The sequence below is a fragment of the Rattus norvegicus genome, chromosome 1, assembly GCF_021556685.1.
Source record: "Rattus norvegicus strain SHRSP/BbbUtx chromosome 1, alternate assembly SHRSP_T2T, whole genome shotgun sequence".
In the NCBI taxonomy this organism is placed as follows: domain Eukaryota; kingdom Metazoa; phylum Chordata; class Mammalia; order Rodentia; family Muridae; genus Rattus; species Rattus norvegicus.
The window spans coordinates 159141723-159263618 of NC_141534.1; the positions used below are offsets into that span (position 1 = coordinate 159141723).

General features: G+C 39.9%; 3 protein-coding genes and 2 pseudogenes across 17 annotated transcripts; 2 read left to right on the forward strand and 3 right to left on the reverse strand.

Moving 5' to 3' along the window:
* The first annotated feature begins 2936 nt into the window (after nucleotides 1-2936).
* Nucleotides 2937-3833, forward strand: Dppa4-ps3 (developmental pluripotency-associated 4, pseudogene 3; annotated as a pseudogene).
* A 12143-nt stretch (nucleotides 3834-15976) lies between these two features.
* LOC134484905 (protein FAM98A-like) lies at nucleotides 15977-17491 on the reverse strand (annotated as a pseudogene).
* Nucleotides 17492-30792: 13301 nt separating this feature from the next.
* Ccdc90b (coiled-coil domain containing 90B) lies at nucleotides 30793-44350 on the forward strand. The gene is given in 9 exon segments (NM_001024885.1): nucleotides 30793-31194; nucleotides 34641-34760; nucleotides 35512-35615; nucleotides 37376-37477; nucleotides 38532-38573; nucleotides 38654-38725; nucleotides 39193-39246; nucleotides 41045-41159; nucleotides 43943-44350. Coding segments are annotated over 9 exon segments (771 nt in total). The 5' UTR covers nucleotides 30793-31094; the 3' UTR covers nucleotides 44005-44350.
* Nucleotides 44351-46116: 1766 nt separating this feature from the next.
* On the reverse strand, nucleotides 46117-89169 carry Ankrd42 (ankyrin repeat domain 42). Of its 14 annotated transcripts, none has more exons than XR_015685421.1 (12): nucleotides 88159-89130; nucleotides 85693-85859; nucleotides 80303-80410; nucleotides 76501-76599; nucleotides 72409-72544; nucleotides 67587-67787; nucleotides 66018-66143; nucleotides 64261-64366; nucleotides 58486-58658; nucleotides 52934-53060; nucleotides 48660-49360; nucleotides 46117-47710 (listed from the first exon to the last, which is right to left on the reverse strand). XR_015685421.1 is itself a non-coding variant. In XM_087656617.1 (12 exons), exons 1-12 carry the CDS (start codon nucleotides 88229-88231, stop codon nucleotides 46410-46412), a joined length of 1545 nt encoding a protein of 514 aa, XP_087512743.1. In that variant the 5' UTR covers nucleotides 88232-89169; the 3' UTR covers nucleotides 46117-46409. The 14 variants fall into 14 exon arrangements, 12 of the variants coding, with proteins under 12 accessions (XP_087512743.1, XP_087512735.1, XP_087512730.1 ...); XM_087656617.1 differs by having other exon boundaries at nucleotides 46117-46496; nucleotides 49216-49360; nucleotides 85693-85856; nucleotides 88159-89169; XM_087656609.1 differs by having other exon boundaries at nucleotides 46117-46496; nucleotides 49216-49360; nucleotides 88159-89169.
* Nucleotides 89170-95354: 6185 nt separating this feature from the next.
* Pcf11 (PCF11 cleavage and polyadenylation factor subunit) lies at nucleotides 95355-121588 on the reverse strand. 2 transcript variants are annotated; one of them, NM_001427432.1, is given in 16 exon segments: nucleotides 95355-96413; nucleotides 97631-97666; nucleotides 98106-98198; nucleotides 98612-98767; nucleotides 99581-99764; nucleotides 100800-100905; nucleotides 101316-101435; nucleotides 105621-105720; nucleotides 109082-110634; nucleotides 111607-111697; nucleotides 111795-111975; nucleotides 112757-113874; nucleotides 115181-115375; nucleotides 115680-115868; nucleotides 117431-117556; nucleotides 121112-121588. In NM_001427432.1, coding segments are annotated over 16 exon segments (4656 nt in total). In that variant the 5' UTR covers nucleotides 121304-121588; the 3' UTR covers nucleotides 95355-96197.
* Nucleotides 121589-121896: the final 308 nt, after the last annotated feature.

Genomic DNA, 121896 nt, shown 5'->3' on the forward strand with positions numbered 1-121896 from the left:
CTGAGGATGCACACGCATTGGTTTCCCGTATATTGCGTTGCTGAGCCCAGCTTGTGGTGACACCTTAGAGAGAAACTCACCAAAAAACTTCTCGTGAGGTTCCTGTGGCTTCTTGATGCTTGTTGGCCTCAGGGTGGCTGGCAAGCCTTGCAGTTTCTTCTGGATTGAACTGCTCTTGCTGGTTCACCTGTGGTGGCTGCGAAGAGGACTGGACTGCAGGTGCTGATTCATAGTTGGTGTTTGATACTGGACTGAACTGCTGATATCTTGACAAGGACAATTGGACCTGCCCCACAAAGAACTATTTCTACACTACTATTTCTATGTCCCCCGTGCCCTAGTAACTTTTCTTTTCTACTACCTCTAGTGGGTGGTGAGCTAGAGAAGTTGAACCCTTATTAAAGTAGATTGGAAAAAAATGGATGCCTACAACTATGCTTATTTGAGGAATCACACTGTCAAGAAGAAGAAACAATAAAAGGTCCTGAAGTATAATTCAACATTTATAACAGTGAGATTTTAAAATACACTTTTACTGGGGCATGGTGGAGTGTGCCTTTAATCCCAGCACTCAGGAGGCAAAGGCAGGGGGATCTCTGAGTTCTGCACCCAGTCTATAAAAGCCAAGTTCCAGAACAAACAAGAACTGTTACACATAGAAACCTGTCTCAAAACAAAAAAGAATAAAGTGCTTTGTAATAAGTTTTTAGAAATCTATAAAAAGGAACTATTTTGCAAAAAAAAAAAAAAGTTGAAACTGCCAAAACTTATTTAAGGGAAGTAAGAATTTTTGACCTTCCATAGCCAGAAAATATTGAGAATAATCTCAGAATAGCCTCTTTAGAAGACACCAGGTCGATACTCAGGTTGAAATGATGAAGGTGCTCTCTGTTCTCATGTAGAACTAAAGCCTGGCTCCAGGGTTAAGTGTTTCACAGGCACTTGAAACTCTTGCTCCAGGAGATCCTAAGCCCTCCTCTAGCCTCTGCGGGCACCTACACACACGTGTGCATACACATCAAGACACATGGGTAAGAACAAAATAATAAAATCTAAAAAAAAAATGATAATCAGATTCACCATACAGTTCTACCAAACCTTGGGGTAGAGGTGGGGAGGGGAGAATGTAATAACAAAACAAATAGCAATAAACTACCTAGAAGTGAATTCATGAATAATGTGCATAAAATAACAGTATGGAAATAATAATGAAGAATAATAAATGTAAGAGGTGCTGTGGCTTACTTAGATTTTATTTTTAATTTAAGAGTTCAAAGTTACCAAAACATTTGCCCTGGATCTGTCAATGTAACCAAAACCCTGAAATCCTGCCCATTTTCCAACTGAAGTTGCTTTTGTTTTTCCTCTTTGTGTCCATAAACTTTAATAGTGACTTGCTTTCTTTCTAGTGGCATATTTTTGGGGAAAAAAATGGAAGGAAGAATGAATGAATGACCAAATGAATAGATTATGAGTCTCACTGTGTATGCGTAAAGTGTATATTATCTCACTGCAATTGATACGGCCCTATGTAAGACAGCTTCAGTTATAAAACAGTCAGTTCTTTTATGTAACACTAAGAATGAAGAGTATTTATTATTTAATCAATATACCTCGATTTCAGAGCTGATAAAACTAGAAAGCACCCCTTGCCATCAGTGATGGATGGTATTATCCCCAAGGCAGAGGGAAGGACTGACGGTCATTCAGAGTTTAGCAGTCTCTCCAGTCGCTTCCTTCTCTTCTCCAGCTTAAAGCTGTGTGGATTTTGTATTCCTTCCCATCCTAACTCCATACTTAACAAACAGGTTTCTTTCATTTGTTTCTGTCATTTTGAATATTTTTCTTTTTTGAGACGGGGTCTTATTATACACTGAACTATTTATACTTATTATATACTTGAACTAGTAATTGAAGGTTGACCTCATACTTGTGTAGTTATAATTTTGGTTTCCTTTAAAAAACACAGAAATATTATAAGAATGTGTTTTCATATTCTTATCCCATATGGGATGTGGGGCTGCTTCAAATGGTCCACAGCAGCTGACTATGATTTACCTCATGCTCTAGCAGGGGTGTGATTTTGTCAGCTGCAGAGAGTTTCGGCAAGTGTGTGACATTTAGAACTCTAGGGACTCTTCAGAGGCTATATAAATGCTAGGGCCCCAAGAGGTTGGGTGGGTTGTTGGTCATGCCCAAAGGAAAAAACAAGAAGAACTTTGATATCCTGACAGCAAAGAGCAAACTCGCCCCAAGGAACTCGATGCCCCAATCAGCAGGAAGTAGTCTAACAATAATGCCACCCCCTTACCCCTCTATCCTTTTATCTCTCCTGTATGGTATTAGGGAATTGAAAGTGTAGAAGAAAAGGGGTGGACAAGAGTGAAAGAAAGAAGAACCCACAAAGTGCCCAAAAGTCTGGCTACACTCCTGGCTTGTTCATTTGTTTTTACTAAAGCGTGTACGTAAAGACACCAGTAGACCAGGCTGGCCAGAAGCTCAGAGAGATCCACCTGCCTCTGCCTCTGCCTTTCCAATGCTGGGATTAAAGTCATGTGCCACCACACCCAGCAAAAATTACAGTTTTAAATTTCCCAGATTTACAGTTTCCAGGAGCAGAGTGTGGCAGCTCGCTCCTCTAAATCGCAGTATTCCCGAGGCCGAGACAGTACAGCGTACATAGATAAATAGTGCAATCCAGGCCAGGCAAGGAGACAGTAAAACCCTGCCTCAAAAAAAAAATTTAAATCACACAATAGTGGCTTTATTAAAATTAGCCACAAACCAGATTTTAGCATCACAATTTTGTTGGGGGTGGGACCAGGAGGGTAACAGAAGAGGGCCTCAAGACAACAGGAAGTAGGAGGAGATTTTTAAAAGCCGAATGAGGCCAGAGGTCATTTGAAAGCTGGAAGAAGGTTTCATCTAATCTAAAGATGGAAACTGCTAGAAGCAAGAAGCGGAGCACAGAGGAGCCGAGGGAAGAAGTGGAAGGCCAGATGTCTAGCCAACTGAACACGGCTTCTGCAAAGACTAAAGCAACGGAGAAAAACAAAAAGTCAGAGAATGATAATGGTTGTAAACCAAAGGAGAAAAATGCACAAGATGACTGAGACTCCAGGACACACTCTTAGGAAAGGTACCAGTTCCTCCTTTTCCACAACATCTGCCTCCAGTGAAGCTGATTCACTGAGATGTTTTGTGGGCGTGGTGCCTGGAGATGAGCGGCAAAGGCCAACCTGAGTTGAAGAACGTTCCTGACTCAGCCAAAGAGGCCAGGTTGAAAGCATCTCACAAGAGAGAGGGAGGGAGGGAGGGAGGGAGGGAGGGAGAGAGAGAGAGAGAGAGAGAGAGAGAGAGAGAGAGAGAGAGAGAGAGAGAGAGAGCGCGCCTGGGGAAGAGTCTCGGGAGACTTTCTCCTGGAAATCATCACTGTACGGGAGGAGCAGATACCTGCTCTCGTTGATCCTCCTATGCTCTATGAGGAAGTCAGCACCACGATGGTGACTACATCTGCCTCCGAGGCAGTTTTGGCATCTTGGGCCAGAATTGCAGCCAATGCTAAGAAGTTAGAGGCAGTGCTGTCCTCCAACATCAGAGTCCTGTGGGGAAAAGTGTAAGTGGTTCATGGGACAAGCCTTCCTGCGACCACAACTGTTTGGGTGCCGCTGCATTTCCATGCTGGACAAGCCTGGGAACCAGATAAGAAAAGGAAAGCGATTGCCCTCTTCCCACTTCCGGCCTGCACATTTCCACCCCCACACCTGGAGGACGTGCTGTGCCCCAAGTGTGTTCATAGGAACAAGGTCTTAACTAAGAGCCTCGAAGGATAAAGGACAGATTTCTTAAGTTTGGGCTAGCTGCGGGCATCACTCACTCTTGTGGAGAACCTCGAAAGATAAAAGACAGATCTCTTTAAGTTTGGGCTAGCTGCGGGCATCACTCACTCTTTTGGCGTGGTTGGCCGAACAGCAGCTGACACTGAGACTGACGGAAATCCACATCTATGCCTTTGGAAGTGCCCATCTCCCCCAAAAATTATGGGATATTGTAAGTTAGTTGATGCTTAAGTACAAGCAGTTTGGAAAAAGCCAGCGAGTCCACCAAAAGGTCCTCCTCTGCTCATTGTGATGACTGAACACTGGGAGTGGCCTCCTACTCTTGTAGGATAAAAACGTGTCCTATGTGTTTTGCTGCGAGTAGGTCCTGGGGCCGAAGTATGACATCTCCAGATTCAACAGTTGCTAGTCCTGTCAACAGCACAACGGGGTCATAGCCAGTTCAGCCGTCAACTATAAAGACTTAGCCTATAGCCCCTGCATGACTTCTTCCCTGGATTGTAGTGTGTTGTTAGTGTTTAGTGTTTGGGTTTGTTTTCTGCTGCTGTAAAATATTACACCAAAAAATAAAAAAATTTAAAAATTAAAAAAAAGACAACAGCATACTTGCTCCACTAGAATCATCTGATTTACTTGGCTCATTCTAGAAAGAACGTAACTATTTGGAGGGTTGAGTTCCTGTATTTAAAATCAAGCCCGATGTTTCATATGATTAGAAGGCAAGACTTGTCGCTGAAATAGGACACTATGAAGAACAAACATTCTTCTGTTGTACCTCCCTGGTCTGTCAAGATGGGAAAGAAGCAGGAGTTACGTGCTCCCCAGCAGGTGCTATTTGCTCACTGAAGTTGGGCTGGACTTTTGAGGCCCTCTGCTGTACCCCTCATATTATAGTAGGAGAACTGAAAGGCCTCAATATAACCAAAGACCAACCCTCATCACGTAGTCCTGAGAAAGATATTGAGTCTGTGCTGTATCTCAGACCTGGGCTCAGCCTGGCTCTTCCAATGTTAATCCATGTTACCCTGAGGTAGCAGGTCATTTAAGCTCACTGAAAAGGAGTAAGGACTAATGAATACTTGACAGCAGCCTTGCATAAAAAACATAGTAAACACTACTTGTCATTTACTACGATCTCATCATTAACCCTGTTTGTTCCACTCCACTAGTACAGAGTGAGCCCTCTTTAATACAGTTGCCTTTCAAACTGTTGAAGAACATAGTCCTGTCCCTAAGTCATATCCGAACTACACAAGTCTTTCTATTCTAGTTTGTGTAAGACAATTGTTTTCTTCCTCATGAACTGTAACTCCTGATGAAAAATTACACTTGAAAATACCACTTAAGTAATAATACCATGATCAATAGAGAATGAAAAAATAAATGTCATGAAAATATATTCAGTCTAAAATAAGTCTGTCTTTCTAATTCGGGAGTGTGAAAATAATCCATATCATAAAATACATGCATAATAAAAAGGAGGTTAAAAGCCCAATTCATGGGTGAAGTAAGAAAGTAAACATAAAATTCATACAAGGAATAACCACTACTATAAAAATGGAGATGTTAGAAATGCCATTAACAAGCAAAGAAATAATCACTGCAAATAATAATGAGATATCATTCTATATGTAAAATTAGGGAAAGGGGTGTTGCAATCAAGTCTATTGTGGGTGGAAGAACAGAGAAACTGGTGCATTCAAAAAGTAGAAAAAGTGATATTATTTTAAATAGTTTGAAGGACAATTTGACAAAACATACAAAGAGCAAACGTATGTTTGCATTCTCTGCTCCTATAAACTAAATTCTAGTGAGTTCGCTCGTGGCCAGTCTCCTCCTTTGCCAGTTGTCACGCACCCAATGTCCCGCCAGCAAGAACGACGCGCGGCAACAGGATTCATCTGCGAGCAAGGCTTTACTGTGTTATAGCTCTTCTTAGTGTTACAGCTCTTCTCAGTGTTACAGCTCTCTTGAACAGGGACCCCGAGCAGCAAAATCGCTCGACTTATATAGACAACAGTATGCTAATTATCTCTCAGGGATTGGTGGGGCATGGATCACCCCACTACTTGTCCTCCAGGGATTGGCGGAGAATGAATCACCTCATTAGCATATTAACGGTCAACTGACACCTGGTGCATAAACCGCACATGTGCAGTACCGCTGTTCACCACTAGAGGGAGGCCTAGCAAGGGGACAAGCCTGCACATGCGCAGTAAGTTGTCGACATCCAGACAAGGCTGGATGTCGGCGCCATCTTTGTTTCGCCGCGCCGCTCTCTACAGCCAGTCTAGGGAACTGTTCAAGGGCAAGAACTGACTCTTACTTATTTTGATCTTCCATACCCAATTGATGGTACAGAGTTAATGATGGGTACATTTTTGCTTTGTTGGATAGATCCTGAAAGTATCAGGCTGTCGGCAAGATGCTCAGCGAGGCAGAACACAGTCCATAATAGGGATTGCAGCCCATGCTTCCCTGGGCGAGAAACATGAGGATCTGGGATGGATGCTGTGGTTCTGGATCTCCTATGTACCCAGTAGCTGTTGGGTTACATGGTGGAATGTCCAGGCACCACGCAGGAAGGGGATGGCTGATCCCAGGACTGGGGCAGAGTCCTGTTTGGTTCCAAGTGAGTTCCGTGTTGGGAGGGTCCGGGAGATTTAGGCATGGCTCTTTACCACAAAACCCCCATCCCCACCCAGTCAACCCTTGATAAAGGAGGCAGTCCTTGCTTGTCCAAACTGCTTTATTCGATAGCAGCAGTGAATGCATACATCTTACTCAGGGTAAACCAGGGGTTAAATAACTTTTGTGCAAAGAAATGCCCAAGAAAGGAAGCTCATTGGCTAACACTTGGGGCCTATGTAGACACCTCATTAGCATGGAGAACTCTAGGTTTTTATGCTATGTGACCAATTGTTATGGTCCTCTCGATGGCATGTCATGGTTACGTGTTCCAGATCAAGTAGAACTTGACAAGGAGCTGGCCCCACACCCACCGCTCTCAATTCTGAGATTCCCAGGGGTTGGGCTGGCTCGACCTTACCAGTTCTTCTGTCTGGTGGCATGGTCCACATGGAAGAATCAGGTTCCCAGTACCCTAAAAGACACCATGATGAAGACAAGCAAAGGAAAGAATATATCCTGGAGCAGAAGAGGATATACACTTGCTAACTGATCCCAACCTATTTGGTTGTAGAGAGAGGGTTCTAAGAAGAGGGATCTTCCTATGGTACTAAGGATACATGGACTCCCCACGATGCGTTAGATGCTAAGTCATCCCATGCAGCCACGACCTGGCCTTTACAGGCCATGCTTCCCTGGGCGAGGGAATATCAATATGGTCAAGAGCCTTATTTTCAACACAGTGATGTTGAGTCTGGGGAAGACCACCGTCTTGGGACTGTCATGTAGGGAAAGTGTGGAGAGTAAGTTAAGCTCTCTCACACTGCTGAGAGTTCTTCCAACTTGACCTAACATTTGGACAATCTAATTTACTTCAGCTAGTTCTGAGTAAAAATGCCCTTCCAAGACTCCATACGGGGGGAAGAGGCCAGACTCTGAAAGCCCAGATCTATCTTCCCCTTCTTTTTTTTTTTTTTTTTCCAGAGCTGGGGACCGAACCCAGGGCCTCGCGCTTGCTAGGCAAGCGCTCTACCACTGAGCTAAATCCCCAACCCTTATCTTCCCCTTCTTGCCAGAACCATTTGGAAGTGTGAAGACAGCTACTCAAGAATAAGCACTCCAAAAGATTAAAACAGAGGCAGAAGGAACACCCATTCAGAGCCTGTCCCACATGTGACCCATACATATACAGCCATCCAATTAGACAAGATGGATGAAGCAAAGAAGTGCAGGCCGACAGGAACTGGATGTAGATCGCTCCTGAGAGACACAGCCAGAATACAGCAAACACAGAGGCGAATGCCAGCAGCAAACCACTGAACTAAGAATAGGACCCCCGTTGAAGGAATCAGAGAAAGAACTGGAAGAGCTTGAAGGGGCTCGAGACCCCATATGTACAACAATGCCAAGCAACCAGAGCTTCCAGGGACTAAGCCATTACCTAAAGACTATACATGAACTGACCCTGGACTCTGACCTCATAGGTAGCAATGAATATCCTAGTAAGAGCACCAGTGGAAGGGGAAGCCCTGGGTCCTGCTAAGACTGAACCCCCAGTGAACGTGATTGTTGGGGGGAGGGCGGCAATGGAGGGAGGATGGGGAGGGGAACACCCATAAAGAAGGGGAGGGGGGATTAGGGGGATGTTTGCCCGGAAACCGGGAAAGGGAACAACATTCGAAATGTAAATAAGAAATACTCAAGTTAAAAAAAAAAAAAAAAAAGAATAAGCGCTCCAGAGCTGGCGAAGGACAACTATACACAGAGTGGAGCAGTAGTGATTGCCTGAGCCAGTCTGATTTCCTTCCCTGTGTTGATTAGAGAACAATACAAGGATCTAGCGTTTAAGAGAGAAGACCTGGGAGTGTCGTGCTGGTTATTCTTCACTTGCTATCGTTCACAGCACACTCTCCATTCTCCTCAGTCCTGACATGACATGTGGTGAGTCTCCGTGAGTGCACCCCTATGGACCCTTACTCTCTGGCTTCTGCCTGGGTTCTCAGTAATCAACGGAACAACTAGCAAGATGAGATGAGATGAGAGGAAGAAAAGTCATGGTAGCTATCTCTCCAGATCCCCCTTACCTCTCTCTTACACTTTTCCACAACATTGCCCTTTCTCTATAGCCGCACTTATTCTCAGGCAGCCCTTACACAGCTGCAACGTCTGTGCTTCAAAGGCACCGGCATACATGTGGTACACATATACACATACAGTAAACCACCTACACACATGAAAGTAATTACTCTATAAAAAATCCAGTTAAGGAATGCAATTGTGGCCTGAACTGATCCAAAAATTAAGAGACAGGGAAAAGTTAACTTACGGTATAGCTTACCGCTTATGTCTTACCTCTGCGGTATTGGATTCTCCAGATCTCCTTATTTAAACTCTACACTACTGATCGCCCCTCTCTACCACAAAGTAGTACTTTATCTTTTAATTTCTGCTAGACTTCAGGACTGAGCTTACTACATATCTGTTTCCTTACGCTCATGTCTATGCAGTAAGTGCTCCATTATACGTTGAGCATGACAGCACATACCTGTAATCCATCACTTGGAGATTAAGCAGGAGGAGAGAGAGTTTGAGGATAACCCAAGCTACATCACAAGACCATGTCTCTTTCTCCCTCCCTGCCTCCCTCTCTTCCTTCCTTCCTTCCTTCCTCCCTCCCTTCCTTCCTTCCTTCTTCCCTCCCTCCCTCCCTCCCTCCCTCCGTCCCTCCCTTCCTTCCTTCCATTCTTTCTCTTTATCCCATTCTCTTGTTCCCATACCACCTCCTGTGGCTGGCAGGCTGGCAGGCAGGTGCTTACTTATTATTAGTCATGGCCTTCAGAGCTGACACAAAAATTGGGAAGGCCATTTCATCGCAGCCTCTGTTAGTGCTCGCACCCATCTAAGGAAGAGAAGAACACTCTCTCTGGACATGGACTCAGCTGTCAACCCAGAGACTCTTCAGGATTACCGAGTGGGAAAATGAACGAAGTAGGAACAGTCTGTGTCTGTTTATAAAGGAATCTCTCTCACACCCATTCCTTCGTGATCGAGGCAGTACCCTCAACTGCTTTTCTTCCTATGAGGAGAACGTTCCCATCTTGTGTCCTTCAGAGAGGATTCACAGCTCAGAGTCACATTTTCCCCACAGGCTTAAATCCCTGACAAATTGACTAAGCTTTTGAGAGAACCAAACTCCTATGATTCTTTTGTGTCCTGATTTCATTAACATTTTTAAACTCTGCTGTTACTAAATTTTTCTATTCTTGCACCTGTTCGCATATTTTATCTGGAAGGCAACCTGCCACTGAGCATTGACCTGGAAAATGAGAGCCCGAAACTAAAAAATAAACTAAGAATCTGGATAAAGCTAAAAATAATTTCAATCACTATTGAGAGATATTCCACCATCTCAGGAGGACTAGCTAACTTCTCAGTTCTTTCTAGCTTTAAGAATCTTTGAAAGGCCCTGAGAAGTGGTCCGTACCTTTAATCCTAGCACTTGGGAGGCTAAGGCAGGTGCATCTCTGTGAGTTCAAAGCCATCCTGGTCTACCTATTAAGTTCCAAACAAATAAGGCTAGGTGAGACCCTATATCAAATGAGAAAGGGGGGGATGTTTTTGCTTAAGTGATAAAATTTCACCCTTGGTCCATCTTCAATTCACCGCTGAGTGGTGTTTTTCTGTCTCCAAGTGATGCAGGTCGAAGGTACTACTTGTCTCTGTGGAATGTAATGCTCTGAAGCAAGTTGCCCTGAGACAAGGACATCATTTTCCTTCTAACTATCTCTGTGCTATGTTGAGGGACTACCAGTTACCCCAAGGGCAGGGACTCCTGATTCAGGCTCTAAGCAGCACAGTTTCTCCAGGAACTATTGCTGTGTAAGGAAGAGTGGGTTTTCCAGTGTCTCCCCAGAGGCTTCCTGCAGCTGAGCTGTGGCACACATTGGAAAGCAGCGTATCCAGGCTATTCTACTGTGTCTGGTACGACAACAACAGTAAACACACGATCGCCCAAACCTCCTGGTGTTTAAGCTGAGGGTGACCTAGTTCCTCTAGTCAGGTGGGATGGTTTGAGGCTTAGGTTCAGAGCTTGGTTAGGTGGGGAAAGAGACGCAGTCTGAGCCATTACGTTTTTCACAAATTGGAACTGAGCTGACTTGGTTCCAGAGCAGAGTTGAGGCAGCCACATTCTGACTGGGTGAAAGCTTAAACTCTGCAGAGTGATTCTGGGTAACAATTCCTGGGAGCTCAGATTAAGTTCTGTTTCTTTGTTGCTTCCAGCAATTCTGTGGTCCATAAATGTTTTCCCTCAAACTTCCCACTGAAGCAAGTGGAACATATTCTGTAATTTCCAAGTACATTCTCTAAATGACGCCTCACGATGCCTCATTTGCTCCCGCCTTGCACACTCCAAAGTTATTCCTACAACTGAAAACTCTTTCATGCTCTCTTGTGGCTCAGTTTACCCAAGCGCTATTGTGAACTTGTTCTGCTTCAGACTCTGGGCTGGAACCTGGAATTATTGTCATGGATGGGTCTCTTCCCCTTTAGAGAAACAATAAATTGTGTAGTCACTATTGATCAGAGGTAGCTAATCTAATTTTCTATAGGAGATGCTTGTGTTTCTAGGGGGCTTTAGAGGGAAGATACACATGTTGGGGATGAACATTTGAAAGGCATTTCATCTTTGTTCCATGCTGTCCCCCCGAACACTACTCCGAGCATCTTCTAATTCATGAACCAAGTGTGACAAATGTCCCCAGAGGTGATGGACTTTAAATCCACCATGAACCAGAAACATTGCAATCAGCCTACCTTCCATAAAGATAGCAAAACACACAAGTTCTCCATGGACTCTACCTGTCTCTTCCTAACTGATGCTGTCATTCCTTGCTTACAAGAGATCAAGGAGCAATGGGGAAGAGAACGCTGTTTATCACGGAAATTGTGGGGTTAGTAGCATTACAGTTTTATCGCTCATTCACCTCTCCATCCTGAGCTTCAGGCACATCTGACCTGCCTCATATCTCTGACATGGCATGCCCTGGCCCCTGTGCCTCCCTCCCTCTGATACTCCATACTGCTCTCCTGCCTTCTTAATACCCTGCCATCTACTATGGCTCAGCTAAAATGCTGCTATAGGCAGAAGTAATGTATTCCACATCTGTACAGCATACCCTTGACATTTACAGATTTCTATGTTATTCCATTTGACTATTTGAAAACCACCCTAAACATCCAGACCAGGGACTAACTTTAATTTCTGTTGGACAAGACTGTGGTTCACAGCTAATGTATGAAGAATATCATTGATCTAGCCAAGTGGTGAGGTTTGGTAAAATGAAGTCCCCGGGAAAGAAGATGGTGGATCATACTCCTGTTCCCACCTCCATCTTCACATGAAAAAAAAAATAGTCATACAATCATTCTAGTTCCTCATCTTCATCTGAAGGGTCTAGGGGCATCAGGGGGTGGGGTTCATAAAAATATTACAAGGGAAAAGGAAAATAACCAAGAACTAAGCAAGTCTGGGGCAGGGTTAGTTAGGTGCTTGGACTCAGGCTGCACTTGTCAAGTGTGATGGTCTGTATATGCTCGGGCCAGGGAGTGGCACTATTAGGAGGTAAGGCCTTGTTGGAGTTGTTATGTCACTGCGGGTGTGGGCTTTAACACCCTAGTCCTCGCTGCCTGGAAGTAAGTATTCTTCTAGCAGCCTACAGATGAAGATATAAAACTCTTGGCTCCTCCTACACCATGCCTGCCTGGATGCTGTCATGTTCCTGCCTTGATGATAATGAACTGAACCTCTGAACCTGTAAGCCAGCCCCAATTAAACATTGTCCTTATGAGAGTTGCCTTGGTCATGGTGTCTGTTCACAGCAGTAAAGCCCTAACTAAGACAAGTAAAAGTTGATGGTCAAGGTCCAGAGAACTGATTGGGTCCCCAAGGGTTAAGCATCATTATTTCCATACTCCTTTATACATGCACTTATCCAGCCTTATTAGTCACAGTATTTCCCTTATGCTTGTTTGTTTGTTTCTGACTTCAGTGTGCATGATATGAAGCTATAAAGGACATCCAAATGCAGAGGTCCCAAAGGCCTCAGCAATTGCTCTAAAAAAAAATGTAGCTGCCCACTAGGATCCACTAGTGTGTCCTTCCTTGCAGCATCACCCTGGGAAGCTGAGGTTCTCCCTTCTTCCTTCTGGTTGGCCAAGACTCATCCTGGTAGTCCTTGAATTTTTATCACAACCATAGGTCAAAGCAAGCTTTGTAGGGTCCGTGGAGTGTTTGACCTGAGTGTTTGACAGGAATGAGCCACTGGACCATGTTGGTTGGGAACATGAATGAAATTAAACTCACGTGATCAGCAACACTTTCCCCTTCAGGTTTTTAAACACAAAATTAGAGAAAATTCAACCTCATTTTGATAATTGGAGTAAAACATAATGACACGTCGGAGCTTATAGCTTGTTTTCCTACCATCTGGAAAAATCACTGAAATAGAAAAATAAAAATAATAGCAGTAATCCTAACACTTAGTAAGAACTTTTTCTATGCGAGACACTGTGCTGGGCCACCAGAACTCACTTGGTTCTTACAGCAGGCCCAGGTTGGTGATATGATCTGTGTAAAGATGAAGAAATGGGGTTGGGGATTTAGCTCAGTGGTAGAGCGCTTGCCTAGGAAGCTCAAGGCCCTGGGTTCGGTCCCCAGCTCCGAAAAAAAGAACCAAAAAAAAAAGATGAAGAAATGGACACAGTAAACTTAAGCAACTTGTTCAACATCACACAATTTATAAGAAAGTTGATTCGGTTCCAGACCTTATCTCCTCAATTATTAATATATCTGTGTCAGAACTGGAAGGCACAATATATTTAAAAAGTGGAAATAAGAAAACTAGTCATATTCAAACCCCATTTCCAGTTGCTCCAAAAGGTAGGCTATAACCTTGCTGTACAATAAAGCTTTGTCTCACAAAAGTCCATTTCTATATCACAGTTAAGCAGCAGTTAACATGAAAGTATTTTCCAAAGCATGCAATGTGCTGTTCACCAATTCCTCTCACCCTACTCTCCCATCTCCACTCAGTGGCCAGAATGATATTCCAATCCCAAAACATGCATCTTTAAAACTCTCTAACATCTTCCTCCCACCTACAGAAAAGGTCCAGAGGGGCAGTAGACCCTCCAGGCTCCTTCTCACTGTTACTGATCATCCCCACAGTGCTCTATGAGAGGGAAGGAAATGTATTCCTAGATCCTTCAGCCCTTGAGCTCCTGCTACCACCTTTGTCAAAGCTTTCCCCAACTGTTCACAAGTGGCCATCGTGGTTGGAATCTGTTTTGGTCTGGCTACCTAGCTGGTCTTTGCTATTTACCACTCCAGAGGCGGGATGCCATGGAATGGATTTCAGGGCTTCAGCACAGTCTCAAAGGAATGCTTACATAGCTGATTCCCAAACACGTCCATGTCATTTCACCCACTGGGCTCCAACTGCCCTGATAGCATATGGGAAATGTCTGCATAGTGTCTGGAACCGTCAGGGATCGCCATGTGGTATTTTCCTTCCTACAGTTGCCTCTTTACTCCCCTGGTAACTCTATTGTAGAAGGGCTGATAGACTCACCCTGCCTTTGTGAAAAGATTGCTGAGAAGATATTCTTCGTCATCTATTCTGTGGCATATCTGACAAATTTTGAGCCTCTGACAAGAGTCGCTTCAAGTCCCAACACTCAGCATTAAATGTGGGTACTATGCTGGGACTGCGTCTGTGACTGTCGGTGAGCAGGAAAGAGCCCAGAAGAAAAGAAGGTAGACCTCCAGCGGTTAACAACCTAACACTAGATACACTATAAAAAGGATTAGCTTGAAGCAAGCTGTTCTAGAAGCACTATTCTAAAGAAAGAGGGTGTGAAAGAACCAGAGTTGGGATCAATTTGGGGCCAGTGGGAAAGTTCCCACCACAAACCTCTGAGCACAAGGGCCCCTCCCTTCCAGGAAGAAAAAAAAAAGCTGGTTTAGTTCCTGAGATAGCTGCAAGCCAAACTGTCAGACAAAGCTACCTGTGACTCCCAACCGACCCCCCTTGAAAAGATTGACACTGTGTCAATCTGAAAGATGTTTCGCTCCACCAAATGCACTTAGTACCCTGCCTAGTTACCAATTGTTTGAATTCTGCCCCAATTGTTCGCAAGGTATATAAATAATCCCCTATTTAAATCTGCTCAGGGTTGTCTATCCCTTGAGTGAGATAACCCCAACATGTTGGAATGATTGAACTCCTCTTACTTTTGCAACCATCACCACCTCCATGGGTCTCATTCAAGGGGTCCTGGAAGAGGTTCAATTTGGACCTCATAGGTGAAACTTTCTGTTCTGCTGCAGTTGGAACCACCATCCCTCAACTGCAATAAGTACAGTTCGGCCATTTTGTTTTCATGTTGTTGCTGCTGTTTAATGTACAGGTACTTTATTGCTCACCTCTCACACAGAACACACCTCCAGCCACTTTGTATCACAGCTTGACAGTGTTTGCATGTACAAACAACCAGCAGAAGCATCGAGTGATTTCAGTATAGACGTGGAGAGTGAGTCAGCCAGGCTTCTGTCTGCTGCAGCAATAATGAAGGGCCTCCTGCACTGAGCAGGACTCGATCTCACTTCGTAGTGTGCTTCCATCACAAGAGAGGTCTCTTGCCTAAAGCAAGCAAACCTGTATTTGTAGCTAGTGCATAAAACAGTCTGTTCACCATTTCTCCTAGCGAATTTCAAGTAAAAACGAGGTCGAAGGAGGAACTTTTGTTTCAGATGGATGCAGGTCTGTTTGAGTTGCTATACGTAACTAAGCGCCTACAGGTGGGTACTACAGGTCACAACTTCATTTGCTTTTGTCGTTTTTATGGATTTTGGCCGTGTTCGTGGATTTTGGAGGAGCATATGGTTCAGTATTCCACCAACAGGTAAGGCTACTGTGCTATCTGCAAAAGAGCTCACGTAATAGGGACCAATCTTACAGATCTGTCAGAAAGAAAGGTGATGAAATCTCTCTGAATAAAATGCAATCAGGGCAGAGCTATGCCAGGAGAATAGAGATGGTTTACGAAAAACACAAAGGGGTTGTTAATATAAGGAAGGTTTCCTAGCAGTAAATATAAAAAAAAAAGTCTAGGCAAATTCTCATTTTCAAAACTTGCATATTGAAAACTATTTTATTCAAGTAATTTCTTCAGAAAAGCATGTATGTTCCAACTGGATTCGTCTACTGGTCAATTAAAAGCAACTTAAATTGCCTTTAAAATTAGTTTTTCATAGAAAGAAGATATGTTTCTTAAATAAACAGTGTTATGTAAAACTTCTTAGTAATAAAAAGAGAGAAAGACTTGAATGGAGACTAGCAAATGGTTATCCTAAGCAGGAGTATGCTTGCCACATAGATGTTGGATTCAGGATGCTGAAACTAAGTTTCTATTACTTGAGTTCTAGCAAAATATAAGATTCTGTAGCCTCAACTAGTATGATGTCTTCCTTGTCCAAATCCAGAATGACTATACTGATAGCCTCCATGTTGGAAATGCTGTTCAAACTGGCCCCCTAGTGTTAAGTCTGGATTCTTCTTCCTCCCCAGCCTCATCCCTGGCTTCCCCATCCTTCCAGACCTCCTCAACCACCTCTTCCCCCAAGACCACTGCCTTATTCGCCATGGTGCCCACCATCTTGGTATCTATTGTCCTGCTGGTATCCACTGCCCTGGTATCCACTTCCTCTATATGAAGATGTTTGGAAACCACCATCTCCACCCCCTTGATAGCCACTGCTGTGGCCACCATGATAGCCACCAGGCTGGAAGCCCGGATCTCGATAACCGCCATCCTGGTAGCCACCTCCACCTCCACTCCCTCCATCTGGCCAGCCTCCTTGATGCTTTTTTCCTCTTCCTCCCCCTCACCCACCATGGTCATAGCCACCACATCCACCTCACCCTCCTTGTTCATGACCTCCTCGTCCTCCATATGAGGAATGTTTATAACCAAATCTCCCTCCACCTCAGCCTCCTGCTTGCTGCTGGGGGCCATCTTGTCTTTTCTGCCACGGTGGCATCTTTGGAAGCAGGGGTTCAATTTCACTAGGTCTGCCACCTCTGTCAGACACCCTGCCCATCAACACCTTATTAATGGCACAGGCAGTCTTTTCTCCTATGGACCCATTACTTGTCCTTAAAATCTTTGACGAGTCTTGTCTGGTGGCCAAAAGATGAGCAACGGAAATAGTACCTTTAGGAGACAAGACAGAACGCTTGGGCTGCTAAACTTTAGCTAATTTTTCTGTCTGACTCTTAGCTAGGTCAGACCAGCCAGAGGACTGGACAATGACATCCAAACGTCCTCTGGACTTTGTATTCATTGGCTATGGCTTGGTGAATGGCTTCTATCTTTTCCCAGTGGGCTGGTCCCATTGGCTTCTTCAATAATGGCTTTCCCACAGGATTAGCTGGAACTTTTGCTAATGTTTCCTTTAATTTTTTTCTCATTCCCACTGAAGAACTGGAACATAGTTATATTGGCTGGAGGTTTGGACATCCCTAGAGCAATATCTATGCCTTTCAACTCTCCAAACCCTCACTACCACCTCCTCCTTGAGCACTTATCTTTGAGGAGCATTCACACTGAGCACTCCAGCAGCTTCTGGTTCTGAGATGAGGTATGTGAGCAAAAGGAGGCAGCTCGTCTGAACAAGAAGGCGCTTGGTTACATCCCCAGAGAAGAATATGGCAGTTCATCTCCCCCAAGTATCCCACTCACCTCAAGCTGGAATTCTTCAACTTCACTTGAACTGCTAGTCGTCTGCACATTTTCTTCTAGTTTATGGAGGACTCATAATTCAGACAAGCAGAGAGTTTGGTAAACTTAGGGGAAGCAGCTCCAGCATAGACTGCTTGCAACAACGACCCATCATCCAACAGTGGGCCCTCATAACCTAGACCTTCCAACCACTCCAAGCTGTCAGTGTCCATGAGGTCACCCTCTATGCAAAGTTCCGTGTCGTCAGGCTGCCCTCTCCCTAGCGACACATACACTTGTGCTTTCGAGCCAGTTTGGTCATTTTGTAAGCTGTTTCAAAGATGTGCTTCTCCTTGTTAGAACTTTCTCTGAAGAAACTACCTGTGCTCCTGGGCCACAGGCTTCCTACTACAGCGACGTCTAAGGATATCCTCCAGTACTTACACTTCCAAAAGGACAAGAATTCCAGTTCTTCTTTGTAGTGTTCTAGGGAAATTAAGGAGCATAGATGAATAAACTGAAACCAGGAAGATTAATGTATTAGAGTCTTATTACCATGATGCATATCTGAGAGAACTAATGTGGAAGGAGGGGAGATTCATGTGGCCTCGTGGTTTCCGTGCATGGTTGGCTAGCCCTGCAGTTGCCAGGGTGTGGTGAGGGAGAACATCATCCTGGAAGAACAGGAGAGAGCAACGCTGCTCACTGCAGGCAGCCAGAAAGCAGAAGGAGACAGACAGGAAAAGGTGAGGAAAATACAGAGCCCCAAGCACATGCCTCCAGTAAACGCCTTTCTCCAACTTGGTTTCACAGCTCCTTCTACAATAAAACCAGTAATGGGAATGAAGACTTCAACACACAAGCCTGTGGGGCCATCTCCTATTCACACCCTAGTAACTGAACCTTTCATATGCTCATCATCTTAAAAGCTGGCTCTTACATTTTTAGGAACTCATTTTATGGACAGAGCAACACGGTGTGCCCATCAAGACCTTGAATATGGGAGAAATGCTTTATTCAAACCCATTTTATAGGGCCAGCTGTGTAACTGGTGTGTCTATGCTGGACCCCTCAATCTTACCTGAAAGATCCAACGTCTTGGATCTTCAAATGGCTTTAAAAATTGAGAATACACTAGCCCAAGTCATAGAATAGATTTGCAAAGAGCAACTGAGACTTTTTAAAGCATGTTTATCCGTGAACTCAAATACAGCCATCACAGTGTGTTAGAAAGGCATATTTAAGTAAAACCCTTTGATCTTGGCTAAGTATATCTAAAGATGTTTTTGCAACATTCCTGCAGCAGAAGATCCTCTCAAGCCTTCTATAGGACCCCTGATTCTGCAAATCTGCCTTTCAGGACCAATTCTCAATTTTGAAGTTTAGAGAGCTCTTAGTCTTTCCAATATGTGATGCTAAGGCCATCCATCCCTTAAGGGCTAATTGTATCACAGTATTGACATTCTGTGATTCTGGTGGTTGTCACTTCTAATATACCAACACAGAAATCCACATAATTCTCGAAAAGCTTCACAGTCCTGCTGATGTCTCTGCACCTGCTGAGATCTGACTCCTGGAAGAGCATCACTTCTGAATGAAGGACCATCTTCAGGAGTATCCACAGCATAGAGAAGTCTTCTATTTCAAGCCACTTTTAGTGTCTCATTATCGTCCCTTCTCCCCTCCCCACCCATAGCAGCTTTGAGTGCCCCAATTTCCTGTGTTTCTAATTCTCTTGTGTATGGTTTTTACATGTTCTCATAAACACTGATATTGGAATGCCCTTCATTATATCTGTCTCTTCTGTAAGCAAATACCCACCTCTTCCTTTTTTTTTTCCTAGCTGCGACCAAACGTTATTGATATTTTTGTTGAAATTGGAATTTAATATTTTTTTTAAATTTATTTAATACTTAATAATAATTCTTTGGTTTCCGGGCAAACATCCCCCTCCCTCCTCCCCTTCCTTATGGGTGTTCCCCTCCCAACCCTCCCCCCATTGCCGCCCTACCCCCAACAGTCTAGTTCACTGGGGGTTCAGTCTTAGCAGGACCCAGGGCTTCCCCTTCCACTGGTGCTCTTACTAGGATATTCATTGCTACCTATGAGGTCAGAGTCCAGGGTCAGTCCATGTATAGTCTTTAGGTAGTGGCTTAGTCCCTGGAAGCTCTGGTTGCTTGGCATTGTTGTACATATGGGGTCTCGAGCCCCTTCAAGCTCTTCCAGTTCTTTCTCTGATTCCTTCAACGGGGGTCCTATTCTCAGTTCAGTGGTTTGCTGCTGGCATTCGCCTCTGTATTTGCTGTATTCTGGCTGTGTCTCTCAGGAGCGATCTACATCCGGCTCCTGTCGGTCTGCACTTCTTTGCTTCATCCATCTTGTCTAATTGGGTGGCTGTATATGTATGGGCCACATGTGGGGCAGGCTCTGAATGGGTGTTCCTTCAGTCTCTGTTTTAATCTTTGCCTCTCTCTTCCCTGCCAAGGGTATTCTTGTTCCCCTTTTAGAGAAGGAGTGAAGCATTCACATTTTGATCATCCGCCTTGAGTTTCATTTGTTCTAGGCATCTAGGGTAATTCAAGCATTTGGGCTAATAGCCACTTATCAGTGAGTGCATACCATGTATGTCTTTCTGTGATTGGGTTAGCTCACTCAGGATGATATTTTCCAGTTCCAACCATTTGCCTACAAATTTCATAAAGCCGTTGTTTTTGATAGCTGAGTAATATTCCATTGCGTAGATGTACCACATTTTCTGTATCCATTCCTCTGTTGAAGGGCATCTGGGCTCTTTCCAGCTTCTGGCTATTATAAATAAGGATGCGATGAACATAGTGGAGCACGTGTCTTTTTTATATGTTGGGGCATCTTTTGAGTATATGCCCAAGAGAGGTATAGCTGGATCCTCAGGCAGTTCAATGTCCAATTTTCTGAGGAACCTCCAGACTGATTTCCAGAATGGTTTTACCAGTCTGCAATCCCACCAACAATGGAGGAGTGTTCCTCTTTCTCCGCATCCTCGCCAGCATCTGCTGTCACCTGAGTTTTTGATCTTAGCCATTCTCACTGGTGTGAGGTGAAATCTCAGGGTTGTTTTGATTTGCATTTCCCTTATGACTAAAGATAGTGAACATTTCTTTAGGTGTTTCTCAGCCATTCAGCATTCCTCAGCTGTGAATTCTTTGTTTAGCTCTGAACCCCATTTTTTAATAGGGTTATTTGTCTCCCTGCGGTCTAACTTCTTGAGTTCTTAGGCCTCTATCTGTTGTAGGATTGGTAAAGATCGTTTCCCAATCCGTTGGTTGCCGATTTGTCCTAACCACAGTGTCCTTTGCCTTACAGAAGCTTTGCAGTTTTATGAGATCCCATTTGTCGATTCTTGATCTTAGAGCATAAGCCATTGGTGTTTTGTTCAGGAAATTTTTTCCAGTGCCCATGTGTTCCAGATGCTTCCCTAGTTTTTCTTCTATTAGTTTGAGTGTATCAGGTTTGATGTGGACGTCCTTGATCCACTTGGACTTAAGCTTTGTACAGGGTGATAAGCATGGATCAATCTGCATTCTTCTACATGTTGACCTCCAGTTGAACCAGCACCATTTGCTGAAAATGCTATCTTTTTTCCATTGGATGGTTTTGGCTCCTTTGTCAAAAATCAAGTGACCATAGGTGTGTGGGTTCATTTCTGGGTCTTCAATTCTATTCCATTGGTCTATCTGTCTGTCTCTGTACCAATACCATGCAGTTTTTATCACTATTGCTCTGTAATACTGCTTGAGTTCAGGGATAGTGATTCCCCCAGAAGTCCTTTTATTGTTGAGGATAGTTTTAGCTATCGGGGGTTTTTTGTTATTCCAGATGAATTTGCAAATTGTTCTGTCTAACTCTTTGAAGAATTGGATTGGTATTTTGATGGGGATTGCATTCAGTCTGTAGATTGCTTTTGGTAAAATGGCCATTTTTACTATATTAATCCTGCCAATCCATGAGCATGGGAGATCTTTCCATCTTCTGAGGTCTTCTTCAATTTCTTTCTTCAGTGTCTTGAAGTTCTTATTGTACAGATCTTTTACTTGCTTGGTTAAAGTCACACCGAGGTACTTTATATTATTTGGGTCTATTATGAAGGGTGTCGTTTCCCTAATTTCTTTCTCGGCTTGTTTCTCTTTTGTGTAGAGGAAGGCTACTGATTTATTTGAGTTAATTTTATACCCAGCCACTTTGCTGAAGTTGTTTATCAGCTTTAGGAGTTCTCTGGTGGAACTTTTGGGATCACTTAAATAAACTATCATATCATCTGCAAATAGTGATATTTTGACTTCTTCTTTTCCGATCTGTATCCCCTTGACCTCCTTTTGTTGTCTGATTGCTCTGGCTAGAACTTCAAGAACTATATTGAATAAGTAGGGAGAGAGTGGGCAGCCTTGTCTAGTCCCTGATTTTAGTGGGATTGCTTCAAGTTTCTCTCCATTTAGTTTAATGTTAGCAACTGGTTTGCTGTATATGGCTTTTACTATGTTTAGGTATGGGCCTTGAATTCCTATTCTTTCCAGGACTTTTATCATGAAGGGGTGTTGAATTTTGTCAAATGCTTCCTCAGCATCTAATGAAATGATCATGTGGTTTTATTCTTTCAGTTTGTTTATATAATGGATCACGTTGATGGTTTTCCGTATATTAAACCATCCCTGTATGCCTGGGATGAAGCCTACTTGATCATGGTGGATGATTGTTTTGATGTGCTCTTGGATTCGGTTTGCCAGAATTTTATTGAGTATTTTTGCATCGATATTCATAAGGGAAATTGGTCTGAAGTTCTCTTTCTTTGTTGGGTCTTTGTGTGGTTTAGGTATAAGAGTAATTGTGGCTTCATAGAAGGAATTCGGGAGTGATCCATCTGTTTCAATTTTGTGGAATAGTTTGGATAATATTGGTATGAGGTCTTCTATGAAGGTTTGATAGAATTCTGCACTAAACCCGTCTGGACCTGGGCTCTTTTTGGTTGGGAGACCTTTAATGACTGCTTCTATTTCCTTAGGAGTTATGGGGTTGTTTAACTGGTTTATCTGTTCCAGATTTAACTTCGGTACCTGGTATCTGTCTAGGAAATTGTCCATTTCCTGAAGATTTTCAAGTTTTGTTGAATATAGGCTTTTATAGTAAGATCTGATGATTTTTTGAATTTCCTCTGATTCTGTAGTTATGTCTCCCTTTTCATTTCTGATTTTGTTAATTTGGACACACTCTCTGGGTCCTCTCCTTAGTCTGGCTAAGGGTTTATCTATCTTGTTGATTTGCTCAAAGAACCAACTTTTGGTTCTGTTGATTCTTTCTATGGTCCTTTTTGTTTCTACTTGGTTGATTTCAGCTCTGAGTTTGATTATTTCCTGCCTTCTACTCCTCCTGGGTGTATTTGCTTCTTTTTGCTCTAGAGCTTTTAGGTGTGCTGTCAAGCTGCTGACATATGCTCTTTCCTGTTTCTTTCTGCAGGCACACAGCGCTATGAGTTTTCCTCTTAGCACAGCTTTCATTGTGTCCCATAAGTTTGGGTATGTTGTACCTTCATTTTCATTAAATTCTAAAAAGTTTTTAATTTCTTTCTTTATTTCTTCCTTGACTACGTTATCATTGAGTAGAGTATTGTTCAATTTCCACGTATATGTGGGCATTCTTCCCTTATTGTTATTGAAGACCAGTTTTAGGCCGTGGTGGTCTGATAGCACGCATGGGATTATTTCTATCTTTCTGTACCTGTTGAGGCCCGTTTTTTGACCAACTATATGGTTAATTTTGGAGAAAGTACCATGAGGAGCTGAGAAGAATGTATATCCTTTTGCTTTAGGATAGAATGTTCTATAAATATCTGTTAAGTCCATTTGGCTCATGACTTCTCTTAGTCTGTCTACGTCTCTGTTTAATTTCTGTTTCCATGATCTGTCCATTGATGAGAGTGGGGTGTTGAAATCTCCCACTATTATTGTGTGAGGTGCAATGTGTGTTTTGAGCTTTAGTAAGGTTTCTTTTACATATGTAGGTGCCCTTGTATTTGGGGCATAGATATTTAGGATTGAGAGTTCATCTTGGTGGATTTTTCCTTTGATGAATATGAAGTGTCCTTCCTTATCTTTTTTGATGACTTTTAATTGAAAATTGATTTTATTTGATATTAGAATGGCTACTCCAGCTTGCTTCTTCCGACCATTTGCTTGGAAAGTTGTTTTCCAGCCTTTCACGCTGAGGTAGTGTCTGTCTTTGTCTCTGAGGTGTGTTTCCTATAGGCAGCAGAATGCAGGGTCCTCATTGCGTATCCAGTTTGTTAATCTATGTCTTTTTATTGGGGAGTTGAGGCCATTGATGTTGAGAGATATTAAGGAATAGTGATTATTGCTTCCTGTTATATTCATATTTGGATGTGAGGTTATGTTTGTGTGCTTTTCTTCTCTTTGTTTTGTTGCCAAGATGATAAGTTTCTTGCTTCTTCTAGGGTATAGCTTGCCTCCTTATGTTGGGCTTTACCATTTATTATCCTTTGTAGTGCTGGATTTGTAGAAAATATTGTGTAAATTTGGTTTTGTCCTGGAATATCTTGGTTTCTCCATCTATGTTAATTGAGAGTTTTGCAGGATACAGTAGCCTGGGCTGGCACTTGTGTTCTCTTAGGGTCTGTATGACATCTGTCCAGGATCTTCTGGCCTTCATAGTTTCTGGCGAAAAGTCTGGTGTGATTCTGATAGGTCTGCCTTTATATGTTACTTGACCTTTTTCCCTTACTGCTTTTAATATTCTTTTTTATTTTGTGCGTTTGGTGTTTTGACTATTATGTGACGGGTGGTGTTTCTTTTCTGGTCCAATCTATTTGGAGTTCTGTAGGCTTCTTGTATGCCTATGGGTATCTCTTTTTTTAGGTTAGGGAAGTTTTCTTCTATGATTTTGTTGAAGATATTTACTGGTCCTTTGAGCTGGGAGTCTTCACTCTCTTCTATACCTATTATCCTTAGGTTTGATGTTCTCATTGAGTCCTGGATTTCCTGTATGTTTTGGACCAGTAGCTTTTTCTGCTTTACATTATCTTTGACAGTTGAGTCAATGATTTCTATGGAATGTTCTGCTCCCAAGATTCTCTCTTCCATCTCTTGTATTCTGTTGGTGAAGCTTTGTATCTACAGCTCCTTGTCTCTTCTTTTGATTTTCTATATCCAGGGTTGTTTCCATGTGTTCTTTCTTGATTGCTTCTATTTCCATTTTTAATTCCTTCAAGTGTTTGATTGTGTTTTCCTGGAATTCTTTCAGGGATTTTTGTGTCTCCTCTCTATGGGTTTCTACTTGTTTATTTATGTTTTCCTGGAATTCTTTCAGGCATTTTTGCGATTCCTCTCTGTAGGCTTCTACTTGTTCTCTAATGGAGTTCTTCACGTCTTTCTTGAAGTCCTCCAGCATCATGATCAAATATGATTTTGAAACTAGATCTTGCTTTTCTGGTGTGTTTGGATATTCCATGTTTATTTTGGTGGGAGAATTGGGCTCCGATGATGCCATGTAGTCTTGGTTTCTGTTGCTTGGGTTCCTGCGCTTGCCTCTCGCCATCAGATTATCTCTAGTGTTACTTTGTTTTGCTATTTCTGACAGTGGCTAGACTGTCCTATAAGCCTGTGTGTCAGGAGTGCTGTAGACCTGTTTTCCTCTCTTTCAGCCAGTTATGGGGACAGAGTGTTCTGCTTTCGGGTGTGTAGTTTTTCCTCTCTACAGGTCTTCAGCTGTTCCTGTGGGCCTGTGTCTTGAGTTCACCAGGCAGGTCACCCGCAGCAGAAAAGTTGGTCCTACCTGTGGTCCCGAGGCCCAAGTTTGCTCACGGGGCACTGCCCACGAGTTCTCTGCGGTGGCAGCAACCAGGAAGATATGCGCCGCCCTTTCCGGGAGCCTCCGTGCACTAGGGTTCCAGATGGGGTTTGGTGTTCTCCTCTGGCGTCTGAGATGTGTGTGCAGAGAGCAGTCTCTTCTGGTTTCCCAGGCTTGTCTGCCTCTCTGAAGGTTTAGCTCTCCCTCCCACGGGATTTGGGTGCAGAGAACTGTTTATCCGGTCTGTTTCCTTCAGGTTCCGGCGGTGTCTCAGGCGCAGGGGTCCTGCCGCTCCTGGGCCCTCCCCTACGGGAACCCAGAGGCCCTACACAGTTTCCTCTTGGGCCAGGGATGTGGGCAGGGGTGGGCAGTGTTGGTGGTCTCCTCCGCTCCGCAGCCTCAGGAGTGCCCACCTGACCAGGCGGTGAGGTCTCTCTCCCCCGGGGTTTGGGAGCAGAGAGCTGCTGCGGGCCAGGATCCGCGGGTATGGGACTTTATTGATATCTTAAGGAGGAAGCCAATACCCACCTCTTTCAATAAGGAATTCTAAATCCACTTCCTTCTGTATCATCTTAAGCTGTATAATGTGGCTCTCTGCATAACCATAATTATCAGTTAAATGTTAAGTGAAAAATCCAAATGGAGGCATATCCCTATTCTACTAGTAAAGAATTGGAATTATCTGATTCTCAACTGAGCTGAGCATTCCCCAGTATACTGTTCTAGTTTGCGTCCTGTTGGTATAATAAAACCCGACCAAAATCAGCCTGGAGAAGAAAGGATTTATTTAGCTTACAGCTTATCATCGAGGGAAGCCCAGGCAAAAATTCAAAGCAGGAGCTTGAAGCAGGGACCATGGAGGAAACCTGTTTACTGGTTTTGCTTCCCTGACTTGCTTACCTTTCTTTCTTTCTTTCTTTCTTTCTTTCTTCCTTCCTTTCTTTCTTCTTTCCTTTCTTTCTTTCTTTCCTTCCTTCTTTCTTTTTTAAGATTTATTTATTTTGGGGTTGGGAATTTAGCTCAGTGGTAGAGCGCTTGCCTAGGAAGCGCAAGCCCCTGGGTTCGGTCCCCAGCTCCGAAAAAAGGAACCAAAAAAAAAAAAAGATTTATTTATTTTATGTATGTGAGTACACTGTAACCGTCTTCAGACACACCAGAAAAGGGCATCAGATTCCATTACAGATGGTTGTGAGCCACCATGTGGTTGCTGGGATTTGAACTCAGGACCTCTGGAAGAGCAGTCAGTGCTCTTAACCGCTGAACCATCTCTCCAGTCCCCTCAGCTTGAGGTCCCCTTATCCTATATGACTGTAGCTCACTGTAGAAATCCTAAAACCCAGCTACACAGTGGGTGATGGCAGCATAGGAACTTCTTGAGAAGGTCACACAGAATAGGAAAAAGATTTTTTCTGGAGTCGGACATTTAAAGCTTTGGATTCTACCCACAGAAGTCGTGTGGCACTAAACAAGTGCTTTATCCTTTTGGGTCTTGGTTTATGCATCTATAAATTGGAAGACATCATTGCTACTAGGCATTGTTGTCTTGGAGATTGGAGTCCATGCCCCAAGAATTCCTAGGTTTTATTCCTTTAAAGACTTATGACAGTATTTGCCTCACTGAGGTCATTATAATTGCTGGGGTAACTATAATTAGTGAGGTAACCACAAAGGGTTAGTCAAGTTTAAGTTTCCAAATCCATGCAAACTATATGGCTAAGAAAAGGATAACGAGACAGCTCAGCAGGTAAAGCACTTACTTGTGCAAGCCTGTGATCCCATAGAGGAAAGAGAAAACCAGAAAACCAATTCACAAAGTTGTCTTCAACCACATATGTCATGGTACATGAAACACAAACACACACACACTCACACACACACACACACACACACACACACACACATGCAAAGAGAGGGGGGTATAAATAGATAAATAGTTTTTATTATCAAACATACAATTATCTCCAATAGGAGTGTCAAAGAGAATTGGATCTTTTCTCCAAAAGTTAAACATAATTATCATATAACCCTTCAATTGCACTCTTAGGTGTATACCTAAAGGACTGAGAGGAAAGAAAGAAGTATGTGTGCATGTGTGTTCATATCAGGCCTATACACAATAGCTAAAATAGAAATGACAAACATTAATGGATAAATGAATGTAAAGCATATATTAGTAGATACATGCAAAGAAATATTTGGCATGAAATACTGATACATGCTACAGCACAGATGAACATCTGAAACATGTTGCAGAGTGAAAAAGGTACACCAAAAATATCACTGATCAGTAGTTCCATTTATATGGCATAACCAGAATAGATGAGTCCAAGGAGGTAGAAAATAGATGGATGTCAGCCAGAGGCTGAGAGTAGGAGAGATGGGGGAAACCTACTTTATAGGTAAAGGGTTTCAGTTGGCAGGAATGGAAATAGATACAGCAGTTGCTCTCTCACACTTACTTCCCAGTTTTCACATGTGCTGTGGCCTTCTGTACACAACATTCCCCAACACTAGGATCTGCCACATTCTCTTCTACCTTTTACCTAATGTCCCAAAAGAAAGCCTCACAGAGCTTTGCACCCAGGAGTATAATGCTTGGTTATGTGTTTCCTTGGCAACCATGCTTCCTTCATCTTGGTAGTTATTCGTTTCACAACCAACCTGAGCCCAGGACCCTGTTTGTGTATATCATTTCATACTCTAGCACTATAAACCATAACATTTTTTAAAGAACAAATGAATTAGAGACACCAGAATATGATATACCACTATAAAATATACAATTCTTTGACAGTCTGTTGTTGTTATTTTATCATTCTTTCCTCCGACTGGCTGTAATTGGCAGATATGTAAGTGTGAATCTTTGTTAACTTCCTGGTAACCCCAGGAAAAAAGTTGTCCCAAGATTTGCAAAGGGTAAGGAGTAGCTGTCACTTTGAAGCCATGAAAGCAACATGATGTTAGCATAGCTCCCCCAATACTTTTAGTGACAATGGGCTCCTCTGTCTCGGAAATTACACAAAAATCTGTAAAATAAGCTTGAGAAGGAACAAAGAACTGACCTCTATCCTTTCACACATACGCCCCCTAGTGCCAAGAACTAGCAAATATGCTAAAGTAGGAAATGAAATCCAGATAAAGCGATTTCACTGGCCTCTTTAAAAATGTACTGGACTCACTTGCAATAGAGGAAAAAGACTGACTGTTTGAGCATAGGGTATGAATTCTCTTCTATTTATGGCACCCAAACTGAAGTAGCAGTGTCTGGAGCTTCCAGTCACCCCAAGCAACTGTGCCAACCTTAGCCCTGAGTCTTTAGGTATACCGGTCTTTGAAAGAGTTTAAGCAAATAGATAGATAGATAGATAGATAGATAGATAGATAGATAGATAGATAGATAGATAGATAGATAGATAGATAGATAGATAGATAGAACTTTGTAGATATATGATAGAGATAAATTTTTCTGTAAGCAAGTATTACATACACACACACACACACACACACACACAGTCTCTGATATTCCTAGTTTTATGTCTCTTTAGGTTTGAGGATTGAAGAGTGGCATCTCTGTGGTTAATTTTATAAGGTGGATTCATGAATCATTCAGCTAAGCTCATTCCATTTATAAGACTTCTCTTTGATAATCACATGCTCATGGACAAGGTGCGGTGTGTCTTGATCCAAGACCTCCCCATGTTTTCCACATACACAATGAAATGCTTATAGATGCTATGTCACTGTAGAGAAAAACCTGGGAACCCACCAAAGAAACAAGAAGTAGCTTTGCCTTCTGGTGGGTATTTATTACCTTGGCACTGAATTAGCACTATTCTTCTCCCACTCGCTAATGAGGTAATTTAGCACAAATTACTTGAAAATGGCTTTATTATATATGTGGTTGGCAAGAAGTAGTGCTTATCTAAACTTGGTGTGCACAAAAGTAAAACACAATAAAAGTGGTCGTCCGTGATGATAAACTGGGACTACTACTGCTTCTAAGCTTCCAAGCCTTTGGGTTACTTCAGAGTAGCTGCAATTCTAATGCCCAGGACACTTCACACCAGTGGCACAGCAATAACAACAACAACGACAACAACAACAACAACAACAACAGCAACAACAACAACAACAAGAGATGTTTTTGCAACATTGGTGAATGGCAAAGAGTTCCCTCCTGGAAAGAGACTTAAACGGACTCTGAACTTACTGTGGCTCAAAAACTTTCAAATTTTCTCGAGTCCACTGTATGAACCTCAGAATCATACTCATTCTTCTTTGTTAACCTCTATTTTCCCTAATTCTACCCAGCATCCATGCATTCCTTTACCCCTATCTAAAGGTTTCTTTTCCAAATTATGGCCATACTTCGAACACTCAGATTCATTTAATGTATATTTATCAAAGGCTTGTTATGGGCCAGGCACTATGCTAAATACTAGACTTCAGCAATAGATGTGGTTACCACCCTCCTGAAGGACATAGATCAGCTCATGGCAGGAAGGGTTGTGTTCTTAACTAAACCACCAAAGGTGCACGCAGCATAAAGGCTTCAGGAGATGGCGCGTCAGCTGGGATCTGCCCATTACGAAGAAGGTGATCTAATACATTAGAAAATGCTCTCCAAGTTGCAACATATGCAAAGGCCATGAGTAAGAACAGATTAATAAAGTGTGTTTGCTCTCTCCAACCCTGTCTCCCGGACCCTGTGTTCTACTATCTCTGCTTACGGAAATCCTCGAAAACAGGTTTGAATCCTACCTCTCCCCTCTTTTCTAAATTCTTTCATTAGTGTACATTCACTGTACAAGTGATGGGTTTAATAATGGCATTCTTACTCAAGAATATAATTACTTTATGCTTGTTTATTCCCCATTAACTGCTCCTGTTACCCTCCCCTTCCTCTTTCCTAATAGTCCCTCCCCTTCTTTTTTTTTTCCTTTTTTTTTTTTTTTATTAACTTGAGTATTTCTTATATACATTTCGAGTGTTATTCCCTTTCCCGGTTTCCGGGCAAAAATCCCCCTCCCCCCTCCCCCCTTCCCCTCCCCCCTCCCCCCTCCCCCTCCCTCCTCCCCCCTCCCCTTCCTTATGGGTATTCCCCTCCCAACCCTCCCCCCATTGCCGCCCTCCCCCCAATAGTCTAGTTCACTGAGTCCCTCCCCTTCTAATGCTAGGAAACCATCTGCAGTAGAGAGATGTGTCTCCTGCCTCTGTCCCTAGTACCCCCGATAGAATCATTTTTATTTCCTTCCATGTGTAATCTACTAAAGTACTTGCTGGTGGGAACCAAGTTTTGCGTTTAATGAGCCTCAGAGCTTGAAATGGTGGTTGGTAGGTAGCTGATTCCCACAAAGTTGAAGTCTAGGTAAGACAATTGTAACTAGTACGTTGTTTGATACCAGGTGGAACAATGACTTTGGAAACTTAAGTCGGAGAGAGATAAACCATGAACGATATCGACCCAGTAAATGGAGAATTTTCATTTCGTTTTCCTGAAGGAAAGGCCTAAAACAGTTGGTCCTCCAGTGCACCAGAGGGCCAAGCAGAAAGACGCGAAACTACAAATGTGTGCAGCGGTTTGTACTTCCATAAGCTTTCTGGGCGAGGAAACAACCCGGTCTCATCCCCACAATCCTCAGCAGCGAGGACTGCGAGTCCCATGGTGCTATGCGACTACACAGGACTCGGTTTAGAAAGCTTGCTGTGGGACAAACTCGCCACCAGCAAATGGGCGCCAGAGGTTCTCCAAGATCCCGGTTTCTTAGGGCGGTAAAGGCGGGAAGAGATGGGGAAGGGGCGATGGACTAGAGGGATAAGCTCTGAGTCATGAGAAGTGTGGCTCTGTGAAGAGGCCTAGCTTTGTTAAAGAAAAACCCCACAAGTGTTTTAGTGACAGATCGGAAACTACATTTCCCAGCATCCTTATGGTGAGAGAACTTCATTGTCCGAAAGCCTCTGCGAGAATCAACAACATTCCGCTTCCCTTTGCTGACCCGGAGCTCCGAGAATATGAGGAACCGCTGGATTTGGCGGTTCCTGCGTCCCGAGTGCAGTGGAATCCGCTGGATTTCAAGTCCCCACGGGCGTCTGTCACCCGCCCTGCGGAGAGGTGAGGCGAAGACTCGCTCAGGGAGAATGTTCGGGCGGGTGTGCCTGCTCAGGCGTCCGCGAGAGTGACACACCCCCTACAGGGCCCCGCCCACCCGCGCAAAGCCACCCGCGAGGCTCCGGGGAGGGCGGGTCGCTGGCTGAACCGATGGGGTCTGTTGGAGGGCTGCCTTCCTTTTAGACCCAGCGGACTTGCCCTTCCGCTAGGCTTCTGAATTGGTGGGGGCACGGAGCGGGGTTCAGTGTCATAACGTTAATGAACTCTTAGGTAGTTTGCGAGTATCCTGGTTTACAAATTACATAGTGGGGTTTTGTTTTGTTTTTAAATGCCCTGGAACCTATACATTTCCAAACACTTGGGCCCTTTGTTAGTCTGTGTATCCAGGAGACTATCTTACTTTACTCTGAGAACTATTTCCTAGAGTTTTTTTATACTTTTGTTTTTCATTTTTTTCCACCGTAAAAGGCATCCCAACCTCCACATTTTATTATTTCTGGATCTATTATGAATTTGAGCTATTCAGACACATTTCTCCTCCCTCCACACTTGTGTGGTTTTGTTGTTTGCCACTGTTTTGTTTATAGCCTGTTATTTAATTCTATTTATTCCACTAACTTGAAGTCAAGGCTGCCCTTGTCTGCTGTTTAACTGCTAGAATTAGTCACATCTTTGATTACGTATTTAGATAGTATAAATACACAGTCTGATGGACTTTTCAAAAAAGGATAGGGATGTGGGTCCACTAGTAAAAGCATGTGCTGCACAAGAATAACAACACACAGTAGAATCCCCAGTACCCTCATAAAAGGCCCTTGCTGTGGCTCTCAGCCATTCCAGGTTCAATGAGAGCTGCCCTTTTAGAGAAATAGGAGCATGACAGCAGGATACAAAGGCCTCACACACAAAGGGGTAGCATTATTTTGAATATGAGGAAATAATTCAAATCTCAATTTATCTGTGTACTTTTATCAAAATTATAGCACCCCAGGAAAATGTTAATATTTTAATATAATTGTCAGGTTATTCCCCTTGAATCTGATTACTCTTGAGAGGAAATCTTGTCCCCTCTCCCTTAAAATTAGTGCATGGTTTGTGTTCCTGCTCACTCTAGACAAATAATGTCAATAGTCTAGCAAATTTGAAAGTTGATCCTTATCCCATGGAAATACCTTATTTGGTCCAACACTCTTTAAATAGTGAAATGCAGAGGAAGCTGTGATTTGTCTAAATTTTCTCATTGATGGTGCTGCAGTCTTAATTTGTTATTATTAACCACACTTAGCAGAATATCAGAAACACTACAGATGTTTCTTTTTAAGTACAGATTGCCAGCCTTATGACTAAGAAGTACTGAATTAGTCCTCAGGTGGAGAGGGGAGTGTTTTCATTAGTTCATTTAATTTGCCATAGATCTCCTATAGCACATATACAGCATGTCAGTAGACTCTAATGTTAGGGTATATTCTTTGGAGTTGTTTGAGATGAGTTTCACTGTGTAACCAACCTTAGCTGTCCTAGAGCTCTAGATCAGGTTGGCCTTGAACTCGCAGAAATACACTGGACTGCCTTCTGAGTGTTGGAATTAAACCTGTCCTTTAAGTAATTAGATATATAAGTAGCTTGGGATAAAGTAAAACAACACAGGCTATAGATAAGATGTGAGCTTTGTAGTCAAAAGAACCTAAATTTGAATCCTATTACCTATCACTGTGTCTGTAACCTAAGCAAATTCCTTTGCCTTTTCTAAGCCTGGTATGGTTTGATCTAGTCTGAACTGGTTTCAGTATGTAACTCGGGCTAGCATTGAATTATGATCCTCCTGCCTCAGTCTCTTGAGTGCTAGAATCACCATATTCAGCATTAGGTACCAAATGCAGCTTTAATGCATGATCTTTTAATTTAAAAATGAGAATACTACTACCTTGTTTTGGAAGCATTTATCTGGTAGAACACCTTATACTTGACTACCACACTGACAGTTACTATCTTTTTTTAAAAAAAAAATCATTTATTATATATAAGTGCACTATAGCTGTCTTCAGACACACCAGAAGAGGGCATCAGATTCTATTACAGATGGTTGTGAGCCACCATGTGGTTGCTGGGAATTGAAGTCAGGACCTCTGGAAAAGCAGTCAGTGCTCTAACCACTGAGCCATCTCTCCAGCCTAACAGTTATTATCTTAATGTATCACAATAGTTAAGAATTTTTATACGTGCAGAATTCATCCTTGGAGGAAATATTTCATAGTAAGATTCATCAGACTATACTGTGTTTGAGTTGAGTTTTGGGAATTTAATGGATTAGGACAGGAAGATGTCAGAAATGCCTGGTAGCTCTTAGATCTCCTATACTGATCAGTAAATGCTCCAGAACTTTAAATCAAATTCATTGATTATGACTCACCTGTGTGTCAAAATGCTGTTGCATGACAAAACACATCCATCAGCTCACCTAGTTATAAAGCCCAGTACAGACCAAAGTACAGATTATGACATAATCCAACTTGATGAACCCTGAGATGTACTGGAGTTCCTTACTTTACTGGATAAGCAGAAATGACTGAAAGCATTACCAAGGCCCACCCCCATGGGTGACAGCTCATAATGCTGGGAACCTGGAGCATACCATACAGCCTGCAGGCAGTTCAGTAGTATCCTTTCCAAGTGCCTCAGTTGGTCTGAACCGTTTAGGCAGTTTGTCTGCTTTCTGCTTCTTTGGGACAGCTGTTCTGGTCTGAGTCCTCTTTCAGCTCAGCTTGTCTGAGTCTCCTTAGCGTGTGGCTCCTCCCAGAATCTCTGCAGCATCTTTCATTCTGAGAAGGACTCTCATCTTGTATTGCTTATTCTATCAGGAAGTTGTATACAATCCAGCCTAAGGAGCTTCCCTGAAGGGGTGACATGTTCCCATGTTGAAGGGAACTGTAACACAAGTGCCCTTGTGAGTCCTAAAGATACAGTATGAAAAATACAGCCAAGGTAGCATAGGGCTTCTAGACTGGTTCAATTACCCATTAACCATTATAGCTGAGAACCAGGAAATAAATGATATGGGTACAGATGGGAACAGAAGGTCAGAACATACACATACAAAGATTTTTTAAGGAACTTCTGCACACTGAACAAAGTAGGGCAGACTCTGTTTCCCTGTAGTTAGAATAGAAGCAGTGGCATCTAAAGCAGTTAATACATACATTAGGATTTAGACCAACTCTTAGTATTTGAATGCTAAAAGAAAAAAATGAATATCTGTTAATGTTTGCCATGTACAGGATAGCATCAAATGTGAAAGGGGTTGAGAAGAGTCAGTTAATTTGAGTGACGTTACAGGACACCTATTTGGGAAGCTAGAATTGTATTTAAATGCATGAGGAGAGCTCTTTAGAAGCAAGCCAAAGTGTGATACCACTGTAAATTACTACAAGATAATCTTTTTCTATTTTCAGGTTTCTTGACCACTACAACTAAGTCGTATTATGATAGAAGGCCAGTGGAAATAACTCCTTTAGAACAAAGAAAATTAACTTTTGATACCCATGCATTGGTGCAGGACTTGGAAACTCATGGTGAGAAACATGAATACTTAGAAGAAAATTAGCAGCACTCATATAATAAATGCCCAAGTCAGCGGCACTGTTACCAACAATTAAGAGGGATTATTGAAAGAGAATGCTGACCATACACTGGAATGTTTTATAGTCACTTAAAGTCATTGTTAGGAAGGATATATAGAGAATGAAAAAAAGCATAGCATAAAATTACATGCCCAGAATGATAGCATTTTTTGGCTAATACTAAATTCTGAATGGAAATATAAATGTGGAAGAATAAAAAATTAATATTTCCAGATATGGTAATATATTACAAGGGAACACCTGTTTGGCAGTGCAGAGTGGTATTCAGAAATACTGAATCTGCTTACTAAAATTCTAGATAAATGTCTTAGGAATCAATAAAAGAAAGTTTAGTAATTTTATAGAAAAGTAGGCAAAGGCCATAAAAAAGTAGTGCACAGAAAAATAATAAAAATGTATGCATCTACCTAACTTCACTATCAACCAAGTACTATTGTAGAATAAATGAAAATAATGAAATACCATTTTATTGCCAATGATATGCTCACTACCAAAAAAGACTAGAAATATTCAATTTTGTTGTATATCTAATTAGGGATTACAGAGTGCTTTTAAAATAAGATAGTACTGTCCATCTTTTCATTGTAACTGTTTTAAGTATTATAGTTGAGCTACTGAAAGTTTGTTGGCTGTCTCTTCTGCTGGTGAGGTATGTTTTAAATGCAGATTTGCTTGTCTGCAGGATTTGACAAAGGGCAAGCACAGACGATTGTGTCGGTCCTAAGTACGTTATCAAATGTCAGCCTGGATACTGTCTACAAGGAGATGGTGACGAAAGCCCAACAGGTAATACGTCCATTTTTTATCACTCCTCATAGTTCCATTACATAATCTTTTCCAAGGAAGGAGGAAAGGATGAATTAGAAAGGCCTTTCTCAGAATCTGCCTAGAAGAATTGGAGTGCCCATAACAAGAGTGCTTGATAGCTAGAGTGGAATTCAGTCATCTTCCCTTGTGAGAGATGAATGTAGAATTTCAATCATGGGGTAGACTGCAGTGAAAACTCTTCCCCTGGAAAATTCTCCAACGCAAAAGAGCTAGCCTTTCAACATGTTTTGAATGGCCGTGCCATGGTTATTTTTTACAGACTTTGTAAGCTAGAAAGAACTAACATGGGTGAAGTATTTAAATCTGATGGGATATAAAATTCTTCAAAAAGAATTAAACATTATTTATTGGGGGTGAGGGTACATGCCATGGCACAAGTGTGGAGGTCAGAGGACAGCTTTCGAGAGTTGGTTCTCTCCTGCCACCATGTGAGTCCGGGGGTTGAACTCAAGTTGTGATGCTAAGGCAGCACACATGCTTACCCACTAAGTCATTTTGCTGACCTGTGCATGGCTTGAGTGATTTTTAAGGCTTCATATTTCAATGATAACAGACAAAAATCAACCAGACATTTCAACTGTTTAAAAATCTGTTTTCTTCTTATACTTAATTTTATTTTTTTCAAATTTAGTCTTTTTCCTTCAGATGGTTATTTCATAACCATAAATATTAAGGTTTCTTATATAAAATTAGAATCTTCTTTATGCAGTTTAGTTATTTTAAGGGTTAGAGAAAAATCAAAAGCTCTTAAAGATTTTTACTGTATTTCTTAATTTGTTAGACATTAAAATACCTTAACTTTCTTTTCAATTTTGCATTATTTTTAGCATATCTTATTTCCGGATCATCACAAACTAGTAAATTAAAGAAATGGAAAAAATGGCCAAGCATTTAATTAATTCTCCCAAAGCTCTGTTATGTCTTATAGTGGTCTAGTCAAAGGAGCTATTGACATTTTCAATAAAATAACTTACTATTACATGTTAAGCATGCTTTTTATGCAAGCATGGATTTAAAACTATGATTTGAGGACCATTCCTGCTGCCAGAAACACTTAGTCCTGCATACTAAAAATAGCACTCAGTGTAAAAATGTTACTATGAAAAACTTTTGGCTTTTAAAACTACTGGTTTGTGCGGCTGGAGAGATGGCTCAGCAGTTAAGAACACTGACTGTTCTTCCAGAGGTCCTGAGTTCAATTCCCAGCAACCACATGGTGGCTCACAACCATATGTAATGGGATCTGATTCCCTTTTCGGATATGTCTGAAGGCAGTGACAGTGTGCTCATATAAATAAAAATTAATTAAAAAAAAAGGTGTTTTGTTAAAAAAAAAAAATACTGGTTTGCGATGTTAAAAACACCCTGTTCATTTAGGAACCTAATCCCACCTCTAGGATAAAAGAATAATGAAGGTAAAGTTAGTTTTTAGAAGGAAGCAGCCATGTTTGAAAGTGTTGTCTAATGAGTGGCAGACAAAGTGAGGAATCAGAGAAAGATCTGACAGAATAGCATGTGCCCAACTCTCACCAAAAGAGAGAAAGAAGAAGCTATTTAAGAGAGAAGAGTGCAAAGAGAAAGGGAGAGGGTGCAGTTTTTCTGGGACGGAGTAAAACCAGATTGCAACATGTTAGCGTTTTGACATTCTTTTAAACAATTCAAAAGTAAAAGGATGCCACTATTTCATGTCACTCAGTTATTTTTATTTTATTTCCTAGGAAATAACCATCCAGCAGCTAATGGCTCATTTGGATTCCATCAGAAAAGACATGGTCATCCTAGAGAAAAGTGAATTTGCAAATCTGAGAGCAGAGAATGAGGTAACAGAATTTTTAGCTTACTAGTAGTGATAAAAAAGTAACTGATCTCACAAGTATGCTAGTAAATAACTTAGTAACACCAAATAATATGATGTATTACAAAGCTTTTAAATTAAAAAGTCACTGTTTAAAGGTGGGCATGGTGATATACACCTTTAATTCCAGCACTTAGGAGACAGAGACTGGTTGATTCTCTGTGTGTCTAAGGCCAGCCTGATCTACATAGCACATTCCAGACCAACTAAGGCTAAAGTGAGATCCTGTCTCAAAAAACAAACACAAGTCACTGTTTAAAGGTTAAATTAGATTACCTAATCTTCATCTCCAAACCAGTTTCTTACATACTGAGTACATACTGTAAGGTGTTTATATAAAAATCATAGAAAGAGGGAAGGATCTGAGCTGTAAAGTTCTGTTTATGTGTGTGGCTGTATGTATATGGGTGCAGGTGCCAAAAGAGGGCATCAGATCCTGTGGTGTAGGAGTGACAGGTAGTAGTAAGCAACCTAACTTGGCTGCTAGGAACCTGAACTCAAGCCCCCTAGAAGAGCAGGAAGCACTCCTAACCACTGAGCCATCTCTGTGAACCCCCAAGATGTACTTTTGTAGTTAAATCCAGATCAACTTAGTTTAAGATTTATTTGGGGGAATAGAGGCTTAGGAGGGGAAAGGAGGAGGGCTGTAGAGAGAGACATGCCTATAGAGGTCAGAAGAGGGTGTCAAATCCCCTGACACTGGGGTCATAGGCGGCTGGTCCAACTCAGGGCCTTTAGAGCAGCAGCAAGCAGTCTTAACCACTGAGCCACGTCTCAACCAGCTCTAGCTTAAATATTTTTCAATTTAAAAAAGTAAATCATTTTAAAAGTAAAATTTAACACCAAAACTAAATGTTTTGTACCTAAAATATATTTAATGAACACACTGGTCTGTTCTTTTTTAAAATCATAATTCTTTATTAAAAAAGCCAGATACCCAAATTTTACTAAGTTTTGAAACTTAAAGTAATCACAGGCACTTTTGGATTGATCCTAACTGTCACCTCTTTTACACCTAGAAAATGAAAATTGAACTAGATCAAGTTAAGCAGCAGCTGATTGTAAGTGAAATTTATTCCACTAGTTTCAAAACAAATACCCATTACAAGATCATTTTTTAAAATACTAATTTTCTTTAAAGAATGAAACCAGTCGAATCAGAGCAGACAATAGGCTGGACATCAACCTGGAGCGGAGCAGAGTGACAGATATGGTAACATGCTTCTTAAAATTTGTTTTTTCACTTCTTGTGTGCGTGCCCAGTAGTGTGTTTTTTTTTAAAGATTATCTTTAATTATGTATAGATGTAAGTATGATTATATATCCACCTAGGAGGCCAGAGGTGTTAATCCCCTGGGGCTGGTGTTACATACAGTTGTGAGCAGTCCAGTGTGAGTGCAGGAAATCAGAAAAAGCAGTAAGTCCTCTAACTGCTGAGCTATTTTTCCAGCCCCTCCGATACGTTTTTAAATAAGCGTTCTTGTTGTATTTATTCCTTCTGAAGTCATTTGTAGCCCCTCTCACGTTGCTGTTGTTATAACACATGTGGACATGAGAGGCAACTTTGCAGGTTCTCTCACCTGCCGTGGGCTCCAGAGACCCAGCTCAGGCTTTGGGCGTGTGCGGCAGCTGTCATCTTGCTGCTCATTCTCTCTCTTAATCTGACGTCATATCGTTTAGTTCACAGATCAAGAAAAACAACTTATGGAAGCAACCAATGAATTTACCAAAAAGGTAAGTTACTATGTAGAAGTTTCTCTTTCATATCTCATGTGCTTTTCTAAGTTTTAGTTGTAAGTTTGGGTTACCTAGCCCTAAAGAATCTGATTCTTCACCTCCGTCACAGTTTGCCAGCACTGTGGGGAAAGCCACCCTGAGGAAATGCTGGTTCTTGAGCTGCTACAGTGGAGTAGGAATTAAAGGCTTTCTAGGGCTAGAGAGATGACTCCGCACACCACACTTAACAGGAGTCTGGACTTTGGGTCCTAGCACTCACATCAGGCAGCTCACAACCTCTGTTCCAAGGGTCACATGCCTGATGCCTCCAACACATATCCACACACAGACACACGATGTAAAATAAAATTAAAAACATTTTTAAAAGGATGAAGGATTGGACTGGGCCACAGTCCCAGCACTTGGGAGGCAGAGGTAGATGAGTTTGAGCCCAGTCTGGTCTCTTCATAGTAAGGTCCCAGCCAAAGCTACATAGTGAAACTGTCTACATAGTGAAAAACACACACCTCAAAAAAAGTATTAACTTTCGCATGACATGCTTTTAAAAAATTAAGCTATTTTTTACATTGACGTAACTGTTATAAAAATAAAATACACTATTGTTTAAGTAAATAGATTTAAATTTGAAAAATCCTTAATTTTTTAAACTCAGAGTAAATATTTAATGTTTATTATGTACCAGATACCATTATACATTTACACATGTCTGTTAACGTTTTCAGGTCAGCTCTGTGCTTATTGTTATTTCTACTTTAGCAGTTTGGAAAATAAGATACAAAAAGGTTAAAATCACACAAGCAGGAGGTGGTAGAGCTGGGATAAGAACATAGATTGTAGGGGCTGGAGATGGCTCAGTGGTTAAGAACACTGGCTTCTCTTTCAGAGAAAGATTCAACTTTCAGAGAAAGAGCAACCACATGATGCTCACAGCTATCTATAACTCCAGTTCCAGGGGATCCGTCACCCCTATGCACACATCCACACACGCAGGCAGAACACCAATGCACATGTAAGAATAAATACATTTAAAGGATTCTAATCCAAGCGTGCTATGGAATCCCAGCACTCAGGACTGCAGTGAGTTTGAAGCCAAACCTGGCAAGTATGCAATGTATCCTTTCTCAAAGAACCCAGACTGGAAACCCAGTACTGAGAAGTCCTGTTTATATGCTTAATAACCCTATAAGAAGTCATTAGTAAGTAAACCCCAGCTTTCTGATTTAGCCTCATCCTTTTCTTAAAAGTTCTCTTGCTCAGGATTTAGTAAGGAAGAATCACCTGTGCTCTTTGAAGAACCCATTTTCTTTGACTCCTTGGCCAGAGAAAGTAGATAAACAAGGAAATGAGCAAATTCACATCAACCCATTTCTGAGCTTTGTCCCCTGTGCATGCAAAGTTACCCCCCAGCTTGGTACCAATTTGGTTGGTATTTATGGCAGAATATATTTAAAAGTTGTCTTTTTTATGTTTGAAAGGTTAATAATATTCCAAAGACTTTACATACAAAAGTGTTAGTTCTGGGACTAAAACGTTTGCTTCTTAGGTTATCATATATAGTTAGGTTTTGAATACCCTAAGAGATTTTTAGTAGACTGTGTCCAATATTGAATGATTCAAGAAAATTATTTCCCAATATGAAATTGGAGGAATGTTTTGTCACTTGGCAGTACTCATTACTACTAAGACTTTTTTAAATGCACCATTAGCACACAGTTTTAGGTTTTAATATAAATGTTTTTGTCCATAATATATAGGGATAAAACCTTAATTCTTTGCTTTTTCTGATTTGCTACAGGATATGCAAACTAAAAGTATTATTTCAGAGACCAGTAATAAAATTGACACTGAAATCGCTTCCTTAAAAACACTGATGGAGTCGAGCAAACTTGAGACAATTCGTTATCTTGCAGGTAAGTCTGTCTGTCGGAGTGAATGTTTGGATCTATTGGTTCCTACTCTCAGAATAACCATGCCAGGACAGAGATAAAAAGGAGCTAGAAATTCTCCTTCGTTGCTTGGTACCCTGTTTTCCTTGAAGAAGGTACCAGTTTCAAGATTGGAGTAGCAAGCAGCTGTGCAGTTTTACTGATAGAAAAAGGAGTCTGGTTATCAAGAAGATAAATAAACCCAAGAACAATATGGTAAAATTAATTGTGTAAATTCCACAATGAAAAATGTCATTTTATTGGAAAGGTTTGAAAGGATTAGAAAGATCACAAAAGTAGATATGGGCTGTTAAAAAACATAGCAAAAGGAGAGCAGTGGAGGGTAAGGAAACTTCTTACCTTGGACCAAGTGAGCACATAGACACTGTCCCGTACTTAGATTGGCTCACACTGAGCTCCACAACTTCAGTCTGACCTAAGATTTTTATGGCTCATGTGACAGGAAGAATGTATTTATTAAATATTACTTGTCTAAAGCAGTATGTTTTAATTTAAATTCAAGAGCAATGAAAATCCCCTCACCCTCTTAATTTAGTATTAGTTTATATGTTGTCTTCTGTATACAGGTAAGATACAGTTATAAAAAAGATTTTTCCGTTTTAGTTAACTCCTTGTGTTAAATGTAACTAAGTGTTAGAGGTGTACTTAAACATTAAGTGTTTAACATCTTTTTATTACTAACCATAGTATTTTGAGGTATCAACATGCGAACTTCCCCAGCAGTGTTGCTTTCATTTCTTCATCCTTAAGAGCAGTACTACTGAACATATATGTGCATGTTCACTAAATACACACATTCTATACCCATGTTGCTGTACACATTTAAAATTTGGAGTAACACCAGGCATGGTGGCACATGCCTTTAATCCCAGCACTTGGGAGGCAGAAACAAAACAAAAACCTGGGGGTCAAAAGATATACCTATTTTAAATGTGTGTATCAACAAATGACTATATAAATAAAATTCCTCATCATAGTGGTTTTCTGGCCACCCACTATTTGTGATGTGGCACGTTAGAAGATGAATGTGTCTCAGTCCTCAACTGATGTATATCCCCTTATTTTTTAATTTAAGGGCTCTATTTTTATTTCTAACATTAGGTTCATGTTTAAAATTCAGATTTAAAAAAAAAATCTAAAGTTAGGCTTTGAAAACCCCTACATTGACAAAGTCTGTAGAACCAAAGGTCTTGAGTTCAACTGTAATGCTAAAGGAAATTCTAAAACAGGCATTTGGAATGTTCATTCTCTTCCACAATCAGTCTCAAAGCAACAAAGAAATAGTTTCAGATTCTATCTGGTATTTCCCTATATTCTCCTGAGTATTTACCTAAAGAATACCACAGTTAAAAACAAACAAAATACTGCTGGGTACTTTTAATCCCAGCACTCAGGAAGCAGAGACAGGCAGATCTCTGAGTTCAAGGCCAGCTTGGTCTACAGAGTGAATTCCCAGTCAGGGCTACACAGAGGGATCCTGTGGTAGGGGTAGGGATAACACCACAAAATACTTTTTTACCCTCCAAATTGAAGATGGTGGCATTTTCCAGAAAACTTTCTTTTAGCAGTTCATAGATATACAAGGCAAATCTAATAGACTTAGTGGTAATAGCAAAAGAAATACACAAGTTAGCAATTGTTTTAAAAAAGATTTTGCTGGGTCTAGAGAGAAGGCTTAATGGCTGAGAGCACTGGTTGTTGTTCTAAAGGACCAAGGTTTGATTCTCAGCACCCATATGGAGACTCACAACCATCTGTGACTCCAGGATCCTGTCCCCTCTTCTGGCTTCCACAGGTACCTGACATACACATGGTGAACTGACATAAATGTAGGTATAACACCCATACACATAAAAATAGACTTTCTTAAGTCATCCTTTTGTTTTGCTGAGCATTTGGAACCAGTAATATTGAAGCATCTTCTCCTTCCTCCTTTAAGTATATTTTAGTACTGTTGTTGCCAGTGAGCAGTTTAGGAAGCCACAGTTACACATTTTTAAATAAGTAGGAAGATAAAGCATATATGGATCTATTTGTTCTAGAATACCTGAGATGTTGTTATAAGACAGTAAGATTCCCTTTCTTAAAGATTTACAAACAGCAGACATGGTAGGGTTTGGCTGTCAATTTGCCCAAACCTTCTAGGCTTAGTCTCCCAAGTGTCTGGAAGTATGGGTACATGTCAAAACCTCAACTGTGGAAACACCTCATACGGTCAGTCTGTAGACAAGGCTGTGGGGAATTGTCTTAATGACTGAGAGAAGAACTCAGTCTGATGTGGGTGGCACTACCTCTAGATAGGCTGAAAACAGGCTGAGTGAGACAGTCAGCAACACTGGTTTTGCTTCAGTTCCTTCTCTGGTTCCTGCCTTAAGTTCCTGCCCTGTCTTCCTGCAGTGATTGGGTGTGACTGAGAGTTGTTGAACCCTTTCCTCCCCAAGCTGTTTTGCTCATGGTGTTTATCACAACAACAGAACTCCTAAGACCTTGTGTTAGTAACTTTGAAGCACTGCTTACATTTTCTGACATGACATTTATATTTTTTTAATTATTTTTGTTTTGATCTCTAAAATATAGAAAGCTATTGATGTAACTATTGCCTTTACAAATGCCTTTTATTCTTAGTTTAATTTTCTTGGGAAAAAGAACATGAGATAAAAGTTTGATTTTCTGTTTCTGTTCATTTTTTTTTTATTGTCTGAAATAATTAAGCTATGGCTTGTAACATAGTTTGTTTCTTTTCACAGCCTCGGTGTTCACTTGCTTGGCGATAGCACTGGGGTTTTATAGGTTCTGGAAGGAGAACTGACCCTCCTGTTGCTGCTGCTGGTCACTCCATAGAATGTACTTACTACAAACTCTTCAAAGAACTTGTAGACTAAATGGAGTGTTTTGGTATTTTATTTTTATGTTGTACATCTTTATGTTGAAAAGCTCTAACTCAAAGCCTGGCTTGAGATAGAAGTGCACTTGGTCCTTATCCTCTGACAACTATAGCAATAAAAAGTTTTGCATTTGACCTTTGTAAGTGAAATAGGATTTGTTATCAGATTACATTCTTGTAAACAGTTCTGTAGTCTATACACTTGCTGGATTTTATTTTCTTGGTTATTATTGCAATTAGATTTTTATATAAAATAAAATACTATAACAAAGTTGGTTGATTTTTCAAAGTGACTTCCTATGTAAGTGGAGTTTTTTTTGTAGTGAATAATAAGTTTAAAATAATGTGAATCCCATTTAAATGTGTTATACTTAAAATGAAATGTATAGTTTTTCTGATTACATGTATCTTTTTAATTTTTCATATGTGTAGAATTTGAGGGGTAGATTTTGTGGTGGTTTGTTTGTTTGCTACCAAGGACTGAACCTAAAACTTAGTGTATGTTGGCTGATTAGGTGTCTGCCAACCACCCTCTGTTCCCCAGAAATTATCCTCACCTCCTGAATTATGTCACATTACCCATCTATATGAAACAGACTTTCCCAATGACTCATTTAAATTCAAACATCTCTTGGGTTGTGTGTGTATGTCTGTGTGTGTGTACCATAATACATAGTACCATCTCATAGTTGGGGATTGAAACCTCCTAACCAGAACTAAAAAAAGGTTATTCACATTTGTTTTGCTTGCCTCCTTTTGTTGTTATCTAGTCTTCACATTTCCCTCTTCCTTTTTTCCTCTTTGTTTGTGTATGTGTATGAGTTACATATGTATTCATATGGTGGCCAAACATCACCTTTGGGTGTCTTCCTCATTCATTCTGTATCTTACTTTTTGAAACAGAGTCTCTCCTCTCCCCCCTCCTCCAACCCACCTGTTTCTGTCCCCTTTTCTTCCCCTTCCCCTTTTCACTCCCCAGACTTGAGGCTTACCCTTTCAGCTAACTTGACAAACCTCAGGAATCTATCTGTTCTGCCCCCAGCACTGGATTACAGACACAGGCTGTCTGCCCATGTTTACAGGAGCGCTAGAGAGGCAAATACAGTGTTCTTTATACACTGAGCCATCTCTCCAGATCTCTTACATCTGAGTTCTCTATCCAGATTGACAAACCAAGAATCACCTTGACCCTCCCAAGTGCTAGACATAAAATGAGCATGTACTCATGCCATATTTGATGTGATGCTGGATATTAAACTAGGCAAGCACTTTTCCAACTCATCCCCAGCTATCCGTGCCATACTTCTGACTAGCCTGATCTGATCTCAGCAGATTCTTGGGGCCAACAAATCCTGCTCATACTAGCTAGGTTTAAATAGCCACCACATACTTTGCTGGCTCACCATAGGAAGAAAGAAATAGGATGAAAATGTTTGAGAACTAAATCAGAACCATAGCTGCTTTTGGGTCAACAAAGGACAGAGTCTCAATTCATTGGGGCTATGGGGAAAGGAGAAAACAACCCATGTGCTTTGGTCCTGCTGAGTCTGCCTCTTAACTACTTCTATAAAACTCACAGCACAGGGCAGAGGTGGAATTCGGAACCAGATGACTTAAGGGGTTTCCTTAGTAAAGGTGTAGCATGGACTCTTTTTTAAAAGAGAGTAGATTTTCACTCATGTAAAGCATTTGAATGAGACATTTGGTAATGGTTGTAAAGCCGTTCTGTTTTAATACTTACCTTTACCCCCTCAAGTCTAGATGCTCTGTTTAAAAAAAAAAAAGTTGGAAGTCATTTGACTAAATAAAATTTTTGTCACAGTGGGGTGTGTGTGTGTGTGTGTGTGTGTGTGTGTGTGTGTGTGTGTACACGCACGAGTGTCTTAAGACAGTCACTGTGGAGCACAGATGCCCATTAATACTTTTCCGCTCTCTTAAGTGCTAGATTTAGATGTTGTACTGTAATACTTAGCAAAGGTCAAAACTCTTTAAGATCATGCATATTAGTAGTAGTATATCTAGACAGTAAAATACAACTTTATTGTGAAGCCATAGTATCATTTTAATAATTTTATTATCTAGAATTGGATTTCCTTTGACTATTAGATTATACCATCTCATAGTTCACAGTTTATATGAATACTTGCAAAATTATTTCTCATAGATGTTGGCTTGCATATATATGCATATAAAAAATATCCTAAGTCCATGGAATTTTTAAGTCTGTTTGATGTATAACATTTTCACCTTCAGAACTGAAGGATTTCTATCTATTCACATACCTCTAAAGTGAAGGAAAATCAAGGCTTTATTTAACCTTACTGCACTGATTAGAACCTTCTCACAAACATGCCCCCAGGAGAGTTTTTTTTTTTCATTCGCCTCTTCTCTTTGCTATATTCACAGGAGTCATCTTCCTATAAAGAAAAAGAGTCAAATAAAAGTGCCATACTAACATTCTTCTATGTGTCCAGAAGATATGTTCCTGGGTCTAAAGTACATGTAAAGTAAAGTTCATGTGCTGAATCAGTAAGACTGGGAGAGCCTTGAAAGTCAGTCAGTGCTTGCTACTTAATAGAAACCCCAAAGGGAACGACTTGTCATTTCTGCTTCTATCTTGACTAACATTCCCTGGCATAACTGCAATGTAGGATGTGCTAATACAACTTCATTTGGAACCTTTAAGAACCCTATAGGGCTAGGATCTGTATTTCTTGACTTCTCCATTCACGAGTTTTTGTTTGTACAGTATTCATTACCAACTTATATTTCCTTTTCCACTTTGCCCATTCTCCACCATTGCTGAATCCATTTACACACTTGTCTGTCTAGGCTTCTCAATCTGTAATATAAATAGTTGATGCAAAACAAAAAGCCTTGACATCAAGCCTAATACATAATTAAATAACAATAACTATTATTGATAATGGCCAAAATCTCAATGTATGTTAAACGTTCTCATGAAACTTAGAATGTCAGTATTTTGGGTAAAGTATTTAACAAGCTAAAAGTGGGGGCGCACCTTCAAAGCAGTACGACGAGCTTAGCAGAAAGAATATTTGGTCAGGAATGGTGGGACAGCAGTAACATGCCTGCTAAGGGCTTTTATGGGGCAAGTCTGATAGGGGACCTTGAGCTAGAAGAACAAGTATGATGCTGGGAAAGTTCAGAAAGGACCATCTACATAAGAATTGGCAAGTGTACAGCTGATACAGTAAGTTAAAGCTAAACCCAAAGATTATCAGAACAAGAAATGACAGAAGAAAACAAACTTTACTCAAATGAATTTGAATAGGGAAGGACAAGATGTCTACAGTTTATGGATGAAAGGAGAAAGAAATAGACGGAAAGATTCAAGAATCCAAAACTGGCCCTGCCTAGTGGTTTCCACCTTTATTCCTTCATCCTGCCATCCGGGGGGCTTCAGACAGTATGATATACATAATGAGTTCTGGGCCAGCAAGGGTTACATAGACCCTGTCTCAAACAAACAAACAAACAAACAACCTAGGGGGCCAGACACCCTAGTGGTACACACCTTTAATCCCAGCACTCAGGTGGGAGAGGCACTTGGATTTCTATAAGTTCGAGACCAGCTTGGTCTACAGAGTGATTTCCAGGACAGTCAGGGCTACACAGATAAACCCTGTCTTGAGGAAAAAAAGGAAGGAGGGAAGGATGGAGGGAGGGAGAAAAGAAAGAAAAATGGAAGAGAACAGAGGAAAGAAGGAAAAGAAGAAACAAAAGGAAAGGAGAAGAAAAGAGATCTGGGGTGAAAATCTGGTCTTGTTAAGTTTGGTTTTAGTCATTTTAAAATTAGACTCTGCTAGGAATTTCAGATATGAGTTTAGCTATCAGAACAAAGGAAACCCTAGTGAGAGCTTAACACTGAAGTACAAATGTTAGCATCTTTAAAGAAATGGAGATATGATTGGAAGACAGAGGGTCTGAATTTGTTCCTGTGTCACACTATTCATGTGATCAAACAAGACACACACCTTAGCCTAACATGGTGGCATATACCTGCAATCACAATACATGGGAGACTGAGGCAAAAGGTTGTAAATGAGACCAGCCTGGGCTACCTAGTGCACTTTAGGTCTGTGATACATGCTAAGAACCTATTTCAAGAAAAAAATAAATAGGAGGAAATGAAGGAAGACATGCACACATGTATTTGTGGGTAAATAGAAAATTTGCTACACGGCATGAAATACTAAGCTGTTAGCAGTGGGTTCATCTGGACAGTGAAATTTGGTGTAAGGAAGTACATTGATCTGTTTTTAACATCTTGCAAGGAACTCTTATGTTACATTCTCTGAAGTGATTAAGAGGTTAACAGTTTGCATGAAATAAAAGAGCAGGATGTTTTGTTACAGATCAGACAAGGTGGCAGAGGTATGAGATCATTTATCCATGATGACTGCAGAAGAAAACTTCCCTAAAGGATGAAATGTTTCTCAGTATCCCTAATGTCAGGATAAGCTGTCCCCAAGGCCACATCACAGTATGTTTTTTTGAGACAGGGTTTCTCTATGTAGCCCTGGCTGTCCTGGAACATGTTCTGTAAATCAGGCTACCCTAAAACTCAGAGAACTGTCTGCCTCTGCCTCCTGAGAGCTGGGATTAAAGGTGTGCCCCACATAGCCTTTTCTTGCAGAAGTGTGAGATCAAAGACTAGTCAAATGAGATTGGATGGCTCTAAGAGAAACTGTTTTTCTGTCCTTATTCTATAATTTCTTGTGTTCTGTCAGGTGTTGATCTGGGTTGTTGAGAAGTTGTTTCTTTGTCTAAAACTGACACCTAGTGGAATCACTATTTAAATTCTTGTCCTTTTGATCTTGACTTTTTTTTCATTACAAGAGATATATTTGAAACTCAAAATACAGCTCCAGAAAGTAGAAAAAATGCTTATTCACAGTGGTAAACAGTGTCAAATTCACAATCGTGATGTCTATTTTAGAAACTATAGTTAGCTCTAGTTTGCAGCACAAGTTCAAATAGACCAAAGGTTTACCCACATCAAAAAAGATTATTGAGAGGATTCAAATTCAACCCCTACTCAAAGCTTACAATCTTAGGCACTTCTATATACCATTTATCAAAAAAAAAAAAAGAATGTGTAAAGACACCAACCATAGCCTCAGCACTGGGGACCTGGATTTTCTCCAGCGCTTCCTTGAGTTGATTCACTTCCACTCGGTACTCATCCAGTTGACACTCTAACTTCTCCCTGCGGAGTCGCTCATAGGCCAGCTGCTCCTGCAGCTCTGTGATGGTCCTATCAAAAATGTTTGTTCAGTCAGTTCTGATTTACCTAGCAACTTTTTTTGTTAACAGTGGAAACCACTGTTAACTCTATAGCAAGTAAAATGAATCATTTATTTGCCAACTGTACATAAGATCTTACATAAACAGGCAGTGATTTAGGGACTGAGGACAAGCAGTGACCATAAAATAAACAGAATACATGGTGTGCTGGGAGGTAACAAGAACTAAGAGATAGAAAAAATGAAGCAGGAATCAGTGACAGAAAATGTGGAGCGGGTGATTAATACTTGTGTGCTGGTTAGTTTTCTGTCAACTTGAAACAAGCTAGAGTCAAGTGAAGAGAGAACTGCAACTGAGAACCCCCTTCTGTCAGACTGACCTGGGAGCCTGTCTTTCTTTCTTTTTTTTTCCCTCCATCTTTATTAACATGGATACTTCTTATTTACATTTCAATTGTTATTCCCTTTCCCGGTTTCCCAGCAAACATCCCCCAACCCCTCCCCCTCCCCTTCTAGATGGGTGTTCCCCTCCCCATCCTCCCCACATTACCATGCTCCCCCCAACAATCACGTTCACTGGGGGTTCAGTCTTGGCAGGACCAAGGGCTTCCCCTTCCACTGGTGCTCTTACTAGGATATTCATTGCTACCTATGAGGTCAGAGTCCAGGGTCAGTCCATGTATAGTCTTTAGGTAGTGGCTTAGTCCCTGGAAGCTCTGGTTGCTTGGCATTGTTGTTCATATGGGGTCTCGAGCCCCTTCAAGCTCTTCCAATCCTTTCTCTGATTCCTTCAACGGGGGTCCCGTTCTCAGTTCAGTGATTTGCTGCTGGCATTTGCCTATGTATTTGCTGTATTCTGGCTGTGTCTCTCAGGAGAGATCTACATCCGGTTCCTGTCAGACTGCACTTCTTTGCTTCATCCATCTTGTCTAATTGAATGGCTGTATATGTATGGGCCACATGTGGGGCAGGCTCTGAATGGGTGTTTCTTCTGCCTCTGTTTTAATCTTTGCCTCCCTATTCCCTGCCAAGGGTATTCTTGTTCTCCTTTTAAAGAAGTAGTGAAGTATCCACGTTTTGGTCATCCTTCTTGAGTTTCATGTGTTCTGTGCATCTTGGGTAATTCGAGCATTTGGGCTAATAGCCACTTATCAATGAGTGCATACCATGTGTGTTTTTCTGTGATTGGGTTACCTCACTCAGGATATTTTCTAGTTCCCTCCATTTGCCTATGAATTTCATAAAGTCATTGTTTTTGATAGCTGAATAGTATTCCACTGTGTAGATGTACCACATTTCCTGTATCCATTCCTCTGTTGAAGGGCATCTGGGTTCTTTCCAGCTTCTAGCTACTATAAATAAGACTGCTATGAACATAGTGGAGCACATGTCTTTTTTATCTGTTGGGGCATCTTTTGGGTATATGCCCAAGAGAGGTATAGCTGGGTCCTCAGGTAGTGCAATGTCCAATTTTCTGAGGAACCTCCAGACTGATTTCCAGAATGGTTGTACCAGTCTGCAATCCCACCAACAATGGAGGAGTGTCCCTCTTTCTCCACATCCTCGCCAGCATCTGCTGTCACCGGAGTTTTTTTTTGTTTGTTTGTTTGCTTTTTTTGTTTGTTTGTTTTTTGTTCTTTTTTTCAGAGCTGGGGACCGAACCCAGGGCCTTGAGCTTCCTAGGCAAGCACTCTACCACTGAGCTAAATCCCCAACCCCCGGAGTTTTTGATTTTAGCCATTCTGACTGGTTTGAGGTAGAATCTCAGGGTTGTTTTGATTTGCATTTCCCTTATGACTAAAGATGGTGAACATTTCTTTAGGTGCTTCTCAGCCATTCAGCATTCTTTAGCTGTGAATTCTTTACCTCTGAACCCCATTTTTTAATAGGGTTATTTGTCTCCCTGAAGTCTAACTTCATGAGTTCTTTGTATATTTTGGATATTAGCCCTCTATCAGTTGTAGGATTGGTAAAGATCTTTTCCCAATCTGTTGGTCGCTGTTTTGTCCTAACAACAGTGTCCTTTGCCTTACAGAAGCTTTGTAGTTTTATGAGATCCCATTTGTCGATTCTTGATCTTAGAGCATAAGCCATTGGTGTTTTGTTCAGGAAATTTTCTCCAGTCCCCATGTGTTTGAGATTCTTCCCCACTTTTTCTTCTATTAGTTTGAGAGCATCTGGTTTGATGTGGAGGTCCTTGATCCACTTGGACTTAAGCTTTGTACAGGGTGATAAGAACGGATCAATTTGCATTCTTCTACATGCTGACTTCCAGTTGAAACAGTGCCATTTGTTGAAAATGCTATCTTTTTTTCCAATGAATGGTTTTAGCTCCTTTGTCAAGGATCAAGTGACCATAGGTGTGTGGGTTCATTTCTGGGTCTTCAATTCTGTTCTTAATGAAAATGAATGATATGGGAAGGCCCAGCCAGGCCCACCTGGGCACTCGGCCCTGAGGGTATAAGAAATAGGTTGAGCAAACTCTGAGGAGCAAACCAGTAAGCAGCTTCAGTTCTTGCCTCCAGGTTCTTGCCTTGGGTTCCTGCCCTGACTTCCCTCAAAGACAAGAGTGTAATTTGGATGCATAAGGTAAATAAGCACTTGTCCTAGCCCATGTTGGTGTTGGTCAATGTTCCATCAAAGCAACAAAAAGCAAACTAGGACAGAAATTGGTACCAGAGAAGTGGGTCCTGCTGTGACAGACCTGGCTGGGTTGTTTTGGAGAGGACTGTGGAAGCTTTTAGAACTTCAGGCCCCAAGTGCTAAATAAAAGCTTAATGAACTGTGGTGGGAGCTTGGAAGGAAGAACCTTGAGGGATGTAGGCTGATTTGTAAAGTTAGTAGACACTATAGGCCATTCCTGTGATGTATTTGAGTTAAGATATCTTTAGAACCAAAGCCTGTGCTTCACTGCTTTGCTGGGACTGCAGAACCATCTGTGATTAACCAGAGACCAGCGCCACTTAAATGAATTTGCATTGAGGGGCTAATTAATAATGGCTAACTGGGGCTTAGAAATCAGCTGTGATTAACAAGAGATCAGAATTATTGAGTTGAGGTAACTATTACCTCAGGGTCAGCACAGGCTATAATCCAGTCGGGGGACAGGGTGTCAAGGCTGGATCTTAAACTAAAAGATGAACTTGGAAATATGTAAGAATCTTCCAGATTACAGACATGTGGCATAACCCTTTAATTCCAGCATGCAGGAGAAAGACACAGGCAAATTCCTTGAACATGAAGCATTTCTGGACTAGAGTGAATTCTGGGCTAACAACACTATATTTTAAGATTCTGTCTTTATTTAACAACAACAAAAGTGGGTTTGCTTGTTTGTTTAATCAGGATTTCTCTATATACTCCTGTCTATCCTAGAATTCACTATGTAGACTAGGTTGACCTCAGACTCAGAGATCTGTCTGCCTCTGCCTCCAAGCACTGGGATTAAAGTTATGTACCACCATGTCTAGAAAGGAAGAAAGGAAGGAAGGAGAGAGGGAGATAGGGAGGGACTGAGGGAGGGAGGAAAGATCCCTTGGAATTCACAGGTACTAAATACAAAGCAATGGTTTTAAGGACATTACTTCTTAGACTCCAGTAGTTCTTTCTTCTGCTTTAGATCCTCTTCTGTTATCCCACCCAAGTGTTTAAAGTTGCTCTCAGCGATTTCCAGAAGTTGTCTCAATTCTACAATTTTCTTATGAGCTCTCACTGAAAGACAGTTAAATATTAAAGAACCTAATTTAGATGACAGCACATATGATTACATGATGATGATTCCCTCTCAACATTTGCTTTTCTTCTTTTAAAAAATATTTAATTATTAATTTTATTTTTATGTGTACAAGTATTTTGTCTGCATGTGTGGACCACATGTGTGTCTGGTGCCTGTGAAGGTCAGAAGAAGGCATTTGACCCACTGGAACTGGAGTTTAGGTGGTTATAAGGCACCACCATGTGAGTGGTGAGAACCAAACCCAGGTCCTTGCAAAGAGCAAAAAGTACTCTTACCCACTGACCTACCTCTCCACCCCCATTGCCTTCTTCTTTAACAGAACCGTGGTCTGCAGCTTATGGATGGAATTGATCTAAGTGTGATAAATATGTAGAAAGGAAAATATCAGCATGCAAGCAATAAAAACCGTAATTGGAAGATTCTGTTATTGGTGAAAGACCCCAGCTTAGCAGCAGTAACGCCATTTTGCAAGGCTGTACTTAAGATGACTGGTTCAGGGAAAGGTTAGAACACTGAGTACACAGCGGCTGCCAAGCAAGATAGGTTTGGTTGAAGGCCTGGCAACAGGACGACTGCGGTTGAGCACCTGACAATGAGAAAAGCCCCAGGAGAGGTCCCACACCCTGGTGGGGGGCCGAGTCAGCCGTTATGTTCCAAGAAGGTAACTAGGAAACTTGCCCCCAGGCTGAACCCTTGGGGGGCCGAGTCAGTCGTTATGTTTCAGGAAGGTAGCTAGGAAACTTGCCCCCGGGCTGAACCCTTGCCACATTAGAATCCACCAATTATATCCCTGTAACCATGCATCTGCTTCTGTATGCTTGCTTCTGCTCCCCAAAATCCTATAAAAAGCTCATCCTTGGTTCCGTGGGGCGCGCCAGTCCCCCGAGTGACTGAAGCGCCCGCAGGTGCCTGTGCCTGTGCCTGTGCCTGTGTATCCCGACAATAAACCAAATCCTCTTGCTGATTGCATCCTGTGGTGTCTCGGTCTGGTCTTTGGAGTTGGAGGGTCTCCATCCCGAGGGAAAGTTCTCCCTGAGAGCCTTTCATTGGAACATGCATTGGATCATTATAATGCTGACATATAGGCAAGATATCTTCAAGAAGACTAGCAGTGTTTCAAGATGAGAGGTAGCAGGCCATGTATTATGTGCTGCATGTTAGAAAATTCAAGAAAACTGAAGCTAGCAGATTATCCCTTGGTTGAATTCACAATGGAAGATTTTGCCATGTCCCTGGAAAATAAGCCTGAGATTGTAATGGGCACTTTTAAGTCTTTTTAAAGAAAAAATAAATATATCCAGACATGAATTTTAATATTTCTTAGAAAATGTTTTAAGCACTACTATATATTCCAACCAGAATAACTAAAAACATCTTCCAAAGATCAAAAGGAAGGCAACTGACATTTCTGAGCCTCTACCACAAGCTAGGCAGTTCCTGTTCTTTAGTGTATAAAATTAAGCCTTGTAACAATTCTGTCAGGGTAGCAATAGCAACATAGCTGGATTTCCTAGATGAGAAAGCCGAGGTTCTGAAATCAACCAAGTTAAATAGTGGTGAAGCTCTGACGTCTGAATCACTGCTTAAGACCTACTATTCACACACTATATGGCTTACATGGTTGTGCTTAGATTACCCTCAATTCCAACACATTCTTCTAGCTTTCCTCACCAGAGATCCACTGAAACCATCCTTCCTATCCACTAGAACAAACCATGGCTCCCTGACCAAACACAGTGAGAAGAAACAATAAGGTTATGTGGCATGAACATACTCCCTTCAGGATACAATAAGTGTGGTGGCAAGTGTCCTACATAAGCAAGTCTGAAAGCCTTACGTCCAGTTATAGGGTGACTCTGGACAAATAACTTACAAACCCAGGGCTCTGTCTTAGTCAAAGTTCTTTTGCTGAGAAGAGACACCATCACTGTGGCAACTCTTATAAAGGACAACATTTAATTGGGGCTGGCTCACAGTTTCAGAGGTTTAGTCCATTGTCATCATGGTGAGAAGCATGAGAGCATGCCGGCAGACTTGATGCTGGAAACATAGCTAGAGTTCTACATCTGGATCAGCAGACAGCAGGGAGACACTAGGCCTGGCTTGAGCATTTGAAACTTCATGCCCATCCCCAGTGTCACGTATCCTCCAACAATGGCACACCTACTCCAACAAGGTCACACCTAATAATGCCACTCCCTATAACCTGTGGGGGCCATGGGGGCCGTTTTCATTCAAATCACTATACACTCTTTATAAATGAAGTAATATGATACCCTAATTAGTGTATCTTAAGAAATATTATCATTCCCATACACTTACTGTGATGGATAAAAATGTTTTGCAAAGTTCTAAGGAAAGGAAACCTTTCAATATTACAGAGTAAAAATACTGGCAGGAGAACTATATGCCAATAGCTGAAACACCAGCAGAACTGCCACAGAAACAAAATTTGCTCTAATTACCAGACTTGTTTAGTTCCATTTAGATAGAGAGAGAGAGAGACAGACAGACAGACAGACAGACAGACAGACAGACAAACACTTTGCCTACACTCACTTCTGTGTGAGGATGTCAGATCTGAAACTAGAGTTACAGGTAGTTGTGAGCTGCCATGTGGGTACTGGGAATTGAACCAGGTCCTCTGGAAAAGCAGCCAGTGCTCTTAACCACTGAGCCATCTCTCCAATTTGTTTGTTTGTTTAAAGCATAACACCTATAAAAACCACAACCCCATTGGCTTCTGTGTATCTATTTGTATCAAGCAGCATGTATTCTGAAGGAAGGGGGCAGTCTAACTTAAACTAATTTAGAATGTTTTGTTGGTTATTAATTTGTTATTGACTTAATAGATCTCTCCCAAAATTCACATGAAAGCTCTATCTTCCAATGTGATGTTACTTGGAGACAGGGTTCATAGAAGGTGACTGGAGTTAAATGGCATGGCAGCAGGTGTCCTATTCTCATGGGATTAATATCATTAGCGGAGTCCACTTTAGATGGACCACATTTGCATCTTTGTTCTGCCCCCAAGCCCTCTTCACTCTTTCATTTGAGGATATGGTCATATCATAGTCAAAAGCAAGTCCTCCTCCATAAAACAATCATGTTAGACTTTGAGTTAGGACTTCCAGCCCCTAATTGCAAGAAATAAATTTCTGTTGTTTAACTTTCCAGTCTCTAATTACAACAGTCTGAGCATACTAAGACACCATTAAATGGAATCTAATTATCCTCCAAGTGGTAATCATATGTTGGAGATTGGTTCTAAGGCTTTGATTTAATCGAGAATCTCCATGACCAGACACTGAAGGTCCTTGTCCCCAATTGGTTTTTGATGGATCAATAAAGATAACAACAACACAGGATGGTACACTTAAGAGTTGCACAGGTAGAATGCAGAGAGAAACAGAGGAGATCACAATGACTCTAAGTAGAAGAATGGGACACAGGAGCAGCAGAAGAAAAAGCCAATCAACCATGGGAAATTTCGGGTTAAGGGTCCACTGGTCACTTCCCCAATTGGGCCTGGAGTAGTAGGGAAAAGTTTAGGAGTGCCCAGCCTTTGAGGTAGCAAAGGCATTTTAAAAATAAGCTAGTGTGTGTGTGTGTGTGTGTGTGTGTGTGTGTGTGTGTCTGGACTCTGTGTAAGTGGGTATGTTTGTGTATCCGGACTGTAATTGTGTGTGTGTGTGTGTGTCTGGACTCTGTGTAAGTGTGTATGTTTGTGTATCCGGACTGTAATTGTGTGTGTGTGTGTGTGTGTGTGTGTGTGTGTGTGTGTGTGTATGTGTACACATGTGAGATCTACCAGGAGCCAAAGCAGTGAAGCAAAACTTACCATTATAATCAAGAAAATAATCGAGACTAGAAATGTTATATTCTTTCTCACCCTCTAGTCTACTATACTCTCAATAGTCAGAATGACGGTCTTTAAACATAAATCAATTACCATGGCTGTTACTGCATGAATGACAATATCCCCCTGATATTTGAACAGAGTCCCTAGTTGATTGGGAAATTTAAGCAGTATAGCCTTGCAGGAAGAAGTCAATGAGATTAGGCTCTAAGAGCTAAAAAGCCTCCCACTGCTTTGAATTTAGTTTTCTCTCCTTCAAAGCTCTCTGCTTCCTGCTAGCAGCTTGCTACTATAATTATACCTCCCTGCCAGGATTGACACTTTTCTGGAACTATAAGCCTAAATAAGCCATTCCTTCTCTAAGATGCTTGGTTAATGCATTCTCTCATCTGTTAAGAGCACTTGCTACTCTTCCAGAGAATTCAAGTTAGGACCCGAGCACCCACATTTAGTGGCCATCTCAGTGTTTTACCTCTGTGAAGAGACCTAAGACATACATACAAGCAAAATACACACACACACACACACACACACACACACACACACACACACACACACACACACACACAAAATGAAAATAATAAATCTTTACAAAAATAGCATTTACCAACAGGCCTTAGAAATGCAGGGAGGGAAGCAGTTACTTCTGCAGCCCATGCTTGCTCTATGCTCACTATACAGTCCAGACTTGGATCCTCGGCTCCCAAGTGCTACATTATCACTCTTGACTTGGCTTTTGCCATGTTTATGATCCACTTAAATATGTTGTCTTATTTAACTTCTTTAGTTTCCATGTTACATTCTTTCATTCTAAAGACCATATCTTACACTTATATATACTTTCAATAACTTTTAGGACAAAAATACTAATTTTTGATTCTGAAAATACCAAATTACTTTTCTTTATAGACAGTGTTATCTGAATAATTTCCAAACTTGCAGTAAAAAAATAGGCCTGATTGTTAATTTTTATGTGTATTACTAATTTTTATTTAATAAGTAAATTATTTTTAACAATAAATAAATTTTACTTATGTATATGGTTAAGAACAAGAGCTCTTAACCAGCCTCTAAGCCAGCTCACCAGCCCTAGCATTTGTCTGCCTTTGTTTGTTTGTTTCTTGGTTTATGGTATGTATATATGATTGATACATATTGTCTGTGAACACACATTCATATGTACACATGTTCTTTTATGTTCATTCAGGCAAGCATGTGCTACAACACATGTTTGGGGTTCAAAGGACAACCTCCAGTGTAGGTTCTTGCTTTCCATTCATGATAGAGACAGGCTCTCATTGTTGTTCATGGATGCATACTCCAGCTTACTCCAGGTTACCTGGCCCTCGGGCTCTGAGGCATTACCCAGTCTTTGCCTCCCATCACATGTCAGGAGCACTGGGATTATAGAAGCATGCCACCTTGCCACTGTTACACGAGTTCTAGGAATTACAGCCAGTGATTTACCTACTGAGCCATCTCCCCAGTCCTGTGACTTATAGTTTTGAGTGGCTGACACATGATAGAGGTAGCATACTTACTTCTGGCGTTCGCTTTGTCTGATTCACTCAGACTTAAGTCATCCTTGGCATCGGTGCTTCCTTCAACACCATGCCTTATGAAAAAACTTATATGATTTTTATCACCTTCAATGTCATCTATCTCATATTTCTGTAGCCCCTCTAAGAGTTTCACTGCTGCCAAATGGGCAAATCTGTAAAAAAAGAATTAATAATTAACCAGATCCAAAACATCCATACATCTCAACTGCAGTTCACACTTAACTTGGACAATTTTACATACATGCACTTCTATCAACCCACCACCAAGCAAGGAAGCAAGTCAGCACCTGAAGATCACTGAGATCTGACCTGCGCCCAGCATGGGAACCTTGGCTATTGAATACTATAGAGTATTCCTGCTGAGAAGCAACGCCACAAGTGCTGCTGTCCCAGATGAAAAGAACACTTAGTGTGCCTCTAAACAAAACTACTCTATGGGCTGCAGAGCCCAGAAATCCTACTTGATTCCCTACTTTATTTCCTTTTGCTAGTCCAAGACAGATGACAGAATTCTGGAGTTAAAGTTTTTACCATAACCACTTACTAACTTACTCTTCATCCTTCAACCCAAAGCACTTAGCACATTTGAAATTTAAAGGAATAATGACATTTCCTTCTGTTTTCTATTCTCTTTGCTTTTTTTTACATTTCATTAAACCACTAATAATACATTCTTAATTTTAGAAATTTTGTTATAAATAAGTGAAACAAGCATTATTTTCCCATAATGTTGTTAACTGAAATACGTGACACTTTCTTCTAGGACATGGAGAATATTAAGTTCTATTTTCCACACTGTTATTGTTTGAATATATAATGTTGCATACACTCATGGTTTGAATGCCCAGTCAGGTCTCCTGCTTGTGGCAGTGCTATGAGGGAGGCCTTTAGGAGATGAAGCCTGGCTGACAGAATAAGGCTTTGAAGAGTATACCCACCCCTGGGAGGCCAGAGCTGTCTGCTTCCAGGTTTCCTGCATGTGAACAACCACCGCCACATCCTCTCACCAGCAAGCCTTGGCTGCTGTGCCTTCCTAACTGTGCTGAGCTGAAATACTCTGAAACCATGAGCCTAAATAAGCTTTTCTCCAATCAAGTTGTTGATTAGGTAATTTGGTTACAGAAGTGCAAAAGAAACTAATACACTCAGTTTTATAACTATACATTTATACATATGTACATTCTTATTTTTCTTCAGTCACAGCAAGTAAATTATTAAACAGCTATCGATACAGCAGGGTTTACAGCTCAGTTGTACAGTACTTGCCTAGTATGTATAAGTACCCAGGTTTGATTCCCAGCATCACAAGAACAAACACAAAATTTAGTAATAAAGTTATATAGAGTTGTCAGGCTAACAAGGGAAGACAGCAAGGGGCTATGGTAGACTGGAGACAGCCAGAACATTCTGTATCTTCACAAGACTGAAAAAAGAACTTTGAGGAGTAGCTACAAACATGTGCAATGGATGGATAGTGACCAGCTCCAATCCAGACATATTGTACCTTAAATTCTGGAAGAAGCAAAGAACTGCAGTGCTACTAGTACTACACTACCTGTAGGCAGCACAGCTTGGGACAAGAAAGAAAATCCCCCTTGGGGCTTTAAGAAAAAGAGAAGAGAACCCGGGAAAGATCCATGGGTGCACAACCTAGCACTGTGCAAAATTAGTTTGAGGCAGCAAATTTGGATCTATACATAGACAGGCACAGGAAAGGGTCCCAGCACCTGCTCGTTTGCTCAGTGTGCTATACTGTACAACCATCTTAAGAGAGATGCCACCATGGACCCTCAGGCTTGAAGAAACCAGGGACCCTGTACCTTCATATCTTCAAGTGCTAGTGGCCTCTTTTTCACAAGCTCCACAAGTGCTTGCTGCAAGAGTCAATGTGGGCCTAAGAAACTGGCTGTGATTTGAACATAGATTTACTGCTACAGATCTCCAAAGCTGGGAAATGCATACAGAGGGGAACAAGGAAACTTCTGTTTGGCAATGGTAGCCTGACCTCTGAGAAATGGCTATAAGCAGGAGCTGGAATAGACTAGTATTGCTAGAGCACAGAGTTAGAGTCCACGGGTGTGCATCATGCCCCTTGCAGACTGTGTGGGTTTGACCACCTTCTTCACTCTCAACCCCTGGAGACAAATAGTGGAAGTATGCCATAGTTTTCATGTTCCCACGCCCAAGCACACATGGGAGATGCACTGCGTCAGTACATGGGGGCACTGCTCCTATACTTGCTGCAGTCTAGGTTCACGTACAGAGATGAAAGGCATGAACTGAGCCACTGGTGGTCACTGTCCTAGCTCTTGCCCGGCTCAGTAAAGCTTAGAAGAGCCCAGCCTCCACACTGTTCTTTCAGGTAGAACCTGTTTGGAACAGAGAGGAAAACAACTTGCTGCCCACTACCCCAACTCCAGCACATGTCAAAAGACGCAGCTTGGAGGGGAAAACATCGAATCTCCCATCTGCTTTTGGGAAAGGACTAATGATGGCTGTTGGGGTTTGTTTTGTTTTTGTCTTTCTCTTTGTTCTGAGACAGGGTGTTGCTGTGCAGCCCTGCTGGCCTGAAATTCTACAGGGATCTGCCCACCCACCTTCAGAATGTTGGCATGCGCTACTATCCCTGTCTTGGTTTTTTTGTTTGTTTGTTTGTTTTGTTTTTTTTTCCGGAGCTGGGGACTGAACCCAGGGCCTTGTGCTTGCTAGGCAAGCGCTCTACCACTGAGCTAAATCCCCAACCCCCTGTCTTGTTTTTTAATTACTTTTTTTCCTTCGAACTTTATTTTTCCTATTAGTTCTACATACCTTCCCTCTCTTACCAATCTTCCTGCTAGTTTCCCCTTATTCCCATTCCACATTTTATTAATAATTTATCTAAAATAATTTTTAATATCCTAATTTGCCTTGTAAGTTACCTTAGTTATCCTTTTTTATTCTACTTGGAGATGTAGTTCCTATTTCCATTTTTACTATATTTAAGTATTAGGTTAGATATATGGTGCCATATGCCTAGAATCTCAGCACTTAAAACTGAGGTGGCACAAGGATCATAGCTTTGAGCTACCAGAGGCCAGTTGGGCTCTGTGGTAGTTTAAAGCCAGTCTGGACTAAGTCCTGTCCAAACAAACAAATGAAGTTGAGCTTTGACAAAGTCACAAAGGCAGTGACGAAAGTATTTTCAACAAATAGAACTATAATTGATATTAATTTGTAAAAGAATGAACTTAGACGCAAATGCATAGTACTGGAGATATATATATCAGAGCCATAGACCACACAGCATACAACTTCTACAAGAAAACATAGAATACAAAGTCACAAAGATTTTTGAAGATCTAACACCAAATACATACTCCAAAAAAGGAAAACTTCACTGAAATTGACTCAGTTCCAAATGTATGAAAAGATCCCACAACTGAGAGAAAAATATTCTTTGCAAAGGATATTTTCTGAGAAAGAACGAGTATCTAGAATATATAAAGAACCCTTTAAAACCAACAACAAGGAAACAACCCAATGAGGTATAGTGGCATAAACCTCTAATCCCAGCACCAGGGAGACCGAACTACAAGTTGAAGGGCAGCTGAGCTACACAGAGGTTAAGTAGTTGTTGGACCAACCAAACACCAGGTCAAGCCTCACCTGCCACTGTAGCCCATACTCATGGTATAAACTCAAGCAGCTCTGAGTAACAAAAATAAAAAAATGTTATGTTGCAAATCCTCTAGCAAGTGTCAATATAAATGCTGCTCCTAAAAATAAAAAAATGGTTTTCTTGGCAACAGTTGAAGTCCTATTCCTCTGCATTCTCTTTTTTCATCGTTTACTCTCATCTGTGCTGTTTTCAATGCCACACTGCTGACAGGCAGGAAGAGCTGGCAGTTTTCCTCACTCATACACACCATGTGAGGTGGGCGAGGCAAGGCAATGGTTTTATTACTGAGCTTTGTTTGTACATTTGTTCTCCTTTGAACTAAAGTTTCTAGGGCTTCCTGACTGCAGATACTGTGCTTCCCACCTTTGCTATCTGACTTGTGGCCAGTGCATGGTCTATGGGAACTGGTCAGACACTGAAGAAACAACAGCCAAATGAACACAGAGATGGCCTGCATGAGCTCACAGCATTCTGTATAGAGGTTACATTTAGCTCCTGTGAATCCCTAACTATGATCCAAAGCACTGCTTCTCTAGTCTCACTGTTGTTATCCCTTCCTACCAGTATTTCTCAGCAAGGCATCAAGGATATCTGGGTGAACAAGCATTGTACACACTAGTTAGATCACTGCGGTGTGCCGAGGACTCCTGGACCTGACCTTAGCTGAGGAATGCCGAATGGCTGAGAAACACCTAAAGAAATGTTCAATATCTTTAGTCATAAGGGAAATGCAAATCAAAACAACCCTGAGATTCTACCTCAAACCAGTCAGAATGGCTAAGATCAAAAACTCAGGTGACAGCAAATGCTGGCGAGGATGTGGAGAAAGAGGAACACTCCTCCATTGTTGGTGGGATTGCAGACTGGTACAACCATTCTGAAAATCAGTCTGGAGGTTCCTCAGAAAATTGGACATTGAACTACCTGAGTATCCAGCTATACCTCTCTTGGACATATACCCAAAAGATGTTCCAACATATAACAAAGACACGTGCTCCACTATGTTCATAGCAGCCTTATTTATAATAGCCAGAAGCTGGAAACAACCCAGATGCCCTTCAACAGAGGAGTGGATACAGAAAATGTGGTACATCTACACAATGGAATATTACTCAGCTATCAAAAACAATGACTTTATGAAATTCATAGGCAAATAGAGGGAACTGGAAAATATCCTGAGTGAGGTAACCCAATCACAGAAAAACACACATGGTATGCACTCATTAATAAGTGGCTATTAGCCCAAATGCTTGAATTACCCTAGATGCACAGAACACATGAAACTCAAGAAGAATGATCAAAATGCAAATGCTTCACTCCCTCTTTAAAAGGGGAACAAGAATACCCTTGGCAGGGAATAGGGAGGCAAAGATTAAAACAGAGGCAGAAGGAACACCTATTCAGAGACTGTCCCACATGTGGCCCATACATATACAGCCACCCAATTAGACAAAATGGATGAAGCAACGAAGTGCAGTCCGACAGGAACCGGATGTAGATCTCTCCTGAGAGACACAGCCAGAACACAGCAAATACATAGGCAAATGCCAGCAGCAAACCACTGAACTGAGAATAGGACCCCTGTTGAAGGAGAAAGGACTGGAAGAGTTTGAAGGGGCTCAAGACCCCATATGAACAACAATGCCAAGCAACCAGAGCTTCCAGGGACTAAGCCACTACCCAAACACTATATACATGGACTGACCCTGGGCTCCAACCTCATAGGTAGCAATGAATAGCCTAGTAAGAGCACCAGTGGAAGGGGAAGCCCTTGGTCCTGCCAAGACTGAACCCCCAGTGAAAGTGATTGTTGGGGGAGGGTGGTAATGTGGGGAGGGGGGGGAGGGGAACACCTATCTAAAAGGGGAGGGGGAGGGGTTAGGGGGATGTTGGCCCGGAAACCAGGAAAGGGAATAACAATCGAAATGTAAATAAGAAATACTCAAGTTAATAAAGAAAAAAAAGGAAAAAAAAACTGTGATCCCATCATTGAGTCCCCTGTATTAAATACTCAGAAATGTCTAAGTATGAGAAACTAAATGTACAGCTCTAAAAGCAGAAGGAAGACAATAGAATCAAGTAGACAGAATTTATACCTCTTAGCCACATCGCTGGGTCTCTCTCCTGCTTTGTTGGTAATATTGCTGTCAGCTCCCATTTCAACTAACCACTGCAAACAATCGATGTGGCCCTGTCCAGCAGCTTTTTAAAAAGAAAAAAAAAAAAAAAAGAAACACATAACTCATACAGAGAGAATTGTTACTGAAAACGGTTTTCTGACATTTTGGCCTTGTAGTAACTAACAAAAGTAAGCTGTGCTAAGATTCTCTTTTTCACTTGCACATTTATTTGACATTTAACCAAATATCTACTGTGCTCAAATAATTTTGGATACAAATATAAAAAATTGGAGTTTAAAGTTCAAACAAGCAAGTGAGAGAAACTAGAAAACAGTCTTCTTAACCCTTGTTCAAGGGCACAACTCTTATGCAGTCTTGTGTCTCCAATATGAGCACTCCAATCACAAGGACCTTAGACACATGAATAATCTTGCTCGATGCTCTTCTGTGTATGAAAGTAACACACAAAAGAAATCTTCTTTCTAACACTTTTCATCTACTTACTTACTTCATGTGGGTACCTCACAGTGTAAACCTGGAGGTCAGAGGACAACTTTCCAAGGATCAGACTCATGGCATCAGGTCTAGCAGCAAGCACTTTACACACTGAACTCTATCACTGACCACCCACCCCAATCTTGCTCTGGCATTGATAGATAGATATAGATAGGATTTCACTACTCATTGCATATAGTGAGATATGCATTGATAACTAAGTTACTGTCTCTATAAACATATCATCACTTTGATCCTTAGTGACTCATTCGATTCCTCAATTCCTATTCCCTTTCTTCATCTCTCTCCTACCCAGAACAAGCTGCCAAAAATATACTACAGAATTCCCCAATGTAAATATCCTTTTGGCAAAAAAACAGTAACATACTCTGTATTTCCTGTTCTTAAATGTGATCAAGAAATCATATTTGTGATCATGAATAATGGTGTTTGGTTTAAAATAATTAGTTTAGCCTGACAATTTCATTCTATCTCAGGCAATACAAAGGAAGAATGAAGGAGAAATAATGTCCCTAAAATGGAATATAACAAAAAATTCTGAAAACAAAAAGACAAGAAAGGAAAAGAAAAGGAAAGGAAAGGGAAGGGAAGGGAAGGGAAGGGAAGAAGGGAAGGAAAGATAGGAAAAGGAAAGAAAAGAAAGAGAAGATTCTGGCCTGGAGAGATGACTCAGCCATCAAGACACTTGTTTTTCAAATCCCAGCCCCAACATGGCAGCTTACAACTGTCTATAGTCCACTATCAGCGGATCTGATCCCTTTTTTAGCTTGTGAAGGTAACCAGGCATGTACATGGTACATACCACCCAGACAAACACACATATACATAAAATAAAATTAAAAATATTCCTTAAAGAAAAGGGCGGGAAATGGTGGCACACACCTTTAATCTGAGCACCCAGGACAGAGGCAGAGGAAGGTGATCTCTGTGAATTTGAGGCCAGCCTACTTACAGGACTATACAATAAGACCCTATTCAAAATAAAATTTAAAAAAAAAGAGGAAAATAAAATAATTCTTTAAAAAAAACTGTTGCAACAAGGTTCCTTACAACAAGGCATCCACATTTGGCGTCATAAAAGTCACTTAACTAGAAATGAGACTGTGTATTCCATATAACATTCACTGCTGTCCACCAGGGTAGGTTTCTGATAGCTTCTTTCAAGGCTAAATAACTCGTAGGATATCACAGCAGAAGCTGAAGCAGGAAGAGCTCACCTTTATGCATGGGAGTTGATCCATTTTCATCACGTTCATTCAGATTAATTACCCCATCGTCTATCAGTTTCTTAAGCATTTCTAAATCACCCTTAAAGGCAGCCACATGGCCTGGAAAGGCTAAATCTGAAAAAAAGGTCAACATTTTAGCAAACGCAGGGCTTTGTTCTTTTCCCTACCTCAAGCTGTCACACAATCCAGTTTTAATATTATCTTAAGTATGAAGCTACTTCAGGTGAGTTCAACTGAAACACTGACAACTAAAAAGAATTATAAAATGTCACCAAATGCTACACTGTTTAAAACAACAAAATTACAAATTATAACTTACATGTTATAATTTAACATTTTACTTTGAAAACTAAAAGAATATGAAAGGGAGAAAATGTTTGCAATATACATCTGACAGAGTTTATGTCAAGAATACATTAAAAATTAAAACTCTCGACAACTAAAAAAGCCTTATCTTTAAGATGTCAGAAAGTAAAAGATATTTCATTTAAAAAGGAGCATGAGTGACCAGTCCAGGAAAAGATGCTCTAGCAAACAGCATACAACCATTAAAATGGCTACAGAAGCAGAACAGAGTGCCGTCTGCCTTTGTTGACAAGGATATAGAGGACTTTGGCGAGCAGTTTGAAAAGCAGCTCCTTGATGGACATGGTGGCACATGCTTTTAATGCCAGCACTTGGGAGACAGAGCCAGGTGGATCTCTGAGTTTGAGGACAGCCTGGTCTACAGAATAGTTCCAAGATAGCCAGGGCTTCACAGAGAAACCCTGTTTCAAACAACCATAAAGAAAGGGAGGAAAGGAGGGAAGGAGGGAGGGAGGGAGGGAGGAGGGAAGAGGGAGTAGGGAGGGAAGGAGGGAGAAGAAAAGCAGCTCCTTAAGCAGTATCTAAAGTTAGATATATACCCAGCACACGTTGCACTCCTAGTACTTAAGAGGGATAGAAACATATGTCCATGTAGACATAACAGCCACTCTACTGACAAATCCCAAACTGAAAGCAATGCAAATGCTCGCCTCAGTTCAACTGATCATAGAACACATGATAGCAATTACAAATGAATAAACTACAAGTACACAGAATACATATGAATTCTCAAAATGACGATATACAAAACTCTAGAAAATGCAAGCTAATCTGTATTAGCACAAAGCAGATCAGTGATTGCATAGGGACAGACCATCAGCCCAGGCACAGTCCCACCAATAATGGCTGGGCCCTCTGCCATCAATCGCTAATTAAGAAAATGCCCTACAGGCTGGACTGCAGCTAGATTTTAAGGGGGGCATTTTCTCAACTTAGGCTCCTCCTCTCAGATGACTTAGATTGTATCAAGTTGACATGAAACTAGCCAACACAGTCACATACACTGTTCTTTATACTACTGTCTACATGCTTTGTCTAAACTGCTTCATAATAAAGAATCTGGATGAATATGGATAGTAAGTAACATGATAACTTTCAATGTAGCATTTGCCTTACAAGTTCTTTGTCTTTGGATTCCATATATTATTACCATTCTCTATTAAAATAAAATATGTGTGGTTAACTACTCACCATCCTGATCATCTAAATGGCTTCCTTCATACTCAGCCCCCTGAATAAACTGTACAATGTTCTGTTTTAAGAACCGATGTGCCAGGTCCAGTACATTTTCTCCATTATCATTGAAGGCTTTCAAGGCTTGTACTGCACTGTTCACTCTACTCAGTAGGAACTTAAAACAATGGAGGTGGCCTTCCATGGCTGCTAAGTGAACTGTAAAGAAGACAAAAGAATAGGATTGGTCCTAAAAATGACAATAAAATACCTTGAAAAGCTGGTTGTGGTAGTTTATGGCTATAACACAAGAACCCCTCATGGGAAGGGCAAAACGAATGCGAAGTTCCAGGCCAGCCTGGGCTACCAGTCCAGCCTGTGACTATTTAGAGACACACTGTCTCAATTTTGGGTTTTTTTTTTTTTTTTGAAAATAGATCTAGGCAGGTATAGTGGTGCACACCTTTAATCCCAGCAATCCAAAGGCATAGGCAGGTAGATCTCTTTGAATTCAAAGCTGGCCTGGTCTATATAATAAGTCCCACAGTGTATACTTAAAAAAATAAATGAAAAGAAAAAGAGAAAAAGCAAAAATGGATGATACTTCTATCATTCTGCATTTGTCATCTTCTTATAATTCACTATTCTTTATAATAAATACAAAAACTTAAGTTAAAACTAGCCAGTCATGAAGGCACAGAACTGCAATCCCACCATATGAGCAGCATAGGCAAGAGTACAAGTTCAAAGCCAGCATGGGCTACATAGCAAGACCTTGTCTCAAAAACAAAGACTGCATACCAAGCACACATTAGCAAACTAACTATTTTCACACTAAATCTTTGAAAGTAAAATAAAAAATTTATTTCTAAAAGCTACAAAGGACCAAAAAAACAAATAAGAATGGGATGAACAGACAAAAATTTCAAAGAATTCTTAAAAGTAAAGATCAGACTGAAAGGCAGTCAGAAGCCAAAACTTTGGGGGAAGGAGAGAGTTATGAAGCAATGACTTCAAAGATAAAAAGTCCAATATTTGGGCAATCTATGATTAAAGGAAAGCAAGGTGGTCCACTGTGCCCTGGCCTTAGAAAGAAAAGTTCTTAAGTCCAGAGGCTAGTTTGCTGGCACATACAATGTATGCTGGGTCATTCTGCAGCCCTACCAAAAGGTTCTCCCTGGAATGAACCCTCCTAAGGGCTTGCTCATCACATACGCTTGCACACTTCACAGATTTCTAACAACATAACAAAACTAAGCTCTTCCCTCAAATTGTCCTGACATTGTCTTCCACATCTTAACTCTAGGAAACTGTCTCCTTCCTATATTGTCCAGGTTTGATTTCCTCTGTCCCTTCCTCCTCACAGAAACTCCTAGGTCTCGCTCAGAATTTACATAGGACCCAATTCCGTCCTGACTTCTCACTTCCTCCATTCAACACCACTATAAATAGTGAACCAGACAGTAGCTAAACCCTGCACTTCTGTTTTCCTTTCCCCAGGCACTGGAGATTAAACCCAGGGCCCTGAGCATGCCAGGCAGCCAAAATGACCCGACAAGGCAGTGGTTTCTCAGCCTTCCTAACGCTACAACCCTTTAATACAGCATCTCATGTTCTGGTAACCCCCCAACCATAACATGACTTTTGTTGCTACTTCATAACTCTAATTTTGCTACTGTTATGAATTACAATGTCAATATTTTTGGAGATAAGAAGGGGTCGCAACACCCAGGTTGAGAATCACAGGCTAAGACATAAGTCTGCTCCAGTCACACAGTGTTCAAACCCTTTTAGTTGCTTTTGGAACATGTGACCTCATCATCTGTTAGTCTGTCCTGGTCACACTTATTTGTTGCTATGTAAACCACAACAGCACATGACTCGGTCACCTCTTCCTCAGAATAGCCACAAGACAATTCCTTTGGTCTCCACCAACTATCACTTTATCAATAAAGGATTCCCTGACATGACACTCTTTTAAATTGTACTCCTCTACTATCCTCTTCTCCTTTTTGCTATATTTATCCAAACATGTATCCCTATATAATGTTGTATGTTTGGATCATTCATCTTTTCCCTCACTACATGAAAGCAATGACTTTGTACTTTCTGCTCAGTTACCTCTAACATTAAGACATGAGTGACATTCGATAAATATAGACCAAATTAGTGTCTTGAGAGGACAAATTTCTCTCAGAGCACATACTCATTATATGTGATGTGTCTCTCTAAGCATCTTTTTCCTTTAATGCTTAAATCACTATAAAAGATTTTTATTAAGCCCCTAATCTGCTCTATAAAAAGTTTGTAGGAGTGTCTCTAGTTACTCAGGAATTTTTATCTATATTATACTATTATAACAAGTATACATATTTAAAAACAAGTTTGATCTTTTTTAGTGAGAAAATAGCAAAAAAACAACAAAAATGATCAAACATACTTGAAATGAAACTGTGACCTTGTATAGCACATAAAAAAGTCAATTCTGAGTAGGTTGGAGATATAAACATAAAACTAAACTAATGAAATTTCTCAAAGATAAACAAATGTCTCTGTGATCACAGTAAGCAGGAGCAGTTTTGAATCAAATATAAAAAGTACTAACCACAAAGAGAAGATATTACTAAATTGGACTACATTAAAAGTAAACTTCTATTCATTAAAAGATGTCTCAAGAGTAAAACAATGGAATAGGTATAGAACGGAAAAGATATGTATAATGTATGCAGTTGAAGGCTTTCATCTAGACTTTATGAAGAACCCTTACAGCTCTTGAAGAAGACTCAGAATATAAGGAAGGATGTCTGAACTGGTATATCACAACAGAAACTAACCAAGTAACCATTAAACATAAAGATATAAAATGATGTGCCCTGGCAGTAGTCCTGAGCAAAAATACAAATTAAAATCACCAAGAGATCCAATAACTCAAGAGAATTACTAAGCATAAAACAACTAGTTAATGGCCAGGATTAATAAAATGGGAGCTACTTCAATGATTTCTTCCATATTCCCATTTTACCATCTTTATGAATTTTTTTAGTTGGCATTAAAATAATGGATTTCACTATGATATTTTCACAGTATTATTGTAAACTGCTGATAATCACTCTCCCATTTCTCTTTCTTGTTGCCCTATCCCCAAATAGTTTTCCTTCTGCCTTCTGGTCTCCTGTCTTTATTATACATATATATTTTTATTATACAAATATAGATGTATATTTATAAAGCCTTAATTATCTTTGTCTAAAATTATATTTCTATGTCTGTATTTTATGATTTAAAATCTTCCTTGTATGTGCGCATGTCTCTGTGTGCCTATGTCCAGCTGGAGTTCTAGGCAGTTGTGAGCTGTACTACATGAGTGCTGAGGCATGAGCTAAGGTCTGCTGTAAGAGTGGAAGTGCTCTTAACTGCTGAGTCATGCTCACAGCCCCTGTGTTTCATACTGCCTTTACATACTTAATTCTATAGGCACTTAAATCTAAATTCTACATATGAGAGAAATTCCCTCTAGAGCCCAGGCTGGCCTTGATCTCACTATTCAGCACACAGAGTTTCCTAATTCTTGATCTTCCCTTACCTTTCAAGTGCTGTAACTGGAGGCACACACTACCACTCCCGGCTGCATGTGAAACCCTTAAATACCACTATGGGGTAAAATCGGTACACCTACTTGGGAAAATACAAGCCAGTCACTTGGAGTAGTAATATATTATTTTATCACATACAGTTCAAAAGTAGGGGGAATGATTTATAAGCAGAAGTCAGAGATAATTGTGGATGGTAGGAGGTAACCGGAAGGGGTGTGAAAGAAGATTCCAGGTGCAAGAAATAGGTATTAGCTAATCCTAATGGTTTCAATGACGTATCATGTATGAGTGCAATGGCTATGCATAAAACTGGGTATTTTCCATATGTACATTATACTTTAAATTTGTGATGGAGGGTAGAATGTATCTCATTGGTAGAGATCATATGCTAGATTCTAAACTCAATCTAAACACACACACTCGAACACATGAAAACAGAGAGAGAGAGAGAGAGAGAGATTTAACCAAACAAAAGAATAAGTTTAAAAAGGATGAGCGCAAAGTAAAATCACTTTCATATATTTAAAAAAATGAATTCACACCAACAAACAAATCTTCACAAAAAGAATACTAAATGTATATGTGCACACAAGTAAGTACAAGTGACCTCACAGAGTCCAGAAAAGGGTATCCGATCCCCTGGAGTTAGAGGTGCAGGTAGGTGTGAACCAACTGAGATGAGCCCTGGAGATTAAACTAAACAAAAAGCAGCAAATAATTTTAACTGTTGAGCCATTTCTCCAGCCTTCAAAAATCCAATCTTTCTGTTATCTGTCTTTTGAATTTCAATAGAACTTTATATACAATTTATTTAAATTAAACTGAAACTGCTATAACAAACACATACACATGTGTCCCCTAGATACCTAAACAGTAAAATAGTTGCCTGTGTGTCAGAGGTGGGAATTAAAAAAAAAAAAAAAGTACTAACCCCAGGGCCCAGGCACCTGCTTAACTTATGTAAGCCCTCAGCTGAATCCCACAGGAATACTGAGGAAAGAAGAGGAGAGGCGGAAAAAAAAAATGGGGGTAGGGGGAGACTAGTTCCTCTATTGCTGAGAGCTCAAGAAAAAAATCTCATAGAGTATATAACCCAGGCGTTATAGTAAACAGTTCAAATCAGTTTATCTCCTATTTTAGCTCTGTGAAGAAATTACAGAATGACTAGATATTTATATTCCTTAAATATGATCAAGCATTTAAATATTTTATCAATGAAAACTGCAATCTTCACTTTAGTGCAATACCGGGAAGGTTTCCATTGTAGTCCACGTCTTCTATGCCACATCCCCATTTGACAAGAAGTTGCAAGCAGCCAAGCCGCCCATGAAAAGCTGCATAATGCACAGGTCTCCATTCTCTCTTGTCAGTCACGCTGGGATCCTACAGGTAAAATTCACTCACTTTCAAAATGGACTCAGTTTCTTGCCATTTGTAAGAAAAATGATAAATCTAGACAATTCTGCAATTGAAAATTAAAAGCTTAAATTTATAGCAATCTTACGATTATACAGCAAATATTTAATGTAGTAAAAATATTTTCTGCACCCACTGATATGAACACATGAACAATGAAGTTTTCAGTGAATTGTTATGAAACAATCTTTTAATGCTGCCTTTAATCCCAGCACTCAGGAGGCAGAGGCAGAGGCAGGCCTCTGTTGAATTCAAGGCCAGCCTGGTGTACAAATTGTTCCATAAAAGTCAGGGCTACACAGAGGAACTCTGTCTCAAAAAAAATGAAGCCAAAAACTCAAAGAAAAATATCACATGATTATCTCATTAGATGCTGAAAAGCCTTTGACAAAATACAACACCCCTTCATGTTAAAAGTATTAGAAAGATCAGGAATCCAAGGCCCATACCAAAACATAGTAAAAGCCATATACAGCAAACCAGTAGCTAACATTAAACTAAATGGAAAGAAACTTGAAGCAATCCTACTAAAACCAGGGACTAGACAAGGCTGTCCACTCTCTCCCTATTTAATCAATATAGTACTTGAAGTTCTAGCCAGAGCAATTAGACAACAAAAGGAGGTCAAAGGGATACAAATTGAAAAGGAAGAAGTCAAAATATCACTATTTGCAGACGATATGATAGCATACTTAAATGACCCCAAAAATTCCAGCAGAGAACTCCTACAGCTGATAAACAACTTTGGCAAAGTGGCTGGGTATAAAATTAACTCAAACAAATCAGTAGCCTTCCTCTACTCAAAGGATAAACAGGCTGAGAAAGAAATTAGGGAAACAACACCCTTCACAATAGTCACAAATAATATAAAATATCTTGGCATAACTCTAACCAGGCAAGTGAAAGGTCTGTATGACAAGAACTTCACATCTCTGAAGAGAGAAGACTTCAAAAAGATGGAAAGATCTCCCATGCTAATGGATTGGCAGGATCGACATAGTAAAAGTGGCCATCTTATCAGAAGCAATCTACAGAATCAATGCAATCTCCATCAAAAGTACAACTCAATTCTTTGCAGAGATAGAAAGAGCAATTCTCAAATTCATCTGGAATAACAAAAAACCCAGGATAGTGAAAACTATCCTCAACAATAAAAGAACATCTGGGGGAAATCACCATCCCTGACCTCAAGCTGTACTACATAGCAATAGTGATATATATATTTAAAAAAAAATGCCATTGGTACAGAAATAGATGGGTAGATTGATTGATGGAATAGAATTGAAGACCCAGAAATTAACCCACATACCTATGGTCACTTGATCTTTGACAAGAAGTCAAAACCATATATTGAAAAAAGACAGTATTTTCAACAAATGGTGCTGGTTTAACTGGTGGTCAGCATGTAGAATAATGCAAATTGATCCATCTCCTTGTACAAAGCTCAAGTCCAAGTGGATCAAGGACCTCCACATCAAACAGATACGCTGAATCTAACAGAAGAGAAAATGGCAAAGAGCTTTGAACATATCGGTACAGGGGAAATTTTCCTGAACAGAACACCAATGGCTCAGGCTCTAAGATCAACAATTGACTAATAGGACCTCAAGAAACTGAAAAGCTTCTGTAAGGCAAAGGATACTATTGTTAGGACAAAACAGCAACCCGCACATTGGGAAAAAATCTTTACCAACCCTACATCTGATAAAGGGCTAATATCCAAAATATACAAAGAACTCAAGAAGTTAGACTCCAGAAAACCAAATAACCCAATTAAAAAATGGGGTACAGAGCTAAACAAAGAATTCTCAATTAAGGAATCTCAAATGGCCGAAAAGCACCTAAAGAAATGTTCAACATCATTAGACATCAGGGAAATGCAAATCAAAATGACCCTGAGATTCTACCTAACACCAGTCAGAATGGCTAAGATCAAAAAATCAAGGGACAGCAGATTCTGGTGAGGATGTAGAGAAAGAGGAACACTCCTCCATTGCTGGTGGGATTGCAAGCTGGTACAACCACTTTAGAAATCTTTCTGGCAGTTCCTCAGAAAATTGGAAACAGTTCTACCTGAAGATCCAGCTATACCACTCCTGGGCATATACCCAAATGCTCCAACCTATAACAAGGACACATGCTTCACTATGTTCATAGCAGCCTTATTCATAATAGCCAGAAGCTGGAAACAACCCAGATGTCACACAACAAAAGAACGGATACAGAAAATGTGGTACATTTACACAATGGAGAACTACTCAGCTATTAGAAACAACTTCACGAATTTTGTAGGCAAATGGATGGAACTAGTGAGTAAGGTAACCGAGACATACGTAGTATATACTCACTGTTAAGTGGATATTAGCCCAAAAGCTCAGAATACCTATGATACAACTCACAGACCACATGAAGCTTAATAAGAAGGAAGGTCAAAGTGTGAATATTTCAAACCCACTTAAAGAGGGAACAAAATAAACATGAGAAGCAGAGGGAGGGAGGAACCTCGGTAGGAGAGGGAAGGAGAAAGAAAGGAGGTGAGGGTAGGACCAGATATGGGAAGAGACAGGAGAGAAGACTAGATGGCCAGGAAAATGAATAGAAATAAGTAGCAGTGGAGGGGTGGGGAACTTGGGGAACCACTAGAAAGCCCCAGATGCCAGGGATGTGAAAGGCTCCTAGGATCCTATGGTGATGACGTTAGTCAAAATACCCAACAGCGAGGAGATAGAACCTGAAGAGAGCACCTCCCATAGATAGACATGACCCCTAGTAGAGGGATGGACCCACCTACCTATCTCAAAAATTTTACCTTTCAATTTTCCTTGTAGGAACACCGCAGAGGCTAAAGGACAGGCCATCCAGAGACCACCCCACTGTGCAATTCATTCCATTCACTGACACCAAACCCCAAAACTATTGCTGATACCAAGATGTGCTTGCAGATAGGAGTCTCATATGGCTGTCCTCTGAGAGGCTCTGACAGCACCTAAGACAGATGCAGATACTCACAGCCAACCACTGGACTGAGCCTGGGGACCCCAATGGAAGAGTTAGGGAAAGGGCTGAAGGAGCTGAAGGGGATGGCCACCCCATAGGAAGAACAACAGTATCAACTAACTGGACCACCCAGAGGTCCCAGAGACTAAACCACCAACCAAAGAGTACACAGGCAGCTCCATGGCTCCAGCTGCATATGTAGTAGAGGACTTTCTCTGTAGCTTTATCTGGCATCAATAGGAGGGGAAGCCCTTGGTCCTGTGGAGGCTTGATGCCCCAGAGAAGGGGATACTAGAGGGGTGAGGCAAGAGCAGATGGGTGGGTGGGGGAGCACCCTATTAGAGGCAAAGGTGGGGGTTCATGGATGGGAGACTGGGAAAGGGAATAACATTTGAAATGTAAACAAATAAAATGATTAATAAATTAAAAAACAAACATTAGAATAAATAAGTTTTTTAAAGCATTATGGAGATACACACAAATTCATAAAGACATAATTACCTGTTGAATATTTGTTTAAAAGCTTCAGACTTGGGGCTGGGGATTTAGCTCAGTGGTAGAGCGCTTACCTAGGAAGCGCAAGGCCCTGGGTTTGGTCCCCAGCTCCGAAAAAAAAAGAACCAAAAAAAAAAAAAAAAAAGCTTCAGACTTCCCAGTTAAGCTCTGAACCAGCAGTCAAACACAGAACCTCTGAAATATTTTCTATACTGTTCATGGTGAGGAGAAACAAAGGGAAATTTCTCTACATTGCTGCATCCATGTTTAAAGGTGGGAAAGTTAAAGGAAACAATGACTTCCCCAAAGTCATAGGAAGGATTCTGCAAGTCAGGAAGAGATAACCAAACTACCAAATGCTAGTCCACCTGCATGATCACACACTATGACTAATTAGGAGGGTCCCTCACCACTCCACTTCGCAGCATTACTTGTAAAGAAAAAGAGTGTCCGTGAGTGGCAGCAAGGTGTACTGGAGTGCATCCACGGTCATCTTGAGTTGCTAGGTTGGCTCCATTGATTATAAGAGCCTAGAAACAGAGAAATGGGAAAAGTATGCATGAATACAGATGGCAAAGTATGAATGGAGATACAAAGTAAACATAAGCAATTAATTTATAATAAGATTATTATACATGAACTATAGGTAAAGTGTAATACATTCTTTAGGTAATCCTAGAATGGGTTTTCAAATCTTCTGTAACACTGCCTGCAGAACTGTAATTGGCTAGTTGAGTTCCAAGTCAATGTTCTTAGATGGTTTCATCCAAATGCATAACTAAGCCAACTTCCATACACGTCATGAACTATAGGATTTCTTCCTATATAACAGAGGAAGAATTAGTTTCACAAGTCTATCAGTCCCAATCAAAACCCAGTGATATATTTTCTGGATATCAACAAACAGATACTAAAGTTTATAGAAAAGCAAAAGACCAGAATAGCCAAGACAATATTTAAAAAGAAGAACAAGTGTCTTAGGGTTTTCATTACTCTAAAGAGACACCATGACCAAGGCAACTCTTATAAAGGACAATATTTAGTTGGGGCTGGCTTATAGATTCAGTCCATTATCATCAAGTTAGGAGCATGGCAGTGTCCAGAAAAGCATAGCACTGGAGGAGCTGAGGGTTCTACATCTTGTTCAGAAGGCAGCAAGAAGACTGACTGATCCCTCAGGTACCTAGGATCAGTGTTTCAAAGGCCACCCCCCCCCCACTGTGACACACTTCTTCTTCTTATAAGCCAACACCTATTCCAACAAGGCCACACCTTCTAATAATGCCACTCCCTGGGATAAGCATATTCAAACCACAAGGTTGGAGGACTGACACTTTCCAAGTTCAAGACTCATTTCAAAAAATCAAAACAAAGTAATACTCGCCAAAGAATAAGCAAATATTTCAATGAAACTGAATAAAGCATCTAGAAATAGACCCACATAAGCACAGTCAACTCTGGAAAAGGAGAAAGATTGTCTTTTTGACACACAGGTGCCAAAACAATTGGGAATCCTGTGTAAAAATGCTGAACATAAGCACAGACCTCACAAACATTTTTAAAAATTTAATGTGGCCAGGTATGGTAGCACATGCCTTTAATCCCAGCACTAAGAAAGCAGAAGCAGAAGGATCTCTGTGTGTTTGAGGCCAGCCTGGCCTGCATAGCAAGTTCTGGTATAGCCAGGGCTATGTACAAAGACCCTGTTTCAAAAAGAAGGAAGGGAGGAAGGGAGAGAGGGAGGGAGAAAGGGAAGAAATTAATTTAAAATGGACCATGCATACAAAATATAAAACTATAATATCCTAGAGGGAAAAAAATCTAGATGACTCAGGGCTAGGCCACTATTTTTTAGATACAATACCAAATGTACAATCCGTGAAAGAATTGATAAACTACACTGCTTTGAAGTTAAACACAAAAAAAAGGCACTGGGAAGAGAAGAAAGACAGTTCATACACAGAGAAAATGTTTGTTAAAAGACACAGGCTGATAAAAAAAAATATTGTTACCCAAGATATAAAACACACTCTTAAATGTTAAGAATTCAATTTTAACATTGGTGAGGGCTGTGGATGTAGCACACTGGTAACTTTCTTAACGTACAGCAGACCTTGAGATCAGTCTCCAATACTTCCACAGAATGTTCAGAGCAGACACTGACCAAAGAAGATAAGCATATGAAAAGCCACTACACATCAAAGGCCACCAGAGAAACAAATGTACACAATAGTAAACAGCCACTTTCTACTTATTAGAATGGCCAAAATCCAGAATACTGACAATACAAAAGCTGGTAAGGATGAGGAACCACGGGTTGGGTACTTTGAAGATGAAGGGTAGCTTCTTATAAAACAAAACACAATCTTACCATAATCTAACAATCATACACTTTTATTTATATGAGTACACTGTCACTGTCTTCAGACACACCAGAAGAGGGAATCAGATTCCATTATTGATGGCTGTGAGCCACCATGTGGTTGCTGGGAATTGAACTTAGAATCTCTGAAAGAGCAGTCAGTGCTCTTAACCACTGAGCCATCTCTCCAGCCCAATCATATACTTCTTAGTATTTGGGTAAATACCTAATAAAATTGAAAACATGTCCAAAGAGAGACTAAAATGAATAGTTATTAGCTTTATTCATATTGTCAGAATTGGAAACAAAGATACTGTGAGTGGGTAATGGAACAAACATTCAAACAATAAAATACCAAGCACTGAAAGACATTAGTGATCATTAGGTATGTTGGTCCCTGTAATCCTAGAACTTGGGATCCTGAGGCAGGAGGTGTGTCACCATAGGTGTAGGCTTTAAGACCCTATCCTAACTGCATGAATGTCAGTCTTCCACTAGCAGCCTTCAAATAAAGCCATAGAACTCTCAGCTCCTCTTGTACCATGCCTGCCTGGACGCTGCCATGATCCCACCTTGATGATAATGAACTGAACCTATAAGGCAACCCCAATTAAATGTTGTCCTTATAAGACTTGCCTTGGTCATGGTGTCTGTTCACAGCAGTAAAACCCTAAGACAATACCAAGAGTGAACCCCAATATAAACTTTCATGTCAGATGAGTGTGCCGTACCTCCAGAGAGATTTACTGGCTGGGAAACCAACCTACCAATTCAAAATCTATGTATCTTCTGTCCAATTTTACTGAACCTACCACAGCTCTAAAAATTAAAATCTATTCTAACAAGTGATGTCTTAGTACATTTTTTCACTTGGTGTTGAGAATGGGAACAAGAGCCTTACCATGCTAGCCCTGGCTGTACCGTGCCGCTACTCCCCAACTCCTTCCTAGTCAGTTCTTTTCTTCCCACTCAGAATTACTATTTTAACCAGTCTTTATTTACCAGTACCTTAGCAAAGGATTACTCAGTCATAATTCCTACCAAGGGTTTTTAAAAATAATCCTCATGACTGTATCTCATCTAACCAGTCAATCAGTCATAAATAATATACTGAGTACTTACTGTGTTTTAAGAGTCATAAAATAATAACTAATGATTAGAAATAATAATAATAATAATAATAATAATAATAATAATAAACAACTTATCAACCTAGGGAATGAGGACATTTGTAGGGATATATAATCAACTCCACAAAGAAGACATGGATAAGGAGCAAGCACATAGCACAGTACCAAAATATGCAATATAAAAAGTCTAAAGAGGGAAGAGGTCACTGTGGAGCAGAAAATGAAAGTCAAGGCACAGGGAGTGACCTGAGCTAATGCTTGTTGGAGAGAATAATGGCACTAGAATAGTGCCGATATGTATCAGGTAAAGCTTCACTTGACTCATTTCCCCTAGAGTTACTATTGTATTTTCTCTTTGCTCTCACTGCCTACCTTCTGGCATTAATGCCCATCACTTTGAGAGCTAAGATTTGAACACCTACATTGGAACAATACAAACATTTGCACAGCAAAAAAAAAAAAAAAAAAAAAAAGCAAGCTACAAAGAAGACACTCCAGACATGACTGTGACATCACTCAAAACAACCCAATTACTTCATAGATTTAAAAATCTCCAGTTACATATCATTTATGTGGATAGCTGGTATCAGTCGATCCTTCCTTTCAGCATAGAAATGGATCAAGAGTTGGACCCAAAAGAATAATGGCAATATCCCAACAGAGCTATGGTGAAGTAACTAAATTAAATTAATTTAAAAAGAATTTAAAAAAATAAAGAAAAACAGTCACCAAAATCCTTACCTGCAAGCAGGCATCCTGACCCCGGATGGCAGCTACGTGAGCTGCTGTCCATCCCCTTGTAGTTGTCTGTGTGGCATCCGCACCATTCCAGAGTAGCCAGTGAAGGCACTAAGAGAAAAATAAACCAGATGCTTTTAGTATTTTTATAACTTTTAAATCTAGTCTGTTATAAGATTCTTATTGTAGCATGAGAAACAACAGATGAGCATTAAGCCCAGTGTAAGAAAATAAAATGCACAAACACAGAAGCCTAGCAAGCAACCCTGACTTCACTGTTAAGAAAGTCAGAAAAAGTAATGGGAACCATCGCAAACTGGAAGACACATTCCTTGTCTACCAGATACACTTGATACTGAATTATTGGCATTTCTTGCTATGAGTGAAATAAATGCTAGTCCAATAAATATACCACTTAGCTAATAGTGTTCATGCCAAAACAAACCAATCTGTGAGCCAAGTCCCCTCAAGAGCTGCCAATTGTCAATTACTATTACCTTTTTTATGTTTCTATTCCACAGCTAGAAAGAGAGCTCAGCAGTTAAGAGTACTTGCTGTTCTTCCTGGAGACGGGAGTCAGATCCCAGCGCTGATGTCAAGTAGCTCATAACCCTCTCCCTCTAGCTCCAGGGGAATCCAACACCTCTGTGGGCTGGGTCAGAACACGAATGCACATGCACTCGTGTGTGCACACTACCATACAAAATGAAAAGTATAACAAATCTTTTCCTTTCTTCTCAAGAGTTTCAGTCCCGCAATGCTGTCCAAGATGGCCTTGAACACTGGATTGAAATGAATCCTTGCTTCATCCTTCCAAGTAGCTGGGAACACATAGCTCTAGCACTTAAATTCCAAACTTCTACAATTCTTCGAGTGGATCCAGACACTTCTGTATCAGAACACACTGTTACTGTACAGTGTCCCTAAAATGTATATAGCAGAGGTTTTAAAAAGGAGAAACAGCCAGTGAAATAAAACCTGAGTGTCTTTAAACTAAACCGTCTCACCGTGTGACTGTACCTGGAGGCCTGGGCTGCAGAAGCTGTTACTATCTTTCAATGTTGAACTTTCCAGGTTCTACTGGAAACAACTGACGATCTTTGACCCATTTTTAAATGTTTAAGTAAGCATGAATACTATGGGCACTACTCTCGTTTTTACTGTTCTTTTTATTCTATTTATTCATTATTTTGTCTTCACAGTTCACATTCACCTCATGGAAGTAAAAGGACAACTTGTGGCAGCCATTTCCTTCCGTCATGTAGGTTCCGGGGACTGAACTTTAAGGTTGTCAAATTTAGCAAGAGGCACCTTTCCTTGCTGAGTCCTCTTGCTGGCCCCATTTTTTAAAGAGCTCAACCTGACTAACCATCACGAGTCATTCATTTATTCAGCAAACACTTGTGGAAACAATACTATGTGTTAGAATTGTTAGCTCATGGAAATCAAAGCCATGATAAATACCCATGTGCTGCTTTAGCTCCTCTCTTGAATAACTATGTAAGGAAGCTGCTACTGCATAAAAATAATGTACATTCTACATTATAACAAAGTATTCAAATGTCTGCTAGATTTGATTTTACCTTCTACCGGAATGCATGAGGGTCTCAGGATCTCTGCATTCTTGGGCATGGCACTGTCACTTTAGGGACAGTTTTATTGTTTTCACTATTCTTATGCATATGTTGGCTTCTCACTGTAATCTTAATTTGCATTTCTCTAATAGTTAACGATGTTGAACTCACAAGGCTCAAATGCTACCAATCAACAACACATCCTGAGAAAACATCAACATTTGCCCATTTGTGTGGGCTTTTTTTTTTCTTTTTGCGGGGACTGAGGGGCATTTACTGTTCAGTTTTAAGTATTCCTTATTTAAACTGGTTGCAATTTTCCATCAAGTATATGATTTACAAAGATTTGATTCTGTTTTTAATATAAGTCTTATAAGTTTTATATTTAATTATGATATATTTTGGATAAATCCTATATGGAACCTAGTGTGGGTTGAGATTGGCATTCATTTCACATGAATGTTCAACTGGGACAACTAATAAAAATGTTATTTGCTCTCCATTAATCATATTTGCCTTTGTTAAAAACTCATTCAATCAATCAATAGATAAGTACACAATGGCAGCAGTTAGGAGGGAGGACCTGGTGTTAGAGCCCAGTACCCACACAATGGCTCAGAACTGTCTGTAACTACAGTCCCAGTACCCACACGATGGCTCACAACTGTCTGTAACTACAGTCCCAGTGCCCACATGATGGCTCACAACTGTCTGTAACTACAGTCCCAGTGCCCACACGATGGCTCACAACTGTGTGTAACTACAATCCCAGTCCCCACACGATGGCTCACAACTGTCTGTAACTACAGTCCCAGTGCCCACACGATGGCTCACAACTGTCTGTAACTACAGTCCCGAGGATCTGACACCTTCTTCTGGCCTTTGACTAGGCACATACATGGTGCATGGACATACATGCATGCGAAACTTCCATACATGTAAAATATTAAATTAATTTTTCAAAAGCAAATTAAATAGGTACATAGCATGTACGTAAAGTCCCAGCTCATCAAGAGCCTGTCGCAAAAAGGATTTCTTCAGTTCAGTAGTTTGAGAGTACAGTGAACAAACATACTGAGACCAACCAAATTTAAAAACTGGAAAATTTTACAGGGCTTCAGAAGCTGTTGAAGGATGGACTTGGGCAAGACTTTCATAGAATCAATAACAAAATTAACAGTGCTGTCAAAATTGACCTTTTTAAGTCTGGAAACTGAGCAAAGGTACATAACAAGATGTATAGCACGTACTTGAGGAAATCTACTGACGCTTGTCTGGGGACGTAGCTCAGCTGGTAGAGTTGCCATAATCAATGTCCTGAGTTAGATCCCAGTGCTGCACACACAGGCGTGGGTGCACAATGTAACTCTAGCATTTAGCAGTGGAGGCAGGAAGAGTACATGTTAAAGAGCTTCTACTATAAAGGAGTTCAAGGTCAGCCTGGGCTATAATACAATCTGTGTTTTTAAAAAATAAAAAGTAAATGAATCTTTAAAGGCGATGCTGGTGAGATGACTCAACAGTTGAGAACAGCGGCTGCGGGCGGTTCCACAGGACCAGGGTTTATGTCTGCCTTCATGCCAGGTGGTTTACAACAGCCTATGAGTCTAGCTCCAGGACATCGGTCTCTTCTGGTCTCCTCAGGCACTTTCACAAATGCACATCATTACAGACATACAAACACATAAATAAAAGCAATTTTTAAAAAGAAACAAAGAAAATCTACTGGATCTCAGCTAGAAAAGGGTAGCGCTTCCTCTTCAGCCTGGGACTAGAGCTATCTATCCATGCCCAACCTCCATAGAATAGTTTTACTTGGATACATAGTACAATTTCCCTACAAGAAGGACAATTTCTGAAAGTGAACCAAGAACAAAAACAATAACACTAGGCCCAGGTATACTTTAGAGAAAAACTCCAGGCTCAGTAGCCAAGAGCCTGGGAAAGATAGCATCAGAGATAGTCTGAAGTCCGGACTTTAACTCTATCACTTAGGAGGCAGAAGCACCGGAAGGTGGATCTGAGTCTGAGGCCAGCTTGATCTAAAGGGAGTTCCAGCCAAGGCAGGGCTACACAGTGAGACTCTGTCTAGAATATAAGTAAATAAAATCATTTTCAAAGCTTTAAAAATTATGTGAAGGTAATCAATAAGGTTGAATGAGTACCAGGAAGAGAAAAAATTTGCAAGGTCTCCTGTTTGAATGTGGCAGAATAAAGTCAGGTTTTTTGGTTTTTTGAAGGGTTTTGTTGTTGTTTGTTTTGTTGTTTTGTTGCTTCTTTCTAAAGTCAGCCAAAAAGCAGAAAGAAGGAAAGAAGGAAGAAAAGAAGGGAGATAAAATTCCACTTTTGATGAACTATCACTCAAACACAAAACATGGAAAACTTGCCAGAATGCAGACTTTTGATACAGAAGGAAACAGAGACCTACAGCTACAAGCTGACAGAAGAAAAACAAGGCACATGTCTCCCTCGTGAGCAGGATCCACTGACACATCAAAGTAAAAATTCCTGGTCACTTCAACTGAGCCCACACTGACACAGGGATATTATCTGATCCAGATCTTTTTGCTTGAAGTGGAGTAGTCAAAAACAAAGAACAAATCATACAGTCATGTTCACAGAAAAAAGTATGTGTATAATTGTTAGGAATAGATAAGGCAGCTTTGTGACTAAAACTACTATAGTCTATAGGCAAATAAAAGATACTAGCTAATGGAAGCATACAACTTTGAAACATGCAAAATTCCAATTGCCCTTTTATATAAACCCAAGAATTAGACCTGTAAAAAATATTCATTAAGGGGTTGGGGATTTAGCTCAGTGGTAGAGCGCTTGCCTAGCAAGCATAAGGCCCTGGGTTCGGTCCCCAGCTCCGAAAAAAAGAAAAAAGAAAAAAAAATATTCATTAAGCATTATTTATACAAACTAAAAATTGAAATCAACTAAGTATTAATGGAAAATGAATAAATTCTATAATTCTAAGAATAAACTAAGAATACGCCTGAAACAACAGACTAAGGGACATATATAATAAAACCACATGGCTTAAACTCAAACGCATATTGTTGAACAAATGAAACGTGGAGAATGGTCCACACAAAATTGCTATCTGTATAATATCAGTCAAAAGAATTATGTAACAACATACAATAATTGCTTAAAATATAAGTGAGTCTAATAAATGCCAAAACTATAGAATATTTCACTTTCTGAAGAGGAGTGACCCCTAAGAAGTGATCTTTGGGACTTTAAACTCACTATGCTATCCTCTACAAGATAGCCTCTCTGCTTGTCTTTAGAACCTAGTCACCAGATTGTAAAGAAGCACAAACTAACCCAGAGCAGAGAGAACTTACAAAAACATCTAGTTGGAAATAAAGCACTCAGTCTATATCCAGCATCAACCACCAGATATCTGAGTCAATGAGGCTTCAAGAGAGTCTGGCCTCGCCCCACTACTTTTGTTCAGTCCTGGAAAGTGAATTTAGGTTCTCGTGGTACGTCAGGCAGGTGCTCTACCACTGAGCTATATCCCCTGCTGTCGTCTTTGAATCTTCTGACCAGAACCCCAGACACAAAGAAGCAAAGCTGTCCTAGCAATTCAATTTCTTAGCTAACTCATAAGCACTGAAAGCAGTCACTTTACAACGCTAAACTTAGGTCTAATTTGCTAGAGAGCCCTACTAAAGAGCACTCAAGTAACAGATCAAACATAAAAGATTACTTTGAGTGCCAAGCATGAAGTCTTTTCCCTGTACACTAAATTTAGAAAGTATAATCATCAACTTATTTAGTTTAATAGTAGTTATAAATTCTTACCTCTAAACTTCCAGAATGTGCAGCCCAATGTAAAGGAGTAAACTGATGGAGCGCATCCACTTCATTAACGTTGGCTCCACGTTCCACGATGTCTGAAAGCTGCTTGACGTCGCCAGCCCGTACTGCGTCATGTATGCTACCAAAGGGCACCTTGTTCCTGGAACCTACTGAAAACCCAAATTTCTTCAACTATATTACAGAACTGTTTAAAAAAAAATAGGACTACAGCAATGAACCTGAGAAAGCACATCACTTTAGCTTTCTGAATAATTTACTACAAAATTTAGAGTAGTTTAAAACAAAGAACAAATCACACAAGCATCCTTGTTAACAGAGGAAAGTTTATGTGTATACATATCAAAGATAGATAAGACAATGTTGTGACTAGGAAAAGACAATAACTAATATAAGCATACAATGTTGAAACATGAGAAATTCCAGCTGCCCTGATAACCATTCCCAAGAATAAAATTTGTATAAAATATTCACTAAGCACTGTTTATATAATAAACTAAATACTGAAATCAACTAAATATATCTTAATCATACTCTAGGTTCTAGTTCTGAGATACACAAGATGAACATTGTCACACTATTCCTCCTACAAAAGAACTGAATATATCAAATATTAACAATCGCCAGCCATGGTGGAACATGCCTTTAATCCCAACACTTGGAAGACAGAGACAGGCAGATCACTATAAGCTTGAGGACCCTGTCTCAAGCAAAAACAAAAACAAAAAACAAAAAACAAAAAGAAAAAGAAAAATTAAAAAGAAAGGAAAGAAAGAGGGGCTGGAGAGCCTTCTGTGGTTAAGAGCACTGGCTGCTCTTCCAGAGGACCAAGATTCAGTTCCCAGCACCCATATGGTGGCTCGCAGCCATCAGTAATTCTAGTTCCAGGGGATCCTCTGGTTTTCATGGACACCGAGTGTGCAAGAATCTCAGGACTTTGGCCTTTGTCTGCGCTGTATGGATTGCCAAGCCTAATTAATGAGGGACATGGAAGTGCTGTAAAAACAGTTAAAAGTTTACAAGAAAATCTGCAAGTCTTTGAGATTAAAACACAAGGGTCAAGATTGTCAGCAAGCATAGCAGAGGTTGCCTGGACTCTGTTATGTGTAGTTAGAAATGTATCTTGGGTGTCAGCCAAGTAGGAACCTGTTTCTGTAAAGGAGCAATGGCAATGAGAAAGGGATATGTGGCTAGCATCCTCCATGTTAGTCTCTGATTTGGCAAGTAAAATAAATAAGCAAGAGAATGAGGTAGAGGTGTTGGCTTGTGCTTCTTAAGGATTAAGGCTCGAAATCTTAAGGAAAAAGAAGGAAAGAGAGTACAAGTTAGGTCCACACTCAAAAGCCCTTCTTGGGATTCATGAACTTGAAACCATGGGAAGATTCAAAGAGTGAGGAAAAGACGGTAAAAGCAATAGAAGATACCCACAGGTCAGCAGCTCAACATGTCTTTTGAATATTCTTTGCAGCTCAGCTACCTTTTTTCTGAGCCTGACTCTCCAATTTTGTTTACTCTGGCAGGCAGGGAGAGGCCTAGTGAATCTGATCAGTCTTAGGAAGCCATTTTAAGTGTTTTACCTTCCTGCTTAAGGAGCTTCCTGCAGGATAGACTTCTTTAATCCTGGGTCAGAACTGTTACACATTTCACACCTTTCTCCAGCTCTTACATTCTTTCCTTTCCCTCTTTCCCAATGCTGAGCTAGAAAAAAGTCTCTGAGGGAAAAAGCTGCAGAGAGTCTCTGAGACCAGCTGCTTGGAAGAGGTTTAGACCAACCGAGTCGCCTAGAAAAGACAGTTTCCAACCTGTTGAGCTGCCTGCCAGCTGGATCTTTGTATGCACCAGGTTTCCCAGCTTTCTTGAGCTGTCCACCCCATGCTGGGGTGAGTTTTGGTGAGCTGTCTTTGAGTCATTTATGCTCCTGTAAGTATCCCCTTACCCACATTCCATCAAGTGATCCCAATAAAACTCATTGGTTCACCAAGTTGAACTGGTGTTACCCAGTACTTTGGTTTGTTGGGATGCTTATCTGGGGTAAGTGGGATCCCTATCTGGTTCTTCCCAGGAAAAGTTTTGTCACACAACATCCTCAGAAAGAGGAGGAAGAGAGATAGATGAAGAAACAGAAGAAGCCGAAAGAATGAAAAGTTAAAAATTAGATGGATCTAATTTGACATCTCCAGTGTCAAATGTCTCAGAAAAAAATTGACAAATATCTATATTTAACAAATGATGTCTGATATAAGTAAAATATCTGACAGACAAATGATGTAGAAGAGGGAAACCTCAAATAAGGGAACAGGCCAGGTGAGTAGCTTTGGGAATCGGTGGAAATAAAGGGGAAGAGGGATGACAGTAAAATGAAAAGGTTAGCAGGGCCTCAGGTGGATGCCCTTTAATTAGAAAAGGTGTTGTGGCCTAAACAAAGGATGAGAGCAAAAAACTGTGACTCACTTGAGTCTGCAGTCTCCCTACAGGACTTGGAGGGACCTGGATTAGACACACCAGGCGTAGTGTGGTCCTTCATCCTTGGACTTGGACTCTGGGGAGGAGTGGAGCCCAAGTCCCTGCTGCTGAGCTGGTCTTCACTTGCTCCCACGCATGGACCACTGCTGTAAGAACTGGACTCCTCGTCGCTGGTGCGTGATCCACGATCCTCCCTTCTCTCCCAAGAGCCCCTTAAGCGGGAATCCTCTTCGCTTTCTCTCTCCCATAAGCCACGGAGCCGGTGGCTGGAGTCTTCACTGATGTTCACCCTAGAAGAGTCTCTGGCCTCGTAACTCCTTTCATCACTTACTCCTTCCCAAGAACTGAGGCAGTGGCTGGCATCGACACTTGCTCCTTCCCAAGAACCGCTGCAGTCCTCACTGTCTCGGATCCCGGAGTCACTGGTTCGGAGCCCTCGAGTTTCAGGGACGTCCACCCAGGCGTCTTTGTTGACGGTTGCCCTCAAGTCGCAGGGATGCAAGCCAGCGACTTCACCTAGGCTCGCGTCGCCACTGCGTTGGCCACTGTCGCCCCTCACAGCTACCCATGGGCTGCTCTGCAGGTAGCCATCCTGTTCCCTAATTCTCTCCTGAGAGACGCAGCGGTGCTGCCTTAGGTCTTCACTGGGTCTTCTCGAGTCCCTTCGGGAAACGCCGCCGTCCTCACTTACTCTTACTGAAGAGATCTTGGTGTGGCGGTTCCCTCCTTCTAGGTTTCTTTCTCTGGGGTTGTGGCAACAGAATCCCTGCTTTTCCAGGACCTTCTCCCTAGACCCGGAGCCGAGGTAGCCGTGCGGACCGCGGACCGCACACGCACGGCGGCTGGCGCGGAGGCCGCAGTCTCCGGTCTCCGGGGCACGCTGGTGGTTGTGACGGCAACCGCCGTCGGCCGGAACGCTCTGCTCAGAGTTGTTTTCCAGAGTCTCAGTTCCTGCAGGCTGGAGGGCGTGGCGGCGTGGCCGTCACTTTGGAAACGAGTACACTTCCGGTGTTCAGTCACTTCCGTATCCTTTATGAATGCGTCACTTCCTGCTTCCTTCCTTTCACCTTTTTAGGTGCTTCGCCCGTGGAAAGCCGCGAGACTCTGGTACCTAGTGGTTTTCGGTGGGTTTTTATTGTGTTTTGTTTTTGTTTTGTTTGCTCAGTCTCACAATAGCCTGACAAGGCTTGTTTCTGGAATCTTCTGTCACGGGTATCGCCCCCAAATGGAGGTTCCAGGACTGCGGTTCGCGGAGCTGACCTGTGTGCCGCGCCTCAGGGGCCTTTTCGTCCTTGGCAAGCCTGGTATACTATTTCAGTGCTGGTTTGAAAGAAAATCTATTTTTGCCCCATGGCTTCGGAAACAGAGAAAAATCCCTAAAGGGGACGGTAGCAGGTGCAGTCCCTGTCATTGTTGAGTGTGTGCTTAATGTCGGGCTCTTGGATGTTCGCTTGGTAGGTATCAGCCTCACCTTACAGATTGTAAGATACCACTAAGTTTGCTAAGACAAAACAGCGGGTAAGTTCTAAAAACAGCAGTCGTTAGCCAAAAGAGACTCCAGTACTCCTACTTTAAATGCAACATTTCTTTCATTGTTACATTATTACTAACTGAACTAAACCTTTCTCTCCAACATTGCTCAAAATGTATTCTTCCGCTTTATTTTTTCGAATATAAGCATCGAGTTTTGTGCTAACCGCTGAGAATACAAACCTGGTAAGCATCGTCCATATTGGTTGTCCTTCTCAGGTGGGTTTTTTGTTGTCGCTTTGTATGCTTGCACCGCCACCATGCTTTCTCCCTTTGAGAGGAATTAAGGTGGAGGAAAGCAATCTTTTTCATTTCTCTGCCTTTAAACATGGAGTTTGCCCTCAAGAAACTACTGTCTTCTCCACAAATTTGTTCTCTGAAAAATTCCTCGAAATATATCTTCTCTCAAGGTAAATTGATCTTTTTTAACATAGCCTTTTAAGTAGTGACTGGCACTTCTTGGGTTTATGTGAGCAGTCTGACATTGTATTCAGTGCTTTGTATGAGTTTTCTTATCTCTAAAACTTTGTAGACAGTATTTATGTTTTCATTCTATATATTTTAAAAGACATCAAAATTGATTGCTTGGGGGATACACAGGAAGTAGTAAGTGCTTGCATTACAACTCCTACTGTATTTTTTTCTCTTTGTACATTCCCCTCCTCAAAACCTGATTTTCCACAGCTTTTATTGGATCACATCGCACATTGTAGTCACCCCCTCATAAGGAGGTAAAACTTCTGGATGGTTGGGCATCAGTTCCTGGAATCGAATAGTTACTTCCTGGGAAGGGCTGCTCAGTAGATAATATGTTGTGGAATATGTAGATTGATCTAAACATCAGGTTAGTGAATTGACACACTGAAAACAGGTTTTTTTGTTTGTTTGTTTGTTTGTTTACTGTTTGAAGGGGGTATGGGATTAGTCATTCCAATCTGATTTTTTTTCCTTTGTAGAATTGGGACAACTGAGACCTTTTGTGGGACAGGTATTTACTGAATTACATATTCACATATGTATCCAGTGCCTATCAAAACTGATTTGCAAATAATTTCAAAGCTAATCTATATTGTGTTTATTTCTTACAGATGAAGAACAGTTCACATTTGATCAGGATGACATTAGTAGGAGTTGGGGATTTGGAACCTACAATGTCTAACTCCAAATTAACACAGTGCTTATAGCTACTTCCAATAGTATAGGCTCTATCAATGGGCTATGCACTATCAGATAGAGAAGCCTACACAGTGGGCACAGCAAATCTGAGAAGGAAAAGGAAAGAAAGCAGTATTAGAAACAAGGAGAACGTGGTATATACAGATCTTTAAAATATCAAAAATTAATTTTACATAGCCTACACTAATTTGTAAAGTTGACATGAATAATCTACAAAAATACAGATATCCAAAAACTGTCTTAAGAACTATAAAGTCATAAAAGAATATCCCAGAGAAATCTCTTTGACAAATACCAGAGAAAAGGCAGGACAAAATACTTGCCAAGTATTAAACTAACATAACCATAATTGAAATTTTTAATGAATTTGAAGTTCATCATCTATGACCATAAGTATATAAAGTCTTCTAAATACCTTGCTCAGATACCATAGCCATTTTACTACTTTACAGTTAGAGGAAAACCACCCATAAAAGAATAGCTAGGTCTTACTACATTTATAAGGTGAGACACAGAAACAAGATGGCTCAACCTAGAAAAAGTGATTGATGACCTGAATTGGATCCCTGAAAACCCACATAATGGGAGTGAAGTGACTACTGCAAGTTGTCCACTGACCTATGCACCCACTCTCAAATGAGGCACATACACACACACTAAAAGTAATGAATGTTTTATTAGAGTGAAAAAATATAAAAAATTGTGGTAGAAATGCAGTCTACAGGTATTCATGTGGTTATAATGCACAGGCAATTGAGAGAAACATAGAGAAAATGGATGTAGTTACTTTTAAACATTGCTCAAGAGAATTTCAAGTGTGGAAATAACCTATACCAAGTTAAGTGGTTATACTGTAGAGCACAAAGACAGACATGGAGGGAGACTTGTAATTTAAAACTTTAGTACAAAGAGTACAGAAGCAAATAAAAACATGCACTACCATATAAAGCGGATGGGAGTTTTAAAAGTAATGGCACGTGATTAAGAAGCTAAGGAAAAGCACAGTGGTTTTGGCAACGTCAAAACAGCAGTTCTAATAAAACAAGATAAAAACTTGGGTTGCATAGGCTTTCAAGGTAAGTTGACAGTAAAAGCAGATTCTAAGTTGAAGAATGAATTCATACTGGAGTGGTCATATCAACATCCCAGAGAATAGGAATTATTTTCAGATAGGAAACTATAATTAATTAGAAATGGTGAGTTGTCCACACCTGCTTTGCTTTATTTTTAATTGGTCTTTTTTTTTTCAATGTGAAATTTTTTGGTCTGTGCATTTGTACCTGGTGCCCTCAAGAGGCTAGAGGAAACAGTTGAAACATTGGAGTCTGGGATACAGTTGTGAGCTGCCACATTGGTGCTGGGATTCAAACCAGACTCCTCAAGAGCTACTAGTGCTCTTAACTGCTGAGCCATCTCTTAACTCCTTCCTGTTTTTCTAAGACAAGGCAGTCTCCCACAAGTCAGCTCTAGGCATGATTCTAGAGGGAGTAGAGCCAGCTCAGGGCAAATTAAGACAACCATTTCTGTTCCTTTGTTCTCACATGCGCCACAAACTTGTTTACTTTGAAAATACGAGTCTCACTATTTTGCCCAAACTTCTGGACTCAAGTGATTTCCTATCTCAGTCTCCCAAGTAGCTAGGACCATGCCATTGCACCCTTTTCTGCCCATGCACTCCTCAAAAAACGATGGCTCTCCCTTGGATACCATCTGAGATGTCCTTTACCTTGACATCCTATGGGTAATTTTTGGCTTGTAGTTTGCTCCTTTGCTGAAAGACATAATACCTCAAGAAACTGACACTGTTTTGAACTACAGAAAACTAATTCCTGCTGCAGTGCTCATGTAGAAGTTCGAGAATGACCTTGGGGAGTTCTTAAACCACATGGCTCTTTGGTATTAAACCTACCTCATAAAGATTTGACAGTAGCTTTACCTACTGGATCTTAGCTCTGGCCCACACATTGGCCCTCTGCCAACCCTTTTTCTCACTTTGTAGCTCAAACCCTGGACCTTTATATATAGGCCCACCACTTATACATAGTGCTTTGCTACTCTACAGCCACAAGACACTGAGATAAGGTCTATGTAGCTTAGGCCAACCTTTAACTTGTGAAGTTCCCTGCCTTTGTCTTGAACTGGGATTGCACAACACCTGATCAGTTTATCTCCTCTTTGCAGGCATAGTTAGAAACCACCTTAGAATTTCCTAAACAATTTTTATTAACCTCTTTTAATGAACTTTGACATAGTATGCCAGCCACTCAGTGAAAAATTAAGTAGAATATAATTCTCTTAAGCTATTCACATAATACATATTCCTTTCCAAAAGAATTTAGTGTGATCTCTCTGTTTTCCAAAACAACTAAGTTCAGAAGATTTACATTAAAAAACACTCTAAAAGTCACCTAAAACCCACTTTTAGAAGATAAAATATTTTTATGTGGTCTCAAATTGTTCAACTTTTTTTTCTAAAGGATTTTGTGAGTGCCTCCTGTATGTAGACACCACAGGTCTGCCTGGTAGCTCCAGAAGCCAGAAGAATCAGATTCCAAGGGACTGCAATTATAGAACTTGTGATTCTAATATTGAGGGTGCTGGGCTATGAAACCAGACTTTTTTCAAGAACACAAGTGTTAACCATTTCTTTAGCTCCTAAAACTTTTCATTCAAAACATGTTCTAAGACTTTAGTTTTATGGTTGTATAGTTTTAAAAGTTTCCATCCTTGAGCACTGATACGTAATTCTGGCAATTTAGAATGTTTAGCAGTACTTTAAAAAAAAACAAAAAACAAACTTGGAGGTCTTTTCTAGTTGGTCTTGTACAAGACCCACTATACACAGTGATTCTAAGGCTGAGCTAAATTTAGGTCACTTTCACATTTGGCCTCTTACAAAGAGAAAATGAGAGTTAGAAACTTGTCAATTTGAAATGTGAATACCATTAGTCATCCTAGAAACAATACTATTCTTTGTATATCTCAGCAATGAAGCCTCTAATGTTATCCCTCATTCCACCTTTGTCTCAAACCCATGTCAACTAAGTTGACAGTAGTAGTAGCTCTTTCTGTCAACACAAACAGTTGCACCTAGCCTAGGTACCCATATTAGTTATATCCATGCACAATTATGTATTTTGAAACAGGGTCATACTGGCCTTTATTGGTCTTGAATTCATAAAAGATCCTGCAGGCTCTGCCTCTCAAGTACAGAGATTAATTCATGATATCTGCTTTAACCTTACATTTTTGTGTCTTAGCCTACCAACATTTTCTTTTCCTATTGGTAATTCTCTTTATCCTCCCATCTGCCTATATTTTCTTATCTAGGGCCTTTCTTGGTCCTCTTCTAAGTATTTGGTAGTAGCTGTCAGTGGTTTTGCAAGATAAAGGGTGTGCAGCAGGAAATGTGGCCTACATTGTTGGATGGTACAATTCTTCCATGGCAGTGTTCATGTATAACATCAGTTGTGCTGTCTGTGATGCATTTATTTATAATTTACTGCTGAATGGAGAATTAATATTTAGGTTTTAGTTTTTAATGTATATGGATTACTTTGTGTCTGCCTGATGCCCTTGGAGGCAAGAAGGATCCCCTGGAACTATAAATAGAAATTGGGGTGTGCTGTGAATGTGACTCAAACTGGGATTCTGTGAAGAAACAGCCAGTACTCTTTACTCTTAACTGTTGAGCCATCTCTCCAACCCTGACTTTCAGATTAACATTCTTTAAGATTGTAGTCCTTTGTTCTTAGGGGAAAAACTTGAAAAATCCTGCATTTGTCATACCCCTTAGTATGAGTAAGAAACTGATTCTCTTAAAATCACTACAGTTTTAACCATATGTAAATTTTTGAAGTAAGGACTTGGAGAGAGAGCCTACCAGTTAAGACCACATGCTGTTCTTGCAGAAAAACCCAAAGTCTGGATTCCAGTGTCCACATACAACTCCCAGCTGGCTGCAATTCCAGCTCCATGGGACCTAATGCCTTTTTTAGCCTCCTTGGGTACTAGGTACAACAGTGACGCAAACACGTTAAAAAAGGGGGGGGGGGAACTGTTTCAAGCCTAACTGTCCAGTGATAAGCCTAACAATGTTCATTCCATTCTTAGTTATACTATAATACCACTTCTATAAATTATTCCTTTAAAATTCTCCAATACTTTGATATGCTTATTTCAACTATAACATTTATCTTAGTCATAAGACAAAACCAGGTTTCACACTGTACTTTTGGAGTTGCTAAATTTTATTCATAAACCAGAGTACCCTTTGGTGCTATAATCAAAGAAATCACATGAAGCCCTCCGATTCCCACCAAAAAAACATTACAAGTTTTAATACTGTTTATGTACCATATCCTTATCTTCTATAAATGGAAGAATGTATCTGGGAGTGTAGCTGGCACTGCACTCTTGTTTTAAAACATGTACATAGGGGTCACATTTTAAGGTCGCTCAAGAAATACAAACAAAGATTGTTCATCATTCAATTTATTACATGTATGAATATTAACATCTCATGTTATCCATCTAATTCAATCAAAACCAACAAAGAAAAAAGTTAACCATGTTTTTCATATGAACATTCTTACACAGAATCCCTGTAACTTAAAATAGAAATGTGTTCATCTGCATTAAATTGACAATTTTAAAAATATTTTCTAAAAAGAAAAATCACTTTTAGTAGTTAAATATATTTGTTAGTTGCTTGATGGCATCAGTGTCCAAGTTTAAGAATAAACATACTTTCCAAAAGTGGACATTGTGGGTGAGTCTAGCTGGAGATACATATCTATATGTAAGCACACATGTCCTTTTTTTTTTTTTTTTTTTTTTTTTAATCTTGCTTTTCTATTTGAGAAAAACTAAGTTTGAACTTTGCTGCTATAAGTCCCAGGAAGCTACTAGAAAAAAACATCGCGTTAAGATTGCTGTTTAGTTCCATTCTTGCCCAATAAAAGTATAGAAACACTGTCTTTATTTGATGGTGTGCATAAATATTACACTCCATGGATAGCAAAAATATTTTTATTTATAATTTACAGTTCACAAGTGAAAATCGTACATTTGTACACATACAATTTCATTTTGTTACATTTGCACTCATCTACAGAACTTTCACACAACAAGCACCTGAAACTGTGCAGGCAGTAGGAAATGCAAATACTAAAATGTATTTATTAACCAAATGATAGCTGAAGGCCCTGCCACAGCTAGACAATTTATATAGATATGTCTATATATACATAAAAAAATTCTTCACCTAGATCCAACAGCAGCCTTTGTTAAAAAAGAAAAGCATACCTTTCTCATTTTATTTAAACTGACTCAACTGTATCACTTTCTGTTTTAATTTCAGTGGGTGTTGCTACACTTTCTTCTGAACAAGCTGGTGGGGCATCAATTTGTTCTTCCTTAACTTTGGGATTTTCACAGGGTTCTTGTAATTCGTTTTTGACAATGTTCAACATAATGTTCAAAGGGTTTTCAACTGGTGTCTTGCTGGGAGATGGTGTACAATCAAATGAAGATGTCTACAAAATGAAAATCCCTATAAGTACTAATAAAGGTTCAAACCATTAAGTAACAATTTCTAAGAGTTCAGACAAAGGACTACGACATTCAATTACAATGCTTGCTTCCTACAAGCTAATAACACTGTTCAGTATGTACTCAGCAAGGAGTACATTAACATTAGTATCATTAAAAGTCAGACAGGCTTCAGTAGGTAATTGTTATAATACAAAAGACAATCCTATCCTAATTTTGTGAGTCTGTTATGTGGATTTTAAGTAGTCTTTTGAGATCTTTTTAAATCCCTGCATCAAAAACACCCTAGGGAAGCTCTAGTCTTTTAGTGACCTAAATATGTATTAAAATCTATATCAAACCAGTGCCATGAGTAGTCAACATGTTCCACTGGTTTAGAAAAGTCAAGGTCAAGATATAGATATAATAATTTGAATTTCTGGGGCTACTAGACTGATGTTTTTGACAATTTTATATAAGTCATCAGTTAAAGTGTATTATTAGAGCTGAGAAGATGATGCAGTGGATAAAATGCAAGTTTACCATGCAAGTGTAAGGGCCTGAGTTGAAATCTCCAGGACACACATAAAATTTAGATACATAAGAGAATCCCTGGGAACTTGTAAAATAACTAGACTGGTATAATCACAAAAGAAAAGAGACTCATTAAAGGTTAAGGACTAACACCTAAGTTTGTCCTCTGACCTCCATATGTGTAACCTGCATTCACATGAAAATACAGACACAAATATTTTTATTTATTGACAGTGTTGCTAAGTGGTCCTGATTATCCTGGAATTCACTATGTAGACCAGGCTGGTCTCAAATTCAAGAGATCCTCCTGCTTCTCAAGTGCTGTGATTAAAAGGTATGTGCCACCAATGCCTAGCCTAACAAATTTCAAAATATCATCCCTCTACCAAGTGACTAAATACATTAAAAAAAAAAATTAGTTCTTCCCAGAGCCCTAAAAATTTTGCCCGTTGTGATTCTTTTTAGTTCTCAAATTTTCTGTCTGGTTGTCCAGTAAAAGTTATAAAGATTCAAGTAAACAAAACTAGAAGTAAACATTACTATGAATTTTAATTGTATTTTATCAGTAATAAACCAATGTACATCAGAGCATAATGCCAATATCTAATAAACAACCTACTAACTTTAAAAAATTAAAATAAAATTTATTAATATAAATAAAAATATACACTATCCAAAAAGAACTTACATTTTGATAATCTTCATAACATGATGGATGGTAAATCTGAAGAAGGAAAAAAATAGTTATTACATGCATGTTCATTTTTAATACATTTGAATTTTTTTCTTTAATTTTTAAACCAAGAGATGATAAAATTCATTTGGCCAAAAAAAAAAAATATCCAAACTTTTAACCTAACATAACTTAGAGTGAAAAACCATTTCTTTAAACCTGGCTTTGTACACTTAAAATGTCTAGCTCTATTTTCAAGAGAATAACAGTTATGATTATAAGAATGTAGTTAAGACAGAAAGTTTAGTTGAGTCCAGTTTAAGTATAGAACCATATGGTTGCTAGAATTCCTCTAAAGGAAACATTGACTATTTGAAGTTCAGTATCTTTTCACTAAACAAACCCAGAAAGGACTATGAATCATCTTCAAAAGGGTGAGTTATTCTAAAACATGATCATTAACAATGCCGTATAAAGAACTGAAAGTTACCTTTCCGTCTACTCTAATAGCATTTTTTAAGTGCCATTCTTCCTCCTCTTCATCCCAGTACTGTTCAAATTGCTCTTGACAGATTTCACAACTCTAAAATAGAAGCATATAAAATAAAATTTACATTGTTCATTAAAATAAAAACAAACCTTTTGAGTAAGAAATTTTAGAAAATCTAAAAAAAAGTTTTATGGATTATTCCAGCCTTTCACAAAAAAAGGTTATTAACATTTCACTATTAGTCACTGATGGCATCCAACCCAAACTGGTCATGAAACAGCCAAGACTTTCTTGTTGGCTTTTTTAAAAACCTTAACAAGAAATCATTTTTATATTTGCTACAACAATGTCTCATGTACCTTAGGCTGGCATCCAGTTCAATATGCTGGGCCTGGTCTTGAACCCTGATCCTCTGTGCTACCATGCCAGGGATAAAACATGTTTATGACTTAAAAGGATGTGAGGTACACTGCCAGAGACAGGAATTTCGAACACCATTCTATTACCTCAACTGCTCCAGCTGGTCCAGCAGGTACACTTTGGAACTCCTTTTCTTTAGCAGCCTCCTGAGTTTTAAGGACAACCTCTTCATGAACCTTTTCAAAAAACTGGCTTTTTGCACGTTCCTCCAGATCAGCTATTTCTTCAAATTCTATCCAGTCCTTAAAAGAAATTGATGTAAAAGATTAGGTTCATTTCTATCCACATTTTTACAGTTTTGTCATAACTGTAATCATGTTAAAGTTATGGGTACATTTTCATACAATGTGCTCTGATGTTACTTTAATATACTTGTTTTCTTTGAGCCCTATAACTAATCTTTTTTCTCTTTCCAACAGGGTCTTCATATGTAGCCCAGCTGTCAACCACGTAGCTATGCTTGGCCTACTGGCAATCTTCCTCCTGCCTTAGCCTTCCACCTTACTAAGATTACAGGTCGCCAAATCAGGCACTGACTGAAATCTTAATGCTAATTTCCTAGTAACTCTAAGATACCACTAACAAGATAAACTTCACAGTTTCATTTACATTTATTTTGGAACTGGACAGATGGCTCAATGGTTAAGACCATTTATTGCTCTTGTGGGACCAGGGTTCAGTTCCACTAACATGGTAGCTCACACCCATCTGTTAACTCCAGTTCCAAGGCAACACCCTTAGTTGGCCTCCTCAAGCACTACATAAGTGCATTTCATCTTTAAAGAAGAACTAAAAGCTCCAACAAATATTAAAGAAATGTTAGAAATTTAAATATTTTAAAGGATTTATGGGTACAGGTATCCAAGGAAGCTAGAGGTGTCAGATCTCATGGAGGTGCAGGCAAGATGCTCATACACAAAATAATCATAAATCTAAAAAATAATCCACGGATAAAGTTTTATTCAGAAAGTTCATGTTAACCTTCAGCAATTACTTAAACATACACTTCAGTATAACTGACATCTAGATTACTCAGAGGCATATGGATTACTTACTGTTAGACTGTAGTACCAACGTCTGTGAGTGACTTTTCTGCTAACATCTTTCTCAGTTCTATTCTGTCGATAATGCCAGTCCAAGTGATCTGCATAAACATCTGTCTGGGATGTCGTAAACCTCATTCCACAAGAGTAACATTGAATCCCAGTGTACAGCCGGTTTATTACACTGTCATAACGTCTATTTTGAAAAAAGAAAGTTTCAAGTTTTAAGACATGACAGTGGCTAAAAACAAAATACTTAAGTTTTCTATATCTTAACAGAAATCAAACCAGAAAGATTTATGTAAAAATTACTTTGTTACTGACCCTTTTTACTTTAGCTTTGGAGCCTATTTCTTATTTATAAATTTGCCTTGGTTACTTATTTTCTTTTGGCTAAAAATGGAGAAACACTATAGGTTCCCTAACAAGGCAACAGTAATTCAACTGCTTAATATGAAGTTACTATCAATAAAGAGAAGACATGATTAGTAGAAAGAACAGAAAGAGAATTACAATTATTAATGTTTTGAATAAATAAATGACCTTTTTGAGTTTAAAGAATAGTTAAAGTTATAAGTAATAAAGTTTAATGTGTAACAAGAATAATTAAATTATATTTAATTTATATGTGTAAATGTGCACATGGTGCAGGTGCCAGAGTATAAAACTGTCAGACCCCATGGCTGATGTGGCTGCTTGGCATCCAAGTTAGAGACTCTGAAAAAACAGTATGTGCTCTTAATCACTGAGCTGTCTCTCCAGACCCTAATGTTTGCGTTTTATTTACAGTTGTTCCTTGCTATCTAGAAGCAGGATGGCTCACACTTGTAATCCCAATATTCAGAGTTCAGCTCAGGCTAACAAGACATCTCAAAAAAGAAAGTAGAAAATGATATAAATAAATAAATAAATAAATAAATAAATAAATAAATAAATAAATACAAAAAAACATGAAATAAGGCATGAATATAAGTACCTTAATATTTAAACTTGAGCACAGGTAAAAGGTATGATTCAAGCCACTGTTCTCTAAATGACTGTCACAGATGAAAGTACTCTTCACAAAAGCTTGATGGTGTGAGTTCAACCCCCAGAAACCACAATAGAAGGAGAGAACCAACTCCCAAAACTTGCTCTCTAACTTACACAAACATGGTAGGTAATACCTCCACTCACACACAAGTACAGAAACAATGCACAGTAATAGTAAAAATTTTAAAATATCACATACTGCTTCAATTCTTCAATTGTGAAATTAGTAAGATCTGGAACATCTTGATCTTCATTCTGATCCTCCTCCTCCTCAGGGGGAGGCTGAGCAACAGCCTCATTTACCTCTGCAGTCGACAAGATTCATTTTTCAATATCACATTCTGTTCTGTTCTTTATAGCAAAACACTGGTTACAAGCATTAAGTGTTTGATATGACAATTACTGGCAAAGGAACCTAAAGAAATTTCTTAAAATCTTTTTTCTTCAACATTCAAATTATTTTCAAATACCGAAGGACTAGTAAAATTCGGTATATGGTATTTATAGTAATGTTAACTAAAACAGTAGGCCAGGAGGATAGTTCAATCTGTAGATATTGTTAACATTTTCCTTATAAAAAAAATTACACTTGTTTTTCAAAAGATATTACAAGGTATACTAATTTATTCAAGAGTAGAACTTTACAATAACCTACTATACACCATAATAATAGTATTTAAGCTTGGTGTATACAAATGTATACAACCATACTCACGTGCTGTAGCTGAGTCAGGCTGTGACAATTTGAGAATTCCTGTTTTTAGCAGTTTTGAAAACAATTCGTTTACATCCACCTGACTGAGATGATTATCAGGGTAGGCCTTAGGAAGACCGCCTTAAAAAACACACACAAAAAAAAATTCTTAATATAAAAGATATAAAGATTCATACCATATTAAGTATTTCTTCAAAGTTATAGCTTTCTTCGAGATATTCCACCAACAATAAATCTTTGTAATGATGTGTTCAATTATTTAACAAGTTCAACTTTTCTTTTTGGCTGATAAATCATTACTTGAAAAATATTCCAGGATAATAAAAGCTGTGTGTGAGTGTATAGACTAATTATATATATGATATACATATCATATATAAAACTTACTAAATTATCAAATTTATTTTTAAAACATTTTAAGTTATTTAAACTAAAAATATTTAAATATTTTAAATTATCAAATTTGTTATTAAATTATTTTAACTTTTTAAGCATTTAATATATTTAAATAATTTTTATATATTTACAATTTTTTGTTTGTTTGTTTCTTTTTTTCGGAGCTGGGGACCAAACCCAGGGCCTTGCGCTTCCTAGGTAAGCGCTCTACCACTGAGCTAAATCCCCAGCCCCTATATTTACAATTTTTAAAAGGGGGGTATTACTTGTCACTTTATCACTTGTCTAGTTACTTGCACATGAAATAAAGCAGGATTCAAGGGACAATAAGTCTTATGATCCTTCTATGCATGCAGCACAGTTTCTAAGACCAACTTCCACCTTTCTATTTCACTAGCCCTGATCTAAACACCTCAAAAAGTAGTTCTCTAAAGATTAAGTAGTGAAGTGTCTCTTTAAAAAGACCACAGCCGGGGTTGGGGATTTAGCTCAGTGGTAGAGCACTTGCCTAGGAAGCGCAAGGCCCTGGGTTCGATCCCCAGTTCCGAAAAAAAGAACAACAAAAAAAAAAAAAAACAGCCAAATGGAGTACTGCTGTTGTTCCATGGTATGATAAACCAGAGAAATGGTTGATGAAAGGGTATGTATGAGCCCTGAAGCCTAGAACACTTACCCATCTGATACTTATTGAGCTGGCCTCACCAAGGAATTCAAACCATTGCTAAGCACTATCAACTTTACCAAAGCTTTAACAAGTTGAGTAAGACAACAATCTTCTCAAATTCAACCCAACCCATTATCTTGCTAGCACTATGCTAATAACTAATCCTTTAACTCATTTGTAAAAACAAGGCCAGCAGGTAGGCCAGCAGGTAGGCAGAAGAGTGCTTTACCTAGCAAACTCAAAGGCCCTAGGTTTGGGTTCTAGTACTATTTTAAACAGTGAACATGGTGATGTATCCTCGTAATCCCCAGCACTCAGGAAGCAGAAGCAGGTAGATCTGTTAAGAGGCTAACTTGGTCTACATAGTGAGACCCTATGTAAAAATTAAGTAATATTTAAGTGTTTACTCTACTGTTAACCATATGACTACACCTCCAGGAAAAAAATGCTATTAACTATTCCACTGAAAGGCAGAATCAACTTGTATCCATAATACATATAGGCGCTACCCTTGATCATTAGATAAATCCACTACAGTGTGCATATATAATATAATTGTCTATTCAAATTAAGTATCTAAATGCAGGAATGTTTGCCTCAATAATCAATTACAATGGCATTTACACAAGTTCAACATGAGAATGAACTATTTGTATGTCTAAGGGGGATAATTAGCTATTCATTTGTTTGGAAGTATCCATGTTTCCTCGGAGATAAAGAAGAATATTACGCTACTAACTCCTAGAATTTTAGCTAGACACTCAACTTTCTAATTGCGAGACATAAAGTAGTTGCTTACTGCGGCCTAAATTTCTACTGCTTGTAAAAGAGGATTAATATAGTTCCTGTCTGAGGTTGACGTGAAGGTTAAATAAATACTATTAGTAAGGCAATGAGGTGTTATTTGGCACAATATACAGTTCATAAAGGGGAGAGCATATCTGTCACACTAAAAGTTCTTCAAAGGATGAATCTTACTAAATTCTTCCTAGCACAAAGCTTTCCATGCAGTGCAGCAAATGAACAAGAATAGAACTATGGAAAGAGTATTACTTTCAATTAAAGAATATTAAGAGAATCTGAAAGACAGCTTCCTAATAATAGTTCATACTTTTTGAAAGAACCAGTAGAACTTAAGAAAAATATAAAAATATGTATAATGCCTCAACCAATATTCCCACAGGGAGCAAACTCATTTCATCTGCAACAAGGCTCATATAAATGCTAAATAAATAAATAAATATCAATATTCTAAAAATAAGAAAAGTATATAGTTCTTAAACCTTATGTCATCAGCTTCAACATGACAAACTTTTTCTAAATAATTTTATTTGTGTGTGTAGGCACATGTGTACAAGTGCCTAGAGACCAGTACGCATACTGTGTGTCTGTATGTACATACACAAGTACCCATTAAGACAAAAGGTACTTGATCTCACTATAACTCAAGTTACATTTCTGGTAGTTATGAGCTATCTGATGTAGGTAATGGGAACTAAAAAAGGTCCTCTACAAAAACAGTATATATTCTTAAATTCTAAGCTATCTCTACATCCCCAACAAATTCTTTATTCAACAAGAAAAAGTAGTTTCTAAAGAAGAATATATTCATACAGCACTTAAAACTTTTCACACACCTCATTTTTCTTTTAAACTTTTAAGAAATTAATATTTCTTCCAAGAAATACTGACACTACTATCTCCTTTTATAGAAGAAAAATTGAACAAGGATAACACTTGTTTATGCCTGACCCAGCCACAACTATGGGGGTTGCTTACTAACCCTAATTGTCCATCCAGAAATTAAAAGAATTTGTACTGAATTTAAATTGACAAAATTTTTTTTAATTTTTTTAAAGATTTATTTATTTCATGTATGTGGGTACACTGTCACTGTCTTCAGACACCAGAAAAGGGCATCGGATCCCATGACAGATGGTTGTAAGCCACCACGTGGTTGCTGGGAATTGAACTCAGGACCTCTGGAAGAGCAGTCAGTGCTCTTAACCACCGAGACAACTCCAGCCCCCCAGAATTTTTTTAAGAACTAATTCATAAATTGTAGCTTCATTAGAACCTCCCTAGTTTGTAAGTTATGAAAATTCTTTAAAACTTTGTGAAGTCAGTAACAAAATTATATTCAAAGTATCATGTGTTTGGAGGGAGTTGTTTCTTTGGTTGTGTCTTTTGTTTGGAAGATTTTTGCGTATGGTATGGAATTCAAGGCTTTGTACATGCTCGGCCAATGATCTATAACCAAGCTACTATCTACTCCCAAAAGTATGTTTCTAAAACAGCTTAGAAACGTTTTGAACCCAGGGCTTCATGTATGCTGGTTAAGTTCTGTGCTCTAATACTGAACTGTATTATATACCCAGGCCTTACAATTTAGAAACTAAAACAAGTATCACAGCAGTATACACACACACACACACACACACACACACACACACTCACACACACTCTCTCTCTCTCTCGTGTGTGTGTATGTGTACACAAAAATATATTTCCCATTTACCACAAAGAAAAATTAATTTTAAAATTCATTATTAGTTATAAGTCACTCTAAAATAACAAAAATACCTATCGGGAGACCTGGCTAAGAAATTAGGGGTTTTTTCTATTCATTCACCCATTAAAAACTTATAAATGAACCACTTTATGAGGTAATATTCCCCAGTATTATGTTTACTAGATCATAATACACACAGTCAAAAAAGCTACAAATATCAACTAAAGTTTCTGTTTATAGTTTTCTTCAGCCTATCACAACAAAATTATCAATCATTCCTTCTAGCTGGAGAGATGGCTCAGCGGTTAAGAACACAGACTGCTCTTCCAGTGGTCTTGATTTCAATTCCCAGCAACCATGTGGTGGCTCACAACCATCTGTAATGGGATCCGATGCCCTCTTCTAGTATAGTAACAGTGTACTCACATATATAAAATAAATAAATCTTTTAAAAAATATAATAAAATTAAAAATTATCATTCCTCTAGCAAACCTCAACTCATTACATTTTCTTCCCTCTTGATTAGTCTACATGTCCAATCTAATCATCTCTAGCTGTAAAACAAGGTTTGTATGACCTAATACAACAACATAAACTCAAAGAATAAAACACTTTACCCAGATTAAATTTCTACAAATTGAACACAATCTCTCAAAAATGCCATTTTCTAAACCAAAAGCTATTGAACAAAAGTTATGTCTTGAAAATATCACACAGTTCAGAAATACATACCTGAAGGATTTTGAATAAAAGCTCCAGGATTCTGTGGATGAACTGGTAAAAACTGTTGTCCTTGGCCAAACGCAACTGGCTGAGCAACACCAGTCAGAACCTTTAAGATAAGTGTTAATTTTAAAAACAGTCTCTCTATAAATTTCTAATAACATTCTACCACATAAAAATGTTCTAAGGCCCAAGTCTATGATAATAAAGATTTAGAAAGTAACAACTGGTGTACTTCCACAAACTTTAATAGTTTCTAATAATTCTATCTGTTTCAGAGTTATAAGGAACTGAGACTAAGTTAAAAACTTCCTTTAAATAAGGATGACATAAAAGAGCATTCAGGATGCAGAGGCAGGACTCTGAGTTTGAGGATAGTATGGTCTACAGCGAGTTTCAGGACAGCCATGGCTACACTGAGAAACCTTGGGGGTGGGGGGGGTACTTTCTCAAAGTATAAAGAAATGTGTTTATATGGGGTTGGGAATTTAGCTCAGTGGTAGAGCGCTTGCCTAGCAAGCCCAAGGCCCTGAGTTCGGTCCTCAGCTCCGAAAAAAAAAAGAAAACAAAAAAAATGAAATGTGTTTATGCTATACAAGTCACTTTCCCCTTGGTATGTTTTTTCTTATTTCACAAAAGGAAGAACTGAACTGGCCTCCAGAAATAAAACCTTTACATAATCACAGCTGCTACTTAACAAAACTGAAGCCAGAATTCCTAACCTTGAATATTTTCCACTCAAAAGTCTGTTTTATGTTTCAACCAAGTATGATGGTGTATAACTACAATTCCAGGAGTGGTAACTTGGGAACTGAGGCAAGAGGACTGCAAATTTAAGGCCATCCGGAGTTATGCTAATAAAACTATGTCTTGGGGGGAAAAAGCAAAGAAAAAAAACAATGTGAACTTCAAGCAGTCATCCTACTTGGCCATCATTTTTGAATAAGGTTATAGCGGGAGTTCACAGTATATTACCAAAAGTCATCAAAGGGAATTTAAAAAAAAAAAAACTGCTGGGGATGGTAGCTCACATCTATAATCCCAGTGTGCTTGAGAGGTTTAAGACAGGGCAACTATCTTGAATTTGAGATGGAAGTGAACTATACAGTTTGAGGTCTGGACAGCATGGAATAGAGTTAAGGCCTTAGCTACAAAAAAACAAATCTGAGTGTAGGCCTTAAATTATGGCTTAGTGGTATATCATCTGTTTAGAGTCTCTGAATTCAAGCTCCAGATTAAGACTGCAATAAAGATAAAGATTGCAATAAAGTAGTAAAATAAGTACTGTAGTAGCATACAAATTTAGTACTTTGGACTTAGTTACATGAATATTTTAGTCTATTATTATATGAATAGTATATATTATATATACTGTTATAATTTATAAATCTTGATCACTATCTTTGTGACAACAGTGTAGAACATGAATGAACACACACACAGACACACACATACAAACCAATTTGATACATCACAGGAAAAAAAAAAAAGACTAAAAATTGTACGGCATTTGGTAATGACAATCTCATTTCTACATAGTTGAGTTCCAGGTCATATGGAGCTACAGAGAAAGACCCTGTCTCAAAATCAAACAAAAAGCTGGAGTTGGTTCAGTGGTTTAAAGAGCACTGGCTGCTCTCACAAAGAACCTAGGTTTGGTTCCTAGCACCCCCCTGATTGACTCACAACCAACCACCTGTCATTCCAGTTCCAGGCGGGAATCTAATGCCTTCTTCTGGCCTCCACGGTCACTACATACACATGGTGTGCATACATACATGTAGGAAAACATTCATACACATAGAATACAACAAATAAACCTTGAAAAAAAAGTATGCAAAATAAAGCCAAGGATGGATGGACAGGCCTGTAAACTGAACAATTTAAAAAGCTAAGACAGGAGATTTGAGAATTCAAGGGCAGCCTGAGCTCCAATAGCAAGCTCTAGGCAGCTTGAGCTCAAGGAAGACTCATTTAAAACAACAAAAAATGCACAAGTACATGGAAGGATGACTGTATACGTTCATGTGACTACCACATATCAAAAGGCAGGTAGCAAGTTTACCGTGTGGGGATTAATATCAAGCAATTGTATCCAACTAGAGTACCTAAAAGTGTTGTGAAAATTGAAAATTCAAAATTATAAAGATATATACAACTTCATTTCTTAACTCAGACTAAAGAAATTCTTGGTTAAAAAGAAACATTCAAAGCGAATCAGTTCTAATGTTTTCTTTTAAGCAAATCAGGGCTCAACAGTTGTGCAGGGTAATGGAGGTCATTAAAACATTGAATTAGCATGAAAAAAACAAAAAAGAGGGTTGGTGAGATGGCTCGGCAACCACACGGTGGCTCCCTCTTCTGGTGTGTCTGAAGAGAGCAACAGTGTACTCACATACATACAATAAATAAATCTTTAAAAAAAAAAAATTCAACCAAGACAGTTGAGTGGGGAAAGGTGCTTGCCATCAAGCCTGATGACCCCTGGTTCACACATGGGTAGGAGAAAAGTGCTCCCACAAGTTTCCCTCTGACCTCCACAAGCTCACCATGGCACATATGCACACCAACACAAACACACAAAAGTACAATTAAGTAAGAAACAGTTTAGTGGCACAGACAGTAGAGTGCTTGCCTACCACACACAAAGCCCTTGTTTAACCCCCAGAACTGGAAACAATGGGCACGCTGTAGTTCTAACACTCTGTGGGTGGAGACAGGAGACGCAAGTTCAAAGTCACCCTATGGAACACAGAGTTCAATACCAGTCAAGGCTAAATGAGACCTTTTCACAAAGAAATGAAATGATATGAAATAGGGACTGAAAAGATACTTCAGTTGTTAGAAGTGCTTTCTGCTCTACTCTTCCAAAGAACCTAACCCAGGTCCCAGCAGGCATATAAAGCAGCCCACAGGAGCTCCAGTGCCCTGCATCTGGCCTGTGTGTCACCTGGACACACCTGCAAGAACAGGCACATAAAACATAAACTATGGTCTTTTAAAAATAAGTGCACACATTCCGTTAGAAGGAAGACATGAAGAGAAAAACTGAGAAGATTCAGTATCTTGGAAGAGCTACAATCATTTGAATATAAGTGGCAAATATCACCCCCCAAAAACTCTCACCCCGCTTTCCAAATATCCAGGTGTTACATTAAGTATATTAAGAACATACACCGGCTGGGGATTTAGCTCAGTGGTAGAGCGCTTACCTAGGAAGCGCAAGGCCCTGGGTTCGGTCCCCAGCTCCGAAAAAAAGAACCAAAAAAAAAAAGAACATACACCATAACGTACGTTTTTAAAGCCTTTCCCAAATACTAAGAACATTTTTTTAAAAAAGAAAAAAGTTAACTCAACCTTAAGAATTAAGCTACACAGAGTATTTGAGCGCAGCCTAGACTACAAATCTGTCCTAAGTTTACTTACCTATGTAATTACCACATAATTTTAGAACAACTAGAACAGCTTACCTGTTGAGATGTCTGAATATTTCCTACTGACATTGGTGTAGGTAAATTGCCAAAGTTTCCAAACTGAGAACTCTGAAGATTCTTTTCATCAAAATAGTGTCCGGATGGTCTGTTAATGGGATTTGGGAAATTCTGGTTTCCAGGGCCATGTGGTCCATTAAAATTTGGTCCTTGAGGTGTATCAAATATTTGTTCGTGTCTTTGGAACTGTAGTCCTTGAGATGGAACATTAAAAGCATTGCCCGGTGGATCACTATATGGGCCAGTCTGATTGAAAGATTCAATCCTTTGTGAAGGATGATTGTCAAATCGGGTTCCTTGTAGACCAAGAGGAATATCAAATCTTGATGCTTGCTGGTGCTGTGGCCCATCAAATCTTTGAGGTACACCATCAAATCTCGGTTGAACCTGCTGTCCAGGTGGCCCATCAAATCTCTGTGGACCTGGCTGACCAGTTCTTTCAAATCTAGGACCTGGCTGGCCATGTAATCCATCAAATCTTGGCAAAAGTGATGGCTGACCTGGCTGTCCATCAAACCTTAAAGAGTGACAACCTTCAAATCTAGGACCACCTTGACCCAGAGGCCCTTCAATTCTCAGGCCACCTCCTGGTACAGGACCCTCAAACCTCATTCCACCTCCTTGTTGAACTAAAGGTCCTTCAAACCTGATCCCAACCCCTGGTTGACCATGTGGTCCCTCAAACCTAAGGTTCCCACCTAGTTGATTATGTCCTTCAAATCTCAGACCAGCTACAGACTGACCATGGGGACCCTCAAACCTCATTCCAACTCCTTGCTGTAGCAAAGGGCCCTCAAATCTGATACCACCACCTGGCTGACCATGAGGCCCATCAAACCTAATTGCAGCCCCTGATGGACCATGACCCCCTTCAAATCTGAGTCCACCTACAGGCTGACCTCGAGGATTATCAAATCTAAGACTGCCCACAGGCTGTCCATGAGGTCCCTCAAACCTGAGACCACCCACAGGTTGACCACGATGTCCTTCAAACCTGAGACCACCCACAGGCTGACCCCCTGGTCCTTCAAATCGTAAACCACCTGCAGATCCCTCAAACCTCAGACTAGGTGAACCTTCAAAACGAAAACCACCTCCTCCTCCTTGACCAATTGGCCCTTCAAACCGCAGAGGTGTTCCTACTGGTCCTGGAGGGCCTTCAAATCTCAAAGGACACCCACCTCCTAACTGACCTTGTGGTCCTTCAAATCTCATAGGGCCTCCTCCCCCAATTTGTCCTGGTGACCCATCAAACCGAAGAGAACCTGGTGTAGGAGGTCCATCAATTCTAGGGCTTAATTTATTAGGTCCTTCAAAAATCATCTTGGTTGGGCCATCTCTCGTCACAGATGGCCTACCAGGTCCATCAAATAACGGTCGGTCTTCAGCTAGAGCTGTAAGTCGCTGATTTGTATCAAGGCCAGCAAATCTTGATGCTGGGCCATCTACAAATGGTTTATCTGAATCTTCATATCTAGGTCGCTTAAGTGGAAAACGATCATTAAATGGCGATCTCTGCTCCTCTCGTACACCTTTCAAAAAGAAAAATAAACATTTTCACTAAAATGAATTTATATCCACTTATCTCTATTTCTTATAGTTATCTAAAACCTATCCAAAGATTATCTCACTATATTAGTGGGTAGGGAAGAGACAGACAGCAACAGTAAGTTAAGAAGATGCCCTTTTGATTCAGATATACCTAGGATTAAAAAATTCCCATCCTATCAAGGTACTTGTCATTTCACTTTGAGAGCAAATTACTTAACATCTCTAGTTTTGTTTCCTATTTGTAAAGCTAAAATAAAACTTATTTCCTTGGATTTTGTGGATTTAATCAATTTTTTTTTTAAAAACTTAATGAAGTCCCTAATATAACTGATCTTATAAATTATTAACTAGGTCCCTTCCCTTTCCATGAGAAAAGGCAACAAAACAGACAGACAGACAGACAGACAGACAGACACACACACACACACACACACACACACACACACACACACACAAAAAGGTAGTCTGAACCGTGATAAAATCCAGCCCCACTTAGCTTGTTCATTTTCCCTTCACTGCTGTGTGATTCAATAGGCATAATCTCATTTAACTTTTTCTACCTTTAGCAGAGACTTGCTCGTCATGTCTTCTCCGGCCCTCATGGGGTGAAAGATTCTCAGCATAAGTACGACTCCCAGATATAGGAGAAAGACGTCTTGCTCTTTCACTAAATTGTTCTTTTCTGTCAAACTGTGCTCCACTATTCCTACTTGCATGTTTACTTTTGGATGGCTCACATTCTATTCCAGACAACAAGGCATCAGTCAAAGGGTAGTCAAAAATATCAGGATCTAAGAGATCAAGTCTTGGAAATGAATGCTGAACCTGTGTCCTTTTCAGTTTTGCTTTATGTTCATAGTAGGTTAATTCAGCATCAGATAAGAGAGGTTTCTTTTTTAATCCACCTTTATTTTCTTCTTTAGGACTATCCCGTACATTGCATCTATGTTTACCTTCTTGATACTGAAATAGCTGTCGAATTTGATGCACAACAACAAGGAACTCATCCTGTGTAATTTCACCAGATGCTAAACGTTCACTCGTCTGCATAGGGATGATAAAACAAAATTAAGTATTTTAAATATAAAAAATATTAAAAACTGAATAAAAGAAAATAACTACATGAAATTAATGATAGTACCTTTTGAAGTAATTCTCTTTTGCTTGCAAGAGTTAATTCTTTAGGAATTTGAAGATTGGCATCTACACTTAATCGATGCTGCTGCTTTGGAGCTCGAGGTGACAAGATTCCTTTAGTGCTTGACCAGCTTTCCCTATGCCTTAGATGAGGAGGCTTACTATGTTCATCTCCCTGTTGTAAGCTGAAACCACAAAGGCAGTATTACTTCGAAGCATTTATTTAAAAAATAAAACTCCCAGGCTATACTTAAGGATATTTTAAGGATCTGGTTAAATAAAATAGGAACATAAAAGTTTTTCTGAAAATTTCGAAAAAAGCAAGCTAAATAAAGAATTCTGATTCTTAGAGTTTTAATTCAGAGATTTAATTCAGGGCAATGATTATCTAGGTTTAATACTAGGTCTGACCCCTACCAGCAGTACTACCAGCACACACACAAAGTAAAAAATAAATAAATAAATAAATAAACCAAGCTGACGGAGTAGAATCATAAATTCAAAGACAAGAGTGGGCTAGCTAGCATATTCCAGGCCAAGTGGGGTTATATAGCTAGACCCTGTCGAAAAACACCAACAATTAAAAACAAAAAACAAGCAACTATGATTCTTGCATATAAACATACAACACCTCTAGAAGATGAGTAAACCTCTCTACAAGTATCTAATGAAATATAGTTAACCCACTGGCTTGTCTAAAAAAATTAATTGTAATATCCAATTAATATCTAAATTAACACTACCTTTTAAGTGTGTATGCTAAAGCCAGGAATGAAGAATCACACCTATAATCCCAGCATTAAGGAGGCTAAAGTAGTAAGACTGTCATTATTCGGAGGCCATCCCATACTACTAAGTGAGTTCATGCTAACATGACAAACGTTTGATTGAGCATTGCCTTAATAAAGTAAAAACATCGAAATAAAAATCATACATTTTATTTTAACAAAAACATCAGCAACATACCTTTTATTTTCTTCCCAACCAGATTTCCATCTTTTGGCAGACTTAGAGCTTTGCCAATTCTCTATATTCTCCTTTGGGTCACCACCTGACTTCATAGAATGTTGACCTGCAGTTTCTTGAGGCCGGTCCTCATCCATCTTTTTGAGTCGTCTGGGATCTCGAACATCCTGCTTAGCACTTCTCTTAATATTTCTTTCTTCCCTGGAAGGTGGTGGAAATTCGTCCATATGTGACTGTTTAAGACCTGACTGACGCATCTTTCCAGCTTTGGGTGCCAAAGTGGGAGACATACTTCTTTGCCTTCGTTTGGGTGACCGTCTATCTCTTCTCTTTGGGGAATGTACAATTGGTGACCGAGACTTAGGTGACCTTGATCTCGATCTCTTTCTAGTACTTGATCTCCCTGGTTTTGTCCCCTGTTTTTCCAATTCTTCTGTAACCATGTCTTGTTTTTGGACAACGCCATTTATGATTTTACTTCTACTGCCAATCAATCTATGTTCAGATGATTTCATGTGCTCATCTTTATCCTTCTTTTCTGCAGTTTTTCTCTTTTCTTTTACATCTTCATCTTTGCCCTCAGCTTTATCCTGAAGATGCTTCTTTAATCGTGGATCTCTCTTGTTCATATCAGACAACCTCATACTTTCAGATTCTTGATTTTTCAAGTCTTTTGTGTGGGATAATTTGTTTTTTAAAGGTGATGGTGATTTAGACTTAGATTTAGATTTAGAATCTAACTGGTCAAGTTCTTTCTTGGTTATTCTTTCACCTGATTTACTTTTTTCTTGCTTGGATGAATTTAGTTTTTCAGAGGGCACAGTCTTACTTGTTTTAATATCAGACTGGTTTATTGTATTCATTACAAATTCTTTCCTATGACTCTGCTCTTTGCCATGGGAAGAATGTTGGCTCATCCTGTTAAGTCGGGGATCCCGGTTAGTTCCTTTCAAATCTTGCATTTGTAAGGAGGGACCCACTCGGCTTTTGTCAGGTTGTACAGGGACCTGATGGGGAGTTTTAACAGCCATAGTGGGAATTTGAGGAACATGTAATTTAGATGGTGCTGAACCAGGACCCAAGTTGGCTGTCTCCTGCTGAACACTCAGAGATACTGCCTGAAATACAAAATGTTCATGTTAATACCATAACCAATGGAGACTATTTTTTTGTCATTATACAGATTATATTAGAACACTTCCAAATATCCATTTGCATTAATACTGCATTAACAATACATACTTTTGGGTGGGGAAGGGGACAAAAGGAGGGGTTAAGGGTTTCCCTATATAACCTTCGAGGGCCTGGAACTCACACAAAGAGAGGTCTGCCTATCTCTAGCTCCCAGTTCTGGAATTAAAGACACATTATCACCAAGCATGGCAATATTCTACTTCTTTTTCGGAGCTGGGGACCGAACCCAGGGCCCAAGCGCTCTACCACTGAGCTAAATCCCCAACCCCAATATTCTACTTCTAATGTATGAATATAATGAAGAGTCCAAGAAAATAAATGACCTTACTTCTTACCAGCCCTTTACATTTTAGAATAAAATTTCTAATACAATGAAAAAAATAATTCCTCAAAATCATCTATGATTCTAAACCAGACTGTGGCTCAAAACAGTAAAATGACTAAACTACAACTGTTCTGCACAAGACATAGAATGATTCTAATTAAACTTTGTCATAAGATAGTTCCTCTCAAAATGTTAATGAACTTATAAAATTCTGTCTTCCTACATCTCAATCTCAAACTTAGATGCACATATGCTCTTGCATTTCTTTGTTTTTGATGACTTTTGTAAACTTTTAGAAACCTGATTTGTTCATGAAAATTACTTAAAGACATTCACCATAATACACTATCTTAGAACTGAAATATTAAAACCATATTAAAAACAATTGTAAAACAAAACTTAGTGCTAATCTAGTAAGAGTTGTATTTTTATTCCTAATGTTTTAAGACATGCTGCCCAGGCTGGCCTCAAACTAGCTATGTGACTAAAGACGACCCTAAATTTCTTTCTCCTGCCTCCTATTCCCAACTACTAGGATTACAGTCTTATGCCATCAAACCTGGAACTATGTATAATAGGGATCCCAGTACCGATCCTAATACACATGTGTGTGTGTGTATATATAGTTACACATACACAACACATACATTCACAATATATATAATATATACATATATATTACACACACAATAGACACATTTGCATCCCAAGACATCAATCTAGAAGAACATATTGAGAAAAAAGCATACCGTTCAAAATCAAGTGTTCTATAATAAGGATATGAAAGTTTGGCTTAATCAGTATCATAATTTTTAAATTAAAGTAGGTTAAAGTCAAAATACTCAAATTACAAAATAAGTGTTTCCCTATTATAAAGATTTAAATAGCAAATTTCCCCTACTTACCAGTTGTGCCTTAGCTTGTTCTAACTCCAGTTCCAGCTTTTTCTGCTGAAGTTCTAGCAACTGTTTTTGTTTTGCCAGTAACTGTTGCCTTATTAGTTGTTCCTGGGTGAGATTCTTTTGTATATCAGGTACAATGGGAGGAGTGGAGATATTAGGGGAACTGACCACTGTGCCAGGTGTTGAAGGCTCATCAGGCTATAAGAAAAGAAGACTTTTTAAGCAAAACATTTATTTAGACCTGCCAAAGGTCAACCAAAAATTATCAACTTTACCTTACTGTTTTCCATAGTCACAAATATCCAATACAAAAGTTCACAAAAAAGTGCTTAGGGATTTAAAATGCCAAATGTTACATAAAAGATATGGTGATTACACATACACATTTACTACTTTTTCAATTTAAACTGATTCTAGTTTTTTGCTTTTTGGAACGTTTACAGAAGTTAATACTTGAGAGTCAAATTGTACTACCATATATATCATTCACATAAAGACTTACCGATTTATTTAAAAATTTGGGATTCACATGGATGCTAGATGTATTCACATTAGGAGGCAGAGGTTTAATAGGCCAAGCAGGATCTAATGAATTGACTCTGACATCCAAGGCATAAAGTTTCTTCAAAGGGAATATTTCATCCCATGTGGAACGTAATTTAAATAAACTTTTTCTAGTATTTTCATCCACCTAAAACAACAGAATAATTCTCTGGCTTGTTAAGTTACTATAAAATGTTATATATTTTAAGTATAAAGCTACTTCCAACTCACATATTATCCATTTGTACATAAAAACTTATTAAAAGCACGTTTGATTGCTAATTTTTTTAGTTCTCAAAAGAAATCAGAACAGTAGTTATCTAGTAGACTTTAAGCAAGCAGCCAGGAAACTTTTTATCTTTTCAAAAGCACAAAAGGCTCTACATTTTAGGGCTTGATATATTCCTAATAAACTTACTGGATGAAAACATAAAGCCAGAAATTGGTTTACCTGATGGTTAATTTTTTTATGTTACTTGCTAGTAGCAAATAGTTAAAAAGAGAAAATTATCTTAACAACCAAACACAATATCCTATGACTATTATCTATGAACTACTACTTTGGATACAGAAGACACCCTCATAATTTTTATTCGCAAAATCCTAGGCAAGAATGGGCATTATATATCTTGCCTGTTCACATTGTAATGTATGTAATAAGATTTTCAGAAAACAGAAAAAGTACTTACACAAGTTTTTAACTTTGGCCCTTTATCTATATTCATGTTTTTAGAGAATATATTTACAAGGTCACTTTTATTAACTATAATAATACTAGAAACCAAACCTCCAAATAATTGGAACATACTGAAATTTAAATCAGGTTAAGTTCCCCTACTTATTACAAAGTGGGCTGTCCTTATCCTCCAGTAACTAGTATTTAGCAAAATCTACAAATATTCATACCACTGACACTTTTTAATACCTGAAATACAGCTTTCCAAAACTACTCCTCTATATACTATTTCTTTTCTACCCACTTAAATAACCCTACTACCCAATTTTACCATTCAGACAGCTGGTACGTTCTATAAAAAGTATTAAAATATGACATCAACTATGTTAGTAATCTTTAAAATAAATATATTCAAGGGCCCTATTGCTTCAGAAAACACCTCCTGCTAACCAAATGACCAGTTACAATATCACAATGGAAATGTACAATTTCTAGCTATTAAGCATTTCTCCCAAGCACTAAAGAGGAATTAAAGTATTTCCAGAATAACTTAAAGCAATTATCTGGTCCACCATTCACACATACCTGTAACTTTAACACTTTAACAAGGTAACAACTCTAAAAACCATTGTGGGGAAGGGACTTAATAGGAACTATGAACTGAGGGACAGGAGGATCATGCTTTCCACTCCCCAACACCAGTTATTTAAACTACAAAACTAGGCACTATGGAAGCTAACTTTTCATCCATATTCTACAAATAACTTCATATAACCAATACATTTCAAAAATACACAATTATACAAGTTAATTAAGGGTATACTCAAATCTTGAATGGATTAAACACCATCCACTTTAATACTCTAGAATAAAAAAACTATCATTTGTCACTTTCTTTAAAAAGGCACTTTACTGTAAAATGTCCAAAACAATGAAACATTCCACCACCCAAGAAAACCCAACACAAGACCAGTATTTATTAATCTGGAACACATTTAAAACTTTTTCAAATGTTTCTAAATATATATATATACCTTTTCAAACACACAAATAAATGTTGCAACTAGATTTTTAGTAAAGGCAGTGAGATACTCTCTTCCAACATTTTTCACGATAGAATCCATAAGGTACATAACTGGAAGCTTCTCTGAGGAAGGAGCCTAAAGTATAAAAAAGAAACTGAAAAGTTTAGTATAGTGAATTACCACCAAAAAATTACTTTTAAAAGTGTTTCTAAACCTACAATACAGACCTCTAGTTTTGTTGGTACAAAATCTTTTGATGTTAACTTTTTAAGCCTTTAAGTGTTCAAAAGTACTTGTTTCTAACAATGTTTTAATTGTGCATTAAAAAAAGTTCAGAATTATAAAGAGAAAAAAACCATTATCTCTAGTACTTTATACTTAACATAAAATTGTGTGCATTTGGTAAACCGTGTTCAAAGTGACAATAAAAGGAGAGGAAAAAAATATTTTCTGTAATCCAAGTGTCAGCTTGGGGATCATCAGTGTTTATCTTGTACCTTGAAATCAATCAAGTACTCTGCTAGATGCCCTGGTTTCGCTGGACAATTTTATATGTTAAAAAGTCTATGAAACTTTGTTGTTACCTATAAAATTAAATTACTTTTCTATAATCCAAATAATGAACTTAAACACACTTCACATATGAAGTCAATGGCAAGACGCTTAAACCTTGCACACAAACATGCAGAAGTGCAAGCTTGTTACTGATACAAGAAAAACTGGATAGAGGAGCCGCTGAGTCATGTAAGTCAGGTTCAACTGGACTGGAAACCTGGATGTCCTGACGGTTCTCTTCACAGCATGGACTGTCGTCGAAACATTTCTCCTCTTACATGCACAAACCAAGGATTCTAAACTTGTGCTGAGCCAGAGTGGTGATGCTGATAAAGGTACCAGCCCTTCCAGGGTAAAGTTGCCCCAGTTGAACTTCAAAGTCTACCCACCACTGGCTCTTAGAAGGTACAGCAAGCTTCCAGAAAGCATCAGCAGGTTCACAGACTTGTTGGGAAGCACTAACACACATGCCATATAAGCTGTTAACTGACTCCACAGGAGTACCCATGATTTAAGAAAACAAAACTTAGGTGAACCCCCAATTACCCACCCCATGTGTATATGAAACTAGCTGAACACTTACCCATAGCTACCTGTAGCTAGGGCAGGCTCACACTTCTGGGGTATACAATGTCATACTTCATAAAATAAATTGCCCTGACAAGTGTGTGGAAATGCTCTTGCTTCTGTTATCACCTTTACAACCAAAGTTGACTAAAGAAACATCTGAGTAATTCTGTATTAAAAAGAACTTATGTGCTAATAAAGGGTTCACAAAGTCACTGTGTGGGGGCAAACTATTAAATACCAACATGTCAAATGTTTTATTGGTGTGTCTTCACCTTATCATGTCTTGTTTTTGTACTTAAATAGGCTTTTTTAACACCACAATTTGTTCAATAGGCTAGAGTTTTATTGTACAAGTGAAGTCCTATGTAATATCCTTTTCCCTACTGTTACGAGAAGACTGAAATTAGGTGTGAGTCCATTAGTTTAGTTTTGCTGAGATGCTAAAGAGTAAGGACACGAACATACACTCCCAGAAGCACTAAACCAAGCCAGTTGCTACCAAATAATGGCAAACCCTCCCCTCACCCCCAACCCAGATTAAGATTCTTTCCCCAAAGTGACCTTTACATCTTCCACTTAGTCTGGCTTTACAAAAATAACCAGGAAGCATGTGCCCAAAAAACTCTTGCGCTTACTTTCACCAGAAAATAGTCCACCTATTTTCACCACTTTGTGTAACAAAATACAAATACAAGTTTTATGTGGTCAATATAGTCTGCATAAAGTTTTCAGTTCTCCAAGGTCTTGTAGATCCATTTTAAAACCAGCAAGAAGCTGTCTCCTTTGAATGGCAATCTGAGCTGCTAAATATTAGGTGCTGTGAATATCAATACCCAAAATATAGTTTGAAAACTTTTGTTCTTATAAATCCAAGTGCTGTTCTTTTTTTAAAGGTATTTAATGTTAAGTCTTCAACAAGGAAAAAAGATACATTTTCTCTGCCAACATGTAATGTGGTTATGAACAAAAAAGTTGAGTATGAGGAGCGCTTCCTTCTTAAACCTCATACTTTAAAAAACATCTGTTTCAGAGGCATTCAACAGGAAAAGGTGAAGACTTGTTTTAGCTGTCAAAATGAACACGATAAATTTGCTGAGCCCTTAAAGGAAAAAAAAAACTTCCCCCTCTTTAAATTAAGGTTTGAAAGGACCACGTGAAACCGTGTATCTTGTGAACTGATTTACCCAAAAGAGTGGATGGACCTAAAGAAGAATGAACCCAAGTCACTTAAAGACTTTTGTTTAAAACACACAACCACATAAGTAAAAATTCTTGGAAACAGATTCTACACCTTACAAAGGTAAATAAAAAAGACAAATACATATTTTATATGTTTTATTCACAAATTTTATAATACCAGTCACACATTTCAAAACCATTTATTAGAGTCAGACCACTCAGTTGTACACTAGACAGAAACCGTCTCTAAACAATATATTGGTGGTTGTTGTTAAAAGTGGCCTTTTAAAAGGGGTTCACTCTGCTAAAAGGAGGCTCATCCTGATAATTGCAATCACTAACAACTAGAGAAAAAAAAACTAAACCTTAAGTACAAGCTTGAAAAGTAACTTAAAACGTATTAATTGGGAAGCGGTTAAGACTCAATATAACTAAGTTTAACAGTAACTTTACTTAAATGACATATCGCTCCCACATGAATCCACAGAAAAGGAAGACCAGAGGGAAAACAGAAGGTAGCAAAGGACCACTTCGGTCAAGGGGTGAAGAAAAGCAAGCCTTCACTATCAGGGGAGGGAGAAAAAGAGAATAGGAAAGGAGGGACTGAAATTTTCAAAGAAACTCCAAGTATTTGTTACCCACTGGGCCAATTCTCCACCTACAGGTTGGATAAGATCTCCCCCCACACGCCCAAACCCCACCCTCGGCCCAATTTCCCTACCACTGGGGCAAAATTAGACCCTCCGAGAGGAGAATAAAAGTTTGATCTAACAGCCCCCACCCCAAAATGGGGTTGACGGGTGCGAGCAGCTGCCTGGCTGGCAGGGAACGGTTTCTCCTCTCTTCCCTTTCGCATCATGTGCTTTGCAGGCGCCATGTTGAGCTAACAGGCCGCTGCTCCACTCGGGGCCAATTCCCTATACCCAACCCACCGACAGCTCGCTCCCAGGTCCCCCTTCACCTCCTTCCAATCCACAGAGCACAATTCCCCAAAAAGGACACTGAGGGAAAGCCCCTCCCCACCTTCCCAAGGGCTTAAGATGGTTTGTTTTTAACTCTTTCGCTCCCAAAACACAAACTGTCTCTAAGTATTCCCCCATCCGAAAAGGGTTGAACCCAATGCGTGCGAGCGTGGGGACGTACTCAGAGGTGGCCTAAATAGGGAGTTGGTAAGCGGAAATGGGGCTCCACCCTGCATCCTCCCCGCTCCCTCCCCGAAAGAGGCCCACGCTCCCAGCCGGGGCCAAAGACCAAGCCCGAGTCGGGGGTGGGGGGTTGGAAAGGAGGAACTCCGTCCCCCTTCGGATGGAAGCGAGACCTGGGATGAGGCTGACACTAAAATCAAGGAGTATTAGAAGAATAGGAGGCTGCGGGGTGTATAAAAACCTTGGCGGTTTGGGCCTCGATGAGAGAGACGATCTCCTTGGCGAAGGGCAGGTTCTCCTCGGCTAGAATGGTCAGCATATTGATGTGCGGTTTGCTATTGAAGGTCAGGTCTTCCAGCGACGACTGATAATCCCGACAGGCGTCCTCCCGGGCCCCCGCAGCCCCGGCCTCGGCGGGCGTCTGCTCTGACATTGCGCCGCGGCCCCCCTCCGAGGTCCGCCGCCGCCGAAGCTGAAGCCGCTCGACACCCCGCCTCCCTTCCGACGCCTCGGCCTCGCTCCCCGGGTCTCCGGCGGCTGCGGCTTCACCACATGCTGACCGCGGAGGGGGGATGGGGGACGACCCAGGGGGAACCTCGGGGAAGAAACGCCGCAGCCTCACGGGGAATCTCCGTCTACTTCCAGCCGCCGCCGGGGCTTCTTTCTCCACAGACACAAAATGGCGGCGGCAGTGGCGGCTCCAGCTCCGAAAATGTCTGTGTTCCCAACCGCTGCGTCGTGCGAAATGAACTAGGGGAGGGGAAATGTGCGGTAAAGGGGCGGGGCCGTTGGAAACACCAGGCGGGATTGGCTGGCCCGCGCGTGTCACAGGCCCCGCCCCCGGCCCTTCCGCAATACGTCCAAGCGCCGCCTTCTTTCCCGGCCGAGACTGGGCTTTCGCAACACCTCCTGCTCCGAGACGCTGTGCAAAGGACGGTCGGTTCTCATTGGCCAATTCGTAAGGGACTGTTCGGTCATTTGTTACCATAACAACCCATCCAGGGAAGCCAGTGGAGGACGGCTGCT

Coding starts and splice junctions, on each gene's coding strand:
- Ankrd42 (XM_087656604.1), bottom strand. CDS start 88,231: ATGAAGGACCACACTACGCCTGGTGTGTCTAATCCAGGTCCCTCCAAG. Junction 67,788..72,408: donor CTACAATGGAAACCTTCCCG/GTATTGCACTAA, acceptor TCTTCTTTACAG/TTCACTTAGCAGCCATGGAA. Junction 53,061..58,485: donor AGACAAAGCGAACGCCAGAA/GTAAGTATGCTA, acceptor ACTGTCTTTCAG/TGAGAGCTCATAAGAAAATT.
- Pcf11 (XM_087570204.1), bottom strand. CDS start 121,303: ATGTCAGAGCAGACGCCCGCCGAGGCCGGGGCTGCGGGGGCCCGGGAG. Junction 98,199..98,611: donor GACCAGCTGGAGCAGTTGAG/GTAATAGAATGG, acceptor CTTCTATTTTAG/AGTTGTGAAATCTGTCAAGA. Junction 96,414..97,630: donor GTTATGAAGATTATCAAAAT/GTAAGTTCTTTT, acceptor TTCATTTTGTAG/ACATCTTCATTTGATTGTAC.